At 59.2% G+C, this 121,348-nt stretch overlaps 5 protein-coding genes and 2 long non-coding RNA genes across 17 annotated transcripts; 4 read left to right on the top strand and 3 right to left on the bottom strand.

Moving 5' to 3' along the window:
- The first annotated feature begins 21,383 nt into the window (after positions 1 to 21,383).
- Positions 21,384 to 25,689, top strand: LOC123585283 (left-right determination factor 1-like). Its single transcript, XM_045453265.1, has 4 exons — positions 21,384 to 22,075; positions 23,084 to 23,330; positions 23,980 to 24,222; positions 24,493 to 25,689. Exons 1-4 carry the CDS (start codon positions 21,826 to 21,828, stop codon positions 24,854 to 24,856), a joined length of 1,104 nt encoding a protein of 367 aa, XP_045309221.1. The 5' UTR covers positions 21,384 to 21,825; the 3' UTR covers positions 24,857 to 25,689.
- Positions 25,690 to 30,431: 4,742 nt separating this feature from the next.
- On the bottom strand, positions 30,432 to 31,224 carry LOC123585290. 2 transcript variants are annotated; one of them, XR_006706038.1, is made up of 2 exons: positions 31,112 to 31,224; positions 30,432 to 30,686 (listed from the first exon to the last, which is right to left on the bottom strand). It is a non-coding gene; the product is annotated as an uncharacterized LOC123585290 (long non-coding RNA). The 2 variants fall into 2 exon arrangements; XR_006706037.1 differs by lacking the exon at positions 31,112 to 31,224 and adding an exon at positions 30,794 to 30,956.
- Positions 31,225 to 31,248: 24 nt separating this feature from the next.
- Positions 31,249 to 34,702, top strand: PYCR2 (pyrroline-5-carboxylate reductase 2). The gene is made up of 7 exons (XM_045453277.1): positions 31,249 to 31,509; positions 31,590 to 31,660; positions 32,404 to 32,583; positions 32,681 to 32,902; positions 33,079 to 33,171; positions 33,390 to 33,553; positions 34,069 to 34,702. The coding sequence occupies exons 1-7, from the start codon at positions 31,443 to 31,445 to the stop codon at positions 34,232 to 34,234; spliced, it is 963 nt and encodes a 320-aa protein (XP_045309233.1). The 5' UTR covers positions 31,249 to 31,442; the 3' UTR covers positions 34,235 to 34,702.
- A 16,025-nt stretch (positions 34,703 to 50,727) lies between these two features.
- Positions 50,728 to 52,818, bottom strand: LOC123585291. Its single transcript, XR_006706039.1, has 2 exons — positions 52,712 to 52,818; positions 50,728 to 50,944 (listed from the first exon to the last, which is right to left on the bottom strand). It is a non-coding gene; the product is annotated as an uncharacterized LOC123585291 (long non-coding RNA).
- A 302-nt stretch (positions 52,819 to 53,120) lies between these two features.
- LOC123585288 (left-right determination factor 1-like) lies at positions 53,121 to 56,196 on the top strand. The gene is made up of 4 exons (XM_045453278.1): positions 53,121 to 53,395; positions 54,398 to 54,644; positions 54,952 to 55,194; positions 55,467 to 56,196. Exons 1-4 carry the CDS (start codon positions 53,146 to 53,148, stop codon positions 55,828 to 55,830), a joined length of 1,104 nt encoding a protein of 367 aa, XP_045309234.1. The 5' UTR covers positions 53,121 to 53,145; the 3' UTR covers positions 55,831 to 56,196.
- A 2,150-nt stretch (positions 56,197 to 58,346) lies between these two features.
- TMEM63A (transmembrane protein 63A) lies at positions 58,347 to 87,472 on the top strand. 8 transcript variants are annotated; one of them, XM_045453270.1, is made up of 25 exons: positions 58,374 to 58,468; positions 61,216 to 61,389; positions 62,689 to 62,888; positions 65,348 to 65,427; positions 67,151 to 67,217; positions 68,115 to 68,152; positions 71,230 to 71,372; positions 72,573 to 72,624; positions 72,768 to 72,876; positions 73,737 to 73,807; positions 75,170 to 75,250; positions 75,711 to 75,834; positions 75,921 to 76,054; positions 77,051 to 77,188; positions 78,336 to 78,489; positions 80,555 to 80,661; positions 80,754 to 80,840; positions 81,259 to 81,321; positions 82,965 to 83,127; positions 83,454 to 83,559; positions 84,907 to 85,074; positions 85,545 to 85,631; positions 85,738 to 85,853; positions 86,091 to 86,153; positions 86,651 to 87,472. In XM_045453270.1, exons 3-25 carry the CDS (start codon positions 62,703 to 62,705, stop codon positions 86,822 to 86,824), a joined length of 2,511 nt encoding a protein of 836 aa, XP_045309226.1. In that variant the 5' UTR covers positions 58,374 to 58,468; positions 61,216 to 61,389; positions 62,689 to 62,702; the 3' UTR covers positions 86,825 to 87,472. The 8 variants fall into 8 exon arrangements, with proteins under 8 accessions (XP_045309224.1, XP_045309222.1, XP_045309223.1 ...); XM_045453266.1 differs by lacking the exon at positions 61,216 to 61,389 and having other exon boundaries at positions 58,358 to 58,468; XM_045453267.1 differs by lacking the exon at positions 61,216 to 61,389 and having other exon boundaries at positions 58,358 to 58,468; positions 71,230 to 71,360.
- Positions 87,473 to 88,032: 560 nt separating this feature from the next.
- Positions 88,033 to 114,648, bottom strand: EPHX1 (epoxide hydrolase 1). 3 transcript variants are annotated; one of them, XM_045453274.1, is made up of 9 exons: positions 114,517 to 114,648; positions 102,770 to 102,957; positions 100,553 to 100,733; positions 94,578 to 94,805; positions 93,977 to 94,106; positions 93,366 to 93,571; positions 92,019 to 92,127; positions 88,873 to 88,989; positions 88,033 to 88,428 (listed from the first exon to the last, which is right to left on the bottom strand). In XM_045453274.1, the coding sequence occupies exons 2-9, from the start codon at positions 102,950 to 102,952 to the stop codon at positions 88,227 to 88,229; spliced, it is 1,356 nt and encodes a 451-aa protein (XP_045309230.1). In that variant the 5' UTR covers positions 102,953 to 102,957; positions 114,517 to 114,648; the 3' UTR covers positions 88,033 to 88,226. The 3 variants fall into 3 exon arrangements, with proteins under 3 accessions (XP_045309230.1, XP_045309232.1, XP_045309231.1); XM_045453276.1 differs by lacking the exon at positions 114,517 to 114,648 and adding an exon at positions 112,658 to 112,929; XM_045453275.1 differs by lacking the exon at positions 114,517 to 114,648 and adding an exon at positions 108,382 to 108,578.
- Positions 114,649 to 121,348: the final 6,700 nt, after the last annotated feature.

Below are 121,348 nucleotides of genomic sequence, written 5' to 3' on the forward strand. Positions count from 1 at the left end.
TAATTTCATTTATTTGTTTTTTCATTTACGCCCAAATTCGCATTATCGTGCAACAATGATTTCAGGAATAGATTCCTTAGTGCCCCTGACCCATTTAGCCCATCCCCCCCCCCAACCCCTCCCGTAACCCTCGGTTTGTTCTCCATATTTATGAGTCTCTTCTGTTTTGTCCCCCTCCCTGTTTTTATATTATTTTTGTTTCCCTTCCCTTATGTTCATCTGTTTTGTCTCAAAAGTCCTCATGTGAGTGAAGTCATATGATTTTTGTCTTTCTCTGACTAGTTTCACTTAGCATAATACCTTCCAGTTCCATCCACATAGTTGCAAATGGCAAGATTTCATTCTTTTTGATTGCCGAGTGATACTCCATTGTGTGTGTGTGTGTGTGTGTGTGTGTGTGTGTGTGTGTGTGTGTGTGTGTATGCACACCACATCTTTATCCATTCATCCATCGATGGACATTTGGGCTCTTTCCACACTTTGGCTATTGTTGACAGTGCTGCTATAAACATGGGGGTGCCTTCGAAACGTGTCCCTTCGAAACAGCACACCTGTATCCCTAGGATAAATGCCTAGTAGTCTTTTTTGTGTGTTTATTAACATTAGATGTGATGAGTATTGGTATAGTTCGATTTGGGTGTTTCATTTTATTCTATTTTTTTAAAATGTTTATTTACCTTCGAGTGAGAGAGCACAAGCCGGGAGGGGCAGAGAGGGGGGGACAGAGGATCCTGATGGTGGAACTCGAACCCATGCACTGCCAGATTATGACCTGAGCCGAAGTCTGATGTTCAACTGACTGAGCCCCCTGGGTGTCCCTCGGTTTATCATTTTCTTGTTTTCTGTTTGGCTTAGTTTTTTATTTTAGAATTGCATTTTAACTTATTGGCTTTTTAGCTGTACTGTCTTCGCATAATTTTTTTAGTGGAGGCTCTAGAAGTTACAATATACATTCTCAGCTTTTCAGTCTACCTAGAGTTAATGTACCACTTCCCATAAAATGTGGAAATCTTGAGAAGTGCCTGGGGGGCTCAGTCAGTTTGGGTGTCCAACTTCGGCTCAGGTCATGATCTCTCAGTTCGTGGGTTCGAGCCCCGCGTCGGGCTCTGTGCCGACAGCTCGGAGCCTGGAGCCTCCTTTGGAATCTGTGTCTCCCTCTCTCTCTGCCTTTCCCCTGCTCACGCTCTGTCTCTGTCTCTCAAATATAAGTATTAAAAAATTTTTTTTTAATGTGGAAATCTTGCAACTATATAGGTCTGTTTACCATCCCTGTCTTTTATGGTCTTGTTATGTATTTTAAATTAAGAGGAAAAGCCTTTTATATTTATGCACATATTTACCATTTCTGATGCTTTTCATTCCTACTTAGAAATCTGGTATCATTTCCCTTTGGCCTGCAGAAATTTTTTTTTAAATTTTTCTAATGTTTGTTTATTTTTGAGAGAGACAGAGTGAGAGGGGCAGGGGCAGAGAGAGAGGGATACACAGAATCCAAAGCAGGTTCCGGGCTCTGAGCTGTCGGCACAGAGCCCGACGCAGGGCTCGAACTCACGGACCGTGAGATCATGACCTGAGCCGAAGTCGGACGCTTAACCGACTGAGCCACCCAGGCGCCCCTTTGGATCTGTAAACTTAATACCATTAATCAGATTTGGGAAAATTGTGGCCGTTGTTTTTTCAGATTGTTTTTCTGTCCTATGTTTTCTCTCCCCTCCTTCAGAGACCTTGCGTACAAGGGCGCCAGCAGGCCTCTGTGTGGTCCCTTCCGTGCCTGAGTGTTCTGTACCCTGTTCCCACGCACACGTGTCTATCAACTGCCGTGTAGAAGGTTCTCTGATGATCTCCTTTCCGTTCTGCTAAGCCCGTATAAGGAACTGACTGGATTTTGTGATTTTATATTTTTCAGTTCTACAATTTCCATTTTATGGATTTTTTTTTTTTTTTTTTTTTAAGTTTCTGTCTCTCTGCTGGCACTTCCTGCCTTTACTTTACCCGCATGATTTCCTGCACATCCCTGAGCACGGTTAGGACAGCTGAGTCCTCGCCTAACGATCGTGGACTCCCTTGTTTGCTCAGCCTGACACTGGATTATCTCGGCGTCAGTCTTGGTGGCCTCTCTTGAGAAGGGGTCTCATTCTCCCAATTCCTCACCCATGAGACGGCTTCAGATTCAGTCTTGGACGCGGTAAATGATGCGGAGAATCGGTTCTGTCCTGTGCCTCCCAGATTTCCTCGGTGTGCGAGTCCCCGGGTACAGTGCCCAGGGGTGGGGCCAAAGCTGTAAGAGTAGGAGACTTCCCTAGAGCCCTTGCCTCTTCCAAGTGTCAGTGCCCCTCCGGTCTCTGCCTGCTCCTGGTTTTCGGCAGTGTATTCAGCTGGGTTTTTATATCCCGTCCAGGGTCTATAGTTCATAGTCACAGGAGGGCCGGTCGGCGTACCAGAAGCCGACCCTCTGCTATCGCACTACGGATGCGTGTGCGCCTGCATCGGTCTGCAAACTGCCAAGAGATGCGTAGATTTTGAGATCCGAAGGGGTCATTTGAACTTGGCGAAACCGTTCGGACACACCCGTTCTGAGTCTTACCTCGGTGGGATGAGACAGTGTGCCTGGTTTCGCGCGGGACGCGCTCTCGTCCCGGGCAGAGCGACGCCTCTTAGTGTCGCGGTTGAGAGCGTGGATTCTGGAGACCCTGTGGTCCTGGCTCTCGCGCGGCTTCACTCGCCGTGTGGCTTTGGACACGTGAACTGGCCTCTCTTGGAATCAGGCCAGCCCCCTGTAAAAGGAGTAGGGTTGTGGTGGAGGGTACACAAGGTATAAATGTCCAGCACTAAACCCTGCACAGCACTTAGAAGACACTTTCTTAGCTGTCGGTGTTATCTGATTTTTCTTTCTTTTTTAAAATTTTTTTTTTTAACGTTTATTTATTTTTGAGACAGAGAGAGACAGAGCATGAATGGGGGAGGGGCAGAGAGAGAGGGAGACACAGAATCAGAAGCAGGCTCCAGGCTCTGGGCCATCAGCCCAGAGCCCGACACGGGGCTCAAACTCACGGACTGTGAGATCGTGACCTGAGCTGAAGTCGGACGCTTAACCGACCGAGCCACCCAGGCGCCCCAACTTTCTTTCTTTTTTTAATTTATTTTGAGAGAGAGACAGAGAGTAGGGGACAGAGCGGGGGAAGGGCAGCGGGGGGGGACAGAGAATCCCTAGCAGGCTCGGACCCCGACGCCGGGCTCAAAATCACGAACCAGGATCATGACCCGAGCCGCCCAGGCGCCCTACGTGATCTGATTTTGCAGACGATTTTCCTGAACGAAAGTCACTGCCGTGATGCCCTGCACAGAGGGGGCAGGAATTCTTGGTATTCCGCGACATGGTTGGGCAAAATGGGACAGCGGACGGCCCCAAATCAGATGACTTCGGAGGGATCACGGGGCTTCAAGTTTCAGAGAAAGAAAAACCCTTTTCTGCGATCCCCTGTGATCTGTAGATTCCCCCTGGGGCAGGTGAGAGTCTGCAAGGGGGAGTGAGGCGCGGACGTATGTCCAGCATCTGGCCCGACGTTTCCGAGGCCGAAACAAATCTTGGGATTGAGCTCAGGTGTCTACAGAGAGAATCGACCGAAGTTTCAAAAGGAAGTGCGTTTGGGGGCGCCTGGGTGGCTCAGTCGGTTAAGCGTCCGACTTCGGCTCAGGTCACGATCTCGCGGTCCGTGAGTTCGAGCCCCGCGTCGGGCTCTGGGCTGATGGCTCAGAGCCTGGAGCCTGTTTCCGATTCTGTGTCTCCCTCTCTCTCTGACCCTCCCCCATTCATGCTCTGTCTCTCTCTGTCTCAAAAATAAATAAACGTTAAAAAAAAAATTAAAAAAATAAATAAAAAACAAAAGGAGTGCGTTTTTTTGGTATTTCCAAGCATGGCTTGAGTATTCGTTACATGGTGATAGAAAACAACCTTCCAGAGGTTTTGCTATGTTTTTCCTGGTTTCCGTTAATTGCTTTTAATTAATTAATTAATTATTATTTTTACTATATCTGAACTCCCCTCCCTTCCCTTTTTTGTAATGGCTCAGGTTTTTATTTGGGCCCCAATGAGTGTTCATCGTTTGGCTGCCTGAAGTCTGGCCAGGTCTTTAATTCTTTATTTTTGTCTTTGGTCCTCTGGTATTCCTAATTTATTTTTCTTTTTTAATATCAAGAGTATGTGAGTGGTGCACTTTCTGAACCCTCACATGGCCGGCATTCTGTTGGTTCGCACAGGCAAGGCCTTGACTGGGGCATCCAAACCTTGGCTTTCAAACGCCCAGATATTTGCTATTGTTTTTTGGTGTCAGGGAAGAGGAAGAAGCTTTATGCCTGTTTCTGAGTGTCATTTCTGTTTCATTACATACGGTGTGAGTTTTTCTCCTTAGACACTTCTATATTTTCTTTCTCCTTCAATTAAAAAAGGTCACCAGGGGGGGCGCCTGGGTGGCTCGGTCGGTTAAGTGTCAGACCAACTTCGGCTTAGGTCACCATTTCGCGGTTCGTGGGTTCGAGCTCCGCGTCGGGCTCTGTGCTGACGGCTCGGAGCCTGGAGACTGTTTCGGATTCTGTGTCTCCCTCTCTCTCTGCCTCTCCCCCACTTGCGCTCTGTCTCTCAAAAATGAAAAAAACATTAAAAAGTCGCCAGGTTATTTCTAGGCGTGGTCTCTTCCTTAATAGTTCTTAGTATCGGGTGACCCTTTTGAGGTTTCAAGACTGGCCTTATTTTAGACCATTTTTTTCCTACTAGTCAATTGTTGCTTTTTTCTCTGCTCTGTTCCCACGGAACCTGAGTTTTCTGTCACATCCAGTCTGCCGTTTACCACTCTTCGTGTCCTTGTCGATTCAACAGTTAGATTTTTCCCGTAGAAAATCTTTCTCCCTCCAGATCGGACCTGGTCACGCTGGCTTTGGTCTTATAAATGTGCACGTGCACGCTGGGCTTGGCGAATCTCTTTCTTTCTTTCTTTCTTTCTTTCTTTCTTTTCTTTCTTTCTTTCTTTCTTTTTTCTTTCTTCTTTCAATTTTTAAATGTTTATTTATTTAAAATTTTAAATGTTTTCATTTATTTTTGAGAGAGAGAGACAGAATGTGAGTGGGGAAGGGCAGAGAGAGGGAGACCCAGAATCCGAAGCAGGCTCCAGGCTCCGAGCTGTCAGCACAGAGCCCGACACGGGGCAAGAACCCATGAACGGTGAGATCATGCCCTGAGCTGAAGTTGGTCGGACGCTTAACCAGATCTTGTTTCTTTCATGGGGACACGTTTCCTCTCATCCCTCAAGTTGATCTCTTTGCAAATACTCTTTTTTTTTGTTTAACATGTCCACCTGTCCATGAATGGAGGTCTTTTGGAAGAGATAGACGTCCAGGAGATCCTCTGGGGGCTGGTGTGGAATTGGGCAGGAAAGGTCCAGACGCAGGACTCCCATGGAAGGCGAGGGAAGAAGAGAGGCCAGTGTAGCAGGAGTCCCAGACTGCAATGCATTTCCCAGGAAGGTTCGGCCAGGCCGACGAAGGAGCTTCCGGCTAAAGTGACCTGTCGGAAGGGGCATCTTGCCGGCTGGGGCTGCCTCATTGCCGCCGCCGTGCTGACTGGCCAGAAAGCGTCGGCCTAAAGTGTGGCCCTGGTGGACCAAATCCTGCCTTTCCCACCTTGTAGTAGCATTTTCCCAAACGAGCTACGTAAACTTTCCGAGCATCCGGTCCCTAAACCTGCCACGAGATGGGGGTCCTATCCGTTCTCGGCTCCTGAGGCTTAAATAAGATTGTCGGTAAATGCTTGACAGCTGGTGGGTGCTCAATAAACAGAAGGTGCCGGAGTATTCTGGGGACCACTGTCGTCCCATGGAAAAGCTGCGTGAGCCGCACACGTAATCTGAAATTTTCCCACAGTCACATTAAAGAGTACAGGGGCGCCAGTTAATTAAGCATCCGACTGCGGCTCAGGTCGTGATCTCACGGTCTGTGGGTTCGAGCCCCGCGTCGGGCTCTGGGCTGACGGCTTGGAGCCTGGAGCCTGCTTCGGATTCTGGGTCTCCCTCTCTGTCTGCCCCTCCCCTGCTCATGCTCTCTCTCTCTCTCTCTCAAAAATAAACAAACATTAAAAAAAATTAAATAAAAAAAGAAAACGAACATTTTATTGAACCCAATGTATTCAAAATAGCATTTCAACATGTAATCAATATAAGACAATAATAAGATAGTTCACTTTGTTTTGTTTTGTTTTGGTACTAAGTCTTTGAAATCTGGTGTGTTTCACTCAGTCCGGACTAGCCGCTGCCCTTTCCCATCTGCCAATGCTCCGACTAGTTATTTTACTTATCAAATATCCCTCTCCCCCCACGGAGAATAAACTCCATTCATGGCAGAGATTTTTGCCTGCTTCGTTCATGCCGGGTAATATTTATTGAATGAGGGCACGTACTGTTGGATTAATGTGATGTATCCTATAAGGCGATAATAGAATTCCAAATATTCTCCCCGTTCATCAGTGGATCACCCGGCCCATCCACGGGGTGTGTTTGAAACCTGCGCCTGCCGACATGGGATGCCTTGGACGGCTGTTGAGGAAAATGACCGGAACTGAATGGTTTACTGAAAGCAAAGCTGTCCTACATGCAGCAAGGGTTCTCCACCCGGCGAACACGCCACCCAGCTCTGCGAGGAAGGCAGGCCCTTGTTGCCAGCAGGGGGAGCTGGGCGCCTACAAACGGGATCGGCAAGCGAGGAGGGGCTGGCGGCGGGGAGGGTCCCTCAGACCCTCAGACCCACCGTCCCCCACACAGAATAAGGGGCAGCTTCCGGTCAGGGGCGGCCGGCCTGGACTGGACCAGACTCAGTCCTTCCTGGCTCTTGGATTCTCCCAGTTCCCCTCTGCCTCCGCGCCGCAGCCATGAACCCATCATTTCCAGGCGTGCCGAGGGTCCCCCCCAAACCTCTGCTTCTCCGTAAACGCTTCCTTCCTACTCATTTACTCTTGTTTTCTGCTGGAGGAATTTGCATATTCGACAACCGCTTCCTTTTTGTGTTATAAAACATATTGGGGGCGGGGCGCCTGGGGGGGGCTCAGGTCATGATCTCCTGGTTCGTGCGTTCGAGCCCCGCGTCGGGCGCTGTGCCGGCCGCTCGGAGCACGGGGCCTGCCTCGGATTCCGTGTCTCCCTCTCTCTCTGCCCCTCCCCACTGGTGCTCCCGCATGCACAGGCTTGCTCTCAAAAACAAAAGTAAAGGGGCGCCTGGGTGGCGCAGTCGGTTAAGCGTCCGACTTCAGCCAGGTCACGATCTCGCGGTCCGTGAGTTCGAGCCCCGCGTCGGGCTCTGGGCTGATGGCTCAGAGCCTGGAGCCTGTTTCCGATTCTGTGTCTCCCTCTCTCTCTGCCCCTCCCCCGTTCATGCTGTGTCTCTCTCTGTCCCAAAAATAAATAAAAACGTTGAAAAAAAAAAAAAGTAAAATACAAAGAAATAGGGTTTGTTGATAAAAACAATTTTGAAAGCATTCAAAATTGGGCATTCATTCTTTACAGAAACATGGTTTTTGGGAAAACGGAGAGTCCCAAACTGGGTAAAGGGGAAAGAACGGGTGAAAATGATGGCAAGATGTACCAACGGAATATCACACCTGGGGTGCAGGTAAGAGCGGCCAGATATAAAAATCGTGCGTAGAGAACGCAAGATCATTATGCGAAAACAAAGATTATACCTCGGGAAGACGTCCCAGGACATACAGGGGAAGGTTCGCCGGAATTATCACTGGGGGTGTGAAACGGATTATCTCCCCTCCCCGCCCCGATCTCCCACGTTCCCTACCTAATCTGTGACTTGGGGGTCGAAAGCTACTGTCCCGCCCCCGACACAACATGGCTATCAGGCGGCGGGGGGGGGGGGGGGGGGGGTCCACGTGCCACCCTGAGGTCTCCCATACGCAGCTAGTGCCCGGGGCTGAGCGGGGAGGCTTGGCGGCCGCCCTTGACCCTGAAGCCCCCAGCAGACCCCCCCCCCCCACCGCCGGGCCTCCCCAGATGAACACAGCATCTGAGCGCCAGCGCTGTGCAAACACCTTCTATCTTGCTTCTCACAACCACCCTTCAAAGCAGACCCTGTTTCCACCCCGTTTTTTTTTTTTTTTTTTTTTTAATTTTTTTTCAACGTTTATTTATTTTTGGGACAGAGAGAGACAGAGCATGAACGGGGGAGGGGCAGAGAGAGAGGGAGACACAGAATCGGAAACAGGCTCCAGGCTCTGAGCCATCAGCCCAGAGCCTGACGCGGGGCTCGAACTCACGGACTGCGAGATCGTGACCTGGCTGAAGTCGGACGCTTAACCGACTGTGCCACCCAGGCGCCCCTCCACCCCGTTTTACAGACAGAACACCGAGGCTGACCAGTACTGACCCAGGCACACGGCGCAGAGAGGCCGAGGACTTGGGGCTCTGAGGCCCTGCTGTTTCCATCACCTTCGGCCTCCTCACCCGCCCAGCCTCCCCGAGCCCGGCCTGGTCGGCCGGCCTCTCCCTCTGCAGAATGGCCCCGGAGCACCCCTCCGGGAGGCCGGGCTCAGCCTCCAGCCCGCGGGGCCCAGCCCGCGGCCCAGAGGGGAAGGTGCCAGAAAGGCCTCTGAGGACCTCTGCGTCGCCCTCTGCCCCTGTGGGGCCCCGAGGGTTTCTGGGTGAGGGTCTGAGTGTCTCCCGAGGAGAATCCACCTCGTCCCCACCCCGGCCCGGCCGGCTGACCATTCGACCTCCATGAGCCTTACGTCCTCCCCTGTGAAATAGGGGCCACCGTCCCTGCCTCCTAGGTGGCCTCAGGATTCAACGAGGCACTTCCCTAAAGCACCCCTCTTGGGCCCGGTGCCTTCTAGTGCTGGGGGGCTGGAGTTACGACCCTGTGCCGTCAGACAAAGCCCAGGAGTCGGGAGTGAGTGGGGCTCTTGGACCAGACCCCGCTGGAATGAGAGCCCTTACGGATGCGAGTTCGAGGCCGGCGTCCTGTGCCCTGACACGTGCCAGGCTTGGAGACTTGCAGTGGCCCGACATGTGGGCTTTTATTGGTTGATTTAGAAAAATTTTTTTTAAATGTTTATTTATTTATTTATTTTTAATTTTTTTTTTAATGTTTATTATTTTTTTTTTGAGACAGAGACAGAGCATGAACGGGGGAGGGTCAGAGAGAGAGGGAGACACAGAATCCGAAGCAGGCTCCAGGCTCTGAGCTGTCAGCACAGAGCCCGACGCGGGGCTCGAACTCACGAACCGTGAGATCATGCCATGAGCCAAAGTCAGACGCTCAACTGACTGAGCCACCCAGGCGGCCCTGGGTTGTTGCCCTTAACATGCACAGAGAAATTCTTTAATTTTTTTAACATTTATTTTTGAGAGAGAGCGAGCAAGTGAGCATGAGTGGGGGAGGGGAGAGAGAGGGAGACACAGAATCTGAAGCAGGCTCCAGGCTCCCAGCTGTCAGCACAGAGCCCGACATGGGGCTCGAACTCACGGACCGCGAGATCATGACCTGAGCCGAAGTCGGCCGCTTCACCGACTGAGCCACCCAGGCGCCCCTTAATGTTTATTTTTGAGAGAGAGACAGAGCATGAGCAGGGCAGGGGCAGAGAGAGAGGGAGGCCCAGATTCCGAAGCCGGCCCCAGGCTCCGAGCCGTCAGCACAGAGCCTGACGCGGGACTCGAACCCATGGGCTGTGAGATCATGACCGGAGCCGAAGTCGGGCACCCAACTGACCGAGCTACCCAGGCGGCCCACGTGTGACTCTTGATCTCAGGGTCAAAAGTTTGACCCCACGGTGGGGGTAGAGATTACTTAATAGATAAAAGTTTAAAACATAAAATGCAAATCAGATCATGTCAACTTTTCTTGGCCTAGAACTCCTAGCGGCTTCCCAGGGCTCTGAGTCAGAGCCCTCCCATGGCCGGGGACCCCCTCCTCCTCCAGCCCCTGCCCCTTGCCTCTGTCTGCAGCCGCATGGGCCACTTCCTGGAACACACACCTCGCCTTTCCTGGGCCCCACACCCTTGCTGCCTCCCTGGATCAGTCCTCCCCGCCCCCCTTCATGCTGGCCCTTTCCATCCCAGACGACCCCCCCGCCCCTCGGGGAGGCCACCCCTGTCACTCTCTCTTTCATGACTCTGTTTACTTCCTCTCCCTTATCTGGTTTCTCTGGCGTCTTCTTTATTGCCTGTCTCCCCTCCTGGAAGGGGGGCTGTCCAGGCCCAGGCTGCGTCTGGGTCACAGCTGCTGGGCTCGGGGAGGATGTGCTGATGGGCGCCTGGCTGAACCCGTGGCTTGTGACTGTCCTACAAGCTCATCTACAACAACAGCAGTACTGGAGGCGGCGGTCGGCCTGGGAAGGGGCTGACCTAGACCGATCGGGTCCCGACTCCCACCTGTCCCCACGCCCGTACCCCCGGATCACTCAGCGGGACAGGGTCAGGTCCCCCCACCTCACACCGAGGGAGGGGACCCCACCCCAGGCTCTTCTCCTTCCTTTCACAGGATGTAGGAGACAGAGGTTCTGACAATATTGGGGGAAAAATAAAGAGCTTGAGAAAAGAGACTGTCGAATCGTTTAACCACAGGGAAGCAAGAAACCCAGGGCAACATAAGAAACTTCTTTGAAAATTTTCCCCAGAGAAGGAGCGTAAGTTCCACTCATCTGCATTCAGAAGTTCGTACTGGGGGGAAATCGATCCAATATATGCAAAAAGGAACTTATTTTCCAATCACGCATGTCTGCAGAAACACGTAAACTTACGTGGTGAGAGAAAGACGACCAGGCCCTGGTTTTGAGGGCGGGCAAGCCTCGGTGATGTTCTAGGGAAGAATTTCTTCCTGCTCTCAACTCGTCCTTTCATTAAGGGGCTTTTCTTTTCTTTTCTTTTCTTTTCTTTTCTTTTCTTTTCTTTTCTTTTCTTTTCTTTTTTAACGTTTATTTAGTTTTGAGACAGAGAGGATGAACGGGGGAGGGGTGGAGAGAGAGAGGGAGACACAGAATCCAAAGCAGGCTCCAGGCTCCGAGCTGTCAACACAGAGCCCAACGCGGGGCTCAAACCCACGGACCTCGAGATCGTGACTGGAGCCGAAGTCAGATGCTCAACCGACTGAGCCACCCTGGCGCCCCCAAAACAAATGGAAATGAACAAACCGACTGAGCCACCCCAGGCGCCCCAATGGGGCCTTTCAATAAACGTATCGCTGAATGTCACTTACAGAGAACCCGTGACTAAGCCGCAGTGCACAGGGTGGCTTGTTTACAACGCAACTGTGTGACCAGCACGCGCAGCGAGAATCTGATCGTCACCAGCACCGGCAAAGCCCCTTGAGGCCTGCTCCTGGGCCCCGCCTCCCAAGGGCACATGCCATCCTGGCTTCCGGAAACCGAACGCGAAGTCAGTTCTGTTGTGTGCGCGTCCGTGTGGGATTCCGCATACCGCCCAGGCTAGTTGTCCATTCAAATTTGTTGCCCTGCCACGTCCGTTCTACGACCGACGAACTTTTGCATGGTTTCCGGTGTGAGAGCATCACCAATGGCCGGCTATGAACGTCCTAGCACATGCTTTTGACGAACCCGTGACCCTTTTCTGTCGGGTACACGCCTACGCCCGTCATAGGAACGGATGCGCTCGGCTTTGGGAGACACAGAGGAATGTCAACCCTTTCTGTCCTTCCTGACAGTGGATTGTGGCCCGATGACCAGCGAGGCTGGGGTTTGTCGGCCACGTGGACGTCCTCTCTCTAGTCTGGAAGACCATTTCGCAAACGCTCTACATCTGAGGGCTTGGAAGAAAGTTTCTTTGACTTTGTGGGTTAAGGAATGTAGCTCAGCTTGTGTGGCCAAGAAGCACTTGAACGTTTTCCCAAAGTGTAAGGGCAGCAAACAGCCAATCCATAAACAGCCTGGTTGAGTCTGACGTCCCTGGGGTGGGCACAACTCTTCCCCCACGGCATCCCCTCTGGCACAAAGCGTGGTGAAGGGACGAGTCAGGGAATGGGCGCTTTCTGCCAGGCCGCCGGATCTGGCATTCTTTTCGCCCCTCGTTGTGCCTAACCAGACCCAGTGTCAGTGGTTACGTCACTCACCCAAGGTTCTAAGCGGGCAGGTTATTGTAACGCCGTCTGTTGTGACGAGTTATCTGTTGTAACATCAGCATCGGTGCATTCAAAACAGCCAAGCCAAAAAACAAAAAACAAAAAACAAAAAACAAAACCCCAAAACCCCCTCATTTTTCTGATTCTGGAACAAAAGCTTGCAAGAATTCTGGAAAACACAGAGAGTATAAAGATGACATTAAGGGGCCCCTGGGTGGCTCCGTCGGTGAAGTGCCCGACTTCGGCTCAGGTCATGATCTCGAGGTTTGTGGGTTCGAGCCCCGCGTCGGGCTCTGCGCTGGCAATGTGGAGCCTGCTTGGGATTCTCTCTCTGCCCCTCCCCCACTTACACTTTCTCTCTCAAAATAAATAAACTTGAAAAAAAAAAAAGGCGGCTCCTGTAAACACACCTGCTGACCGCCGCCTCTTCACAAGGGGTCCTCACTGACCACCTGCCTGCGTGATGCTCCCTTCCCGCCGCCCAGGCTGTGCTGTTCTGTCCCTGCTCCGTGGATGGGTCCTGCCTGAGGGCCCCGGGGTCAGTTAAACAGCCTCTGGGATCCTTTCTTTTCCTTTTTTTATCTTATAAAGCACTTACCTGGGGCTTTCCACGTTCTGGCAACCGTTTTAAGTGCTTCATAAGTACTGATTTAACAACCCTGCAAAGGCTGGGCCTTCTCCTTGTTCTGAGGATGGGGACGATGGCTCAGGGGCCAGCTGGGCCTGACCAGAGGGTGACACTGCCTGGCAGGAGGCGCTGGGGCCACTCAGAAGCAGGGAGGGGGGGCTCTGCTGGGGGAAGAGGCCAGCCAGTCTGGCCTGGGTCTCAGGCACACATTTCCTGATTCATCGCTCTATTTCTTTCCTTTCCTTTCCTTTCCTTTCCTTTCCTTTCCTTTCCTTTCCTTTCCTTTTTCCTTTCCTTCCCTTCCCTTCCCTTCCCTTCCCTTCCCTTCCCTTCCCTTCCCTTCTTTTCCTTTTCTTTTTCCTTTTCTTTAATGTTTAGTTTTGAGAGAGAGAATGACAGAGAGAGAGGGAGACACAGAACCCAAGCAGGCTCCAGGCTCCGAGCTGTCAGCACAGAGCCCGACGCAGGGCTCGAACTCACGAACCGCGAGATAATGACCTGAGCCGAAGTCGGACACTCAACCGACTGAGCCCCCTACCCAGAAGTGGCCCATCCACTGGGATCAGGGGCTTGTTCCCCATGAGATTAAGGAGCGGTGGGGCAGTCTGGCTGCTCAGGGGCCCTGGGTTCAAATCCTGGTGGGGCCCCTGACAGGCTGCGTGGCCTTGACATGGAATTAGTTTGGGCACTTTGGCCTCGGTTTCCCTTCCCAGCCTCCACTGTTTTGAGGGTAGAGACACGTGAGGGCCTGGAGCCCCGACAGACACACACCGTGGGCGCCATGCCGTGGGGGTAGGGGCAGGCAGCCACGGGGCCCCGGCCTGCCCCTTCTCTTGGTCCTGCTGAGGAAAGGGGACACGGGACACCATTTGGGTTCCCTGCCTGGACTTACCTCCTCTCTTCACAAGGGGCTCTGCCCTAAGACGGGCTTCAGCCAACCCCCAGGGAAGAAACTGACGTGAGGGCAAAGGCCACTGGGGGGTCTGCCCGGAGACGTCCCACAGAGGCTGAGGCTGGGCTCTAGAAAGTTCTAAGCTTTCCTCCCACCTTTCCCACATTCGGGAGCAAGCCTGGTGATGTGGCCACAGCGGAGGGGGGCACAGGGAGCCGGAGGGGCGAGGGCCTGTCTCCGCCGAGCCTCTTCCCCTCCTGCCCCCTCCTCATCCCCTCTCCCACGAGGGCTGGGACCAGAGGGGGGTCAGTGACGCATTCAGCTTGCACGCGACATTCAGGAGGCTCCAGAAACTCAGGAGTCAAGATAAATACTGTCTTAGTTGAGAATTTCAGAAAATCAAAATGAATGCCAAAGTGTCACATTTGAAACTAAAACCAGAATGGGTCTCAGACATTGGCTTTTGCGACATCCTGTTCGACTTCCATCTAGACAATTCCCAGGTTTCTACTTCCAGCCCCAACCTCCTCCCTCCAGCTGCGTCCTGGAGCTTCTGGAGAGTTCCACCTGGGGTCGCTGCCTTGGGTCCACGAGGGGTGAGTGAGCCCAGCTGGAGGCCGCCCCGCGGCCCTGACTATGGTCCTGACCGCAACCCCCAGGGACCCTGGCCAGAACCATCTAGCAAAGCTGCTCCTGGCCCTGTGGCCCGGCCTCTGTGAGATGGTACGTGTTTGGTGTTTCGGCCACGAGCCTCAACACCAGGCACCTGTCCCTGGAGAGACTTGGGCAGACCCCTTGTCTTCCCGCGTGTCTGTCTTCCTGGGTGGCAGCAGCTGTCCCCGGGGCTTTGAGCACCGGCTCGGTGCGGGTGATCCCAGAGCAGATGCAGGACCCCTGCATTTATCTGGCGACACAACAGACCGTCTGTGGCCCCGGGGCCGAGACGCCAGGCTTGCGTGTGCTGTTTACACGTTTGCAAAGCGACAGAGGGACCAAGTCACCCACAGGATTGTTGAAACTCTGAGGGGAGGACAGCCTGCAGAGCGGGGGAGGGGCTGCACCTGGGGTTTCTGAGCGGGGCATCCACCGGGTCGTGTAAGTTAACACACTCACACACACACACACACACACACACACACACACATCGTGCGCATGCACCCCCCCCCCCCACTCGTCTCTTTAGAAACCCCACCAGCTCCCACCAGGAACCTCTTGGAGCCAAATGCTCAAGGGGCAGCGAGAGCTGCGCAGGAAGCAACAGGTGTTCCCAGGAGGTGCGGGGGCTGCGCAGTGGCCCCGGTGTCACACTCCCTAATGAAGAGCGGGGAGTGGGGGAAGCAGGCCGGAGGGGACAAAAGGGCCAAAGCTCGTTTCCTTCCCCAGACAGCTCCTGACAAAAGGCTGCGGCCTCCCGGGGGCCCCCTGTGCCCTTAGCCCACCTGCCCCGTCTCCCCCCCCCCCCCCCCCCCCCCCCCCCCCCGGAGAGCGCGCACATCCTTCCTCCCCGCTATCAGCCGCCCTGCAGAGAGAGCCTCCCTGCTGCTGCTCCCGGGCTCTGGCTCCACGTGACCGACTCCGTACCTGCCGCCTGGAAAATGTGACTGCCCGTCTAGGGGCGCCTGGGGGGGCTCAGTCCGTTAAGCGTCGGGACTTCAGCTCAGGTCACGATCTTGCGGTCTGTGGGTTCGAGCCCCCCATCGGGCTCTGCACTGACAGCACAGAAACTTCCTGGGATTCTCTCTCCCTCTCTCTGCCCCTCCCCTGCTCATGCTCTCCCTCTCTCTCCCAAAATAAATAAAGATTAAAAAAAAGAACTCGCCCACCCATGTATTCTCTCGTCCCTTCCTCCCTCCCCCTGCCCCCCATCCCCACCCCGCCAACCCTGAGTGCCAGCTGTTTGCCGGGCACTGGGCTGGGCAGGATTACTGGTTCCAACCAGAGGCTGTCCGTCCCCGGCCAAGCTGATAACTCTGTCCGACACCAGATTGCCAAGAGGGAGTGTCACCCGGTGTTCCCATGAGGGGTCAAGGGCATCCAGGGAACAGAGGGAGGACTGGGCAGGGAGAGAGGCAGTGGTCAGAGCACCAGCGAGGGGTTTTCATGAAGGAAGTGAACTTTATGTTACACCTGCCAGTGGAGACTATCTCCAAGGCAAAGAAGAAACGGAGAGCCAGCCAGTAGCTGACCTTCCCCGGGCTGTTCTGTGAGAGGCCAGGGTGCTGCTGGTGGCAGGGGTGGGGGGTGCGGGGAGCCGGGCTGGGCCTCGGGAGAGCCTCCAGGGGTGCTCGGGAGGAGGAACCTGGGTCTGTGCCACAGAAGTGACAGGCTGGGGGTCCTCCAGGCAGAGGGGCCACGGTTCAGACTTAGCACTGGCCTCCTGCTCCTGGGCCAGGGCTCTGGAAAGTGAAGATATCCAGAAAGACAGAAAAGAGTTTTTTCGCAGGAGAGGGCGGTAGTGGAGAATACTTATTTATTTATGTTCTAAATGTGTATTCGTTTTCGAGACGGGGGCGGGGGGGAGGGGGACAGAGAGAGGGAGACCCAGAATCCGAAGCAGGCTCCAGGCTCCGAGCTGTCAGCCCAGAGCCCGACGCGGGGCTCGAACTCACGAACCGCGAGATCATGACCTGAGCTGAAGTCAGTCACTTAACCGACTGAGCGCTGCCCCCCCCCCACCGGCGCCCCGAGAATTAACAGAGATTTAGAGGGAAATGTTGACCCACAGGGTGTGAACTCCAGAGTGTTGATAGATCGTGATTGTGTTTGGAGGGTTTAGAGAGAGAAACCCCTTTCTGTCCCTCTCTTCTTACTCTCGAACGCTCAGGGAAAGCCCAGAAAAGACCTCACGACAAAAATTCTTTTCCTTTGTTTTTTTTTCTGAGCCCTTTCTTTTCTCTCTCAGGCAATCAGGAAGCCGAGGAATTGTCTGGAAAGGGCCAGGTTACCATGCCCTTAATGGCAGAACAGATGTCGTCTCCCTCACAGGCCTGCTCTCGCAGTCCCAGCCAGCCTCCCCCCTGCGTCTGTCGGATTCCTGGACCGTGTAGCCCAGCGAGGCCCACTCAGGAGGCCTGGGGTCCAGCCGTCCGTGATTTTGCAGCTTCCTGGGTGATTCCGGGCAGAAATCACCGCACCCCGGGCTCACCCACGGAATAAACCGGACCTGGGAGGGAAGGTGCCAGAACGGGGCAGGGGCAGGTGCGGGGCGGGGAGCCCTCCTGCAAAGCTCAGGGTGGCCCTCGCTGTGGCTCCACCACGGCCAAGCTGTGCAGAAAGACTGGGCCGGGCAGCACTGGGTCAGGGAGAGCCACCGCAGGAACCAAGGAGTCCCTGACGCAGAGGCCGGAGCCAGCCGGAAGGCTGGGCTGTGCACCGGCCACCCGAGGAGGAGGGAGGGGACTTGGGTCGTGTGCTGAGCCCGAGTGCGCATGCATAGGGGTGCGGAGTACTGCCTACCCTTGAACGATGTGGGGGTCGGGGCGCCAACCCCTGTGCAGTCAAAATCTGCGTGGAACTTTCAACTCCCCCCCCCCCCCCATTTAACCACCAGTAAACAGCCTGCCATGGACCAGAGCTTACGGACAGCATAGCTGGTGAGCGTGTAGGTTGCCATGTTCTGTGTGTTATATACGGTATTCTTTCAAGGAAGTAAGGCGGAGAAAGGAAAACATCACCCAGAAAGTCACGAGGAAGGGGCACCGGGGTCCTCAGTTGGTTAAGCATCTGTCGTCGGCTCAGGTCATGATCTCATGGTTCGTGGGTTCAAGCCCCGTGTCGGGCTCTGTGCTCATAGCTCGGATATGCTTCCGATTCTGTGCCTCCCTCTCTCTCTGCCCCTCCCCCGCTCATGCTCGCGCACTCTCTCTCTCACTCTTTCGTAAACAAACACACAAACATGAAAAAAAAAAAGGTCTTTACAGAACTGGAAACCTACAGTACAGGGTGGTAAGTGGCTTGGCCTTCTGCCTTACAAAGCCCCGGGGAGCGAGGGCTGATTTCGACAGCTTTGTAAGTCTTCCTTGCACGAGGTCAGAAGAGGTGACTTCGTAGTTCTCCCCCTTTTCGAGCCCACTCTGACCCCACAGGCTGCCAGACCAGACTGTCCACAGGTCACAGTGTTTGCAGGGTGGGCCTGCTTCCCGGCTCCGCATGACAAAGGCCACCACCCTCCCTCCTGCTGGCTGATGAGTCCCTCGGAAAAAGCGTCCCAATCCACATTCGTGTTTTTTCTTTTTGGCCACTGGCTAATTGCCCAATTACTTTATTTCCCCAGCAGAACTTCAGTCGGCCTGGAATCCACATTCGGGACCAAAAGCCTGTGCCCAGGAAACCTCAGGAGTCAGGGGGGCTGCCTGTCTGTCTGTTTCTCCGTGGCCCCCGTCCAGTCCAAGCCCGACCCGGACTGACCGAGTCCCCAGCTCACTGGGGCCGCCGGGTGTGCCCTGCCGGCCTCAGCGTGAGGCAGGAGCTCAGCCTGGGAACTGGACGGCCTGGCTTCAACTGTCAGCCATCTGTGACTATGCGAGTTTGGCCAAGTGGTCGCCTCTCCGAGCCTCGGTTTTCTTGGCTTTGAAAACGGGAGGTGGGGTGGGGGAGAGGGGCGCCTGGGGGGGCTGCGTCGGGTAAGCTTGATCTGGGCTCAGGTCAGGATCTCTGGTTCATGAGATCGAACCCCGCGTCGGGCTCTGTGCTGACACTGCAGAGCCTGCTTGGGATTCTCTCTCTCCCCCTCCCTCTGCCTCTCCCTCTCTCTCTTTCAAAATAATAAACAAGTAAACATAAAAAATAAATAAAGTAAAACCGGGGGGCGGGCAGAATGGCCTGGACGGTGCATTTCAGCTCTCAGATCCCCGAGGCTACAGAGTAAGGGGTGCAGGGGGAGAATTAGGGGCACGTTGCGGGCCAGTCCCTCTGGGGTGGGAGCTGAGGGCCCCCAGGCTCTCCCCTGAGGGAGGTCCCCACAATCCCGGGGAGCCACCTGCCCAGGTGCCCATGGCTCCCTGAGCACCCAGGCCCAGAAGCCCGTTCCTCAGTCAGAGGTGCTGGGTGTTGACTCGCGGTCCAGTTTGCACTCAGGAAGTCTTCTCCATGCTGGGAGGCCAGGCCAGGAGCACGGTGACAGGCCTGGGGGAGGCAGAGATTCCAACAGAGGAAGGTCTGCGGGTCTTTCTGCTTGACTTTCTTCTTGGGAAAGTGAAGTTTCAGGGTAACCGGTCGGTTACCCCTGGTGCAATAGGGGCTTGGGGCACGGGGGGCTCCCAGAGGTGTCGGGGGGGGGAGCGTCCTGTCTGCTCGCGGCAACCTGTGACACCTCGTCCTTGCTGGAACCGGCACAGGTGCCCACCGGCCTCACCGTGAGGCTCCAGCCCCAGGGAGCTCCTGGGGCTGGGATGTTGGGGGCCCGGGGAGGGGTCCCTGGCGTGCAAGAGGCAGCCCAGGTGTTACTTCCTTGGCACCTACTGGCCAGTGATAAGCCACCGGGCTTCCGCTCACCCCGCGGCAAGGGTGATGGACCGTTGCATATTTATGGGACACCAGCTCAGAAAAGCTGCCAGGACTAAGGGACACGGTCCCGCTTGCCTGGGAATGTGACACTTCTGCACCTTTTGGCCCAAATGTTTGCATCAAGTAAGTCCCTGCTAATCACTCGCCAAGAAAAGCGACAGCTTCCCTTCTGTGGGAGAATGCACTTGGCCCAGAGCGAGCGGGAGGCCTGTGGGGCCGTTGGAGCGGGGGGGGGGGGGGGGGGGGGGGGGGGGGAAGGGGGGGGGGGGGGGGGAAGGGAGGGGCGGCGCCTCGCCGTGCAGGGGGGTTCAGACTATGGGAGATGTGAGCTCTGACATGGGCTCCTGCCTGTGAATTGCACTAATTCTGCAGATGCGAGGCGTGTGGGGACGGGCGGGGGTGGTGGGGAAGGAGCTGAGGCCCCGATTCTCCTCTGGTCCAGCTGCTGCCGGGTTTCTGTCTTCCCCTTCCACGTACTGGGGACATATGTGCCAAAACCTGTTTCCTTCCCTTCGGACGACCTCGGGCAAGCCAGGGAGCAGTGTCGTGGCTCAGTTTCTTTCCAAAACGGGGACAATAGGGCACCTGGGTGGCTCAGTCGCTTAAGGGTCCGACTTCAGCTCAGGTCACGATCTCGCAGTTCATGAGTTCAAGCCCTCTGTCGGGCTCTGTGCTGACAGCTCGGAGCCCGGAGCCTGCTTCGGATTCTGGGTCTCCCTCTCTCTCTGTCCCCTCCGTTCACGCTCTGTCTCTCTCTCTCAAAAGTGAATAATAACCATTAAAATTTGTTTTCGGTACCGTCTTAAAGCTCTCGGCATAAGGAGAACAATTCTGTAACTACCTGTGGTGACCCATGTGAACCGGACTTACTGTGGGGAGCAGGTGGCCCAGTAAACAAATCAAGTCATTACTTTGTATACGTGAAACTAACATAATGTTACATGTCGATTACACCGGAGTGTAAACAAAAGAGTTAATGTGTGTAAAGCACTCAGAACCGTGTGTAACCCGTAGGCACTGTTACCATGAGGTTCAGGATCAGTGTTATTATTATTCCTCCAGTTCTAAGCGCCGCCCCCCCCCCCCGTTATTACAGGTTATTACAAATTTCATATGCATACGCCCATGGTGGCAATTTGTGCATGAAGTCCCTGGGTTCTGATCCAGAGTATATTCTGCCCTTGAGCCCGAGAAGTTTCTCTCCTCCTCTGCCTGGGATGTGTGGGAGCACAGAGGCAGGCGGGTGGCGTGGGAGACCTGTCAGTGACGCAGCGAACTGCGGAGGAGGCAGGGGGCTTCCTGGCTGCGGGGCCCCTTGGCGCTCAGGCACAGGCCATGTCAGAACACCGGGCTATGAGGCCCACATGTTTCCTGCACCCCCCCCCCCCCCAAATCCCCTGCGCCACGCAGGGGCTTCTGGGGACAGATTCGGGCACTGGCCTCCTGGCCTCCAACGGCTGAGTGAGCCGGAACACCTTCCTTCCCTGGGCAGAGCTCTGGCTGCATGTCGGGAGGGTACGCCTGCCGCCTCGGGCTGCTGTGAATCGTGTTCAGAGCTTAGAAGGCTTCCTGGCACACAGGGGGCACTCGAGAAACGATTGTTCTCGTTACTGGCATTTTTAGGAAAGCGGGGCCCTGAAGGTGCACTGGGTGGACAGGTGATCAGGGTGGCAACCCCTTATCGTGCGCCCACTACTTGCCAGGGGCCGGGCTGAACATCCTCTGCGGGTTAATCCGTTTGATCTCCGGACCAGCCCTGTGAAGTAGACTGGATTGTTACCCATCCTTCAGATGAGGAAACTGAGGCACCAGAGCGTAAGGAACTTGCTGGCTATTAGACCTGCCCCACCTTTGAACCCAGCCAGTCTCAACTGTGTGTTTTGTGGCACTGGGGGCTCCCACCCCCGTGGGCGCCATACCTGAGGCTGTGGGCAGGACGAGACTCTGGGCAGCTGTGGCCTCTGTTTTAGGGCATGGGGGCCCCCAGAATGAAGTTCCTGCCAAAAGAGCTTCGAGTCTGTCGTGTGACAGCAAACACTTGCAAAACTGCTCTTCCTGGGACCCCTGGAGAGCCGGTCCTGACCGCAGGGGCCTCCTCTGTCATGGACGGGACACGGTCTTCCCAGGGCCTGTGGAGAGGAGCCGGGACGGGGGGGAGGGAGGCTGGCAGGGACAGAGAAAGGGGCAACATGAGTCCAGGGGCTTCTGGGGAAGCTCACTGCAGGAACCCAGAGTCCTTCCTGCCTGATGACCAAACGGAGACCCACACTAGCCTCCAGGAGAGACTTAAACAGTCTCCTAATAGGACTCTCGTTCTCCCAGAATAGGCCCCCTTTTTTGCAGACTAGGACTGGGGCAGGGCCAGGGAAGTTCAACAGACACTAAAGTTATCACTGAGTTGCCCAGACAGCAATAGCCAGAGGCCCTGGGCTGGTGCGGCATCCAGACGGGCTTCTGTGCCCTTTCCAGACGGCCCCCTCCTCGAGGCCCAAGGACCGTCTGGCTGCTGAGCTCCCAGGAGGTCTGAGGGGTGTGACCTCCCCCCACCGCCCGGGCCCAGCTCAGGGCTGCCTATAAAGCTGGCCCGGGCCCGGGACTCCGCACACCCGGCTGGGACCCTCGCCGAGCCTCCTCAGGGGACGCGTGCGCTCTGACCCCCGCCCCCCCATCCCGGGGCGGCACCATGAGGCCCCTGTGGCTGTGCTGGGCGCTCTGGGCGCTGCCCCTGACGGGCCCCGGGGCCGCCCTGACCGGGGAGCAGGTGCGGGTCAGCCTGCTGCGGCAGCTGGGCCTCCGCGAGGCACCCGTCCTGGACCAGCGTGACGTGGAGGGGCTGGTCACCCCGGCCCACGTGAGGGCCCAGTACGTGGCCCTGCTGCGGCGCAGCCACGGCGCCCACTCCCGCGGGAAGAGGTTCAGCCAGAGAGTCCGAGGTGAGGTCCCCCTCCCGCCGCAGCCCGGTGCTCGTTGGGAGCGGGGAGGCCGAGGCCGGCGGGCCTGTCCCAGGGTGGCCGTCGTGGGGCGGGGGGCCCGGGCTCCACGGGACCGTGAGCGTGGCTGTGTCCGGGGCCCTGGTCTCCGTCTGCACCAGGGGCCCCACTGGCAGAGGCGAGGCAGGAACGACACCCTCGTGGGTGCAGAAGCCCCGTGGGAGGAGGGGAGACAGACAAAGGGGACTTGGGGCTAGTGACAGGGAGGATGGCCTTGGCCGGTCAGGCGCCTGGAGGCCTGGGGACGAGGAGGCTGGTCCTGAACGCTCTGCAGAGCTGACCGCTGGCGGCCACGTGGCCCATGGTCAGGTGGTCCCACCGTCAGCCCGGAGCCTCAGGCGTTGGGGACACGGGGCCTGGTGCCTCTGGGGAACAGGAGCTGGCGACAGGGCCCAGGCGCCTCCTCCTCCGGTTGGGGACATTTCACTGGGCAGGAGCCCCTCAGGCAGGGAGAGGAGAGGAAGTCGGGGCTCTTGCCCTCCCTCCCGGAAAGGCCACTCTCGGCTGGTGACCGCAGATTTCCACGGTGGCTCTCTGCCTCCCTCTCTCCGCTGGCCCTCCCACTTTAGCTGAGCCCCTTCGCCTAAAGAAGGCTGCGTGTCGGGGCGCCTGGGGGGCTCAGTCGGTGAAGCGTCTGACTCTCGGTTTTGGCTCAGGTCGTGACCTCGGGGTTCGTGGGATCGAGTCCCACATCAGGCTCTGTGCTGTCAGCACGGAGCCTGCTTGGGATTCCCTGTCTCCCTCGCTCTCTGCCCCTCTCCCTCTTGCACTCGCTCTGTCTCTCTATGAAAATAAATAAATAAACTTTAAAAAAAAAAAAAAAGGCGGCTGTGCAGGTGAGGCCCCGCCCCCACCTCTCCCTGCCTTCTTGGGGGATTCTGCTCACTGGCTCTGGGCCCCGCGCCCTTCCAGCTGGCCTGACCTGCCTCCTGACCCTGCTCCCGTCCCCAGAGGTGGCGGGCAGGTTGCTGGCGGCCGAGGCCTCCACGCACGTGCTGGTGTTCGGCATGGAGGGGCGCCTGCCGCCCAACAGCGAGCTGGTGCAGGCCGTGCTGCGCCTCTTCCAGGAGCCGGCCCCCAAGGCCACGCTGCGCAGGCTCGAGCGGCTGTCCCCGCACGGCGCCCGCGCCCGCGTCACCGTCGAGTGGCTGCGCATCCACGAGGACAGCTCGAACCGCACCTACCTGGTGGACTCCAGGTGGGGAGGCCGTGGCCGGGCTGCCAGTGGGGAGGGGAGGGGAGGGGAGGGAGGCGCAGGTGGGCCCAGCAAGGCAGGGTGGGTGGGGGTTGGCGGGGGGGTGGGGGGGTGGGGCTGTTGGAGGGGGGATGGGGTGGGTGGGCCCCGAGGGGGGGAAGGGGGAGGTGGAGGGGGCTGGAGGAGAAGGGGAGGGTGGCAAGTGGGCTAGTGGGGGGGGGGAGAGAAGAGGGGGAGGGGAGGGGAGCCCAGGTGGGCCCAGGACAGCAGGGTGGGTAGGGGATGGTGGGGGGTTGGGGGGCAGGGCTGTTGGAGGGGGGGTGAGGGGGGAGGGGGAAGGGGTGTGGGCGGGTGGGCCCCAAGGGGGAAGGGGGAGGTGGTGGGGCTGGAGGGGGAGAGGGGGAGGGTGGTAAGTGGGCCTAGTGTAGGGGAGGGGGAGGGGGCAGGTGGGCCCAGAGGGGGGGAAGGGGGAGGTGGAGGGGCTGGAGGGGGAGAAGGGGAGGGTGGCAGGTGGGCCTAATGTGGGGGGGGAAGAGAAGAGGGGGAGGGGAGGGGGAGGGGACAGGTGGGCCCAGTGCGGGGGGCGGGGCAGGCTCCCCCCAGGGGGTGTCCCCAGCCGCAGCTCAGGCCCCCGTCTCCACGGATGTCACAGGCTGGTGTCCCTCCAAGGGAGTGGCTGGAAGGCCTTCGACGTGACCGAGGCCGTGAACTTCTGGCGCCAGCTGGGCAGGTCTGGGCAGCCGTTGCTGCTGCAGGTGTCTGTGCAGAGGGCGCACCTGGGCCCGCGGGCCTCGGGCGCCCACACGCTGCTCCGCTTCGCGTCCCAGGGCCAGGAGGGCACGGGGCAGGGCGAGCCCCAGCTGGAGCTGCACACCCTGGACCTCGGGGCCTACGGGTAGGCGCCTGGGCCCTCGGGGCCCCCCACGAACGGGCGGGTTGGCGTGGGGTCTCCCAGGGGCGCCGTGGGAATCAACGGACGCGGGGTTTCCCCCCCCTCCCGGGACTAAGGTCACGTACTGCGCAGGGTCTGGTTATTGGTGGTTCCCCGTCCCCGGCGCAAACCCCAGCCTGTGCAACACGATGAGAGCTGGCGGTAAATCTCCCTCCCGGGTGCCCCCCCCCCCACCATGACCTCAGCTGACCTGCGCCCCTCCCGTCCCCGCAGAGCTCAGGGAGACTGTGACCCCGAGGCGCCGGTGGCGGAGGGCGCCCGCTGCTGCCGCCAGGAGACCTACGTTGACCTGCGGGGCATGCGGTGGGCTGAGAACTGGGTCCTGGAGCCCCCGGGCTTCCTGGCCTACGAGTGTGTGGGCGCGTGCCAGCAGCCCCCGGAGCCCCCGACCTTCAGGCGGCCGTTCCCGGGGCCGCGACAGTGCGTCGCCTCGGAGACGACCTCGCTGCCCCTGATCGTGGGCGTCAAGGAGGGCGGCAGGCCCAGGCCCCAGGTGGTCAGCCTGCCCAACATGAGGGTGGAGAAGTGCAGCTGCGCGTGGGACGGGGCGCCCGTGCCCAGGAGGCTGGGGCCTTAGGGCTGGCCGTGGCCTCCGAGGTCTCCGATGGACGGGTGCACCGCCCAGGGCCTTGGTGCAGATCTTCCAACTTAGCACCATAGCCCTGGCCGCTGCAGTAACTTTCCTGCCTACGTGCCCCTCCCCCTGTCCTCCTGTCCCTCCGTCACCCCAAGCACTTAGAGGAGTAACTAATGCAGCGGGATTGCCGAGTTCCAGAAGGAATCCCAGACTGCTCTGTAGAGGATGTAGCCAAGCACGGACAGATAGTCAGCCGGGACCTTCTCTGGCAAATTCGCAACGAAGCTTGGGGACAACACACCCCAATGATGAGAATGGGAGAAACAGACTGATTTACTCTATGGCAGGAGGGATTAAAACACAACCAAAAACTTCCTGTTTCCCCAACACGTTGACCCATTCTGGACTTTTGTAAACGCCCTTGGGTCCCCCGCTCCCTGGGAGATGGCTGGGAGGGAGGACGAGGGGCGACCGGCTGGGGGCAGTGGGCAGGGACCCAGGACACCTGGTTTCTGGAGCCAGCAGGGCCACACCTGTGACCTCAGGCAGATGGGGCAGCCTTTGGGCCACCGGGTTCCTCTGAAAAAGGAGGAGGTGGGAATCAGCTGTAAGAGTCATTACCCTCGGGGGTAGGGACCCCTGCCCTCACCCGCACCTCCCCAGACCTGGCTTTGCCTGTGCGAAGTTAGCCTCTTCCCGCCCCCCCCCCCCCCCATCGTTTTAGAGAATTTACCACCAGAACCCACACGTGTTTCCTTTTTTAAAACAAATGTAGCAAAAACAATGGATTGTCAATCATCGGCCCAAAGAAAATAAAGTGATGTTTCACTGGGTCTCTGCAGTTCATTTGTAGCACTCTTTACACAAGACGAAGGGGGCGGTAACAGGGAACCAGGTCACCAGGTCACGTGATGATGTGAAGAGAGGGGGTGACCAGACCCCCAACCTCTGGGGTGCCGAAGACCAAAATCGCCAAGTTTGGACTACATTTCGTTTGTGTGTCCTCCCCGGAGTCTCATTCCAAAACTAGTAAACTAGATCCTCACATGTGCCGCCGCTTTAGAAACCACGTCTGGGGGGCTCAGTTGGTTAAGCGTCCGACTTCAGCTCAGGTCACGATCTCGTGGTTCGTGGGTTCGAGCCCCGCGTCGGGCTCGCTGCTGTCAGAGCAGAGCCCGCTTGGGATCCTCTGTTCCCCTCGGTCTCTGCCCCTCCCCACTTGTGCTCTCTCTCTCTCTCAAAAATAAATAAACATAAAAAAAAGAAAGAATTTAACTCTTATGGGGACAGGGCACGGGGTGACAGTGGTGGGGCAGGCAAGCTAACATGTCTTGAGCGCTCCCCATAAACCAGGCCACCTTGTATACGTGACAGCACTTAATTCCTGCAACAGATTCCTTGAGGTAGGTATTATTAGTCCCATTTTTCAGGTGAAGAAATCAAGACAGAGGTGATGCAGATCGGTGGAGAATGCGTTATAAAGCTCCTTCCCGCTGCAAGCCCCAGGAAGCGTGCCGGGCTGACGACACGGGCATTAGTCACCGGGTCATTTGGAAGCCGCCACATCGGGCAGTCCCCCTGCGTTCACCTTTCCCAGTCAGCTGGAGTCCCTTCTGCATGGCTGTTAAAGATCTGGGACTCAGTTTACCTGCACAGCTAACAAAGAACAACTGGACGGTGGAGGGGAAGGTGGCGTTAGTCTCTGGACAGCCAGGGTCTGAGGACGTGGCAGGCATACCGTTGGAGGCGGGGAGGGAGGCCGTGGCTCTGACCCAGAGATGGCCAGGTCACCTCCAGAAGACAGCCTTCTGCGTGGGATGCTGTGGGCACCAGGCACAGCTGTTTTCTCTACAGGAAGGATATCATACCCTTCTAAAGAATCCTACCAGCTACTCCGTGACCTCTCCGTGGCTCTAAACGACCTGTGGACCCCCAGCCAGTCACACTCCATCAGGGGCAGGGACGAGTCTGTTCCCATCATCCGATGTGAGCTAAAAAACAAATCCAGGAGATTGACTCCGTTTCAAAATGTAAGGACGTGTTCATCAGCGCAGGGAGACAGTGAGGGAGACAGAATATTCTCCCCGAGTACATCCAACCCCCCCAGTCCTTGGAGCCCGTTAGGTTACATGTCGAATGGGATTTTGAAGATGGGATTAAGGTTACAGACCTCACAATGAGGAGGTGATCTTGGATGACCCAAGTATATCCGATCTTATCACATGAGTCCTTCAAAGCAGAGAACTTTCTCTGGCTGGAGGCACAGAGATGAGGCTACTTGGGAAGGTCAATGAGAGGACGTGACTGCCAGTTGACCTGTGAGCTGGACCCGGGCAATGGAGGCGCCTCACCTCCTCTCCTGTCCTTGGAATGTGGCCCCGGGAGCCCTCTCCGGGAAGCTGCCCCAAGGACGGCCTTGAGACAGAGATGTGGCACCGGGACCATCTGGAGGGTATGGGTGACCGAACCCCATTGCGGCCACTCTGTGAACTGTGAGGACGTGGCGGGCAGGTGCGGGGGTCCAGCATCCTGCAGCCCCAAGACAGGCCTCGTAGGTCAGTTCCCTGTGTTCACTGCACCTGCCCCCTGCCCACCTGGAGCGGCCTCTTTCCTCCGTCCCTCCCTGTCCTCCGTGTTGGGGCGCCGGACTCAGATCACAGCCGGGAGCTGCCAGCAGGGTGGGAACCAACAGAGGCAGAAGAGGAAGTCCCAAAGACTTGAAGCGGGGAGCCTGGGTGGCATCCGATTCCTAATTTCGGCTCGGGTCACGATCCCACGTCAAGCCCTGCATCGGGGTCTGCGCGGACAGCATGGAGCCTGCCTGGGAATCTCTCTCTCTCTCTCTCTCTCTCTCTTTCTGTGCCCCCCCCACTCTCAAAATAAATAAACACTAAAAAAATAAAGAAATCAGATGCAGATGTAATACGTGCCCGATTTGTAAGCCAAAGAGGCGTCGAGCTATATTCCGAAGAGTCACGTCGGATCTCTTTAGGTGGTGGGATTAAAAGCAATGATCGTTTTTCCCTTTGATCACACTGCATTTTTCTTTCTACAGCCAACACGAATTGTTGGAAGAGGTGCACGCAAAGTGTGCTTTCCTGGAGAACCTCCTTAGTCAGGAAGGGTTGGGGGCAAGGGCTCTGCCACAGGGTTAGCGGGAAGCAGTTCAGAATCCTCCCTGGGTCATGTGTGGGTCACGTCCGTTCCTAGAACATGTGAGCCTGCTCATGAGGCCAGGAAGGAGGGCCCCTGGGATGAGCACCTGGACAAGTGGGGGCACTTTGTCGGGGAAGGGGGGGCGGGTGCTGTGGGGAGGGAGGAGGGGGGAGGGGCCTCAGCAGCTGAACCCCCCTGAGTGGAGGAGGAGGTAGGGGTGAGGGAGGGAGGAGGGGGAGGGTGGCCGTCATGGGGAGCCTTTATTATTATTTTTTTTTAATTAAAAAAAAATTTTTTTTTTCAACGTTTATTTATTTTTGGGACAGAGAGAGACAGAGCATGAACGGGGGAGGGGCAGAGAGAGAGGGAGACACAGAATCGGAAACAGGTTCCAGGCTCCGAGCCATCAGCCCAGAGCCCGACGCGGGGCTTGAACTCACGGACCGCGAGATCGTGACCTGGCTGAAGTCGGACGCTTAACCGACTGTGCCACCCAGGCGCCACCCAGGCGCCCCCATGGGGAGCCTTTAAAGCCACTACCATGTTAGGGCGCCTGGGTGGCTCAGTCAGTTAAGCGTACGACTTGGGCTCAGGTCATGATCTTACGGTTCGTGGGTTCGAGCCCCGCGTCAGGTTCTGTGCTGACAGCTCGGAGGCTGGAGCCTGGTGCCTGCTTGGGATTCTGTGTCTCCCTCTCTCTGCCCCTCCCCTGCCCATGCTCTGTCTGTCTGTCTGTGTCTCTCTCAAAAATAAATATTAAAAAACATGGGGTGCCTGGGTGGCTCAGTCGGTTGAGCGTCCGACTTTGGCTCAGGTCACGATCTTGCAGCTTGTGAGTTTGAGCCCCGCGTCGGGCTCTGTGCTGGCAGCTCAGAGCCTGGAGCCTGTTTCAGATTTTGTGTCTCCCTCTCTCTCTGCCCCTCCCCTGCTCATGCTCTGTGTCTGTCTCAAAAATAAACGTTAAAATAAAAAAAAATTTTTAAAAATATTAAAAAACAAAAGCCACTAACCACATGTAACCAAGGAAATAACCAAAGAGTTAGGCAAAGGTTTCCTCCCAGTAGTGTAAATAATTTTAAAAACTGATGTAAGTTTGTGAGGACAGGGACTTTGCTTTGCCAATGGCTGTTCCCCAGAACCTGGCTTGGTAGGCATCTGTGCAATGAATGGACCTCACTCTGACCTTTGGGACAGCGGTTACATCTGTGTGGCGCGTCCACATAATGGAATGCCAAGTAGTCACTAAGATCTTGTTTCAAATAACTTTTCAGTGGCCTTGGGAAATGCTTACTACGTATCTAGTATAGAAATTTCAAGACTGTTACGTTTATCATTTATTTCCAAAGATGGAAAAGTCTATACGCCTGCAAAATAAAACGTTAAGGAAATACACCAACAATGTTTCCAAAAAACTATCCCTAGGAGGTGTGATTGTAGGTGATTTTGACCCTTTTTAACTTTTACTGTTTTTGTATTTCCCATATTTTCCTCAATATGCATGTATTCCTTTCTTTCTTTTTTGAGAGAGAGAGAGAGAGAGAGAGAGAGAGAGAGCAGGGGAGGGGCAGAAGGAGAGAGAGAAAATCTTGAGGTTTTAGGCCCAGCGAGGAGCTCCGTCTCAAGAGGTGGTGAGATCATGACCAGAGCGGAAATCAAGTCTGATTGACCTAACCTCCCCCAGGCGCCCCTGCCTGTATTCCTTTTCTAATCAGAAAAAGTTAGGGGGCACCTGGGGGCACTCAGTCTGGTTAAGCATCCGACATCACTCAGGTCATGATCTCACCGTTCTGGGTTCAAGCCCCGCGTTGGGCTCTGTGCTGACAGCTCAGAGCCTGAAGCCTGCTTCAGATTCTGTGTCTCCCTCTCCCTCTGCCCCTCCCCTGCCCAGGCTCTGTCCCTCTCAACCTCAAAAATAAGTAAACATTAAAAAAAATAAAAACAAATAAAAACTTTTAATATAAAAATAGTGAACATTTGGCCTGCACCTTGAAGGGTACAAGAACTGAGAGGGTGGGGCCTGCTCAGGGGGAGCAGGTAGAGGAAGCTGGCAGCCCAGGGAGGGGTGCAGGGAGGGGGCAGGGGCGGGGCTGCAGGACCGCAGGCAGACAGGGGCTGGGGAGGCCAGTCTCTCCAGCTCCTGCGAATTCTTCAGGGATGCTGCGTTCTTCCTTCGTATTTTTTGTCACCCGGTCCCCGAGGCCCCTTACTTACACCTTTACTGCGGAAAGAAGTGGAAACCGCCCGTGTGTGGGGCGTATAAACCGAGTGGTGGGGTGGCGAAGGCATAGACCTCCCTGTACGTGGCGGGGCCCTACCTGTACCCGGGGCGCAGGGGGCGAGAGCACCCGGCCCTGGGGGTCCCAAACAGACCACATTCGGCTGCTGGCCACGCACAAAATCAAAGGCAGAGAGACGGATGGTGAGGAAACAGGAAAGGAATTTATTTCGGTGAGACCACCACCCGGAGACTAGGGTCTTAAAGACCGTCTCCAGAGTGCTCAAAGCACGTCCAGGTTCATATAAAGAAAGTGTGGGACACAGGTCGTGGGTCCGAGCAGGTGGGCAGTGAAGGTCAGGTCACCACGGTCTTGGGGTCGGGCACCAGGCTCAGGGCGGTCCCTGCGCTCCGGAAGTCTCGGTTCCCATGGGGGACGCTCTGCCCGCAGGTGTGTGCCTGGGTGGAGAGATCAGCCGGGAAGGGCGAATTAGGAAGCACAGATGGCGGTCGACCGGCAGGGGGCTGGCCGCCTCCCTACTTCAGGAGTCCATCCTCCCAAGCACCGGAAAGGAGCCTATCCGCCACGCCTCGGGACCAGTTCCCGGGAGCCCTGCAGGTTCCAGCCGAGAACCGGCTGCTCGGCCACCACGCCCGCGGGCCGGGAGCGAGCGGGCAGCTGGGGCTTCCAGCGGCAGCCCCGCTCACCCGGGGGCGCGCCGCCGCCAGCCGGCCCGATCCCCGCCCCGTTCATCCCTGCAACCCGGTGACACCTCCCGCCCACAGTCGGCGGCGGCCGGTCCGCCCCAGGCACAACTCTGGCCACACTTCCGCCTGACCCGCGCCCGGAACCCCCAGACGTCTGGAGGAGCCCCCAAACGAACACGCCAGCTGGGGACACGACTTCCGGCCTCCGCTCCGGAGGTTCCGACCGCCCAATCCCGGACGCAAGAGGCGGGCACACGGCCCGAGCTCCCGGCCGCGGACTGGTCCGCCCGAGGTTCTGGCCTCGGATTGGTCCGTCGAGCTTCTGGCCGCGGATTGGCCGCCCTCGCGTGGCGCGCGGCGCCGTCTGCCGCGGAGGCAGTGGGGAGGGGTCCCGAAGCCGCCGGAAGCTCCGCGTGTCCGGCTTCCGGGGCGCGCGCGGGTCTCTGGGGGCTCTGTCGGCCCGGCCTCGTGCAGCTCCCGGGCGGCGCCGAGCCCCTTCCCGCGGTCATGAGCGTGGGCTTCATCGGCGCGGGCCAGCTGGCCTGTGCGCTGGCGCGGGGCTTCACGGCCGCAGGTGAGCGCGCGGGGGCGGACGGGCCGCAGCCGCGTCCGGGACTCTCGGGGGCGCCGGCTGACGGGTCCCGTCCTCCGCAGGCATCCTGTCGGCCCACAGGATCATAGCCAGCTCCCCGGAAATGGACCTGCCCACCGTGTCCTCGCTCCGGGTAGGCGGGGCCGGGGAGGCCGGGCCGAGGGGCGGGCGAGGGGGCGGACGGCGCGGGGTGGGCCCGACACTGATGGAGGCCGAGGTGTGCTAAGCGCCCGGCACACTGATGCGCGGCGAACAACTGCCTAATTCACCTGCTGGCAGTGCGACCCTAAGGTGCTCAACCACGCTGAGCCTCAGTTTCCTCTTTGGCAAAGCGGAGCCCACGGTAGCCCCTTTTCGGAGTTATTCTGAGGCACGAGTGATCGCTGGGAAAGCTGGCTGAGTTAGTTCTTCACCCTAAATCTGGGCAGCTCCCAGAACTGGAGGGCCCCGCTTTTCAGTTTGGAGTCCAAAGCGGAGGGGTGACCTCCGGGTCGCCGCTGGACCACGCGGAGACCGCGCGGCCCGGCGAACAGGTGTCCAGCCATGGTCCAAGGCTGGACCCAACTCCTCTGCCTCCCACTGGGCGCTCCCGGTTCACCTTTCCCTTTGCGCCTCTTTCCATGCGAACCCCTGGGTGGGAGACAGCTGTTTCCTGGCTGCCTCGGAGAAGCTGGTCCGTGTCCGGCATTTAGCTCACCCGCCTAGTAGTGGGACCGGGGACTTCGGGCCCCTGGGGGGAGGGACAGACTCCCCAAGGGACAGGAATTCCAGGCTGCAGGGGCAGAGTGGGTTTGGCAGGGGCTCGCTTGCTCCCCGAGAGGACCTGGGCCCAGTGAGGCCGCCCCACGCCCTGAGCTGGACCATCTCCTCCTGCAGAAGATGGGCGTGAACCTGACCCGGAGCAACAAGGAGACGGTGAGGCACAGTGACGTCCTGTTCCTGGCCGTGAAGCCGCACATCATCCCCTTCATCCTGGACGAGATCGGGGCGGACGTGCAGGCCAGGCACATCGTGGTCTCCTGTGCTGCCGGTGTCACCATCAGCTCTGTGGAGAAGGTGCCCCCTCTCTTCCCCGGGTGCTCCTGTGGGAGGGGGCGGGGTGCCAGTGGAAGCTGCGCCACAGGGACTCACTTGGGCCTCTTCCGCATCCCAGAAGCTGATGGCGTTCCAGCCGGCCCCCAAGGTGATCCGCTGCATGACCAACACGCCCGTGGTGGTGCGGGAGGGTGCCACGGTGTACGCCACGGGCACCCACGCCCTGGTGGAGGACGGGCAGCTTCTGGAACAGCTCATGAGCAGCGTGGGCTTCTGCACCGAGGTGGAGGAGGACCTGATCGACGCCGTCACCGGGCTCAGCGGCAGCGGGCCTGCCTACGTGAGGCCCTCTGGGGACCGAGGGCGGCAGGCGGGCTGTAGGCAGACTGGGGCTGGGGGCGTGGCCAGCTAGCAGAGGAGGTCAGCCTCTGCGGCCAGTTCCGGTCACCGGGCGAGCGGGCCCTAGGGAATGCCCGGAGTGCCTGCTGCCCTGGGGCTCAGCGAGTGTCCCCGCAGGCATTCATGGCCCTGGACGCGCTGGCTGATGGCGGGGTGAAGATGGGCCTGCCCCGGCGCCTGGCCGTCCGACTGGGGGCCCAGGCCCTGCTGGTTGGTATCTACTCGCTGCACGTTCTGGACTGGGGTGTGGGATGGGGGTTCCGTGGGTCCCTGAACTGGGGGTGGGGCACGGTGGGGAAGCCGGGGTAAGGCTGGGGAAGGGCAGGGCTGGTGTGGGGAAGGGCGCAGGGCGTGGGGAAGCCCCCGTCGAAGTTCGTTCGGAAGGCCCACTGGCCTCTCCCGCCTCCCCTTCTTCCCTCCCGCCCTAGGGTGCCGCGAAGATGCTGTTGGCCTCAGAGCAGCACCCCGGCCAGCTCAAGGACAATGTGTGCTCGCCCGGGGGTGCCACCATCCACGCCCTGCACTTCCTAGAGAGCGGGGGCTTCCGCTCCCTGCTCATCAACGCCGTGGAGGCCTCCTGTATCCGAACACGGTGGGTGAATCTCCCTGTGGCCCGTGGGCCAGCCCCGTCGGGCAGATCCTGCCGTCCCTGGTCCGTTAGCGGCGTCAGAGTCTGTGCTCCGCTCAGAGCCACGGTTCATTTGACTTTATTCAGCTGAGAGTTTGCAGGCCTTACGTCGCTAATGCCCACCGTGGCCGTGGTGGCGGGGTGGCTGTGATCTATCGGGGTGAGGAAGGTGGGGCTCAGAGACGACGTCCCCAAGCTCAGGCGGCCAGTACGCGGTGGAGGCAGGGCCGGGGAAGCATTGACTCCAAACCCGGGGCTTTTCCATGACGACTCCTGCGACCGCAGGCACCGTGGGGAGCTGCACATCCGGTGGTGACTCACACGTAGCTAAAGAGCGCTTCTGAGAAGCTTCCGGGCGCGTTTGATCCGGGGGCTTGTGGTTTGGGGCAGGCTCGGGTTCTCAGGGGTCCGGGGTCGTGCGCACCGGGCCGCCTCGTGAAGCTCGGGCTCCCGTAACCCCCGCGGGGCTCTGTCTGCAGGGAGCTGCAGTCCATGGCCGACCAGGAGAAGATCTCCCCGGCCGCACTCAAGAAGACCCTCCTGGACAGAGTGAAGCTGGAGTCCCCCACGGTGTCCACGCTGACCCATTCCAACTCCGGGAAGCTCCTGACGAGAAACCCGGCCCCCGGAGGCAAGAAGGAGTGAGGCCACCAGGCCTCCGATCCCCGAGGGGTTGTGCAGGGCCGGGTTCGGCTCCCTAGTGTGCAGGACCTTGTGACGAATCCTCCTCAGATGTGTTCAGGCCGGGCCACGCTGGTTTCCCATCCCGTCTGTGGGACGCTGCTCTGGGGGTTGATGCCGGCGGTGGGTGGGGGCGGTCCCGAGTCCCGCTCGGCAAGAAGGTCTGCAGACCTGCAGCCGACAGCTCCTTCGGTCAAGTCCTCCAGCCGGAGCCCGAGGCAGGGTCGGCCTACTGCCGGGTTGAGGACAGAGCGGTACAAACGTGAGTGGGGCTGTTCGCTTTGAGTTACAGACGGGAAAGGTACGAGCAACTTAAAATTAATTCCAATTAGAAAAGTGCGCAGATATTTAACTCGCCTGTCCTAGGTGTCCCATGGAACAAAGTGTTCTCTGGTTTGCTGTTTAGTTGCTTCAATAAAGTTTTATTTTGTATTTCCCTGCCTTTTTTTTTTTTTTAACACGAGCTCTACCCTCCACGTGGGGCTTGAACTCTCGACCCCAAAGTCAGTAGTTGTGCACGTCCTAGCAGCCGGGCCAACCAGGCGCCCCTATTCCCTTGCTTTTTTATGCTTAATCTTAATTTCTTCTAGAGAACTCCAGGACCTTACCGGGTGCCCCCCCCTTCTGTGGGGAGCACCGTCTAAAGACAAGAAATTGTGGGCTAGACCCTGAGAGCTGGAAAGATACTCTGCTCCGTCCCGGCCCCCGGGAGCAGGTCAGGAGATTGTTCTAGAATGGACCAGAGCTCATGGCAGAGAAGAGCCTAGTGGCTGGGGTGCAGGAAGGGAGGGCAGCAGCCCGGACACAAAGGTGGAAGCTGCCAGCTCTGTCGGGCCTCTTACCTGCTGAATGCTGGGTCCAGACCAGTGCTCTCTGTGGGGGGAATGATTTTTCTCTCACTTTACACAAGATGCTGAGGCCCAGGGGCAGCTCTCCTCATGGAGCCGCTGGTCGCTGGTGGGGCCGAGGCTGGATGTGCCGTCCACACAGCCAGACTGAGCTGCGGTTTCCCCGTGCAGGCCAGTGTCCCTCGCGCGTGTCCCCAGGGGCTGGCCGCCTGTGGCATTGGCATCAGCGTCGCTGGGTTCAAGTCTTGGTTTTTGCCAATCCCCCCACCCCCCACGCCAATTTGCTGGTAGTTTATTTTTACTTTAATTCCACCTAGTTGACCTACAGTCGTATTCGTTTCAAGTGTACGACATAGGGATTTGGCACGTCCATCCGTCGCCAGGTGCCCATCGCGACAAGTGCACTAGTTTCTGCCACTTTCAGCTGGGCAACCAGGGAGATGTTAGCGAGTCCGGTGTGCAGATCTCATCCTGTAAATAGGGGATCACGCTTCACCGAAACGTTCCGGCGGGTGTGCAGTGAGACCTTGCGGAGCGCTCCAGCACGCGGTCTAGAACATGGTGGGCCCCTCGCGTGAGTCAGACAGCCGGGCTTCGACTTAAGACCCGAGAGCTTGTGGGCCAGGTTCGTCCCTGTGGGGCCAGAGTGACAGGCTCAACCCTGCTAAAAACCTGGGCGCCTGGGGGGCTCAGTCGATAAAGTGTCCAACTTGAGGTCACAATCTCACAGTTCGTAGGTTCGAGCCCCGCGTCGGGCTCTGTGCCGACCGCTCAGAGTCTGGAGCCTGTTTCACATCCTGTGTCTCCCTCTCTCTTTGCCCCTTCCCCCACTCACACTCTGTCTGTCTGTCTCTTTCTCAGAAATAAATGTGAGAAAAATTCTTTTTAAATTAAAAAAATGTGAAGTGAGTCGCCCAAGTGTAATTGGTTGGAGAATAGGCCCAGGACTCACACCCACGTCTGACCCTCGATCCCGTCCTCTGGGCGCTGTGCCCGCTGGCGAACTGGCCTAGGTGACGGGTGACCCTCATCTTTCCTTCACCCCCCCCAAGGCCACCCCCTCCCGGGCCTAAATCCACCAACACGCACTTACCCAGGACCTGCAGCTGCCGGGCCCTGGCTCGTCCCTGGTGCACGGGGCCCACCCGGCACAGGGGGACCTCCCCTGCTAAGGGCGCCTGCCCTTTGCTTCGGCTCTTCGACCCGGTCAGGGCAGGGCTGGATTCGACCTCCAGGGAGAGGGAGGAGGGCGTCACCCCCCGGAGGACACTTGCGTCCAGCTTCCCACAGAGCTGAGTGGCCCTGGGCTGGGGGGGGCCGGAGCTGCAGGCAGACAGAGCCACAGGCTGGGAGCTCCCCGGGGGGGTCACGGGGCCCCCCGAGAGCCAGGCCTGTGCAGGTTTCGAGCTCGGGCCGAGTGCCCCCTGCAAGGCTTTTAGGAGTAGGAGTTGGTGCTGGAGGCTCGCGCAGCCTCGCCAGGAAGTGCGTGCCGAGGACTCCCCTGCCCGGCGCCCGTGCAGCCTGGCCGCGCCCCGGTCCGCGGTCAGTAAGACCGTCCTTGTTCGGGGTGGCCCGGGGGCCAGGGACACGTGTGGACACGGGACGTGGAGAATGTGGCAGGCAGAGGAAAAGGCGGTGCGGAGAGGGCTGGGGGTGTAAGGAAGGCGAGTGTGTAACTGCCTGCCCTGCCCCCCTCCCCCCTCCCCACTGCCCCCTGACCTCTGTCACCTGCCCCCTGCTCTCTGCCCTCTGCCCCCTGCCTCCAGCTCTCCCACCCCCCACCCCAGCCCCTGCCCCCTGCCCTTCCCCACCCCCTTTCCCCTGCCCCCGCCCCCATCAGGACCAGAGCAGGCCTCAATCCTCATTCCACAGCTGGCTTCTCTCCGGACCCCCCAAACTTCCTTCTCTGCTGCCCCAGTTTTGCTCTCCTGGGAAGCGGTACAAATCTCGGCCCCACTGTTACCAGTAGCTACTTCCGGAAAGTGGCACCGAGGCTGTCTTCTCACGTGATTTTCTTTCTCTCTTTCCCTTGAGGTCGTGGCGGCCAGCGGGCAGACCCGGCCTTCCCAGTTAGAAGGAGTGGGGAGTGTCTGCGCCGCTCTCCACCGGCCACCTAGGGACACGTCCCTGTGCCCGGGTAGCCCTTACCAGGTGGCACACCCTGTCACTGTTCCTGGTCAACAGCTCCTCCCGTGTGACCTAAAACACGCGAAGTGCCTGAACCGACCGAGCGCCAGGCGCGATGTTACATGTGCGAGATGCACGACCTCATTTCATCTTTAAGTTGAGAATTATTATTTTGAGAGAGAGAGAGAGAGGGAGAGAGAATGAGTGGGGGAGGGGCAGAGAGAGAGGGAGACAGACCGAATCCCCAAGCAGGCTCCCCGCTGTCAGCGCAGAGCCCGACGTGGGACTCGAGTCCACAAACCGTGAGATCATGACCTGAGCCGAAACCCAGAGTCGGACACTTACCCGACTGAGCCCCCAGGCGCCCCTAATTTGAGAATTATGGTGGAATTAGTATTTCTCCATTTTACTGATGGGAACACGAGCTGGGAGAAGTTAGGAACGCAGCCAGTGAGGAGGAAAGCCCGTGGCCTAAACCTAAGACCCGTTTTCCGAAGCCCTGAGCTGTCCTCGCCCCTCCGACGGGCCCTCCGCGGGAGGAAGGGCAGGAAGGCCCGGCTGGTGAGGAGCTGGGGTGGAGGCAGGGGCCTGGGAAGGAGACCCAGAAAGCCGAGGGGGTCAAGACTGGCCTCCTCACAGCCTACTCTGGAGGGTGGGAACCTTGTTCTGACAGTATTAAGCCTCCGGGAAACGTGCTTCAAGAAGTAGACGTTTTAGTTTTTTCTGTTTCATAGAAGCAAATATTCCTACTTCCCTTTTTTTTTTTAATGGGAAAAACTTCAAATTCCTAGTTGCTGACATTCTGCGTCAGTAAAGTCTTTTATTGATTTTTGAGAGAGAGAAAGACACAGCAGAAGCAGGGGAGGGGCAGAGAGGGAGGGAGACACAGAATCCGAAGCGGGCTCCAGGCTCCGAGCTGTCGGCACAGAGCCCAACGCGGGGCTCAAACCCACGAACCGCGAGATCATGAGCTGAAGTCGGATACGCAACCGACTGAGCCACCCCGGCGCCCTAAATTATACTTAAAAAAAAAAAATACAAGTTATTCAATTCATTTAAACTAAACAAGAAAAACACCTCACCCATCTCATCTACCCCACAGCCACTGCCTCTGGCAACTACCAATCTATCCTCTGTATCTAGGATCCTGGTTTTGGTTTTTGGTTTTTGGTTTTTTAAGATTCCACATGTAAGAGAGATCGTATCATATAGTATTTGTCTTTCTCTATCTGACGAATTTCACTTAGGATAATGCCCTTGAGATGCGTCCTTGTTGCAAATGGCAAAGTTTCACTCTTTTTTATGGCCTAGTAATATTCCCTTATATTTACGCCACATTTTCTTCGTCCGTTCACCTGTCGATGGCTGGCTGTTCCCGTGTCTTGGCGATTGTAAATAACGCTGCAGCGAACGTGGGAGGACAGGCACCCTTCCGAGTTAGCGTTTTCGTTTCCTTCAGATGAAAACCCAGAAGTGGCGTAGTATTTCTGTTTTTCATTTTTTGAGGAACCCCCGCGCCGTTTTCCGCGGTGGCTGCACCAGTCTGCATTCCCACCAACAGTGCCCGAGGGTTCCCCTTTCTCCGCATCCTCGCCCTCATTTTCTTGTCTTTACGATTTTAGCCATTCTGACAGGCGTAAGGTGGTATCTCATTGTTTCGATTTGCATTTTCCTGATGGTGAGTGACGTTCAGCATCTTTCCACGTGTCTGTTGGCTGTTGTCTGTCTTCTTTGGAGAAACGCCTCTTCCGATCTTCTGCCCATTTTCTGATGAAATGATTGTTACTGTTGTTGAGCTGTGTGGGTTCTTTATCTATTTCTGCTATAACCCCCTAATCGGATATGCTGTCTTCCCCTAGTCAGTACTGGCCACCTTCTCATTTTGTTGATTGCTTCCTGAGCTGTGCAGAAGCTTTTTTGTACGATGTGGTCCTACTTGTCGATTTTCACTTCTGTTCCTTCTCCTTTTGGTGTCAAATTAAAAAAATCATCAGGGGGCGCCTGGGTGGCTCAATCATTTAAGCGTCCGACTTCAGCTCAGGTCACGATCTCAAGGTCTGTGAGTTCGAGCCCCGCGTCGGGCTCTGTGCTGACAGCTCAGAGCCTGGAGCCTGCTTCGGATTCTGTGTCTCCTCTTCTCTCTGCCCCTCCACTACACTCTCTGTCTCTCAAAAATAAATAAACATTTAAAAAATTAAAAAAAAATCATCACCAAGACCAATGTCTAGTAGTTTACCACGTATGTTTTCTTCTGGGAGTTTTATGGTTTCAGGCCTTAACCTTCAAATCTTTAATCCATTTTGAGTTAGTTCCTGTGTGTGGTGTGAGAAAACGGTCCAGTTTTATTCTGTTGCATGCAGCTGTCCAGTTTTCCTGCCATTTATTGAAGAGACTGTCTTTCCCCGGTTGTATACTCTTGCCTCCTTTGTCGTAATTACCTGCCCGTATGTGTGTGGGTTTATTTGGGGGCTCTCTGTTCTGTTCCCTCGATCAACGTGCCTGTCTTCCCGCTGACACGATACTGTTTGTGTTACCGTAACTTTGTAACATAGTTTGGTGCCTCCAGCTTTGCTTTGGCCGTGCAGGATCTTTTGGGCGTCCACACGAATTTCAGGATGGTTTGTTCTATTTCGGTGAAAAATGCCCCTGGAATTTTGATAGGCAGAGCATCGAGTCTGTAGACCGGGTTGGGCAGTACAGACCTACCTGCCTTTTGGATTAAGAGAAAGGGACAGGAAGTGAGCATTTCCAACCCCATGGCCTGGCTCTCCCCGGAGGCTCACTTCGCCCTGCACGGACGTGTCTGTCTCTGCTGACGCCCTTCCCCGCCGCCCTCCCCGGCCGCACTTACACTGTCACCTCTGCGGGGGACGCCTTCTCCTTCTTGGCTCCCCTGCCCCAGCCCCTTCCCCCACACCAGCTCTCCATCTGTCCTTGGCATCCGGGACCTGCGCTGTCACTTGTTTTCTCATGAGCGCAATAGTTTGCTCTTCAGCAATGTTTTTGACCTGGCGAGGAGCTGTCACCTGTCTCTCCAGGGTCCCCGAGGCAGGCGGGGGCGAGGGGGTGGGGCGTGGGCATCCCTTCGCTCACATGAAGAACCCAAGGCACTTATTTAAGGCAGCTGGGGCCAGAATCCCAGTCTTCAGACCCCACTTCCTCTTTCCAGTGTCCCCCATTGTCCCCCAGAGAGCGTTCAGGGACAGCAGGTGGCTCCCATACGTGCCCCTGACAAAGGGACAGGCCCGGGAGGACGTTGTGCTCTGGCTGCCGGTGCCCCACTGCCCAGCTGCGCCACTAGAGGGCACCAGGCGCTAACCGCTGAGGCCCCAGGCCGCCGGACACGTAAGGAGACCCTGCAGGGACACCGGAGCCATCTCATTGCCTCTGCCAGCTGTGACAGGTGATTTCACGTATTCCCTGTGACACAGTGACAAAGCGGCTTAGTGTCCCTTAGAAGGAAGCTCTTGAATCTTCCTCCTCCTCCGAGCCTCTGCCCCTGCCCCCAGCATCACCGTCCCCGGTGCGCAGGCAGGTGACCTCTCGGCTGCCTGCACCCCTCGCTGCCTCCTGGGTGGCCCGGCTGAGGGAAGGCCTTGTGGAGCGGGCCCCCCCCCCCCCCCCCCCCGTGTCCAGGCTTCTCCTTGGTCTCAGCAAGAAGTCTGGAGAGTCACATCCCTTGGTAGCCATGTGACCTGAGGCAAGTTGCTTTGTCCTCCGGGAACTCACCTGCTGGGCTCGGTCCGACAGGACGCTGCTCCAATAACCAGGAGTTGCTCTTGGTCTCATGGGGATCGGAAAGGAATCTGGGGCTCAGGGAACATAACAGCTAGGAAGGCAGGTCCCAGATCCAGAGCTCTGGTCGGGGGCGGGGGGGAGGGGGCGGCCACGGCCCCTGTTCCCGGCACCACTGGCTCCAGACTGGTTCTCAAACCAAGTGATCGCCTGCCCTTATTTTTAAAGTCATCTCTACGCTCAGCGTGGGGCTCACCCTCACGACCCGGAGGTCAAGAGTCACGCTGCACCGAGCAAGCCAGCCGGTGCCCCCCGTCGCCTGCCTTTCTTTTTTCTTAAGTTTGTTTACTTCTTTTGAGAGAAGGAGAGAGAGCAAGCGAGTAGGGGAGGGGCAGAGAGAGGGAGAGAGAATCCCAAGCAGGCTCCGTGCTGTCAGCACAAAGCCCGATGCGGGGGCTCGAACCCATGAACCGTGAGATCGTGACCTGAGCTGACACCGAGAGTCAGATGCTGAACCGGATGAGCCCCCCGGGTGCCCCAATCGCCTGCCTTTTTTTTTTTTTTAATTTTTTTAACGTTTATTTATTTTTGAGACAGAGAGAGACAGAGCGTGAACAGGAGAGGAGCAGAGAGAGAGGGAGACACAGAATCTGAAACAGGCTCCAGGCTCTGAGCGGTCAGCACAGAGCCCGACGCGGGGCTCGAACTCACGGACCACGAGATCATGACCTGAGCCAAAGTCGGACGCTCAACCGACCAAGCCACCCAGGCGCCCCTCGCCTGCCTTTTTTAATGGAGGCCAGTGGAGAGGAAAGCAGCCTTGAGTCCCGTTTCCACTCTTACTGCCCTCTGCTCTCCAAGATGCTCCCTGAGCCCAGACCCCAGACCCAGCCTCGCCTGCACGCGCCCGGCCTCGTCTTGGTCGCCTGTCTGAATTGGCGGGTCCTCGTCTCCCACCCCAAACCTCAGAGTCCTCGGGTGGTCGGGGGGGGCGGCCTCCCGGCACGTCCTGTGAGTCTGAGAGGTGCTGTTAGACGGAGTTGAGCTGTGGCCACAGCCAACACGCCTGGGCGTCGGAGGAGACACACCAGAAAGGAGCCGAAGACGGAGAAAAGACGTGGCCGTTACCGTCAGGAGGCGTTTATTTACGGCTTATCTGGAATGCGCTACAAAGTATTCGCCTACCGAGACCCTCGCTGAGCTGCTGTCAGTATCCTGAGATGTCCAGGGCAGCCCTGGGGGTCGGACACCCCCGGGACCGCGGGGTCAGGGGACAGGCAAGGCAGAGACGGAAGGTGGCCTTGAAACCACCTTGTCCTTCCCCGGCTGTGGGAGGTGACGCGGGCGGAGGCGGAGGCAGCGCCCGGTTCAGTGGGAGACTCGCGTGAGGTCACCGGTCAGTGATTTACTCGATCTGCACGCCCGGAGCCCCACGGTGTGCGGGACACCAGAGCGGCGGATGTGACCCAGTCTCTTCCTCCCCGAAGGGCCTTCCGATCTGGTGGGGGAAGGAGACGTGGAACGGCCGTCCTTCCGGGCGGTCAACGCTCGACAGGCGGTAAGAGCGCCGGGAGCGGATGGCAGGTGCTCGCGAGGAGCGGTGACGCTGCGGATTGGGCCTGAAAGATAAGGGGACCTTCCAGAGGGAAGAGGTGCCTGTGCCAGGCGGGGGCTGCCCGCCGGCACTCGGCGTCGGTAGCGTCTTCCGCGTGGCAGGCGTCCAGAGCCGGTGTGGCACGGCTGTGGGACCCCACGATCGAAGGTGGGAGCCCCCACGGGGGTTTTAAGCAGGGGGTGGAGGGCGGGCCTATTTCCACTTCAGAAAGGAGACTGCAGGGGCGCCTGGGAGACTCCGTCGGTTGGATGTCCGACTTCGGCTCAGGTCACGATCTCACGGTTCGTGGGTTCGGGCCCCGCGTCGGGCTCTGTGCTGACAGCTCGGAGCTCTGGATTCTGTTGTCTCCCTCTCTCTCTGCCCCTCCCCCGCGCTCGCTCGCTCTCTCTCCCTCTCAAAAAATAAGCATAAAAAAACTGTAAAAACTGAATTTAAGAGGCGCCTGGGTGGCTCAGTCGGTTATGCATCTGACTCTTGATTGATGATCTCAGGGTCATGAGTTCAAGCCCCGTGTGGGGCTCCGCACTGGACGTGAAACCTACTTTAAAAAAAAGATGGGGCGCCTGGGTGGCGCAGTCGGTTAAGCGTCCGACTTCAGCCAGGTCACGATCTCGCGGTCCGTGAGTTCGAGCCCCGCGTCGGGCTCTGGGCTGATGGCTCAGAGCCTGGAGCCTGTTTCCGATTCTGTGTCTCCCTCTCTCTCTGCCCCTCCCCCGTTCATGCTCTGTCTCTCTCTGTCCCAAAAATAAATAAACGTTGAAAAAAAAAAATTAAAAAAAAAAAAAAAAAAAAAAAAAGAGTTTGTGTGATCACTGTGCACATAAGCTGCCCCCACCCCCCAACAGGCTTCACCCTGTGTGCTCAATAAACACCCTGGCACTTGCTGAGAAGGGGCTCGGTGGGGACCGGGGGCAGGTGAGGGAAAGCAGGGGCCGAGGCCTCCCGCTCGGCGACTCCCTTCACTGACCTGCCAGATCCTGCAAGGAGGTCAGGCTTGTGAGAAACGACCGAACAGCGGCCGCCGTCCTTGAGCGCCGAGTACAGGTCACAGCCTGGCCCGGGGCCCTTCACGCTGGCCGCCCCGAGCCTCACAAGCCTGGCCTCGTCTTGGTCGCCCGTCTGCATTGGTCGCCCCGTCAAGTGGCCGTCTCGATCCCCACTTATACAAGCCAGGAGAACGAGGCTCCGGGTCGCCCAGGGCTGTGGTGAGCCGAAGTAACTTAGAGCCCGAGAGCACCCCACTCTGCCGGGGGACCCCACCTTCGAACAACACGTGGGGGCAGAGGCCGAGGCCCCAGGTGTGGGCGCACTAGCCTCAGCGTAACTTAGAGCTGGGTAGTTGGGACTCTGTGCACATCTGAGTGAGGACATCAGAATATCCGTTTCCTCGGACTGTATAGAGAAGTCCCCCATACCAGGGGGTTTCAGCAACGAAAATCCCCTGTGAGCACCTACGCGACCTCGTTTTGCCTCAGTCACCTCCTTAGAGGCCGTACCTCTGAGTACAGTCACGTTCTGAGATCTGAGGCTTAGAGCTTCCGCCCATGAGTTCTGGGGGACAGTATTCAGCCCATAACACGCAGAGTCTGGGGGACAGGGACGTCACAGGGAGAAGGGGAAGAGAAGGACCAGAGAGCAAAGGGCAGGCAGTCTGGGCAGGGGCGCGGGGGTGCGGGGAGCTCACAGGACGAGGCGGAGGAGAGGCCTGGCCAGCGACAGAGGCCACAAGTGATCCGGGTGGAGGGGGCTGGGCTCTGGAACCAGAACCGGGGGGAGTGGGGAGGCGCACGGCAGGCGAAGGTCGTGGCTGGAGCGGCTGCCTCCACCTTGCAGAGTCAGTCATCTGTTCCACCAGTGCGGTCATGGGGGTCACCTCCGGCCGCCGCCGGACGGGGCTGTGGTGTCTCCCGTTCTGTTCCTTTGCTGTCCCCAGGCTCCCCGTGTCTGGAGTCTCCCTACAGCTGTCCCCGCTCTGGAGACACCAGAACATCTCCTGGGACCGCCGCTAGCCTGCTCATGTCCCCTCGGTCCCCAGTGCTGCAGGGAAGGGATTGCACCATTACGCACACGCGCACACACACGCACATGCACGCACCCCAGCGGATGCTTCTGTTTCACTCAACTGCTGCTCACACAGAGTGGATGCTTCTCGCTGTAAAAATGGACTCAAAATGAAACAGAGACACGTCTTGGATGATTCCTGACCAGGGGAGACGGCCATGGTCTCGAGCCAGCGTCGCTGGAGGGACGTGAGCACACGTAGGTCAAATCCCTCTTGTCCCGAGAGGGCCCTGGGCTGCCCAAGGTCACACAGCTCACTGGTCCTGCCCGTGCCCCCGCGCAGGCTCCCTCAGCCACCCCGGGGGCTGTGGTCACACCGGCCCGCAGGTGCCCGAGACTGCTCCCCCTGCCTCCCACCTCCCCCGCAGCCCCCTTCCCTTCCAGGGCTCAGGGCAGGACACTGGAGCCCCGCATGGGGAACACGGAGCCCTGGGGACCGGCCCTCTCTCACTTTCCGTGTTACTGCAGTTTTAACTGTAGGGCTGAGGCTTTCTAACTGGAGTTTTGTTCTCCCACAGGAAAGCCCCGTGGGCCCACTGCAAAGAGCATGGGGGGGGGCGCGTGGGGCTCCGGGGGCCTGGGGTTGGAGACGTTGGGGGGGGTGTCCCATGACCGAGACATTTGACTCCAGCCTTGCCGCTCCATTAGCAAGAACCTCAGCAGGCCTCAGTTTCCCCGTCTGTAGAACAAGGAAGCTTGCCCTCAGAGCCTTTCTGGCGGCTCTGAGCCTTTCCATACTTGCCTGCCCGTGACCGTGACCACAGCCCCGGCCTGTGGCGCTCTGCACTGTGCCGGGCTGGGGTCTGGGTGTTTCCTGCTGTTCTGATTCTGCCCTGTCCTGTGGGGCTTCCCTCTCCCCACCCCGTCCCCGCCAGTGAGGCCCCCACTCGATGCACAAGGTGCCCTCCTGTTAGGAGATGCCCTGGGATGTGGGGGGGGGGAGGGCCCCTGTGGGCTCCCGGGGGGGTGGGGGCAGAGCCTCTCCTGGGCCTGGGGAGACCGCACACCTCAGAGCTATTTTCCGGAGAAGGAAATGAAGTCGGGCTCACCTCCTCAGTAAGGCTCAGGGTCAGCCCCGCAGCACAGAACCAACTGGGGCCCCTGTGCGGACCTGGGGCCCCGCTCCTTGCTGGCACCGGGGTCCCAGGCAGGTGCAGAGACTTTCCGGTCCACAGCAGGGCTCGCTGCATGAGGAACAGCCCTGCCCGCATGAGCCTGGTGCTCCCGGGGCTCCGGGGCAGGTGGGCCACAGCTGGGGAGCTGACGATCCTTCCCGGTCCCCGGGAGGCCATCCTTGGCGGGAACCTGCAGCCTATCAGGTGGATGAGGGTTTGTCCAGGGAGAAGCCCCCCACCCTTCGCTCTCTCCAAGTGCTTTGGAGCTGGATGGAAAATCGAGTTTACGAAGAGACGGAGATCCTGAGACGTTCACCAAGTTCGCACAGAGCTAAGACTCTATCTTGCCATTCGTTACTTCATTTATGCAATCAACAAATATCGATTGACTATCCAGCACAGGGGGCTGGCAGCCGTTCTCCCGCAGGGACACAGCCGTGAATGGGCCGGACAAAGTCACCGAGCCGTGGTGTCTACATTCTAATGGGGAGTCGGTCCACAAGCAGTTAAACAAACAGATAAAGAAGGTGATTTCAGATAGCACCAAGCAGCAGGAAGAAAATAAAGCTGGATGATAAGAGAGACCTTGATGGGTCTGGCAGGAAGGGACGCACAGATTTTATGCATGGGCAAGAGAGGGCTTTCTGAGGACATGACGTCTGATCTGAGTTCTGGATGATAGGAATTAGCTAACCCTGCCAAGATCAGGGCGCAGCACCTTGCGGGCAGAGGGGACAGCTAGTGCAAAGGCCCTGGGGTAGGACCGGCATGGCAGGTGTGCGGATGGTAAGAACGCCCACGTGACCGGCTGTTGGGGAGCAAGTGAGGAACCGCGGGCTTGGAGGCAGGGGGGCGAGCCTGGCCCAGGTCAGCCTGGGCTTTAAGATATTTGAGTTCCATCCAAAAGTACAGCAGGAAGTCATTGGAGGGTTTTTGCTTGGTGGTTGTTGTGTTTTAATCGACTTGATTTTTTTTTTAATTTTTTTTTAATGTTTATTTATTTTTGAGACAGAGACAGACAGAGCATGAATGGGGGAGGGTCAGAGAGAGAGAAGGAAACACAGAATCCGAAACGGGCTCCAGGCTCTGAGCTGTCAGCACAGAGCCCGATGCGGGGCTTGAACCCACGAACCGCGAGATCGTGACCTGAGCCGAAGTCGGACGCTTAACCGACTGAGCCACCCAGGTGCCCCTTGATTTTTTTTTTAATGTATGTTTATTTTTGAGAGAGACAGACAGAATGGGAGTGGGTTAGGGGCAGAGAGAGAGGGAGACACAGAAACAGAAGCAGGCTCCAGGCTCGGAGCTGTCAGCACAGAGCCCGACACGGGGCTCGAACTCGTGAACCGTGAGATCATGACCTGAGCCGAAGTCGGACGCTCAACCGACTGAGCCACCCAGGCGCCCCTAAATCGACTTGATTTTATTTAGAGCAGTTTTGGTTCACGGCAGGATCGAGCAGAAAATACGGGGAGTTCCCGCACACCCACAACTGTTACAGTCAATGAGCCTGCATCGACACGTCGTCGTCACCCAAAGCCCCCAGTTTACGTTCTTTGGGGCTGGACAGCCGTGGAATGACAGGTGTCCACCATTATGGTATCGTGCAGAATATTTTCACGGCCCCGAAGATCCTCTGTGCTCCCGATTCGTTCCCCCAGCCCACCCAGGCCCTGGCCACTGCTGATCTATCATCCCCAGAGTTTTGCCTTTTCCAGAATATAGCCTTTGCAGATAGGCTTCTTTGGCTTAGTCCTATGCTTTTAAGATCCTTCCATGTCCTTTCATGACTTGATAGCTCATTTCTTTTCTTCTTCTTCTTCTTCTTCTTTTTTTAATGTTTATTTGTGAGAGACTGAGAGAGAGAGCATGAGCAGGGGAGAGGCAGAGAGAGAGGGAGACACAGAATCTGAAGCAGGCTCCAGGCTCTGAGCTGTCAGCACACAGCCCGATGGGGGGCTCGAACTCATGAACTGTGAGATCATGACCCGAGCCGAAATCAAGAGTCGGATGCTTGGACCTCCCAGGCGCCCGCATATATTTTTAAAAGTAAACTCTACCCCCGACGTGGGGCTCTTACTCACGACCCCCAGATCAAGAATCACTTGCTCTACTGATGGAGCCAGCCAGGCACCTCTGCGGCTTTGCATTTTGGACTTAGATCTGTGATCCGTTTTGAGTTAATTCAGGAGGGTTTTAATTAATAGAGTACCTCTGATTAAAGTTTGTCTGGGATTCCTGTGGACTGTGGGGGCGGGGAAGGCAGAGGGAGGCGGCAGTCACGGCCTCCAGGACGAGGGATGGATGGTTGGTCCCAGATGGTCACCCCCCCAGTGTGAGGGGTCGGGCCAGACGCCCCCGCAGCCAGGAGGAAAGAGAAGCTGGTTCATTCCCTGGCCTCCTGCCGTGTGCGGCTCAAGGGGGCCCTTCTGGCCCGGGTCAGAGACACGGTGAGTTGCCTTCAATACAGCAGGCTGAGTGTGGACCCAGCGCGGGGACCAGTGGAGACAGACAGAGGGCCACTGTCCCAGACCTGTTAGCCCTCTGCAAACACAGCCCCTCTCCCGGATGTGGATTCCACTTGGGTTCAAGAGTTTTGCTGGGGACGTAAAACAACAGGGCAATCAAACAGAAGAAAGCCACTGTGGACGGGGACATTGGTCACGGGGCGGTCGGCCCCCACGTTTGTCATGTACGGAGAGGGGCTCTGCCCCCCAGGCTTTGGGTCTGGGCAGAGCCGGGCCTTCTGTGGGGTCTGCTGGGCGGGGAAGTCATCTCAAAGCCAGACCTGCTGTCCCCGAGGGGAGGAGGGGGCATTGGGGTGGGGAGAACGAGGAGACCCTCGACAGCTCTGACCGAGGGCCTGCAGTTGAGGACATTTGGGGACTCGGGGCGGTGAAGGCCGGAGCCCAGGAGCGGCTTCACATCGGCATCACCCTGTCCCCTCCTGTTCAGGGCCGGCTCTGCTGTGGGTGCCTCAGAGATGGCCCGAGGCCCGGCCCCAGGTGCCCTGGGCTGTCCCAACCCTGCCGCCCTCAGCCTCCCAGACCCCGGGCCTGGGGCCCACGTGGCCCCTTGGGGTCCTTCCAGGACGGCCGGGGTCCACAGGGCCGCCCTTGCCCAGGGCTCCCTCTGCAGGAATGGAGACCCACGTTTCAGTTCGTCCAGCCCCTTCCTGGCAGGAGTGAGTCCTGGGCTCTCCTCGCTGTGCCGCCCACGAGCTGCGTGTCGTCCGGCGAGTTTTCTACCCTCTTCAATATGTCTCCACCTGTAAACTAGGAATTATGTCCTTTTTTTTGGCAAGGAACGTCTTGGGGTTAATCGAGATGTCACCAGAGTGCCCATCATATACATACAGTAGGTGCTTAATAAACAGGAGGAGTCTTTCACAGTGCTAATGTTTACAATGTTTTACTTTAAGAAAGTTAAGTTCGGGGCGCCTGGGTGGCTCAGCCAGATGAGATGAGAGAGGCAGAGCCCCACAACTACGGGGTGGGGTGGCCCCCCGAGTCTGGAGGCTTCCTCGGGCCAGAAGCTGTCTCGGAGGGGGCACCGCGATCTGGGGGGCACGTCTGGGGACAGGGGTGGGGTGGCCCGGGTCGTGCCCGAGAGCGGTGGCTGGAGGAAGGAGGCCTCCCGCAGCTGCGGAGCCCCCTTTGGCCCTTTTCTCTCCCTGGGGACAGTTTGGGACAGTGTCACTTAGTTGTCTGAGGCTGGAAGTACCTGAGGGGATGGGGGGGAGGAGGGACCGGACTGGAGGTGGGGGCCATCAGGTCAATGTGGGGGCCCCCATGTCCCCATATTCAGAGCCCACCAGAGTCCCAGGGAGGCTGGCTTTCCTGTCCCTGAGCTGTCCCACCCACACCGTCCTCCTGCCCGTGTGACCCAGGCAGGCTCGGGGCTCCCACGCCACCAATGCGTCTGGCGGCTGACTTCTGGCGGGTGACACGGGGCCTGCAGGGCTCCCGGCGCCCCGGACTGGGACTGCTGGTGTGTGGGGAGGGGGGAGGACCCCCCCCCCCCCCAGTGCTTGTCCTCTGTGCCTCCCCGGAGGGCCTCATGGGGACCCGCACCAGCCTCCGCGCAGCGGTGCACGGTGGGCGCATGCGTGGTTGCACGGGGACCTCCCTCCCCACCCCTGCATCTTCCTCTGGCGCTGGGGCAGGGGGAGCCGCTGGAGGGGGCAGGGCGGCTGGGCCCCAGAGGGCTTGGAGCTGGATCCCCGCCTGGTCTGCGGGGCCCTCTTCACCGCAACTTCCACGATGTGTCTGTCTTTTGCTCTCTGTGTCGCTGGTCTCACTCCGCCCAGAACAAAAGCACGGAAGCTCTGGTAGGACCTGGGATCGGTGACACAGGTAGGACAGTACGGTCACCAGCGAAGGAGCCCCGGGACAGGCAGCGATCCTGGCGAGTGGATGGGCTCCCTCCCCGTCGGTGAACCATGGCCCCGGGTCGAGAAAACACCCAGATGGTCTTCTGGAGGACGAGCATCGGTTCCGGCCCATCTCCAGGCCGTGCTCCCGATCGCGGCTGTCGCCTGCCGCCTGCTGGTCTCTGTCCACAGCGCTCTGGCCCGCCCTCCTCCCCATCCACCCCTCCTCAGTCCAGACGCCGCCCTCCCTCTCCCTTCTAATGACCCAGAGGCCCAGGGCTCAGAAACTCCAAACAGAACAATCACTGTTAGGCGGTAGGCCAGGGCAGATGGCTCCCTTCCTTCCCTCCCTCCCTCCCACCTTCCTTCCTTCCCTCCCTTCCTTCCTTCCTTCCTTCCTTCCTTCCTTCCTTCCTTCCTTCCCTTGTTTCCTTCCTTCCTTCCTTTCCTTGTTTCCTTCCTTCCTTCCTTCCTTCGTTCCTTCCCTTGTTTCCTTCCTTCCTTCCCTTGTTTCCTTCCTTCTTTCCTTCCTTTCCTTGTTTCCTTCCTTCCTTCTCTCTTTCTTTCTCTCTTGGGGAGAGTTGTCAGCAATAATACTCTCTTTTTTGACTACCCAGTAAAAAACGTTCAAAAACAAAAATGCCCACAGAAGCCAGTCTCTTTCCCCAAATCTTGCCCTGAAGAAGGATCTTCTGGAAGCCACGCATCTCCATAACCCCCTCTTCCTCCCTCCCTTTCTCTTCAGTTAATTAAGCAAATATTTATTGATGACTTGGCTCCTTCTCCGTGTCCTGGGGACACCTGTGGGGACAGAGAGGCAGCTGACAGGAAAGGAAGCCCAAGTACAGCGTGGGGGCCCAGGGGACGGGAGGCACTCCCTGCAAAGCTGTGTTTTAGGAGCCAAAGGGTGCCCCACTGCCCATTTTGGGGGATGCACAGTGGGCACTCTCACCCCGGCACAGCCTGGTGCCTCCCTTCCCTTTGGGGACCTCACGGTTCTCCTTCGCCCTCCCCACACCCTGGGTGGAAAACAATGTGGACATTTCACAGAGGCTCAGAGCAGTTGAGGCCCTTGCCCAAGGTCGTAGACTGTTAATGAGAGCACTGAGGGGTGCCCGGCCTGGCCCCTGACCTTGGACAAGTTCATCACCTGCCTGTGTGTGCTCTCCTTATCTGTCAGATGGGGGCATTAACAATGTGTATCCTGTGAGCTCACGGGGAGGGGCTTAGGAGGCCGGATCCACATCAGCTCTCCTTGTCTGAATGCAAAGGCGTCCTTCCAGAAAGGCTCTCCTGGCCTCACCCAGCTGACTAGCAGACAGCTGTCAGAGTTCAGTGACCCAAGAGGCCACACAGCTCGTGGGTGGCACAGCGAGGAGAGCCCAGGACTCACTCCTGCCAGGAAGGGGCTGGACGAACTGAAACGTGGGTCCCCATTCCTGCGGAGGGAGCCCCGGGCAAGGGCGGCCCCGTGGACCCTGGCCGTCCTGGGAGGGCCCCACGGGGCCACGTGGGCCCCAGGCCCGGGGTCTGGGAGGCTGAGGGCGGCAGGGTTGGGACAGCCCAGGGCACCTGGGGCCGGGCCTTGGGCCATCTCTGGGGCACCCACAGCAGAGCCGGCCCTGAACAGGAGGGGACAGGGTGATGCCGATGTGAAGCCGCTCCTGGGCTCCGGCCTTCACCGACCGAGTCCCCTCTGCTTCTGAGCCCAGGTCCGGTCGGGCTCGTCCCCCAGCATGGAGGCCGAAGGTGACCTCCAAGCCCACGTTTTCCCGTGGCCCTCACATGGCAGCCTGGACTCTGGCTGGGGTCAAATCCTGGCCCGAAGGGGCAGAGGGAGGTGGTGGCTCCCACCGCCTGCCCTGCCCGGCCCCCACCACCCATCTCTCCGGGACGAGCTGGGTGCCAGGTTCGCTGCCCACACCTCAGGCCGGTCCGGTGTCCCCCACGGTGCCCTTGGCTGGGTCCAAACAGGCCCTCAGGCAGTGGCACTGATCCCTCATTCCCTCACCCCCCTCTCCTCCCTCAGGACACAGGATCTGGCCCCAGGGCTGTTGAGCATCTCTGGCCCAAGGGACCCTGTGCAGGTGGAAGCCAGACTCCCGCCTCCGCATCACCACGGATGGGGCTGCCACGGCCCATTGTAACAAACGTCCCAATCCACGCTGACTTTCTGGCTGCCAGATTTAGCAAATCAAAGTTTAAGACTCCCACTGAAATCCGGACTTCAGATAAATGGCAACTAATTAGTGAGTCTGAGTATGTCCCCCCTCGGTTCTGGCTCAGAAGTCGGAAGGGGCCATGGATTGGTTTCCCCCCTCTAATGTCTGAATCCATGAACAGCCAAGAAGAGGGGGAGGGAGGGTACTTATGGGACACCCACCCATCGGTGCTAAATTATCATAGGTTCCCTGGCCTGGGAAGGGTCCCCGGAGCAGGAATTTCCCACCGGGGACAGCCCAGGATCTCAGCAGTCCCCACCACCCTGCGAGCACCAGGCCGAAGGCTCATCCCTGCACCAGAACTGGTCCTTAATCCAAGAGCCCTGGTGGCGGGTAGGCACTCTACCTGCAGCCAGCAACTGGACGCCAGGGCCACACTCCGGTCGGTTCTGTGACTGGGGAGACTGGGAACGTGGCACAGAGGAGACGCCTGCTTCTTCTCCAGGAGACACATCTGTGAGGTTAACAGGGCAGGCGGCGCGAAGCAAGGCAGGGGCTCCCGGCCACCGTGCAGATAGCAGCAGCCAGCTGTCCACAGTCCAGACGGGCCTCTGTGCCCTTTCCAGACGGCCCCCTCCTCGAGGCCCAAGGACCGTCTGGCTGCTGAGCTCCCAGGAGGTCTGAGGGGTGTGACCTCCCCCCACCGCCCGGGCCCAGCTCAGGGCTGCCTATAAAGCTGGCCCGGGCCCGGGACTCCGCACACCCGGCTGGGACCCTCACCGAGCCTCCTCAGGGGACGCGTGCGCTCTGACCCCCGCCCCCCCATCCCGGGGCGGCACCATGAGGCCCCTGTGGCTGTGCTGGGCGCTCTGGGCGCTGCCCCTGACGGGCCCCGGGGCCGCCCTGACCGGGGAGCAGGTGCGGGTCAGCCTGCTGCGGCAGCTGGGCCTCCGCGAGGCGCCCGTCCTGGACCAGCACGACGTGGAGGGGCTGGTCACCCCGGCCCACGTGAGGGCCCAGTACGTGGCCCTGCTGCGGCGCAGCCACGGCGCCCACTCCCGCGGGAAGAGGTTCAGCCAGAGAGTCCGAGGTGAGGTCCCCCTCCCGCCGCAGCCCGGTGCTCGTTGGGAGCGGGGAGGCCGAGGCCGGCGGGCCTGTCCCAGGGTGGCCGTCGTGGGGCGGGGGGCCCGGGCTCCACGGGACCGTGAGCGTGGCTGCGTCCGGGGCCCTGGTCTCCGTCTGCACCAGGGGCCCCACTGGCAGAGGCGAGGCAGGAACGACACCCTCGTGGGTGCAGAAGCCCCGTGGGAGGAGGGGAGACAGACAAAGGGGACTTGGGGCTAGTGACAGGGAGGATGGCCTTGGCCGGTCAGGTGCCTGGAGGCCTGGGGACGAGGAGGCTGGTCCTGAACGCTCTGCAGAGCTGACCGCTGGCGGCCACGTGGCCCATGGTCAGGTGGTCCCACCGTCAGCCCGGAGCCTCAGGCGTTGGGGACACGGGGCCTGGTGCCTCTGGGGAACAGGAGCTGGCGACAGGGCCCAGGCGCCTCCTCCTCCGGTTGGGGACATTTCACTGGGCAGGCGCCCCTCAGGCAGGGAGAGGAGAGGAAGTCGGGGCTCTTGCCCTCCCTCCCGGAAAGGCCACTCTCGGCTGGTGACCGCAGATTTCCACGGTGGCTCTCTGCCTCCCTCTCTCCGCTGGCCCTCCCACTTTAGCTGAGCCCCTTCGCCTAAAGAAGGCTGCGTGTCGGGGCGCCTGGGGGGCTCAGTCGGTGAAGCGTCTGACTCTCGGTTTTGGCTCAGGTCGTGACCTCGGGGTTCGTGGGATCGAGTCCCACATCAGGCTCTGTGCTGTCAGCACGGAGCCTGCTTGGGATTCCCTCTCTCCCTCGTTCTCGGCCTCCTCCCTCTTGCACTCGCTCTGTCTCTCTATGAAAATAAATAAACTTAAAAAAAAAAAAAAAGGCGGCTGTGCAGGTGAGGCCCCGCCCCCACCTCTCCCTGCCTTCCTGGGGGATTCTGCTCACTGGCTCTGGGCCCCGCGCCCTTCCAGCTGGCCTGACCTGCCTCCTGACCCTGCTCCCGTCCCCAGAGGTGGCGGGCAGGTTACTGGTGGCCGAGGCCTCCACGCACGTGCTGGTGTTCGGCATGGAGGGGCGCCTGCTGCCGAACAGCGAGCTGGTGCAGGCCGTGCTGCGCCTCTTCCGGGAGCCGGTCCCCAAGGCCGCGCTGCGCAGGCTCGAGCGGCTGTCCCCGCACCGCGCCCGCACCCGCGTCACCGTCGAGTGGCTGCGCATCCATGAGCACGGCTCGAACCGCACCTACCTGGTGGACTCCAGGTGGGGAGGCCGGGGCCGGGCTGCCAGTGGGGAGGGGAGGGGAGCCCAGGGGGGCCCAGGTCAGCAGGGTGGGTAGGGGTTGGTGGGGGATTGGGGGGGAGGGCTGTTGGAGGGGGGAGGGGGAGGGTGGGCCCCAAGGGGGGGAAGGGGGAGGTGGAGGGGGCTGGAGGGGGAGAAGGGGAGGGTGGCATGTGGGCCTAGTGTGGGGGGGCGGAGAGAAGAAAGAGAGGGGAGGGGGAGGGGGCAGGCTCCCCCCAGGGGGTGTCCCCAGCCCCAGCTCAGGGCCCCGTCTCCATGGGTGTCGCAGGCTGGTGTCCCTGCAGGGGAGTGGCTGGAAGGCCTTCGACGTGACCGAGGCCGTAAACTTCTGGCGCCAGCTGGGCGGGTCTGGACAGCCGCTGCTGCTGCAGGTGTCTGTGCAGAGGGTGCACCTGGGCTCGCGGGCCTCAGGGGCCCACACGCTGCTCCGCTTCGCGTCCCAGGGCCAGGAGGGCCCGGGGCAGGGCGAGCCCCAGCTGGAGCTGCACACCCTGGACCTCGGGGCCTACGGGTAGGCGCCTGGACCCTCGGGGGCCCCCACGAACTGGCGGGTTGGAGTGGGGTTTCCCAGGGGTGCCGTGGGAATCAACGGACGCGGGGTTTCCCCCCCCTCCCCGGACTAAGGTCACGTACTGCGCAGGGTCTGGTTATTGGTGGTTCCCCGTCCCCGGCCAAAACCCCAACCTGTGTAACACGATGAGAGCTGGCGGTAAATCTCCCTCCCGGGTGCCCCCCCCCCCCCCCCATGACCTCAGCTGACCTGCGCCCCTCCCGTCCCCGCAGAGCTCAGGGAGACTGTAACCCCGAGGCGCCGGTGGCGGAGGGCGCCCGCTGCTGCCGCCAGGAGACCTACGTTGACCTGCGGGGCATGCGGTGGGCTGAGAACTGGGTCCTGGAGCCCCCGGGCTTCCTGGCCTACGAGTGTGTGGGCGCGTGCCAGCAGCCCCCGGAGCCCCCGACCTTCAGGCGGCCGTTCCCGGGGCCGCGACAGTGCGTCGCCTCGGAGACGACCTCGCTGCCCCTGATCGTGGGCGTCAAGGAGGGCGGCAGGCCCAGGCCCCAGGTGGTCAGCCTGCCCAACATGAGGGTGGAGGAGTGCAGCTGCGCGTGGGACGGGGCGCCCGTGCCCAGGAGGCTGGGGCCTTAGGGCTGGCCGTGGCCTCCGATGGACTTGCCTCTGTGTGCATCCAGGCATCGGGACAGCTGGGGACTAAGGACTATTGATGGCCAACGCTGGGCCATCTACTGAGCTCAGAATTTGCTTCCTGTGTCCATTCAGCTCATCTCCTAATTTTTCTGACCAGGGTCACAACTCCCGTGCTTTGCTCTGGTCATTCACTGCACATCCCAAGCACTTACCTCTGTCAGTTCCCAAACTGTCACTGTCTCCTTGTCCCCTCACTGGGTCTGGGCTCAGCTCTGTGGAAAGGGCCTACGTGGTCCGGTCAAGTACGGGTTATGCATTTCCAACCTGGATTGTAAGGGCATTATCTAATAAACAAACGAAACACGTTTTATTCTGTATTCCTCTATTTTCTCCGGAACCCCAAGGGAACAGAAAGTTCTATAGAGATTAGGTCAACCTGCTTAGAAAATCAAGGAAGGAGCGGAGCAACACAGGAAGCTAGGATTGAAACACATTGAGCCCTGTGTGTCTGTCCTCTTACAATCGAAACAGACATCTTTTTGTCGTGGTGGACGCCCTATGGTTCTGGGCACAGCAAGCCGGCTTTGTTTCAATTCTATTTGCTACAAAATAAAAAAGTCTGTGATGAAAATCATCAGTCGCACAAGCCTGTAGGTCACTCCTTTAGATTTAGGGGCACATGAGGGGAGCAACTGTGGAAAACGTTGGCTATGACAATTTATTTTTTATCATTTTTTAATGTTTATTTTTCAGAAAGAGAGACAGAGACAGAGCGTGAGCAGGGGAGGGGCAGAGAGAGAGGGAGACCCAGAATCTGAAGCAGGCTCCGGGCTCTGAGCTGTCCGCACAGAGCCCTAAGCAGGGCTGGAACTCAAGGACTGTGAGATCATGACCTGAGCCAAAGTCGGATGCTTCACCGACTGAGCCACCTGGGGGCCCCAGACAATTTAGAATGTCCAGATTATAGGCGCTGTTAAGCTGTGACTTTGTCGCAGGATCCCAGCCAGGACACCTTAATTCCTAGCCGGTCTGCACAGCACTAATTAGCTCTGAATTCCACACTCTGCAAACCCCTATTTCCTTCCCCATCAAACAGAACGATTCCTGACTCCCATATACTTACTGGAGATTTAAGCACCCCCTACACTGATCCATAACAGGGGCTGTGGTTAGTTACCTCAACACACCGTCTCACCCATTTGGCCTTCTCTTGATTTTGAAATAAACTTAACCTACTGAAAATAAAATTTAGAAATCCCTTCGCTGTGAAGTCAAAGACCCTGACGTTTCTTCTTTTCTTTTTTTGGTCAGTGGGTGGCTTCACCATTCTAATTACAGAGATTAGTTAGAACCAGGCACTTGCTGGGGCGCCTGGGGGGGCTCAGTGGGTTAAGCATCGGGCTCTTGATCTCAGCTCAGGTCATGACCTCACAGTTCTTGAGTTTGAGCCCGGCCTGGGGCTCTGCGCTGACAGTGCAGGGTCTGCTTGGGATTCTCTCTTGGTCTTTCTCTGCCCCTCCCTGTCTTGTGCACGTGTGTCCTCTCTCTCTCTCTCTCTCAAAATAGATAAACTTCGAACCAGGCATTTCCCTGGACCCTTCAGCACAGACCAGGCAGGTGCTGGTGGCATTAATTGAGGCAGGGAGGCAGTGAGGACATGCGGGAGAGGGGTGTGAGAGGACGTCTGATAAGTCTGGGGAGGTGGGGGGGGGGGCAGACATCCAGCCAACACCCCCCACCCCCATCACCTTGGCGGGGATCAAATGTGAGGCTCTGGGCAGCGGAAGTAAGAGCAGGGAAGGATAGATGTCCACGCACTTGCAGGGGAGCACAGGGGCTGAGCGGACCGGGGCCAAGCGGATCAGGGCTGAGTGGACCAGGGCTGAGCGCAGAGGCTGAGCGGGCCAGGGCTGAGCGAAGGAGTGAGTGGACCGGGTGGAGGGGACCAGGGCCCAGCGGACCGGGGCCGAGCGCAGGGGTGAGTGGACTGGGCCGAGCGGGCCAGGGCCGAGAGCAGGGGCAGAGCGCAGGGGCTAAGTCGACTGGGGTTGAGCGGACGGGGGCCGAGCTCAGGGGCCCTCTGCAAACTCCAGGAAGTAACTAGTGGGGGCGGGAGCGGGGTGGGGAGAAGGAGGAGGCCAGATTGGGCGGAAAAGACCCCTCAGGAAAGCAGCAGGAGACACCCGGACCCCAGCCCAGCGCAGGGAGTCACAGGCCGGGGCTCAGGTCAGGGTCACAGTGATGGGTAGGGAGATAAGATACAGCCTTTATCGCTGCAACTACAGAGGCCCGGAGGTGGAGGAGGCCGGGGCTGCAAGGGCACACGCCATCCAGGTCTCCCTCCCCAGCGGGACCCCTAGAAGGGCCCCAGGAGCAGCCACCCCCGCGCCCCGGGACTCCTGGACCCCTGGACCTGCGCCCCCTCCCCTCGCGAGGTGGCCCCGGGGGCGCAGGGGCGGGGTCAGGTTCCGGGCGTAAGTCCCGGGGCGGCGCGCGGTCGGGCGGGGGCGGGGGCGGGGGCGGGATCCGAAAACTGGCCCCGCGGTGCGCATGTGCGGGAGGCGTCCGGAGTTTCACTTTGAAACTTTTCGGGGGCGGGACCCGCCGGTCAGGTGCAGCCGCCGCGCGGGCGCCGCAGGTACGGTGGGCAGGGGTGCCGGGTCGGGGTCGCCCGCAGCCCTCCCGGGGCCGAGTCCAGGGTCCCGGCCCGCGCGGACCCCGTCTCCGGGCAGGGCGGGGACGTGCTTCTCTAGCTTCCCCGCAGCCGTCTTGGACCGCCCTCCCCGCTCCCCGGGCCTTCGCTGGGGGGCTGACCCGGCCGGACGGGGAGCAGGAGCGCAGCCGGGGAGGGGGGGGCTCTTCCTTCTCGGACGCCCCCCCCCGGGGGGTGCAGGTGGGAGCCACTGGGCCTGTGCCTCGGTGACCCCTGCCCGCGGCCCTGCTGGAGTCCAGGGAGGCCGGGGTGTGGGGGGAGGGGGCCTTGCAGGGAGGGGAGGAGGAGGAGATCTCCACCTGGAAACCCAAACCGCCGGGTTCGAGGACCTGATAAGACGACGGGCTACCTGAGACTCCGGGGCGGCCTGCACGTCCCAGCACCGGGTGGGGCGGCCGCTGGCGCAGGACTTGCCCGGGGTGATTGACCAGACGACCTCGAGCTTCCTTCCAGGCCCAGGAGTGCCTGCGCGCCACCCCCGCGGTGTCCAGGCTTCGCGGTTAAGCCAGGGAGCTGTGCCCACCAGTGCAGCCCGGGGCACAAGGGGGTAGGGGAGGGAGACCCGCCTTTCTGAGGCCCTGGCTCCTGCTCCGACAGGGCTGAGGCCGTGGAGGATGGGGACAGACTCCAGATCATCCCGAACCCGAGAAACAACCCGTATTGTTTCTCCCTTCCCCTCCGGCCGGCATCGCTGTTTTCCTCCCTCCTCCCCTCCCGGGACACCTGTCACAGCCCTGAGTCGCTTCTGCCTCCACGTGGACGTGAGCAGAAGCAGAAACCTCTCTTCACACCACCTCTTTGTTCATTGTTGGGGCAAAGGTCTCCCTGGCTGTTCCCTGGGCTCTCACAGGGGAAAAACCTGGACCGGGTGCTGACCTTGTGTTTCCCATTGGCTGGAGAAGTGACTTAAAATAAAAGCCAGGAGCCTTTTGGGTGCTCACGGATCAGGCGCTGGGCTGAGTGCTTCATGCACACGGTCTCAGGCGTGTGCCTCCCAACAGCCCGGGTTAAGAGAAATACCACCGCCCTGCTTCACAGGGATGGAAGTCAAGGCACTGAGCGTGTAAGCTGCTGTCTGAGCCCAAACTCCAGGGCTGCTCAGGTATCTGCTGGGCGCGCTGCCTCCCACTGTAGCCAAAGGCTGGACCATTTTCTTGACGCTCCAGGGCTGACGTCTCCGGAGGTGGACAGCTGTCCAGGTTCCTGGGTACCCCCCCCCCCACCGTTGTGTTTCCTTCACAACCTTCTTCTGCGTCTGGGAGCTCCGAGTCCGCTCCTCCCGTGGTGGAGGGACCCGGGCTGCTTGTGGTCTTGTTATTGTAACAACACCGGAAGATCTGCGATGATAAAAATACCCTGAATTTGTGTGGGGCCTTTTTGTAAGAACTGATGATGCTCACGCACCTGGTGCTACGTTCTGGCGTTTCCGGAAGGAAGGGGGAGGTGGTCAGGTGTGCTGCGTGGGCCGGTCCTTGCTGGACACACGTGGGCCGTGGGTTAGCACTGTGGCAAATGGGAGACCAGCTGCTGGACCCAGCCCTCCCTCCCAACGGCCACGGCCAGGCTCTGGGGTGCACCTGGGCTGAACTTCGAGCTGGGGACCCGAGTCACCTGCTGCTCCAGGGGCTGCGGGGCCTCCACGGTGACTGTGGCTTTCCTGCCCTCACGTTGGTAGTGGAGAACCCTCTGGAAGGCATAGATACGTGCTAGGCACTCACATAGGTCTGTCTACGCACACAGGGAGGACTGCACATCCATGAAGGAGGGCCTCCTCCCCAGCCCGCGAGGCTGCCCTGTGCTGGCTGTGTCCCCAGTGTCCTGTTGGGGAAAGTGCAGGGGAGCTGGCCCTGGAGGGAGCGCGACCTTTCAGCAGAGTTTGGACGCCATGTGTGTCCGGCGCAGGGACAGTCCACGATCGAGCTGAAAGTTCTGAGAGAGACCACCACCCTCCAAAGCTGTGCCCTCCCCCGGAAGGGGGCTGGCTCTGGGGAGCCCGGAGGCCCCCCCCCCCCACCAGGCTGGCAGTCCTTGCTGGCCAACCTGGCCAGTTCTTATCCGGACTGTGTTAAAACCAGCCAGGGAGCCAGTTTGGCAGGAGGGAAGGGACCCAGAGGTGTGCCCGGGGTGGAAGGGGGTACAAGGAAGACGAGCCTCAGGGGGCTTCCTCCCAGGGGACCTCTGCTCTGCTCAGCCTCAAGCAGCATTGGCCAGGGCCGCCCGCCCCCAGCAGCCACTCCTTTCCAGGGACAGTGCTCCCTCTGTGAGCATTTTATGGGCGTGATTTTTCCTTTCCACTTTACCTTTCAAGCCTTCCCTGTTCTGCTGTGTCCCTTTTCCTGATTCTGGCCCTCGGGTAGCAGCTGCCCTTGGGGAGGCCCTTACCGGGGGCCCACAGCCACCCATGCTTCTGTGGAGTGGACCTTCCCTGGGCCCAGCAGGGCCTCGAGCCAGAGGTCAGGCTGCTGATGCTGGAGGAGGAGAGAGGGGCAGGCAGCACAGAGGAGCGCCCAGAACCAGTTTGGGTGGTGGTGGGGGATTGGGGGGGGAGAGCTGGGCGGGGGAAGCAGGGTGGAAACACCAAAGGCTGCATGTGAGGCCCTGAGTTCAGAGGCTTGGGGCGGGCATGAGCCAAAGCGGAAAAGGCAGCTCCTGGTGACTCTGCGTTCCTTCAGGGAGGCCTGGAAAGGCCGTGCGGCCCGGTCCTGGGGTCGGGAGAGCCCAGCAGGAAGTGAGTGGCAGGCCTGAGGCAGCTTGGGAGGCGGCCGGGACTGTTCCTGTCTCTGCCGGCACTGGCTGAGGACCTCGCCCAGGGACTCACCCGCAGTCCTTCCTTCCCTGGGCGTCTGGTATGTGTGAGGCAGGACAGGGGTTTTGGGGGGGGGGGGGTGGCAGGCGCTGGCCTCACAGTGTCAGGCCGGGCACTCTGTCGGGGGTGGTGCTGCTGGGCGACCCTTAAAGCAGGGAAACCAAGATCTGCCTCCCAGAGGTAGTCTTTGTGAGTCTGTCGAGGGCCACCAGCTCCGTGGCTCTGGCGTCCCATCGTCCGGCCATTGCCAAACCTCTCATAAGGGGTGAGAGAATGACTCAGGCTCCTGGGTCATCCTCCCATGCCCTTGGAGCTGCCTCTACCCGCTTCCTGCAGTCCATCCTGTGTGTGTGTGTGTGTGTGTGTGTGTGTGTGTGTGTGTGTGTGACATTGTCCCCAGCCAGCCCGTCCGGGGGTCGAAGTGGCAGTCACCACCCCAGCCGCATCGCCAGGTAGTCCAAATATCTCCGTCCCTTTTCTTCTGGTCCCCAAGATTTTTGTCCCTGTGGCAGGTTAGAGATAGCAGACCTCGCAGAAGTCCCCTGACAGACGAGTCGGAGCTTGAGGAAGGGTTGCTGAGTTATCGCTCCCGGCTCTCCAGCCACAGATGGTGTGAGGGGGCGCTAATTCGGGGGCCTTCGGGGGGGCCTTCGATGACAGGGACAGACACTGGTGGTTTCCTAGCCTCCCGGGGCTCCCAGAAGCCTCAGAAAGGAAAGGTCTATGAGCAGCCTGGAGTAACCTGGAGTCGTATTTGCTTTGAAAAGGCCGGGCCTTCCTGTTAGACTGGGGAAGTGGGGGGGGGGTTCCCCGGGAGGGCGGGGGTGTGCCCCTCCTTCCCACCCGCTTCCACCACCCCCCCTTTCCCTTTTTTGCTACCCCTTCAGGGCCTTCCTGGAGCTGACATGTGTGTGCGTACTTGGATGGACGTCCCTTCCTCCTGATTTGTTTCTTCCTGCGTTTTCGTCTTTCCCACCTTTATCTCCCTCGTTTCTGTCCCCTGACTGTCCCCCCGAGCCTCCAGGGGCTCCCCGGGGAGGACTTTCCTGGCAGGAGCTCAGGCACCTCTTAGGAGGCAGGCCCCTGTTCCCCCCTCACTCCCTGCTATGTCCTGATGAGCTGTCTACCGGGCCATCTGACCCTTGGGACTGTTCCCACAATGGGGCTATTCTCCTGGGCTCTGCCAGGCACGCGGGGCCCGGTGCCCGCCTCTCCCTGATTGCTTGCTGCTGGCTCCCAGCACCCAGCGGCCCCTGTGCCCACCTCGGGCCCTGCCAGTGCGGGTGGGGGACCCTCCGGGGACCCCTGGCCCTGACCGTCTGCCCGGTTTGCTCTCCAGGGAGGAGGGGCACGATGAACAACTCCCTGATCCTGGAGCTGTGGCGGTCCAAGGCGGTGTCCGTGCGTGAGCGGCTGGGCATCGGGGACCAGCCCAATGACTCGTACTGCTACAACACGGCCAAAAACAGCACCGTGCTCCAGGGGGTCACCTTCGGGGGCGTCCCCACCGTCCTGCTCATAGACGTCAGTTGCTTCCTGGTGAGTCCCCTCCTGAATCGTGTCCCCTCCTCTCCCCCCGGGCCTTCTGGAAAACTCAGGTATGGGATCAGGTGTGCCCGAGTTCACGCATCACCTCTGCCCCTTGCCTGCTGTACCCCGGGGAGCCGCGCTCTGTGGGTGGAGAACACGCAGCTGTCCCTCTGGTCACAGAGTCAGCCTGTTGTGTGGTGAGGCCCGTGGAAGGGGTCAGTCCACAGGGACCAGAGGCATGGGCTGGAATAGAGTGGCCGCACCTCCCAGCTTAGAAATGTCACCTCCTGTCCCCTGCTGGGTCCTGGGCCTTTTAGGGGATCAGTCGCAGAGCAGAGGACACAGCTGGGGAAAGGCCCACCTTCGCGGCCTTCAGTGGCCCAGACCTGTCTGTTCCCAGGGGGTCCCCTGGTTTGCAGTACGCTGTTCTCCCCTGTGGGTGGTTGGGTGGGATTCCCGGGGGCCATGGGGCCCCTTCTTGTGTTCCTGCCTGTGGGGTGGCCATACCTCCCACTGAGGGTATAAATGTGAGTAGCTCGTGCCGGGGAGGGGGTGTCCCCAGGACTCAGATCCGCCCTGTTGCCCCAGGATTTGCCTCACAGTGGCACCTTAGAGGCTGGGAACCGACCTGCCACTCACGTCGCTTTCACGAGAAAGGGCTCTGTGGGGCGCCCAGGGGGCTCAGTCGGTCAACCGTCCGACGCCTGATCTTGGCTCAGGTCCTGATCTCACGGTTCGTGGGTTCGAGCCCCACAGTGGGCTCTGTGCTGATGGGGAGGAGCCTGCCTGGGATTCTGTCTCCCTTTCTCTCTGTTCCTCCCTGGCTCATGCGCTGTCTCTCTCTCTCTCTCTCTCTCTCTCTCTCAAATAAATAAACTTTAAAAACATTTATGAGAATGGGCTTTCAGGTGCCAGACAACCCGTTTCTTGGAGTCCACGTGTAGGTTGAGAACACCAGCCTCGGGTGTCAGGGTGGGGGGCCCGGGGGTGCGCCGGTGACGCTGAGGGCTGGTGGGAGTAACGAGAAGGGATGCTGGAGAGTGAGGGTGGACACGGCTGCAGGGGCGCCGGCGAGGGGAGCTGGGTGTTTATCAGGGGACGTGATGGGTGCACACGTGAGCCAGAGTGGCCGGGAGAACCTGGGCGCATGAGACACACACCCCAAGAAGGCAGCAGAGGGGGCGGCGGGGTGGAGGGGGGCACTTGCCAGACGGCCTTCAGCTTTGTCCTGAGACGTGACTCACCTGCCTCCGGGAATAGTCACCAGCTTCCCTGCCCACCTGGAGACGGTCCCGAAAGGGACGCGGCCCCTGTGGGGTTCTGGCCTCTGGATTCCCTTTAGGGAGACAAACCCACATTTAAAAGGTCAGTTCTGGGCGCCTGAGTGGCCCAGTCAGTTAAGCATCTGACTCCTGATTTCGGCTCAGGTCATGATCTCCGAGTTCATGGGTTTGGGCCCCACATTGGGGAGCCTGTTTGGGATTCTCTCTCTCTCTCTCTCTCTCTCTCTCTCTCTCTCTTTCTCTCTGCCCCTCCCCTGGTTGCTCTCTCTGTCTCTCTCTCAAAATAAATAAATAAACCTTAAAAAAAAAAAAAAAAAAAGCTTAGTTCCTAAAAAAATAAGTAAATAAAATAAAATGAAAATAAAATGAAAATAAAAAATAAAATAAAATAAAATAGAATGAAATGAAATGAAATAAAATAAAATAAAATAAAAGCCTGGTTTGTGACCGAGGCCGGCAGGGGTAGGCGAATTGAAAACGGCTCTGTGTCACCCTCCCTGACCCTTGAAGGGCGGGGGTCTGTCCAGGCAAGACCGGGTCTGAGGACGGCCAAGGTGAACGCGGAGGAGGTGGTTGGAGCTTACAGGTTTTACACCTGGACGGGGTTTAGAGCAATCGGCTGAGGGCCCCAGGCTGTGGAGACCGAGCTGCCAGAGCCCAGGCTCCTCGGTGGGCACTGTCCCCCCTCCAGGCTCCATGCTGGCGTCCACGGGGCTTGCCTGGGGAGCATCCGGCTCGGCCTGGGGGAGCTCTGCTTCCTCGCTCTGTAATTAAGTGGAGTTCTGTGTAAGAGGAAGGAAGCGGGCTCCTGGGCGGCTGTGAGGCCTGGTCTCGCCTTCCTGCTCAGGAGCACTGAGGGCTGATCAGCGCAGGGTCGGGGGGGGGGGGGGTGGGGGTCCTGGCTGTTGCTGCCCTGAGAGCGAAGAGCGGGGCCGATGCTCGTGGCGAGGAGGGCGCCGGGGCCAGCTCAGGGCCGGGCTCGTGGCCTCTGTGCCCTGGCATCGGCGACAGGCGCTCGTGAAGACGGTGGGCAAAGCGTCGGATGGTTGAGCTGTGTGGCCTCGGGCGGCCCGGTGCCCTCTCTGGGCCCTCGTAGCCCCGCTGGGTTCAGGGTGGTGGGCTTTGCGCCTAAGGCGGGTATCTCTAATGAGAAGTCATTTTACTTGGTTTCTTTTCTCCTATCAGTGTTTGATCTTGGTGTTTTCCATCATAAGAAGGAGATTCTGGGATTATGGCCGTATCGCCCTGGTGTCAGAAGCAGACAGGTAACCAGGACATGTCACCTCGAGAGCGTGAGTGTGTGTGTGTGTGTGTGTGTGTGTGTGTGTGTGTGTGTGTCACTGGGACGGGGCTGGAGGCCACGCGTGATGCTGACACTATGTTGTGTTCACTGAGCACATCCGTCTGCCAGGCCTGGGTCAGAAGCCGTCTCTCCTCACCACAGGTGCCTCTCCCACGGCCGTGGCTGTGGCCGTGAACGTTGTTGGAGGAAGTCTAGTTGCTTTACACACTCGGGGCTTTCGTTATCAGCTGAGAGGGATGCCACTCTTCTTCCTTACCCTGAATGTTGAAAGAGTGTCCCTTCTCTGACATGAGTTGTCCCTTCTCTGACATGAGTTGTCCCTTCTCTGACATGAGTTAGCTGGGGCTGGGGGCGAGGCGAGCCCCCGGGGAGCTGCTCCTGTCCCCGCTCAGGGTCAGCGTGGGCTGGTGGCCCTCACTCAGCCAGCGTCGGGTGAGTCTGGTGCAGCAGGGACCCCCTTGGCTGGACATCACCTGGGCTCCGCTGGCTGCTCACGACTCCTCAAGGGGGCACCGTACTCTAGGTTCGCACCCTGGGGTCTCCAGCCCCGGCTGGCTGTCGCACAGCCTGGGACCTGGTGTCAGATGCAGGACAGGAAGCAGTGGGGGGAGACACCCCTGTGGCCAGGCTCCCCACACCGGGCCGCTCGGCTTCCCCAGGCCCACCTCCACCCTCGCTGCACAGGCGTTGGACTGTGGTCTCTGTGCGAGGCACGGGCTGCATCGCTGCAAAAGCTCCCTGCCTCCTCCTGCCTCCTGGGTCCTGGCGTTTGCGAAAGCCCGAGGGTGTTCACCTTGCCCCGAGGGCTTCTTGGGAGCCTTAGACAGTTCTGGGGGGACTCTGGGGACGTGATGTGTTTGTGGCACCCCGAGTCCCAGGAGGGGCCGTGCACTGGAAAGGTACTGAGCCTGTGAATCCCAGGAGGCCCCGCTTCCTCCCTGGCTGCAAGGCCGTGGTCAAGTCTCCACCTTCTGGGGTTTCTCTCCTCCTGTCCCCTGTCCCCCGCAGGGCACCCGGAAGGTCAAATGAGAGAGCTGCCTGTGAAGGCTTTGAAAGTCAAGGTTCTTCCTGTCTTCTGCCCCTGCGAGTGAGGTTTTGGAATCAGTTCTAGAAAACTGGAAGTGAAAATGAACACAATTCACACACCTCAACCAACCCCCCGCACACAGGGCAGGGGAGGGGAAGCCCCCCGAGCATTCAGATGCCCGCGCTCCCATTTCTTGTCCCTGAAAGTGGGGTGCAGCTTGTCATCAATGGCGGTCACACTTCAGTCTTTCTCATCGGTTCATAAGATTATTATGTCCCTTGCAGCCAGTGGTGGTGTCGATTTGATAAAACGAGGTTAATCTGACGTGCCGGGAGACGTATCGCAAACGTCAACAGTCTGAAGTCCCCTTGGGTGGGCCCGGAGCTGAGGCCCCAGGGTGCGGGGCACGGGGACGGCCTGCCAGTGCCCTGACCCCTTGTCACCTGGCCCACGTAACGCGGGGGTTTCACGCCTTGCACGCCCAGGTGCGGTCGCCGCCCTGGTGGGTGTGTTTCACGGGCTGAGTTAGATCTTGTCCCAGACTTGGAGGAAGGCCGCAGCTTTGGTCCCGGGCTCCAAGGGATGGCGGAATACCAGACGGAGGTTTTCAGACTTCGAAAAAGGATTTCCTGGCATTTTTTCCCTTTTGTGTTCCCAGCGACTCCAGGTTCCAGAGACTGTCATCGTCGTCCTCTTTTGGGCAACAAGATTTTGAAAGCGAGCTGGTTGGTATCGACGGGACAGGCGTGGCTGTGGCCGTGGTGGGGGCGGGGCAGGGCAGCCGGGTACCGGTTTGGGGGCCGACTTGGCCCCCCGCGTCCTGAGTGGCAGGTGCTGGTGGTGAGCCCCCTGGACTTGGGACGGCTCACAGGGCCCCACAGGGAGGATGCAGCGGGGAGGCCCAGGGGGTGACACGGGGTTAACTCTGAGGCAGGGGCTCCCGAGTCCCCTGTGGTCCCAGCGCTCGGCTCTGATCACACGCAGGGATCTGTGTGACGGTTCATTGCTGATGTGCCTGCTGACGGCGAGTCAGAGGTGGGCGCCCCAGCCGGGTTCCCCGGCACCTGACCCTGAGGAGGTGCCCAGCAGGCCGGGGTCCAGACCAGCTTTGGGGGCAGAGGGGTTACGATCAAGAGACACGATGGACAGTCAGCCGACGGACCCTCTTCCCTCCAGAGTCCCACCTGGGGGGGGGGGGCCCTGTCCCATCCGTGAGGCTTGTTGCCTTGTGTCCGTCCTGCGTCTCGGTCAGCACTGCGGGCGATCCAGCAGAACAGTCCCAGAACCGCTCTGAGCTCTCACCGGCTCTCAGTTTCAAGTTCAGGCCTCGGCCCTGGAGCAAACTGTCAAAACTTGAGAGGTTTTTACGAGAATTCCAGGCACAGGGTGCGTGTCCCAGAGGACTGGGGGCCGGTGGACTCTGTCGCCTTGGGGACAAGCCGTAGCCTTTCCTGGCTTTTATATAACAGGGGGTTGGTTTTATATAACGGGGGGTTGCTTTTGCGCTGCTTTTATATAACGGGGGGTTGGTTAGATGGTTAGTGACCGTCAGAGGAGGTGATTCTATCCGCCTCCCGGGGACAGAGATGCTCAAAGCTAATCCCCGATCTCTCCGTTCCCAGGGATGCTGTCCCTGGCTGACTGCTATCTTCCGCCTGCAGTGAGTACAGTGGGTGTGTGCGCGAGTGTGGGTGGGCGTGTTAGCGGGTGGGCGCGCGTGTCTGCCTGTCTGTCTTTCCTCGGGTGGCTTTGCCTCTGCGCTTGGCCAGCGAGGAGGAAAGGAGCCGGAATGCCTGACGCCGAGATGGGTCCCTAGATGCTTCTGGGTTCGAGGCGGAGCCTCGTGTGGGGGCCGGGCACGCAGGTGGCCCACACGGCCTGCACAAGCCACTTTCCCCCTCGCTTTGGGCAGGGACGACCGCTCTTAGTGTCTAATGCTAGCACAGCTGGAAGGAGGCTCTTCCGGGTCTTTGAGCGCAAAGCAGAGGAGTGACGGTGGCTTTGCGCCTTCAACTCCTCCGGTTCCAAGTTTCCTTGTTGCTAACGTTTGGGGCCCGTGGGGAGAAATCCTGTGAAGCTGGGAGCGGCTGGGAGCGGAGGAGGCGCGGTTTCGGAGGTGGTGAAAGAGGAGGGCCTCTTAGAATTGATGAAATGCGGTGGTCGCAGGACGTCGGGTACCTCCCTCTCCCCGGGCCTCAGTTTCCACGACTGTAAGATGGACCCAGGCGACACAGCGGGAGAGGTGGGTCGGCCGGCCCCTGCCTGCCCGCCACCGCGAAATCACGTCACTGGGACGCGTTTCCTCCTGACGCGGCAGGTCACTCTGAGCGCGGGTCCGTCGCACACAGAGAGGATTTTAGGTCTCCTAGACCCTCCCCTGACACGTGCCCACGGCGGGTGCCCCTTGGGGGGCTGCGGCCTGTGGCCACTGCTGGGTGGGGCTCAGGCCACTCCCCTGTCCCGGCGGTGGGGACCCCACTCAGCCTGGGTTGAGTGGGGCGGAGTGAGGCACGCTGCGTCATTTCATGGTAACCCGCAAAGGCTGTTGGCAGATCTGCTCTGTACCCCTCCTCCCTCCACCCCTCCTCCCCATACCCCCTCCTCCCCCGACACCCGCTCCTCCCCACACCCCCCCTCCTCCCCATAGACCCTCCTCCCCATACCCCTCTTCCCCTCCCCCAGCGCCCCTTCTCCTCCCATACCCCCCTTCCCCTCCCCACACACCCCTCCCCTCCCCATACCCCCTTCCCCTCCTCCCAACCCCCCCTTACCCCTTCCCTCTCCCCATACCCCCCTTCTCCCCCATACCCCCTCCCTCTCCCCATACACCTCTTCTCCCCCCATACCCCCTCCCTCTCCCCATACCCCCCTTCTCCCCCCATACCCCCTTCCCCTCCCCATACCCCCCTTCTCCCCCATACCCCCTTCCCCTCCCCATACCCCCCTCTCCTCCCCATACCCCCTTCCCCTCCCCATACCCCCCTTCTCCCCCATACCCCCTTCCCCTCTCCATACCACCCTCCCCTCACCCCCTTCCCCTCCCCCCAACCCCTTTCTCCCCCGATGCCCCCCTTCCCCTCCCCATACCCCCCTCTCCTCCCCATACCCCCTTCCCCTCCCCATACCCCCCTTCTCCCCCATACCCCCTTCCCCTCCCCATACCACCCTCCCCTCACCCCCTTCCCCTCCCCCCAACCCCTTTCTCCCCCGATGCCCCCCTTCCCCTCCCCATACCCCCCTCTCCTCCCCATACCCCCTTCCCCTCCCCATACCCCCCTCTCCTCCCCATACCCCCTTCCCCTCCCCATACCCCCCTCTCCTCCCCATACCCCCTTCCCCTCCCCATACCCCCCTTCTCCCCCATACCCCCTTCCCCTCCCCATACCACCCTCCCCTCACCCCCTTCCCCTCCCCCCAACCCCTTTCTCCACCCATGCCCCCCTTCCCCTCCCTGTACCTCCTTCCCCTCCCCCCAACCCCCCTTCCCCTCCCCATACCCCCCTCTCCTCCCCCATACCCCCTCGCCTCCCCCATACCCCCCTTCCCCTCCCCATACCCCCCTTCCCTTCCCCATACCCCCCCTTCTCCCCATACCCCCTTTCTCCCCTCCATACCCCACCCTGTTCCGTGCCCCACCCCCCCAGTTCCCTCTGCTGGCACAGGCATTTCTCTGGAGGGGGGCTGTCACCGGTACTCTGAGTGTCCCCACTTTGTCCCTGTAACACTGTATCAGACACTGGGACTCCGTGTGTCCCTGTAACACTGTATTAGGTATGTTTTCAGTGTCCACTCCTTCCTGTTGCAGAAAGGATACTTTGACTGTTTTAAGGCCACAGTTGCGTTCTAACAGCTGCTCGCGGCCAGTGTCGCAGGTGACATTCGAAGCATCCCCTCAGTTTCCTTGGCTTTGCCTTCCTGGCAAGACAGGGAGTCGGTCAGAGGTGTGTCTCCAGAAAACCTGTTGACGAAAGAAAGTCGGAAGTCGCTGGGTTAGGTTTGGGTCCCCATCCTGTTTGTTTAGTGCGCACGGTTGGGGGCAGGGCAGGTACTTTCTGGCAGGTGATTGGGAAGTGTAGCCGGTGTGGTCAGGTGCAAAGCTCTGTCCTCCAGGTAAACAGCACGCAGGGTAACGTCCGTCAGCAGGCTGGCTTCTGAGCATCCGCCCGGTGCCCGCCGGCCTGGCGTGCCCCCCTCCCCGCCTCCCGTGTGGCCCGTGGCTCCCGCCAGTCTCCCACCTCTCGGATCTGCTTTGGTGCCGTGACACCCGCTTCTCTTACCACTGCCCGCGCAGAATTTTCCTGCTTTTCTGGAAGCCGGACCCTCAGGGAGACCCCCCCCCTTTTCCCTCTGTGGCATTCTGGCTGTCAGCGCCTGGAATTTTCCAGGTCCCCCAGGGGGCCGGAGCGTCCAAATAGGGCAAGGAGGAAAGGGTGGAGCCCCCGTGAGGCCAGCAGGACACAGGGAGGGGGCCCGGCGGCAGGGTGGGGAGCCTGGAACCATTGACGTGTTGACAGAAGCAGGAGGGGCTGTGGGACCTCCCCCTGCACACGTGTCTGCAGGGATGCGGGCAGCAGGTGCCTGGGGGTGTGGTGTGGGGGGTGTGGTGCGGGGGCCCTGCCTCTGCCCTCCTGAGCTGTGCGACCGAAAGCTTGGTGTCCTGGGATGGGAGGAGACGGGACGGCCCGGCCCGGCCCGGCCCTGCCGCTCACCCGGGTCCCCTGTGCGTGTCCTGGGCAGCGATGACCAGATTCTGGAGCGGTGTGGGGAGGACGCCATCCACTACCTGTCCTTCCAGAGACACGTCATCTTCCTGCTGGTGGTCGTCAGCTGCTTGTCCCTGTGTGTCATCCTGCCCGTCAACCTCTCGGGTGATTTGCTGGGTAATGTCCCCTCGTCCTGTGTGACTCACGGCCCGGGGTGGGGTTGGAGGGGGGGGCTCGTGGGGCTGGGGCAGGCCCAGGTGTCAGGAGGCCTCGGGGTGACTCCGGAACGTTCCCCTCTGCCTGGCCGTGCCTCTCAAGAGGCACCCACCTCCCCCCACCGGACCTGAGCCTGGGCCAGGAGCTGGGCCCCCAATGTGAGCTTCAGTTCTAAGTAAGGGGAATAAAACCCCAAGACTCATAGGATCGGGGGCCTTCGGAGAGTGTTTCATACTTTCCTGCCCCCACGCGGTCACAATCCAGAGGCCACGGTGAGTGGGTGTGGGAGATGTTTGTGATGCTCAAAGTCACAGCCTGGAACCGTGTGTCCTGCCAGTGCGGGAGGCCGGCTTCCAAAATGCCAAAGAATCTGCTTCCTCCTCCCTCCCTCCCTTCCTTCTTCTCTCCCTCCTCCCTTCCCTCCTCTCTTCCCTCCTCCCTTCCCTCCTCCCTTCCCTCCTCCCTTCCCTCCTCCCTTCCCTCCTCCCTCCCTCCCCACCTTCCTCCCTCCCTCCCTTCTCTTCCTCTCTCCCTTCTCTTCCTCCCTCTCCTCCCTTCTTTCCTCCCTCCTCCCTCCCTTCCTTCTTCTCTCCCTCCTCCCTTCCCTTCTCCCTCCCTCCTCCCTCCCTCCCTTCTCTTCCTCCCTCTCCTCCCTTCTTTCCTCCCTCCTCCCTCCCTCTCCTCCCTTCCTCCTTCCTTCCTTCCTTCCTTCCTTCCTTCCTTCCTTCCCCTCTCTTTCTCCTTTCTCTCTTTCTCTCCACCCAACACGGGGCTGGAGCTCACGACCCCGAGATCCAGAGTCACACAGTGTGCTGACTGAGCCAGCCAGGGGCCCCACGAATCCACTTCTCATGCCCAGGGATTCCCAGCTCGGTTTTGGGACCCGTTCAGGAGGATTTCAGATTCTCAAGGAATGTCACAAGAATCTCAAAGCAAGAGAAATTCCGATTGTGACTTACCCACGCAGCGGGTCGGGAAGAGGTTGTCGGGTAAAGCGGGGCCTTGGGTTGGTGCAGCTCTGAAAAGACCGGACGGCCGGTCCCTGTCCTCTGACGGGCCTGGCCGTCTCGTGCTTCCCCAGAGACCCACGGACCGAGGCGGGCCGCCCCCGTCCCCCTTCCCTAGTGTGACCCTAGGACTAAGTGTCTTGCTTGTCTGCAGACAAAGACCCTTACAGCTTTGGGAGGACGACCATCGCAAACCTGCAGACGGAGTGAGTATGGGGCAGGGGCCAGGGCTTTGCTGCTGTGCGGGGTGGGGGTGGGGGGTGGTTAGGAGACGTGGAGGGCCCGCCCCCCCCCCCCAAACCCCACCCTGTGTGGGAGCCGGGCCCTGATGGCAGGTATCCCCGCTCAGCGATGACCTCCTTTGGCTGCACACCGTCTTTGCCGTCATCTATCTCCTCCTCACCGTGGGCTTCATGAGACACCACACCCGGTCCATCCAGTACCAGGAGGAGAACTCGGTGAGCGAGGCGGGGAGGGTCACGGGTGGGGCCAGAGCGGAGCCTTGACCCGGCCTGTTGCCAGGACACGGGAGCCATGCGCTTAAAGAGGCCTCTGTGGGACCTGGCTGGCATGTTTGTGCTCATGGTTGACTTCAGCTTTTCGTTCATTCGTTTGTTAATTTTTTTTTATTTCATAAATTTCTTTTTGTTTAATGTTTACTTGTTTTTGAGAGAGACAGAGACAGAATGCGAGTGGGTTAGGGGCAGAGAGAGGGGGAGACACGGAATCCGAGGCAGGCTCCAGGCTCTGAGCCGTCGGCACAGAGCCCGACGTGGGGCTCGAACCCATGAACGGTGAGATCATGACCTGAGCTGAAGTCGGACGCTCAACCGGCTGAGCCACCCAGGCGCCCCAATTCACTTGTTATTTTTAAGGTTTTTATGTGTTTATTTTTTGAGAGAGAGAGAGGGAGAGATAGCACGAGCAGAGGAGGAGCAAAGAGAGAGGGAGAGAGGACCCCAAGCAGGCCTTGCCCTGTCAGCACAGAGCCTGATACGGGGCTCGATCCCACGAACCGTGAGATCATGACGTGAGCCGAAATCAGTGGTCGGACGCTTAACTGACTGAGCCACCCAGATGCCTGACATTACCTTCTAAAATTTTTCTGATTAGGGGCATCTGGGGGGGGTCAGTCGGTTAAGCATGTGAAGGACCCCCTCTGGGCTCTGCCAGGGGAGCACCGGCCCCTCCGAGCTCTCACTGTGTTCGTGGGGAGGGGCGGGGCTGGGCGGGCTTGAACAGGGTGGAAACCCTGGGCCCACCTGGGACTGGCATGCCCTGGGGTGACATCCCCCGCCCCCATGTGTGTCTCTGGCAGGTGAGGCGGACCTTGTTCATCACGGGACTCCCCCGAGACAGCAAGAAGGAGACGGTGGAAACCCACTTCCGGTGAGCAGGGCTGTGGCCCCTCCAGGCGGGGCAGGTGCCTCAGGCGGGCGGTCTGTCTTCTCCTTGGGCGCCCAGAGACTTGGCGAAGGGCCCGGCCCTGCCATGCGAGCATCCCATGGCCGCCGTGTGCCAGCCCTGCTGTGGAAGTCTTCTAGAAGGCTGGGGTCTAGAAGGCCTGTCCGCTGCAGGCCGCCCCGGGGGGACCACAGCAGCTGGAGCACAGGCCAAGGTGTAGGTGCAGAGAAACAGCTCGAGGGCACGAGCGGGTCTCCGAGGTGGGGGCCTGCGCTGGCACAGGAGTCCGCCCACGGGTGTCTCTGGAGGGAGCACCTGCACCAAGGAGTCCTGCGGTGGAGGCGGAGGCAGGGCTCCTCTAGGGGAGGCCGTGTGTGTGTGTGTGTGTGTGTGTGTGTGTGTGTGTGTGTGTGGTACCAGGGATGCAGGGGAGGGGGGTGTGGAGCAGGAGAGGGGAGGGCAGGTGCAGAGGCCCCGGGACCCTGGCTGGAGGGCTTGCCCCGGGCGGCGAGCCGAGGCTTCAGTCCGAACACGCCCCTCCCAGTCCCGCAGCCACTAACTTGCAGCGGGGACTCGGGGTGACCACGGTGTAACTCAGCACTATTTGCGGACGACGGCGATTCATGGAAACAGAGAGCGAGTGCCTGATTTTGCGTGTCTGGTGGGCAGGGAGCATCGTTTAGCGGCCACTGGTGCCCGGCTGCCTGGATTCACATCTGGGCTCCGACAGCCACTCGCGGTGTGACCTTGGGCACAAGTCGCTTAACATCTCCGGCCCTTATTTTCCTCATCTGTAAAATGGGGACAGAACCTCCCAAGCTATGGTGAGGACGGCATAGTGAATACCGTGGGAGCATCCGGCCGGTGTGAGTCCACACACAGCACACTTGTGAGGGTCGTACTACGGTTGTTAACGCAGGTGTAGACGTTTGCTGGGCTGCGAGCCCCCTGCGTTCATTGAACCTGAAAGGTCTGTGATCTTCAAAAAGGGGCCACACGCTGGGTAGGATTTCCGCACGGTCCAAGGCAGGCGTGAGCCAGAGCAGACGATAGTGCTCTTCCTCCGGGTGGGTGAAGGAGGTCACAAACCGGATTCATCTGGCCCCACACGCGCCCGCTGACGTACAGCCGAGCGGGCACGAGCCTGTCAGTTTCAGGCGATTGCTTTCCTGCTGTTAAAAAAAAAAAGGCCTCTTTGTGTCGAATTTCAAAATTTCGCCCTTTGTAAAAAGACGAAAGGAAAGAGGTTTCTGTGGGCACCGAAAAATACCCTCGGGGACTTGGCGGGGGGATCTCTCCTGCCGGGGGCGGGGGGTTCTCTTCTCCAATGGCCTGCCTTGCGCACAGGGACGCGTATCCCACGTGTGAAGTGGTGGACGTACAGTTGTGCTACGACGTGGCCAGGCTGATTCACCTGTGCAGGGAGAGGTGAGCGGGGCTGGTCGGCGGCCCGAAGCCTGTCCCTCCCTCCTGGGCCGCCCACCCTGCTGCCTCGCTGCTGGCGGGGGGCCTGGGCAGAGCCCCCAGGGGGAGGCAGGAGGGGGGCTCTGCCCCTTTCTTGTTTGGAAAGCTGACCCCCTGGGGCGCCGGGGGGGCTCAGTCGGTTAAGCCTCTGACCCTTGGTTTCGGATTGGTTCGTGAGTTCGAGACCCACGTTGGGCTCTGCTTGGGCAGCGCGGATCCTGCTTGGGATTCTCTCTCCCCTGCTCTCCGCCCCTCCCCGGCTTGCTCTCTCTCTCTCTCTCTCTCTCTCTCTCTCTCTCTCTCAAAATAAACTTAAAAAAAGAAAGCTGAGCTCCTGGGCCTGGCGGTTGGACAGTGGGCGTGGGGTCTGTGCCGCAGGGTTATGGTGACTCTGACGTGTGCCCCCCTACCCCCACCCCTGCAGGAAGAAGACAGAAAAGAGCCTGACCTATTACACGAACCTGCGGGCGAAGACAGGCCAGTGGACCCTCATCAACCCCAGGCCCTGCGGCCAGTTCTGCTGTTGCAAAGTGCCGGGGTGCGAGTGGGTGAGGGCCCGGTCCCCCGCGGGAGTGCCACGGGGTCCCCGCTGCCCGCGCAGGGCCCGTGGTCACGAGGGGGTGCGTGTCCTCAGGAGGATGCCATCTCCTACTACGCGCGCATGAGAGACAGGCTGCTGGAGAGGATTGCGGACGAGGAGCGCCGGGTGCAGGAGCAGCCCCTGGGCATGGCCTTCGTCACCTTCCAGGAGAAGTCCATGGCCACCTAGTGAGTGGGGCGCGTCTGGGGCCCTTTGTCCCCTCCAGGTGACTTACGACCCACCCCTGGGACGGGCTGGGGCTGGGGCAGGCCACACTCCCCCCATCATCCCAGCCGGGGTGCGTGTGACACGCGCGGGGTGATGCTCGCGCGAAGTGAGTCCCTCGTGGGTTGACGTGGCCTCACCCCCGGGCCGAGCTCCCACCAGCCGTGCCAGGGAAGGCGTCCAGCATTCTGCCGACCCCCTTCAGATGTCCACTCTGGACCGCAGATGATCTTCTGTGCTGGGCTTTCCGTCGCACAGATGCGCAGACCCCAGGCACTGGGGGTCTCCCTGCTGCAGAGCTGGGAGCCCTGGGGCCAGGCTGCGCAGCGCACGTGGGCCCCAGCACGGGGCTCTGGCTCCTGGAGTGGCGTCACTCTGGCCTGGGGTGGGGGACGCAGGCGGCCACACAAGTGCCCCTTCCCTGCCCTCTCTGCGGGCACCGCACACCCGGGAAAGTCCCCTGCAGCCAGGCCAGAGCCAGGAGGGGCTCGTGGAAAGGGGGGCGTGCTGAGGCAGGAGTGAGGGGCGTGGAGACGGCGGGGGTCCAGGTGGCAGTCCGGGGGGGCCCTGGGCGTCAGGGTGGGAAGAAGTGAGGACAGCGAGGCCCTGGCCCGGCCACGCGGTGTGTCCGTGGCCCGGCTTCCTGGGTGGCCGGGGGTGATGATGGCACAGGGAGCAGCCATGGTCCAGCGGTGCAGCGGCCAGACGGGGTGCGCACCTGAGCCGGAGAGCCTCGGGATCCTGATGCGGGGGCAGGAGTGACCCCCGGCTCGCCGCGTGGTCCTGAGGATGAGGCCAAGTCCTCCCCGTGAGCCGTAGTAACGGCTAACCTAGCAACCCGCTGATAGAGCAACGGCCCGGGGCCCCGCGGCGCCCGCCCTCACTGGGTCCTCTCTGCGCGTGTGCGCGGTGCCCCGGGTGCCTGGGCCACGGCCATGTCTGCTCTTCCTTCCTGGCAGCATCCTCAAAGACTTCAACGCCTGCAAGTGTCAGAGCCTCCGGTGCAAAGGCGAGCCCCAGCCGTCCTCCTGCAGCGCGGAGCTCCGTATCTCCAAGTGGACGGTCTCCTTTGCCACGTACCCCGAGGACATCTGCTGGTGAGGCCCTGGCCCTGGACTGGGGAGGGGGGAGGGGCCCCAGGCCGGGCATCACAGGTGCAAGCTGGCCTTCAGGGCCCCCCACCATAGCTCCTGGCTCCCCTCTGGGCCTGGGGCGGGCGTGGGGGGATGCGTCAGGTCGGAGGGGGGGCATCCACACCCGGCACTGCGCTCCAGTGATGCCCCCCGGCATCCGGGGTGTCCGGGAGCCACGTCTATAATTTCCAGTTTCCTTTCGGCCGCGTTGAAAAAGTAAAAGGAAACCGTTCAACTTAATTTCATAATCTCTCTCCCTATATATCCGAAATATTATCACTCTGACGTGATCAGTTACCTTCTAGTGGAGATGTGTCTCTTTTTCATACTTAGTAGCTCTGAAATCTGGCGTGTATGTTCTCTTGAGTCGGACCAGCCCCGGTTCAGGGCTCGGTAGCCCCTGGCTGCTGTATCGTGTGGCGTTAGGTCTAGCCCGGGGACACGCTACTGAGCTCGGCCGTGTCCACGGGGGCCGTTGGTGAGCCTTGAGCACAGTGCCGGGGGTGAGGGCAGCCCCAGCAGAGCCCCCAGCGTGGCTGGCCTCAGCTCCCCGCCCAGAGCGAGCTTTGGGAGCGTCTCCATGGCTCCGAGCTGACTTCTGATGGTTCACAGGGCTTCCCAAACATGGGGGCAGCGTGCTGCTGTGTTCTTGGTGGGGTGAGAGGCCAGCATGGCCGCCGTGGGGCCTGGGCACTGCTGTCCCTTCCCACCCTCCCCCTCCGTGCACCCAGCCCCCGGCCCCGTGTCGCTGGTCACCAGTCCTTGCGGACATGGCCGTGTCGTAGCCTCGTTCTGTCTGTCTGGGTGCCCGTGGAGTCCCTTTGGTGGGTTCTGGCCCCCGGGCTGTGGCCGGGGAGCCGTGTGAGCGGTGGATAACCTGTTTTCCCTCTGAACTCAAGGGGACCCCGCATTTGACCTTGCTGGAGCTGAAGGTCGGTACAGAGGGCTCACCTGTACTCCTGGGGTCCAAGTGCCTCAGTCTGGTCTCTCGCCGGGCCTCGATGTGACCCGCTGACCCACCTGGGGGCACCGGGGGCGTGGTCGGCAGCCCCGCCTGGGGGGTCTCAGCCTCCAAGCCTGTGTCCCCCCCCCCCCCCCCCCCCCTCCGCAGGAAGAACCTCTCCATCCAGGGCTTCCGCTGGTGGCTCCAGTGGCTGGGCATCAACTTCACTCTGTTCGTGGGGCTCTTCTTCCTGACCACCCCCGCCATCATCCTGTCCACCATAGACAAGTTCAATGTCACCAAACCCATCCGTGAGCTCAACGTGAGTGACCACACTACAAGCCCGTCCTGCAGGGCTGGGGACGAGAAGGCGTGGGGGGGGTGGGGGCGGTGGCTGGAGCCCAGGGACGTGGGGGCTGAACCAGGAGCCGTGCCTTTCAGCTCACGTCTGTGCCTTTAGGCCTTGAGCAGTTGTGGCCACATTTACGACACTGGTTTACGAAGCGCGCGCCCGTGCGTGTTTGCGAAATCAATCTGAACGTTCAACGGTAGGGTTGTGTGAGCTGAATGGCACATACTGATGGAAAGTTAAGTATCTGTTACATAATCGTCGACTCGTTGATTCTAGACAGGCAACAAATGATTATTTAAAATCTTAGACGAATCGAGACAACGAAACGCTTCCTGAAGTGGCCTCTGCTTGAAAACAATATTGGTTTCCCCAGGGCACCTGGGGGCTCAGGCATCCACCTCTTGGTTTTGGCTCAGGTCGTGATCTCACAGTTTGTGAGATCGAGCCCCTGTGTCGGGCTCTGAGCTGATAGCGTGCAGCCTGCTTGGGATTCTCTCTCTCCTGCTCTCTCTCTGTCCCTCCCCTGCTCGCTCTTTCAAAATAAATAAATAAACGTAAAAAAGATTAAAAAGATACTGATTTCCCATAATTGGCTCTGTTGAAATATCCCTCTAAATCTTTTTTTTTTTCTCCAGTTCCACTTGGCATTCAGTCAGTCACGCTCAGGGCAAGCACGCGGGGCCAGAAGGCGTGAGGGCCTCGCTGTGCCGTCCCCCAGCTGATGAATTCCGAACGCTGGGTTTTCATCCCAAAGCTGGGGCGAAGGCACCTGCCGGATGATCCTTGCGGGGTTCTGGTGATGGTGACCACATAAGCTGCTGTGTGGCCCAGGTCTTCTTACCCGACTCGGTGTATGACAATAATAAGCTCTTGCGCACATTAAGAATTTTGTTTATCTTTAAAAGCATGTCAGTGTTCACGCCTTTGCGCATCTTTCCATGTATGGCCAAGTCTGTTCTTTTGAGGGTGGAATCGGCCGAGTGGAACCTTCTTTGTTGATTCTCCCTAAACCAGTTTAGGTTTCTTATGGTAAAGCAGGAATCTACAGATATTTGCAACACTGTTCTAAGAACGGGACCCTCCTGGATCTCATTCCGTCCGTTTTCTACGGTTCATTTACTCTCGTCTCATTCAATAGCATTAAAAAAAATTTTTTTATGTTTATTTTGTTTTTGAGAGAGAGAGAGAGAGAGACAGAGTGCGAGCAGGGGAGGGGCAGAGAGAGAGGGAGACACAGAGTCCGAAGCAGGCCCCAGGCCCTGAGCTGTCCGCACAGAGCCCGACGTGGGCTCAAACCCACAAACTGCGAGATCGTGACAAAGTCGGATGTTTAACCAACCGAACAACCCAGGCGCCCCTCAATAGCATTTTTTAAATTTTTTGTTTGAGAGCGTGCATGGGTGGGGGCGGGGGCGGGGCAGAGGGTGAGAGAGAGAGAGAGAGAGAGAGAGACAGAGAGAGAATCTCAAGGAGACTCCAGGCTTAGTGCAGAGCCTGACGTGGGGCTCGATCCCACGACCCTGGGATCATGACCTGAGCCGAAGTTGGACGCCCAACCGACTGAGCCCGCCCAGGCGCCCCAGTACGCAGCTTTTTAAAAATGCCCGTTTTATCCGGGAAAGTAGGCAGCTCGTGTGATTGCAATAGTGAGCATATCAGGCACAGGCGGAGTTAGGTCACTGCTGGGCGGGAGGGAGCTGAGCGGCTTCCGTGTTCCCACTTGCCCTTGGTTGCGCAGAGGGGAGCCCGCGGTGGGGGTGGGGGTGGGGCGCGGTCGCTCTGGGCAGTCAGACAGGTGGAGATCGGTTGTATGTGAAGTTACTTTCTCTGCTCAACCAGCCCTACTAACACCAAGCGCCGTTCTGGTCTGTTCGGCCAACGGCACGGGACACCTGCTCTGTATGGGGCACAGCCCTGGGGGGCAAGGCAAGGGCGACCGGGAGTTCCCGGAGTCGCCGTGACAGCAGGTCGTGGCCTCCAAGCCCCCGTGGCCACAGCCCCTCCACCTGTGTCTTCTGTGGGCCGTGTTTTGCAGGACCCGGTCATCAGTCAGTTTTTCCCGACCCTCCTCCTGTGGTCCTTCTCGGCCCTGCTCCCCACCATCGTCTACTACTCCACGCTGCTGGAGTCTCACTGGACCAAGTGAGTGAGGACGCTCGCCCGACGGCGTCCGTGGGCGCCCAGCGGGGGTCTTGGGGGGGCACCAGGCAGGGCTCACCTCTGACTTCCTGCAGGTCAGGAGAAAACGAGATCATGATGTCCAAGGTCTATATATTCTTGATCTTCATGGTGCTGATCCTGCCGTCCCTCGGCCTCACCAGGTACGCGTCGTCACCTCCTGCCCTGAGTTCACAGTCAGGGTCTGGACGGCTCCGTCCCCAAGTGGTTTTAGAGGATGCAGATCCCTGATGACACTTGAGCTGGTCCCTCCCACTTGGGGTGCCGTTGGGCGGCAGGCTCACGGATTGTTCTGGAGATCCGGTCTCTCTTCCTTAAAAAGAAGCTTGAAGACAACATTTCCGCCCAGGGGGAGGGTCGAGTCACGGCTCTGTTGATTTTAAGGGAGGGGGCCGCCGTTGGAGCAGCCCCTCATAGGCTGCTCTGGAGTGGGGGGCACCTTAGACGACAGATGGGGGTCCCGATGTCCCGCCTGCTGGTGAGAGCAGGGAAGAATGAAAACGGGTCGCGATCACCTGGAGGGCTGGACATAAATTCTTACGGGATTCATTTTTCTTCCAGTCTGGATTTTTTCTTCCGGTGGCTCTTTGACAAAACTTCCTCCGAAGCCTCTATCAGGTTGGAGTAAGTATCGGCCACGTTGCGTTTTGGAGCCGTGGTCCCGGGGAGAGGTCCCACAGGGGCTCGGCCGTGGCTGCGCTGGGGCTGGGGGCGCGGCGGCCTGTGCCCGGCACAGATGTCTCCTCCTGAGGCCATCGGGGCCGGGGAAGCCCCCGGTGCCTGGCAGGGCTGAGGCCGCCCTGTGGGAGCTGACCCGCTTTGTGCCATGTGTGCAGAAGTGTGGTTAATCTTTTAGGCTGAAACTCAATCAGGGGCAGTCTTGTTCATTCTTGGAAACTCACTTACTTACTGAGAACGGAGCCGCTCGGGGAGAGGGAACCCGTGGGTCCCAGTGTTGCCGGGGAGGCGGGGGTGGGGACGGCCGCGCGGTTGTGTGGTTGGGCCCGGGCCCCGTTTACCCCGGAGAACAGAATTAAGCCTGTCTCTGGGGTGTGTCCCCCTGAGAGGGCGTTGCAGGCTAAATGCTTTATTCTTTTTCTCGTTGAACCTTTACGACAAGCTGTGGGGGTAGGTGCCATTGTTTCTCCATTTTATGGATGGGGAGACTGAGGCTCAGAGATGTTGGAATAGCTTGCCCTGGGCTACCCAGCCCGTTAACTTGGCCTGAGCCCCGACTGCCCTACCCTTTGGGCCCTAATACCGGCCCCCAGCCTTGGCATTGACTCGTCCAACCCAGGGTTGGTAGGAAGGCTGGCCGAGTTTCCTGGGAAGATTAGACCGAATTATTCCACGTGGGGTCTTGCTGGTCAGGCTGAGGGCTCGGGGGCTGGCGGCCACAGGCGGGCACCCACACACCCGGCCAGCTCCCGTCTGGGTGGACCGTGGCTTCCAGATGGCCAGATCCGGCGCTCGGGGCTCGACCCTCACCTTCATGAACCGTCAGCCACGTCTGACACATCGTCACGCCTTCGTCCGTGAAGGCCCTGTCCTGGTTCTCTCCCCCTCGCGGGTTCTCCTGCGTCTCCCCGACGCCAGTGGCCCTGCTCTCAGTGACCTCAGCTGGACCCCGGCCTTCGTGCCCCCGTGCTCCCGAGTTGGAGCCTGCGGGCCCCATGCACCCACGGCCCCGCGCCCAGGGCTGCCCACGAGCGTCTGGCTGCTCCAGCCGAGGGGCCCTGGGGCGCCTGTCCCCTCCGTGCCCTCCCCGCTGCACCTGGTCCGCCAGCACCTCTCCGGTCACCCCGCCTCACCGATGCCAGCGGCCACCCCTGTGCAGCCCCAGCCCTCCCTGCACACGTGCCCTGCCTTTCCCTGGCCCGAGGCCCCCCTGCCCTGTCGGTGCGCGCGCCCCGCACCTGCCGAGAGCCGCTCTCTGCCCGGTTCCTGGACGCTTGTCCTTGCCCTCCTGCTCCGCGAGCACGGGTCTCACCTCCTTAGGCCTCTCTGGCGGCCCGTGTAACGGGGCACGTCGTCCCTCCTCTGCTCTGGTTCCTCCGAGCACACGTCACATCTGGCATGCTGTGTGTCCCCTTCAGTAGGATGCAGGCTCCCGCAGGGCAGGGCAGGGCAGGGGCAGGGCCCCCCTTTCATCTCTGAGCCCGGAACACGGGAGCGAGCGTCCGCACCAAACGCAGGGGCTCCGCTCCCGCCCCGCCGAGCGCCCCTCCCGGGGCGGGAAAGAGGCTCACAGCCCGGCCGCCCCCCAGGTGCGTCTTCCTGCCCGACCAGGGCGCCTTCTTTGTGAACTATGTCATCGCCTCGGCCTTCATTGGCAACGGCATGGAGCTGCTGCGGCTGCCGGGCCTGGTCCTCTACACCTGCCGCATGGTCATGGCCAAGACAGCCGCCGACCGCAGGAACATCAAGCAGGTACACCCCGCCCCCCTCCACGGGGCCGGTGATCACCCAGGAGGTGTGTCCTGGGTGGGGGGGGGGGACGCACTCTGCCCCTGTCCTCTGCGTAGACGCGGGACTCTCGGGCCTGCTGCGTAGACCCGATTGGAGCAAGGGAAACACTGAGAGAACGAGACTCCTTTACCCCGGGCGGCCTGGGTGTGAGGCAAGCGGGGCCGGAGAGGTCCGTGGGGCAGGGGGCAGCCGTGAGCTTCCCGTCTCCAAAGTCCTCCCCTTACGGTCCCCGTGGTGTGGGCGGGTGGCGTCTGGAGCAAACCCTGCGCTCTGCCCTCTCGGCACAGAACCAGGCCTTCCAGTACGAGTTCGGAGCCATGTACGCGTGGATGCTGTGCGTCTTCACCGTCATCATGGCCTACAGCATCACCTGCCCCATCATCGCACCCTTCGGTGAGTGTGGCCTCTGGGGGCGGTGGCTGACCCCTCGGGGCACCCTAGGCGTGCCCCCCCCGCACACTGAGGACTTCTGCAGCGCCCGGGAGCCACAGGGACATCCCTGGTCCTGCTGGCCATCCCTGGTGGCGCCCTGATCCCAGCGTCCGGCAGCTACCGCCTGGCTCGCGGGTGACCACGCCGCGGGGCAGACGCGCTCTGAATGTGTGCGCTCCGCGGGTTGTCACTCGTACCGCTCGACGCATCTCGTTTGTGGCCCCTTTCACACTTAGTGTGACACGAGTGAGGAGTAGACCCAGGATCTGAGCTGAGGACTGTTTGACTTTAAAGACCGAGGTCTTGCAGCTAAAATAAACGTGAGGAACTGCAGACGGGTGGAAGATTCTAGAAGGAAGTAGAACATCCAGCACACTGCAGCTGAGGTTTAGGGGCGGGAGGAGGTTTTAGTTTTCCGTTTACTCTTGAACTATTTAAAAAATCAACAGGTTTACTTTTTTTTTTTTTTTTAGTGTCTGTTTTTTAGAGAGACAGAGCGCAGGTGGGGGAGGGGGGGAGAGAGAGGAAGACACAGAATCCGAAGCAGCTCCAGGCTCCGAGCTGCCAGCACAGAGCCCGACGCAGGGCTCGAACTCACGTACCGTGAGATCATGACCTGAGCTGAAGTCGGACGCTCCACCGACTGAACCCCCAGGTGCCCCAAAAGTATTACTCTTTGAAAACAAAACAGGGACACCCGGCTGGCTCTGTCGGTGGAATGTGTGACTCTTGGATCTCAGGTTGTGAGTTCAAGCCCTGCGTTGGGTGTAGCGATTACTTAACAATAAAACCTTTAAAAACAAAACAAAACAAAAGAAAACAAAATTTTAAAGATCCTGACGTAACAGAAGCACATCCACCTTGTGTACCGCCCCTGGGGCAGGACCCTCCGGCACCTGCTGCCTGGATGAGTGCGGAGGGTCAGCTGGAGCCGGGAAGGGAGGGAGAGAGGGAGCCCGGCAGGACGGTGGGGGGCTCGCGGGGGAGGGCCCGGGCCAGGCATCCGGTACCAAGTAACTTCTTTCTGCAAAATGATCCTAGAATTTCTCTTTTCCCTAGGGACAGAATGACAGCTGCCTTTTACTCCTTGGGGTTGGGGAGAGGCTGGGAGAGGGCGGGGGAGAGAGAGAGCGAGCGAGCGAGCGAGCGCGGGAGTACGCCCGAGCTGCCGGGATCTGCTTTGAGCCCCACTTTGCCTTCGTGTAGTCAGATGGCGGACCAGCCCGGCCCCGTGGACAGATTGATGCCCCGGGAGGGAGGGGCCAGGGGGCCCCGCCAGGCTTGCTGGTCACGGCCCCGTGTCCGCAGGCCTCACCTACATCCTGCTCAAGCACCTGGTGGACCGTCACAACCTGTACTTCGCCTACCTCCCGGCCAAGCTGGAGAAAAGGATCCACTTAGCGGCCGTCAACCAGGCCTTGGCCGCCCCCATCTTGTGCCTCTTCTGGCTCTATTTCTTCTCCTTCCTGCGCCTGGGTGAGGGGCCCTCTGACCAGGGCGGGGTGGGGGCGGGTGACGGCCCTCGGCCTCCTCTTTCCGCGTCCACGCCAGCCCAACAGCATCCAACCCGGTGTCCAGCCGGAACGCGGTACCCGGGCTGAGGGCTGGCTGGGGACAGCGCCGACGCCCCGGTTCCCGAGCTGGCCTGAGCCCGGGGAACCCTGGAGGAGGCCGCGTCGCTCGAGAAGCCTTAGAAGGCAGTCCCTCTGTGAGCTCCGCAGGGGCTGAACCAGAGGGGACGGGCAAGCGGGCCCAGATTGCTCTTTGGGGGGGTGGGTGTGGAGGAGGGAAAACGGACACTCTTCGGGAAAAGAAAAAGGCAGACAGGATGTGACCTAGCCCCGGCCAGTTGGGGGAGCTTCCGTCCCGCCTGGCCCAGGACGCTGGAGCCTGGAGGGGCCTGACCATTGGCACAGGCCATTGACTCGGTGTCCCAGTTCCTGCAGTCCAACCGGGGGTGATGCCAGCGGGTCCCTCTGTCTGTCCCAGCTATGAAGACACCACCCCAGCTGCTGGAGGGTCGGGGGGGGGGGGTAGGCTCTTTTCTTTCCTTTCTGCCCGAGGGAGAGGTCACGCAGGGCTCCTGCCGCAGACGTGGCCCCTCTCCCCCCACCGAGGCTGGCGTCCCTGTGCCCCCAGGTCTGAAGGCCCCCCTCACCCTGTTCACCTTCCTGGCCGTCCTGCTCACCATCCTGGTCTGCCTGGCCTACACCTGCTTCGGATGCTTCAAGCACCTCAGCCCTCTGAACTACAGGGTAAGGGGCACCTCGTCCCAGCGCGTGCAGCTTCTCTGTGGGGCAGGCCTGGGGCTGGGGTGCGCCCTGCGCTCCCCGCCCCTGCCCTGCCCTGCGCCGCCCGCCCCGGCCCCTGCTGCCGGGAGCCTGGCACCAGCTGGTGCTCTTATCCCGAGCGGTGCCGGTCTGTGTGCTGGGAGGGTGTTCGTCCGGGAAGGGCCTTTGGTCTCTCATTGCAAGTTTCTGCTGTGTCTACAGACGGAAGAATTGGCCAACGACAAAGGGAGTGAGGCCGAGGCCCACAGGCCACCGCCGTTCACGGTGAGTGTCTCCGGGCGACGTGCCGAGCATCTCCTGTCCAGACAGAAGGGCCCCGACCGCGTGGCAGCCACGTTCCTACGTTGAGGTCACAGGAGAGGGCATCCCGGTCCCGCGGGCTGGATGTTTCACCGGGCGCCCTCCTCCCTTCCCGGCATGGCTAATGCCCGCTGCGGCTTGCTGCGTGAAGCCCCGGGGTCCTGCTCCGGGTCCCTGACAAGAGCCAGGGCTGGGACAGAGACCCTGTCAGCAGCAGCCTTCTCTCCAGCCGCTTCAGGCACTCTGATGGGTGTCAGTCCTTGGACCAGCCCCAGGGAGATGGTTCTCAGATTCACTACCCAGGGGTGCACCTGCCTCCGAGGACGAGGAGACGGGCAGGCGGGTGGCGGAAATGCCTTTCTCAGCCAGGCTCTGGGGGAGGGGCCGGCCGGGGGGGGGGGGGGGAGGGAATCTCGTGCCCAGCCCCCGCTCCAGGTGCTCATGCCCCCGTATGTCGGCAGCCCTACGTGCCCCGGATTCTGAGCGGCTTGTCCTCGGAGAGAACGGCCCTGTCCCCACAGCATCAGCAGACTTATGGCGCGGTCTGTGACATCAGTGGGACCGTCCTGGGGCAGTGTCCCGCCCAGGGCCCTGCGGACAGTGACAGCAGGCCGGCTGCCTACCAGGAGGCCTGAGGGCGGCCGGGCCAGGCTCCGAGGACGGAGAGGAGGAGACCCAGGTGGAAAAGCGGCTTGACTCCAACCAGGCCCAGGACTACTTTGACCTGTGTGAAGCACACCTGCTCTGGGAAGACGGACCCAGAAAGGTTCCCTGGGCCCTTGGCCGAGGAAGACAGGGTGGGGCCGCCGCGCAGGGAACGGCGGCCTTTCTGGTCACAGCAGCGGGGAGGGGGGCCGGTGCGTGTGGGGGACTCTGTGCGTCTCCGGGTCCCCCTTCTGCATAAATGTCCCGGCTCTGTAGCTGGGACACATCCCTGGTGACTCCGCAGGACCACATGTGGGAACGGTGCCCCAGCGGCTGTCCCAGGTACCTGGGAGGACACAGCGAAGGACTGCTCCTCTGTGAGGACGGACTGCCCACCACTTCTGGGCACACACCCAGCTGATAACCAAAGAGCCTATGCGCAGCTCTGGGCGGGTTCCTTCCAGACCCCCCCATCACCGCATCCAGCCGTCTCCCACCCATCGGGGCTGCGCCGCTGGAGCAGGAAGGGACCAGGCTCTTTGTTTCTGTGTCACTCTGCCAGTGACAGTGGCTGGGTCAGGTCACCCTGCAGCAGGCAAGGGCAGGAGGACCACGAATAAAGCGCTCATTCGGCCAGACTGGTGAGGTCAGGGCCCCATCTACCTGCTCCCTCCCAGGCTGGGGCTAGTGGTCTCAGTGCTCCCAGTGCCCTGGAGCCAGGGGGAAACCCGAGCAGGGCAGGGGGGAGGAGGAGAGGATGTCTGCCCCTAGCTGGGCCAGGCACCACCCTTAAGCTGTGAGGACAGGTGGCCCCTTGCCTTGTTTCTCCCCGTGGGACAGGGACTCCGCTCTGGGCACCTGCCAGAGAAGCAGCCTCTCACTGCTATCAGGGGGCGCCAGAGGCCCAGGGGGGCCCTTGTGCACAGGGTGGGTGGGTGGGGGCGGGGGTGGCTCCATCCGGCAGGGGTGGGGTGGGCTCCATCCTGCAGGGGCAGGGCGTGGCCCAGGCCTCCTGAGACCCCAGCCCTGCACCGCCCAGCCTCAGGCCGTGCTGGGTGTTCTAGGTGCCCAGGACACCCGGTGGGGGGGGTCGAGTGGGGGCTCCTTCCCCAGCCCAGACCGTACGCTTGCCAGCTCTCCTGGGAGGGGACCCCATGTGGGGCCGGGACAAGCAGAGGTCACCTGGTTCCAGCCGCTCTGAGGACTAAAATCATTTATCGGCATCCACCTGCATGTGGGAGGGTGCGTGCAGCGCGCGGGGCTCAGGACGGGCAGGGGAGGGGGCGGGGGGGGGGGATACACCTTCGCCAAGAGAAGACGGGGCGGGGGGCCGCACTGGGAGGCGGCGGCTGACGGGAGGGAGACTCGGCCCCGGGGGCTACCCCCGCGGCATCAGGGCAGCTCGAGCAGCCCCACGAACTTGCGGATGTCCTGGGCCAGCAGCTCCGGCTCCTCGAGGGCAGCAAAGTGGCCCCCGCGGGGCATGTAGGAGTAGGACACGAGCCTCGGGTACTTGCCCTTCACCCACTTCTCCGGTACGTGCATCAGCTCACACGGGAAGGCAGCCAGGCCGGTGGGCACCAACACCTTGACCCTGGAAGGGACAGAGATCCCCTGAGAGGCGACGTTGCATCCTGGTCCCCTTCTGTCCCCACCGCGGGGGCTCAGGGACGGGGCGGAGGGGACAGGAGGTCAGAGCCAGGGTTGTGACCGCGCCCTCAACTCCAACCCACCCAGGGCCTTTCTGGAAGGGCTGGCCAGGCTGGGGAACAGGGCCAGGTGGGACGGGTGTCCCCTGTCCCTTCGCTGCCACCTGAGGGTCTCCGTGTGAGGTTCCAAGGGGCCCTGGAAGCAGGGGTGGCACAGTGGGCCGGCCCCGCGTTCCCTTCCTGAGCTAACTCTAGACGTGCGAGATTTCTCCCAGCACCTCCGGCCCACCCACAAACTCGTTCTCACGCTGGGCGTCTGCCCCCGGGTTCAAGGCCGGCTTGTCTTGCGGCTCCCTGCCCTGGAGGCCTCTGGGCTGGGCCAGGCTTACCGATCCCGCTTGAAGAGCTGCCCCCTGTTCTCCTTGTAGAAGCGCTGGGAGGAGGTGATGGCGCCAGTTGTCCAGTAGAGCATGACGTTGGTCAGCAGGTCGTCCAGGGAGAACTTTCTGCGGAAGCAGAACCAGACGGCCGCTGAGCCCCGGGTGCACCAGAGGGCAGCCTTCGGGCCCGCCTGCTTTCCCCCCTCAGACCTCACTGCGACCGGGGCACAGGCAGGCTCCGCCCAGGGTCACCAGCCACCGTGACCGCAGGTGACGCGGCATGCGGACCGTGCATGAAGCAGGTTCTGCTGGCCCTCACGGCCGCCCGCACCCCCGACCATCCCCAGAGCGGTCCTGGGCAGGAAACAGCAGGTGAGGACAACCGAACCCAGGGGCTTTGGGCTGGTCACCACCGGGTGCCCGGAGGTGGCTGCCCACCTCTGGCCCTCGTGGACCATCCCCAGGTGGGCTCGCCCCTGCCGGGGCCTGGGCAGGACGGGGTTTCCAGGCAGCGTTTGGAGCCCCTGGACGTGCCTGGCATTACCCACAAGCTTCCCGCCAAGTGAGTCACCCTAGGAGTCGTGGGGCCCTGTGCAGACCCCCCCACCTCCCAACACACACACACTCAGGCTGGGACTGCTGAGCAGGGGGACCCACCCAGGCTGCGGGGCTCCACCCTTGGGGAGGAAAGAGCCATTTGGTCCTCTTGACCCTAGAAACCCCACATCCACTGCGCACAGACCCGCCAGCTTCCCACCCTGTCCCCTCTCATTCCCACAACGCTCTGCCAGTGTCCTCGGCCACCCAGACCCACCTGCTGGTCCGCAGACCCCAGGGGACTCCAGCTCTGGGGACGGGTCCCAACCCTCGGTGTGTCCCGATGGCCACGTGCCACCCACAGCCCCCACCCCGCCAGCCTCCCTGAGGGAACCCAAGTCCGCACAGAGCTCCCCTTGGGCCTTCCCTGCTCCATTCCAGTCCTGGGGGCTTAGGAGATCTAAGCCTCCTTGTCGGGGGGCCCGATCCCTCCATCCGCCTCCAAGTCTCCCTCCCCTGCCCACGGTCTGCTGTCCGATGCCACCCAGGCCTGCCTTCTGCCTCCCCTCCCCTCGCCGCCCCCGCCCCAGCCCTCCCCCATGCCTCGGCACCCCCCCCCCCCCCCCCACGCTGCAACTCTCCATCCACACTCGCCCTTCTCACTACGTTCTGTCTTCCCGGACCTCCCTCCGTCCCCCTCCCGCAGCCAGTAAGCCAGGGGTCCCCCCAGCACCCCCCGATGCTGCCCCACCTGCCCTGATGCCAACCGCTAATTTCCCCGAGCACAGAGAGGGTCATTTCCTCCCATTGGACCCCTCCCCAGGCTCAGATGTCAGTCCCGTTCCCCAGTGGGCACCCGGCACCCAGCACGTCCGGGACAGAAGTGTGCTCTGTGCCCAGCCCCTCTCGGACACACGCGCACGTGCACACTTTGAGGCACCCCTCCTCTGCCTCCCCTGCCACCTCCCTCACACCAACCCCACGACGCCCTGGCTGTCCCCCTCTGGGGGGGAGGCCCCGCAGTGTCACTGCGCCTGCCCAGCTCTCCGCCTCCAGGGAAGTGACCTTAGTTGAACCGAAGCCAATCTGCCGAATTTACTTGTTTGTGTCGGCTCTTTGGAGGCGGTCGGCCAAGTATGTTTTTATCCTCGGCACCACGTTTTAAGGAACGTTCGATTCACCCCTGCCCTGCTCCCCACCGGTGCGGCTTGAGACAGTGACGGGGGAAGGGAGAGCATTAACATTAATATGAAAATACGAAGGATTTGGGAGAAAAGAGGCTTCTCCGGAATGAAGAACACGTTCATCAGGCATCTTCATTTCCACATTCTTAGCCTCCAGCAACAGCGGCCCGGAGCGGGAACAGAGACGAGGGAACCTCCAAATGGAGAGCGGTCGATGGGAACCGAATGGTTAGAATCAACTCTCAAACCCTGTGAACTGGGCTTTCAGCTAGGTGGCTAAGGGCTCCCGTATTCCCTCGGCTCCGGTCCCGGCTTGGAAACTACCACCACACCCGTCTCTGGCCTACCGCAGTCAGTGACCTTTCTAGAACACAGAGCTGATGGCGCCTGCCCCCTGCTCCAGGCTCTGGTGCCCCCGGCGGCCAGGCGGCAGCTACAGTGGGTGGTCAGCCTGGGGGGGGGGCGGTCTGGTGGGGCCCCTCACCTGGCTGCAGGTACTGTTGGGCAAGGAACAGGGCCAGCCCTGCCTAAGAGCTCCTGGTGGAGGCCCATCCCCCTGGGGTCCTCTCCAACGTGGGGTAGGGAACAGACCCCAGGGTGAGGGCTGTGCATGGGTTCATGGCCCGGCCCCTGCGTCCCTGCCCGAGGCCTCCGCCGAGCCAGCCTTTCCAGGAGCACCTGGTGTTTTCTCTTCGCCTAAATTCCCTTCTTCCACCCTGTCCGCCGGCAAACTCCTACTCATCCCTCAAAGCCCAAATCCAGTAGATTCTCCCAGTCATTTCCGCCCCGCCCCTCAGACAAGGCAAAGCCTCCTTTCTCTGGACGGTCTCTTAGAGCTCATCCGTCCACTACAGATTTGTCGATTGCGTGCCCGGCATGGCCTAGACACGGTCTCCGCGCCCGAGGAGGGAGCCAGCCCCCTCTCCCTCTGCTCCCACACCGGCACGGAGTCTGGCACTCTGCATGCCCCCGAAGTAACGAAGACAGGGACGGATGCTGCAGAAGCCGGGTCAAGGCTGGCCGGGTAGCAGAGGCTGCAGCCTCTGAAGCTTCCCCAGTCTTTCTGAGGCAGCGTCCAGGGTTGCCTTCCCCGGGGCACACGGTCAGGTGGCCATGATGCCAGGCTCTCCTGGGTTCAGAGCAGGGGGACCCTGGGTGATCGCTGCCCTCTGGACCCCCTGATCCCGGGGGACGGGGGTGCTATTTAGCAAATGGAGCATAGACATTCTCAAGGGCTCGACCCTGGTCTTGACCCCTCCGCGGCGAGGCCCGGGGCCAGTCGCCAGACCTCTGTCCGCTTCCTCATCCGGAGGACCTGAGGTGAGGGTCTGAGGAGCATCCGGCAGTGAGTGGAAGGTGCTGGCCGTCGGCCAGAGGGACGCTGGCTGCCGGGACGCGGGCCCATGGCTGGCGGGGCGGGGGTGGGGGGCTCACCTCTCCAGGCCCCCGTCCTCCAGCTCTTGGAACTCAGAATCGGTCCAGGTCGAAAACTTCTCCAGGATGTAGGCAGCCAGGCCCGCGGGAGAGTCGTTCAGAGCGCAGCCTGGCAAGGGGAGAGGCAGGGAGTGACACAGGCCTGGGACCCGCGAGCTGGCTGTCAGGACACGGGGTGCTGCGGGCCCCACAGGGCAGTGCCCAGGTCAGAGCACGGCTCTGCCCTAACTCTTGGGGTGCTCTGCACCCCGTCTACTTAACCCTTGGCCTTGGAATCCTGATCTGAGTAAAAGGGGGACACCCTCACGGCTTCCTGGGAGCCCACCCACTACGTGGGCAGCGTCCTGTGTTTGGGGAGGTCCACAAGCGAGATCTGTATGAATGCTGTTTTTTAAAAGGTGGGGTCTTGGGGGCACCCAGTCGGCTCATTTGGTGGAGCGTGCGACTCTGGATTTCAGGGTCACGAGCTGGAGCCCCTTTTGGGTGTAGAGATTACTTGCATACATAAATAGACCCGGGGCGCCTGGGTGGCTCAGCTGGTCAAGCGTCAGACTCTTGATCTTAGCCCGGGTCATGATCTCAGGGTTTGTGAGTTTGAGCCCCGCCTCAGGCTCTGTGCGAACACCGCGGAGCCGGCTTGGGATTCGCTCTCTCTCCCTCTTTCGCTCTCTGCCCCTCCCCTCTCAAAAATAAACATTAAAATAAATGAATAAACTAACTAAAAAAAAAAAAAAAAAAAAGGTGGGGTTGGGGCGCCTGGGTGGCTCAGTCGGTTAAGCGTCCGACTTGACTTCTCAGGTCATGATCGCGTGGTTTGCGAGTTCAAGCCCCACATCAGGCTGTGTGCTGATGGTGCAGAGCCTGCTTAGGAATCTGTCTCCCCCTCTCTCTGCCCTTCCCCTGCTCACTCTCTCTCACGATAAATAAACATTTAAAAAGAAAAGGTGGGGCTTTTGGTTTATACGCTCTGATCAGTGAAAAGTAAGAAGCAGCCTAAACGTCCAAAATAGGGGATCCGTTACAAATCGACACGACCCCCTCCACCCCCCACGGTCCTGGGGCTGCCGGGCCCCCAGGCTTCCTGCTCCATTCAGGCTCATAGAGTCTGGGGGTCAGGGGTCAAAGCCAGTGCACACGGCATCAGCTCAAGCTGTCGTCTGGGACAACTGACCTCAACTGACCTCAGCGGAGACATGCAGCCTAAGAAAGAGCTCAGGTCCCCCCCAGGAGGTGTGCATCCCTGGAGCGCGGCTTCTGGGGCGGGTGAGCACCCCCCCCAACAGCGCCCGGCTGGATGGAAGGGGCGTGAACCCCGCCCTGGCCGCCGTGTCTGGAGCGCGGGCTCACCCACGGTGTCGGGCTTGGTGCTCTGGATGTGCATGTAGCCGCTCTCCCGCAGCAGTTTGTTGAAAATCTTCTCCTTGAAGGGCAACATCAGCTCCATATCCCTCTGGGTGAAACCGAAGAGCCTCGGGCAATGCTGAACCAGGAAGAGCGTCAGGATGCGGCCATTAAAAATGAAAGTCATGTTCAAGTGCAGGCCTTTCACATGGCTGTGAGGGCAGAGAGCGGGCGCCGGTGAGGCTGGTGTCAGGGCCAGGGCAAGCCAGGGTGGGGGGAGGCCGGCAGGAGGAGGGAGGCGTTGTGGGGGGGGGCGGGAATACAGAGTTTCCAGAAAGTTCTGGCTTCTCCCAGGCCACCAGAAGGGTCCACTCTGACGTTCCCCTCCTCTATCTGTCCCTCTCTGCCTGGGCACCTGGCCCAGCGTGACCAACCCCGTGTGATACCGAACGGAGAGGATCCACACCAAAGAGCTCCGGGCGCGGCTGGGTGACAGGGGACCCTCCGTGCTCTCCCCCTGGGCCCACAGACACCCCGCCCGGTGGCCCCCCGCAGGCAGATCCCGCCGTCCCCGCGCACACGGCGACCTCGCGGGGGCTGTGCACACGCACACTCACCTGGGCACCATCTGGGCCATTTGGGTGCAGATCAGGGCCCCCCAGTCCCCGCCCTGAATATAGAACTCCCGGAAGCCCAGCCGCAGCATCAGCTTGTAAAAGATCCTGGCGGTGGCCACTGAATTCAAGCCTGGTTGGGAGGGAAGGAGAACAGAGTCACAGGAAGTCACTCGTGGGGTCCTCTTGGGCTCCTGTGAAATTCCTCACACCCCTCTTGCCCCCCACTGGGGTGACAGCAGCTCACAGGAGGGGAGGAGGCGTCCCGGGCCCCAACGGTGGTGGCGAGGCCGAGGCCAGTGCCCCGCAGGGAGCGAGCCTGGTGTCCGCGTGGCAGGGAGGGACAGCGAGGGGACAGCCAAGCAGCGAGGGCGCGATGGGCTCAGGCCAGCCACCAGTGTGCTCCTGTGGGGCTCGGTCAGCCTCGCTGGCCCGGGACAGCCCGGGGCCCAGATGCGGGGAGCTCCCGAGGGCACGGGAGTCGGGGCCCTGGGGCCAGGGTCGGTCACCACCGCCCCTCGCCCGCCTCAGAGCCCGAGAGGGTGTGCTGGCTCCCCGCCTGGCGGGCAGGCCTGGTCCACGCCGCCCCCCGCAGCCCCCGTACCCTTTTTGGAGGCTGCCTCCGAGAAGGCGTAGCCAGGAATGGAAGGGCAGATGACTTCGAACACGTGCTCCTCGCTCAGGCCGTGGTTCGCGGGGTCAGTCAGGAGGGGGATGATCTTATAAAACTCGTAGAAGGAGCCGGGCCAGCCGTGTACCATCAGCAGGGGCTTGGGGGTGCGGCCGGGCGGCAGCTGGGGCGGCTTCACATGGACGAAGTGGATGTCCAGCCCTGGGGAGACGAGCACAGTCAGGCCGGCGGGCATCGGAGATATTGTCTGTCTTTATTTTTTAAAGTTTATTTATTTTCGAGAGGCAGAGGCAGCGTGCGAGCCTGGGAGGGGCAGGGAGGGAGGGAGACACAGAATCCGAACCCGGTTCCAGGCTCCTAGCTGTTAGCACAGAGCCTGACGCGGGGCTCGAACTCACGGACTGCGAGATCATGACCTGAGCTGAAGTCGGATGCTTAACCGACTGAGCCACCCAGACGCCCCAAGATTTTATTTTTGTAAGTCATCTCTATGTGTCTCCCTCTCTCTGCCTCTCTCCTGCTCACACTCTTTCTTAAAATGAATAGATGATCTTAAAAGAAAAAGTTAAGGGGTGCCTGGATGTTCAAAAACCCAGAGGCGAGAGCTATTAAAGGGCTGTTCCCTTCCTGGAAACCGCCTGACCCCGGGACCACCTCGGGGTTCCCCAGGACGTCACAGCACAGAAACACCGTAAGCGCCACAAGGTGGGGTGACTCCCGGCACTGAGTCGTCCGGACAGCGGCCTGCGGTGGCTGCAACCAGGTGCCGTCAGCCTCGTCCCCGCGCTGGTCGCCTGGCCCGGGCCCAGCGAGCCTTCGAGAGTCTTCCCCTGGCTCCCCGGCCCGGGTGGTCCCAGAGGGCCTCCCTCCTCTCCATTGCCTGCCGTCCTTGACCCTCACGCCCCGAACTTTCCGGGGTCCTCTCTGCCCCTACCCCTGGGCTCCAGCCTCTGTGCCGGCTTCCCTGTTCTGCAAGGAGGCCTGGGCCTCCCTCGGGGGGTGAGGCAGGGCCTCCAGAGACAGCGGCATTGCTGATCACAGGGAGGCCGAGGTTCAGGGCCCTCGTCCCTTCACCTCCAGCCTCTGTCCCGGCGGGCGCTGGGCCAGGACACCCCCCTCCAGGCCCCTTGCCACCCGCCAGGCCCGGGCCCAGCTCTGCTCCCGGGTTCTGAGCCCGCAGCCTGGGTCTGGGGTGCCTGGGGCTCCACGGACCTACCGGGAAACAAGGAGGGCTTCCTCTTTGATTTTTAATGTCTGTCTTCATTTTTTTTTTTTAAAGTTCATTTATTTATTTTTGAGAGATAGCACGTGTGAGCAGGGGAGAGACAGGGAGAGGGAGAGAGAGAATCCCAAGCAGGTTCTGCGTCGTCAGCACAGAGCCCGACTCGGGGCTCGAACCCACAAACCGTGAGATCGTGACTTAGAGTTGAACACTCAACCCACTGAGCCGCCCAGGCACCCCTTCGCTTTTAAAATTCAAACATTTAGGGGCGCTGGGGCGGCTCAGTCAGTTAAGCGTCCGACTTCGGCTCAGGTCATGATCTTGCGGTCTGTGGGCTCGAGCCCCACGTCCGGCTCTGCGCTGACAGCTCGGAGCCTGGAGCCTGCTTTGGATTCTGGGTCTCCCTCTCTCTTTGTCCCTCCCCTGCTCGTGCTCTGTCTCTCTCTAAACTAAAATAAACATAAAAAGCAAGAAAATAAAATTTAAATATTTAAAATTCAAAAAGGATACAAGGGAACAGTGAACAGTCAGCCTTGGCCTCGGCCCTTCCCCCAGCCACCAGTCCCCTCCCGGGGGACAGCTTCCAAGGACCGCCGTGCGCACGCCAGCACGGGCGCGAATGAGTGGGTGTTCCCTAACTTTACACTCAGATGAAAAGGTGACAATCTGAATTCGAAATAACTGCACGCCGTGCAGTGTGTTCCAAAGGAGGTAAGGTCTCCTATGAATAGGAGTGCATTCTTTTTTTTTTCTTTAAAAAAAAAAATTTTTTTTTTTAACGTTTATTTATTTTTGAGACAGAGAGAGACAGAGCATGAACGGGGGAGGGTCAGAGAGAGGGATACACAGAATCGGAAACAGGCTCCAGGCTCTGAGCTGTCAGCACAGAGCCTGACGCGGGGCCTGAACTCACGGACCCTGAGATCCTGACCTGAGCCGAAGTCGGCCACTTAACCGACTGAGCCACCCAGGCGCTCCCGAATAGGAGTGCATTCAGCAACGCGGAAGGACCCCGGGAAATGTTGCCAAGTGGAAAACCACGTTCCAAAATAGAATGTACGTAGGGTTTTATTTTTGCTCAAGGCAAGTTAGGATCTGTGAGCCTTTTGTAAAAAGTCTGCACTGTCACAGCCCAGAGGAGCCTAGGGAGACATGGAAACAAAGCGTAATGGGGTGTCCGGGACGGGGTCCCGGGACAGAAATACAACATTAGGTGAAGACTGAGGAAATCTGAGCCATATCCCATTGTCTGTGGACACTGTATTTTTCAGTCTTTATTTTATTATTATTATTTTTTAATGTTTATTTATTTTTGAGAGACAGAGGGACAGAGCATGAGCGGGGAGGGGCAGAGAGAGAGGGAGACGCAGAATCCCAAGCAGGCTCCAGGCTCTGAGCTGTCAGCACAGAGCCCAGCGCGGGGCTCGAACCCACAGACCGTGAGATCATGACCTGAGCCGAAGCTGGACACCCAACCGACTGAGCCACCCAGGTGCCCCAAAACCATAGAATTTTAAAAATAAAGATGTTTTTGAGGCACCTGGGTGGCTCAGTCAGTTGAGCATCCGACTTCGGCTCAGGTTATGATCTCGCGGTCTGTGAGTTCGAGCCCCGCGTCGGGCTTTGTGCTGACAGCCCAGAGCCTGGAGCCTGCTTCGGATTCTGTGTCTCCCTCTCTCTCTGCCCCTCCCCCCCCAAAATAAATTAACATAAAAATTTTTTTAAAAAGTAAAGATGTTTTTAACACTAAGGGAATCTGAATAAAGTATGGACTTTAGTGGAGGTATTAACATATCAGTACTGGTTCATTCCCTGTAACAAATGTACCAGACTAAGGTTAACGGTAAGGGGAAACTGGGAGTGGGTACAGGGGAACTTCCCGTATCGTCCTCACTATTTTTCTGTAAATTTGAAATTGTTCCAAGGAGCGCCTGGGGGGCTCAGTCAGCTGAGTGTCTGACTCTTGATTTTGGCTCAGGTCGTGATCTCACGGTTCATGGGTTAGAGCTCCACGTCAGGCTCCCCACGGAGTGTGGAGCCTGCTTGGGATTCTCTCTCTTCCTCTCTCTCTGCCCCTCCCCTGCTTGCTCTCTCCTTCTCTCAACATAAGTAAATAAGCATTCTAAATCAATCAATCAATTAATCAATCAATCGTTCTGGGGTTAAAATAAGTGTTTCCAACAGATGAACGGAACAGAATCACAATAAACCTGGGCATATGCAGTCAACTAAGCTTTGACAAGGGAGCCAAGAACACTCGATGGAGAGGAGATGGTCTCTTCAGTAAATGGCGCTGAGATAATTGGATGGTCACATGGAAAATAATGAGACTGGACCCCTACCTCACACCACTCACAAAGATGAACTTGAAAATGGATCAAAGACTTAAATGTAAGACCTGAAACCATGAAACTTCCAGAAGGAAACAGACACAGAGCTCTCTGACGTGGGTCTTGATGACAGTTTCTTGGAGGCTACATCCAATTAAAAGGCTTCTGCACAGCAAAGAAAACCATCAACAAAGCGAAAAGACCATCTGGGGAACGGGAGAAACTAATTGCAGACCATACATTTGATAAGGCATTGGTATCCAATATACATAAAGAACTCCTAACAACCCAATAGTAGAAAAACAAATAACTCAATTAAAACAATGGGCAAAGGACCTGAATAGACATTTCTCCAAAGAAGACACACAACAACCAATAGACACATGAAAAGATGCTCACCATCACTCATCATCAGGGACATGCAAATTAAAACCACAATGAGATACCACTTCATACCTGTCGAATGGCCATGATCAAAAAAGGGGCACCCCTGCTCTCTCTCAAAATAAATAAATAAGCTTTTTTTTAAAGTGCCCCTCTCCCTCACTCACAGGTTCCCTCTCTCTCTAAAAATAAGGATGATGATGATGATAATGCACCCCCGTTCACTGCAGCGTTATTTACAGTAGTCGAGACAAGGAAGCCACCTAAGTATCCATCAGTAGATGAACAGATAACGAAGATGTGGTCTCTCTCTATAAATATAAATGGAATACTATTCAGCCTTTATTTATTTATTTTTTTTTCAACGTTTATTTATTTTTGGGACAGAGTGAGACAGAGCATGAACGGGGGAGGGGCAGAGAGAGAGGGAGACACAGAATCAGAAACAGGCTCCAGGCTCTGAGCCATCAGCCCAGAGCCCGACGCGGGGCTCGAACTCACAGACCGCGAGATCGTGACCTGGCTGAAGTCGGACGCTTAACCGACTGCGCCACCCAGGCGCCCCTACTATTCAGCCTTTAAAAACGAAGAAGCCTTGGGGGTGCCTGGGTGGCTCAGCGAGTTAGTGTCTGACTCTTGATTTCAGGTTCAGGTCCTGACCTTGAGTTTCATGAGTTCGAGCCCTGAGTCAGGCTCTGTGCTGACAGCATGGAGCCTGCTTGGGATTTTCTCTCCCCCTCTCAAGCAAATAAAATAAATAAATAAAGTTAAAAAAAAAATGAGGAAGCCTTACCATTTATTTTAATTTTTTTTTAAATTTTTTTTAACATTTATTTATTTTTGAGACAGAGAATGAGCATGAACAGGGGAGGGTCAGAGAAACAGGGAGACACAGAATCCGAAAGAGGCTCCAGGCTCCGAGCTGTCAGCACAGAGCCCGACGCGGGGCTCAAACCCACAGACTCTGAGATCGTGACCTGAGCTGAAGTCGGACGCCCAACCGACTGAGCCACCCAGGCGCCCCAAGGAAGCCTTACCATTTGTGACAACATGGGTGGACCTTGAAGGCACTGAGCTAAGTGAAACACGCCAGAGAGAGAAAAAAGACAAATACCGCGTGATCTCATTTATATGTGGGATCTAAAATGAAACAAAAGCCGAAATCGTAGAAAACAGAGACCAGAGGAGGGGTGGGGGCGGGGGAGCCAGAGGGAGGGGTCAGAAGGTGCACACCCCAGGTCGAGGTGAGCCCTGGGGGGGCGTCCGTCCAGCCTGGTGATGGGAGCTGGCACTGCTGTGGGTACATAGGGAGGTTCAGAGTAAGTCCTGAGAGCTCAGCAGGGGGAGAGAAGTTTGTTCTCTCCTTGTATCGTCTCTACAGGAGAAGCTGGATGTGAGCTGAACCCCCCCCACACCTCCTCTCCCCCCACCCAGGCAATCACTTCACAGCAGATGTCAATCAAACCATCATGCCCCACGCCTCACACTTACCCGCTGGCGGGCGTCAGTTACTTCTCAGCAGAACTGGGGGAAAACGCTTTTCCACCCAGGAAACTATTCCCTCACCCCAAATGATCTTGAGGTCACCTTGCCAAGACAGTTTTGGGCGGGAAGGGACCTCCCAGGTGATGCCGAGGGACAGCGGTGTCCCATAGCGGCAGGACGCCAGGTCTCGAGCCACAGACAGAGAGGGCAATCGTTCTCAGGACCTTGACCGCCGGGCTGAGCGCCCTTGAGCAGTCACGGCGTCACGGACTCCAAACCCTCACGGAGCGGCGGACCAGATTCTGCGTATCTCTGGCTTTCAAATTACTGACGTGTCTTCCTGTCTCACTCTAAAGCCCACTGGATTTGTGGGGACTCTGCATTCTTTTTGCCCCAGTGAGGTCAGCCTGTAAATACACCCCAAGGACCAGTAACTGGATCCTAAGTTGGGTCCGGGTCCCCTCCAGCAGCTACAAGGCCGCTCCTGAGACACACACCCCTCTCCCGCTGGCGTCTGGGGAACGTACCTTCGATCCTGGTCTTGAAGTGAGGGTACCTGTTGAGCATCTCCACCTGCTTCCTCCAGTCAAATTCATTCCGCCAGTAGGAGAGGATCTTCTTCAGGTAGTTGGAGTTGAAGCCATAATGGAAGCGGCTGTCCTCCAAAGGTGGGGTTAAACGGGTCCCGTCGATCCTGCGGTGTAAGTCCTGGAGCGAAATGCAGGACCCCAGGGAGAGAGGGGTGGGTGGGGCAGAGCACAGAAGGTTTGTTTCCAGAAGGCGAGCAGACCCGCAGCGGCCAGATACTGTGACCGGGGAGGCGAAGCCAAGTCCCTTGGGGAGGGTGAGGTCCCCTGGGTCCCCACAGGTGCCCTCGGGGTCGTCCGCTTTCCCCAGAAGGCACCTCGTTTCCCATGACCGCAGCTGTCCCCAAAGCTGTGTCCTTCACCCTCGACATCACCCGTATATCTCCTCTTTGTTTTTAAGTGCATCACCGCTACACGCATCTTTAACGGATCTAGGCTGACCTCTGGCGGGGACCGGCACACTTTTTTGTAAGAGGCCAGGCACTATGAACGTTCTAGGCCCTTTCCAGCTGCAGCTGGCCCACTCTGTCCTCGCAGCGTGGACGCAGCCACAGACACGGCGCGGACCAATGCACACGGCTGTGTTCCCGTAAAACTTTATTCGCAGACACTGACGTCTGAAGGCCAGGTGATTCTCACGGGTCACGAGACATTATTCTTGTTATGTCCTCAGCCATTTTAAAGATGTAAAGACTATTCTTTTTTTAAAAGCATTTTTTTTTTAATTTTTTTTTCAACGTTTATTTATTTTTGGGGGGACAGAGAGAGACAGAGCATGAACGGGGGAGGGGCAGAGAGAGAGGGAGACACAGAATCGGAAACAGGCTCCAGGCTCTGAGCCATCAGCCCAGAGCCCGACGCAGGGCTCGAACTCACGGACCGCGAGATCGTGACCTGGCTGAAGTCGGACGCTTAACCGACTGTGCCACCCAGGCGCCCCAGTAAAGACTATTCTTAACACGGGGGCTGTATAACCCGGGGGGGCAGACAGATCTGTCCCAGGGCTGTGGTTTGCGGACGTGGGTACACAGCACTGAACGATACGCCGTAACTCGGCTGGGATAAAATGACAGACCGGGAGAGAAGGAAGGTGTGAGCCTAGCAGGCGAGGCCAGGGGACCAGCCCGGGCCCCCTCGGTGTCCTCCATAGCACCCCAGGCTCCCAGATTCCGGACGTTTTAGACTCCAAGTCTAGGAACCCACGAAAGGCGTTATCCTCAGCCTGGTTTCTCTTGGGCGCAGCCCAGTTTCTGCTCTGTACTCTTTTCCTCCTCGGAAATCTCACGACTTGGGCACTTGTGAAAGCATGTACCCGCTGTTCATCTCTCAGCTACCTTTTCTCTGTGCACCTTCCTTTCTCAGCCACGGGACTAGGAGCTATTGGAGGGAGGGCCCCTCTCTTCTCCGAGCACCCAGCCCACGCCTGCACGCACACGTGCTCCGACGAGCTCAGAACGGGAGGGGACGTCCGGGTCACCCTCCTGGCCCAGCTCCCACGGCAGCACACCCCCCTGATCACATCCCAGCTGACTCCAGCGTGCGGGGTGGGGGCTGGGCTCTGGAGCTGACGGACCTGGGTTCAAATCCTGCTCATCCCTCGGTCACCTTGGGTAAAAAGCTTCAATTCCTGCACATGCAGAGGGAACGACGGTCCTGCCTCCTACGGGGACTGAATGGGGCCTCGAACAGCTGTCACAGAGCAGGCCGCGTCACCAGTGCCGGCCCTGCGGCGGCCTCTCTGGACCCCAGCATCTGATGTCACCACGGCCCTGTGTCTCACTCAGGACCCCCACCCAGGCCCTGATGACAACCTGCTCGCTTTCTCTGGCTAAACTCACCCCCAGGGTGGCAGGAGGGCGCGGAGGAGGGGAGAGCAGCTGCTGTCTGTGACCCGTGATGCCCACGCCCAGGGCCAGCTGGCACCCCCTGCCCATCACCTGGTGCTGCTGGGCTCTGGGCAGGGGAGGGAGGAGCAGAGGGGCGGGTGGGCAGAGGGGGACGAGGTGGGCACGGGTCGGGCTGGGCACGTCTCTGTAGGATCTGCCCCTGGCCGGTGTGAGAACAGCGGAGGGCACCCCACTCCCAGCCTCCCAGGGAACACAGCCAGGCGTCCCAGCCCTCCCCTCGGCTCAGCCCCGCCTGGGGAAGGGGCCTCACCTTGATCTCCTCGTCTGACGTCTCCACCTTGAAAGGGCGGATGCTCTCGTCCTCTGGGGCCGTGGGCCTCGCCCCGGGGCCCCACCACCCATCTTCCAGTGGCAGCGTTTCCTCCTTGTCCTGGGAAACAAACCAGTAGACGACGAAGGCCAGCACTGAGGCGAGGAGAATTTCCAGCCACATGATTCCTGCAGGAGCGAGGAGGGCCGGTCAGTGCAGAGAGCCCCCCCACCCCCGGCCGAGACCCCGACCCCCACCCTCCCTCCCACCCAGCCCCCGACTGCGGGAACTTGCGAAAGAAGAGTCTGAGTGTGGGAAAAACAGAAATCAGCAGGAAAACGACAAGAGCTGTGAAATTCATCCAGCGAATTGGGAAAACACCAACACAGGATGGCCTCTCGCGGCCCTGGATGCAGGGGCTGCACTTCTGAGGCCTCTTGTTTCTCTAAGGGGCCTTCTGCTCCATGCTTCTGGAAGCTTCTCTCCACCCTCGTGTGTGTGTGTGTGTGTGTGTGTGTGTGTGTGTGTGCGCGCGCGCGCGCGCGCGCGCGCGCACGCCCCCACCCCCAGGAATGCTGGGCTCCCGAGGCTCCGCCCCTGGCTTGTCTCTGGGAGGGGCCTGTCCCCAGGGTGCCCATCAGGGGCCGGGCGCACCCGGTTTGGGCCCGGCGAGTGTTGGGGGCCCGAACACGGCCACGCGGCTCAGCTGTATTTTTTTGAAAGCAGGCTCCACGCCCCTGAGATCATGCTCTGAGCGGACCCTTAACCCACTGAGCCCCCCAGGAGCCCTCAGCTTTTTTTTTTAAAACAGCTCTATCGAGGCATAATTCGCGGGCCATATAATTCGCCCACTTAGAGTATTCAATCTGGTGATTTTTTGTGTATGACAGACAGTGCGGCCATCACCCCAGCTTGACGCGGGGAGGCGGGGAGGCTGGGGAGGCCTCAGCCCTGCCACCAGGAGACTCAAGTGAGACCTTTCCCTTTAAGGAGGCGAGGGCACGTGGAGGGCACCGTCGGAACCATAGTGGCGGTCACTCCTAGAGAGAAGCTAGAAGTCAACATCTAGCAGCAGACTTTCCCACCACCTCTCTGGAGCACTGGTGGAATCTACTAGAACTGGACATTCACAAACGCGAGGACTCCGCGATTCGCCCCGAGGCGCAGACCCAGCCCGAGAGTGCGCCACACCGAGCAGCTGTAGGTGGGGAGCCCCACACCTAGAAACGTCCCTGACGCCATCCGTCCACGCAGGGGGGTCCCCAACGGTCTGCACCGAACGGGCCAGACACAAAACTGCACGTCCCGCAGACCGTTCCTAAAGGAAGGCCACTGTCAGGGCCACGGGACGGCAGCGTGGAGTTTCCTCTGGTGGTGGGGCCCGGCCCGGCACTCACCGCGATGACAGTGTGCAGGGGGCACAGGCCCGTGTGTCGCCTGGGCCAGAGACACCCGAGGAGCCAGGCTTGGGCAGGTGCGGGACACAACTCAGGGGTGCATGGGGTCACCGCTGTGGGGACACCCCGTGGGGAGCCTGGGGTGGCCGTGGTCACGGGCCTCCCGAGCCTGCACGCCGGCCCTCGACTGTGGCCTCCCCGCCCGGGTTCTGACTCTTTACTCGGCGAGATCTGAGGATTCGGAGCCTGACTCCTGCAAGGTTAACGGCTCTAAACGCAGGAGGTCAAGCCAGGCAGGTGCTTCCTGTCACCGGTAAACGGAACGTCGGCCTCGGAGTTTCACCGAAGGCGGTGTTTCTGTTAGGCTCGGGGCAAAAATACAAGCTTCAAAACCGTACGTACAACTCACTCGAGGCTTGGTCCTAAAAGCCGAAGTCAACTCTTGTAAGTTGAATGCGGTCTGGAAGGCACCAGAAGTCACTCGTTCTTTTCAGGTAAGAGATTCGGATCGGGGCCCCGGGAGGGGAAAGGCAAACTGGCTCGTGGGACCACAGGCGGGTTCGGCGGTCACCGCATGGCTGTGACCGTGAGCCCGGCCCTTTGCAGGCACAGGAGGTGGGTCACAGCCCTGTCTACACAGATGAGGAGAAGCGTGCAAATGCAGCAGTGGTTAAGTCGGCCACAAAGGCTGCACGGACGAGGGGGGAGCGGAGCTGAGGTTTTAAGGATAAACAGGAATTTATGAGGCCGAAAGACAGTGCGCCGTGTAAGCAAGGAGCCTCTAGGATCTACATCCGGGTTCGGCGAAGGTGTGGACACTTGGGACCTCTGGGGCGCACTCTTTCCATTTCTACCTGCACTGGCTGAGACGGGTCTCTGCCTCGCCTCCTTTGTACGCGGTTCCTTTTGCATGAGGAAGCCGGGGGTTTTAACTCAGAAATCGGGTTTGCCAGTCGGATGGCCCTCCTGTAAATTACAAGCCAAGACTCCGGAGCGAGGCGAGGACGGGCACTTGGGGAGGGGAGCACGGCATGGTTGTGTGAGAAAAAGGGGGCCTGGGCAAGTTCCTCAAAACTCGGCACCCTAAGCCCGGCTGCTCCGCAAACGCGCCCTCGGGTTGAGACACGGGGTGGCTGAGCCTGGCGGCTAAATTCGCCCCTTCCTTCCTCGCGATGGAATTGAATCGAGGGAATCGTTGTTGTTGTTGGCAAAGCCCAGCTAAACACTGCATTTCCTGGTGCTCCCTGCAGCTTAGCAGCGAGCTGAGGATTTAAAGGAGCGATTAGGTGCTGACAAAGAGCTGGAGGTGTATTTGGGGCGGAGCCCCCCACCCCTCCTCCCCGCTTGTGGCCCAGACAGTACCTCCGTGTGAATTAGGAAAAGACCCCATTCTTCAAAACGCTGCCAGAAAATTAACCTAATCTGCTGCTTTTGTCATAGGATGCCTCATTGCCATCTGCCAGAAAGCACTTGTGCGTAGATCTACATACATCTAGAGGATGACGTGCGTGGCATCCTCTAAGATTGTGCAGTGCACAACGTGCACAACGGTGCATGGGTCCTGCCCGTGTGTGGAAGACTGGAAAGAGCCTGGACTCGGCTGGGAAGCACGCACCTTTTGCCCTTCCCCCTTCACGCTTCCTGGGGCATAGATGTGATGCCTGGACTCTGGTAGCCATTTTGGGCCATGAGGTTTTCTTGAGGAAAGAGGTCAGCACCAGGACAATGATGGAAAATGGGTTCCTGCTAACCGCGGGACTACTTACTCCTAAACTTCCTTTGTGTGACAGTGAAACACATTTCTACATTGTTTAAGCCACTGCTGCTTTGAGTTTTCTATTATATAAACCTTAACATCATCCTCACTAACTGAAAAAAGTCGGGGGGGAAATAATATATCCAGTTCCCCGTGGACAAACTCTCAACAACAAATGCTCAGCCTTCAAAATTGTCCTTTCGGGTCTTACAGATTTTATTTTTAAGTAACCAACGTGGGGCTCGACCTCACAACCCTGGGATCCAGAGTTGCAGGCTCCACCCACTGAGCCCCCCAGGCGCCCCTCAGGCTGCTTCTCTAAGTGAGAATCAACTTCCTGACAGGTGTCAGAATGCAAAACACCAGCGGCCCCTGCCGGCACCCCCCCCAACAGCCCTGGGGGCAGGGAGGGGGGCCTCTCTCTGCAGAACATTGACCTCTGTTTACATACAATGTGGCCTCCCTGTTCTCTCGGTAGAAGGGTAAGACTGGCCACAACCCGAGGGTCCACCAGTTGGGGATGAAATGCGCTGTCACAGAACGAATCTGTGCCCCTTCGGCAGAGTGATTATTTTATGGTTGTCTTTTTTTAATTTTATTTTTTAAAGGGGAAAGACCAGAAGGGTGACGGCCTTCCTGCGGCCCCACTTCCACAGTGCGTCAGACGCCCTCTCCACACAAGACCAATTGAGCAGCTGTGGCTGGGATCCTGCTGGGTGACTTTCTAGCGGCCAAGGACCCGTGGGGGGGGGGGGGGGGTAAAAAGGACGATCTGGAAACCCACAGGCCTCCGGAAACCAGTGGGTCAACAACGAAGCTGGCTGGGGCACCAGAGAACCTGTCCAAATGGGGCCACCCTTTCCGCGAACGTGGCTCCTGCCGTCACCCCTGCACAGACAGACAGGTGCGTGTTTCCCACCAAGACCCCAGCAGCCCCCTGCCGCCTCCCCTGCTCGTGAGCATCTCCACATCCCCTCCTCGCGCGTCTGCGATCACACCGTGACCTTGTGCCCCTGAATTTGTCTCCTTCGGGGTTTCCTCGCTGTTGCGGGCACTACCCACCCCCCGAATGGCAAGCCAAGAGCCCAGGCGACGTCTTTGAAACCCCCTCCTTCGTCCCACCCCCGTGGATCCAATCAATCGGCAAGTTCCAAAGTCGATCTCAATCCACCTGCACGGCCGGTCCCCTGGAGCAGAGCAAAGGCCCTTTCCGGTCCCCTCACACGTGCTCTGCCTCCCTGTCCCCACCCCCAGCATGCCCTGCGGCCAGAGTGACTTTCTGCAGATACAAACCTGACCTTGCACATCCCTGTCCCTGCAACAGCTAGATGCTGGCTAACCCTTCAGGGCCTGTGCTCTCTGACCCGCCCACACCTCCCCTCCTTGCCCTCCTGCGGTGGGGGAGCACCCTCTCCCTTCAGCTCCTGAACCCCTGCTCATCCTTCAGATTTCAAATCCAGCATCCCTCCTCCCGGCAGCCTCCCGTGACCTAGTTCAGCTCTGTGCGCCTCCCACCCCTAGCTCGAGTCACGGTCACATCTGTTCAAGGTCCTGCGGCCATATCGCCCCCACCCTCCCACCGCACCCCGGAAGTAAGCTCCCCGAGGATAGAGGCCATGTCTTCTCTGGCTCCCCGCTGGTCCCCGGCACCTGGCACGTGTTGGATGCTCAGAAAATCTCTGCTGAATGAATGAATTTAAAAATTCTTCGAGGGGCGCCTGGGGTGGCTCAGTGGCTTGAGCGTCTCAACTCTTCATCTCAGCTCAGGTCACGATCTTGCGGTTCGTGAGTTCGATCCCCGCGTCCTCTATGCTGACGGCGCGGGGGCTGCTTGGGATTCTCTGTCTCCCTCTCTCTCTGCCTCTCCCCTGGCCACACATCCGCACCTGCCTGCGCTCTCTCTCAAAATAAATAAACCTCAAAAAATAAATCAAAATAAAAACTTTTTCACTGACAATGTTGAAAATTTCCAGAGCTCGTGCCCAGAAAGATGGCTGAATTCTCCTTGAGGAGTTATATATATCATCTACTTCTTAGACTATTCTGAGACACGGGCCGTGGGATGCAGGGAGAAGGCTGAGTAGGTGGGAGGTGGTGTTCTGGCAAATTCCCCCTGAAGGAAGACTGGAGAGCCAGGGTGCCCGGAGGCCTGCAGATATCAGGATTTGGGATCCAGAATATGAGGCTCAGACTCTGGACCTTGCTGAACACTATTGGGGAGTCCTGCCAGCCTGTCCTCAGAGACCCCCCCCCTCCCCCAGCCTCACACCCAGGCAGGTGCGAGAACCCTCAGACCAGCTAAGCCCAGCTCTGAGCTCACCTGTACGGGCCGGGGTGGGGGCCGGGCATCCCGGGCTCTTCTTCGAGAAAAGAGGCCGGGAGGGCCCAGCTCTGTGCACAGGAGGCCTCCGCCCTCTGCCCTGCTTCCTGAGGGTTTCCTGCCAGTGACTCAGACTCACATGAGAGTGAGGGCCTCGGCTCCTTCTGGGGGAGGTCTGTCTGGATGGCACACTGCGGGGCAGGGCGAGAACGGGGGAGGCGAGCCAGACAGAAAGTGGGGCGCAGGGGTGTGCGTGCCTCCCCGGGCCCCGCGCCGCCCTCCCCACACCTCTCTGGAGGAAGGCAAAGGAACATCCAGCGGAAAGGGAAAAGCAGACGGTTTCCCTTCGGAGCCAGGGCGGGCCTGCCAAGGCGGCGGAGCAGGGAGCCTCCCGCCCTCCTGCCGCCAACGCACGGCTCCCAGGGGCTCCCCGACGCCATCCCTGCGACGCCGTCCTTGCTCGCTGTTGGGTCTCGTGGCAGCTGGCCCAGCCAGAGCGGGAAAGCCTGAGGAGGGGGGGAGGGGGAGGGATGGGGGGAAGAGGAGAGAGAGGAGGGGGGGGAGGACGTCCGGACTGCACCCCCGTGCCCCCACAGCCTTTTCCCTGGAACCCCAGTGGCCAGACGAGGATGGGGACTCAAGATGGGCAAGGCGGGATGGGCCCTGCACCCCTGCCCGTGCCGAGGGCCTTGTTTGCCTCCTCCAGGCCGGGAGCCAAGCCCTGGGAGAAAGAATGGCCCAGAGCCAAGCCCCTAGGGAAGGGAAAATGCAGTTTGTGGGCAACCACAAAGCAGAATAATAGAGAAGTAAAAACAGGGTGGGGGCGGGGGGGGGGGGGATGGTGGTGCAGGCTTCCTGGTGGGGGGGGGGCCTGCTCTGGGCCGCAGTGAAGGGACATCCAGCTGCCTTGGAGGGGACGCTCCGGCGGACCCCTCGCCCCCCAACCCGACTCTCCAATTGCGCCTGCGTGGACAGACAGCCAGACAGGACTTGTGTTGCTGGTGTTACAGGGGCGTCCAGGGAGCCAGGGGTCAGCCGGCCGGTGTTTAGCCACCAACCTCTGGCCTCCAATTGTGCTCCTGCCGCTCGCCAGCCACGTGACTTCAGGCTGGTGGCCCCACTTGTCCAGGCCTTGCTGAGCTGGGGATTCAAGGAGTTACCTCGGTCAAGGGGTGGTGTCCCCACACGGGCACTCGCTAAAAAAGGTTTTTTTTTTAATATTTATTTTTGAGAAAGAGAGTGCCAGCAGGGGAGGGACAGAGGGAGAAGGAGACACAGCATCCGAAGCAGGCTCCGGGCTCTGAGCTGTCAGCACGGAGCCTGACGTGGGGCTCGAACCCACGAGCCATGAGATCATGACCTGAGCCGAAGTCGGACGCCCAACCGACTGAGCCCCCCGGGCGCCCTGGGCATTCACTTTTGCACTTAAATCCCGAGAATGTGACAGGTAGGCGAGAGAGGGGGCGGAGGCCGAGGGAACCTTCCCTGAAGACATGTGCTGCTGGGACCATGACAGGAAGCTTGGTGGTCTCTGTAGAGAAAAGAGCAGGCGGGACCCGAGGAACACGAGCCCCAAAGCCCGGGTGGCGGAAGGCAGAAAGCGAGGGGCGCCCAGCACCTGCCGCAGGGGCCTCGGTGGGAGGAGGGAGGCCACCCGGCTGGGCTAGAGGCCCCCGGCACTTCTGGGGGACCTCGGCCGGCCCGAGTCGAGCCCTCCCCAGGCTCGTCTACACAGCCTTCCACGCAGGCCCGAAGCTGAACGGTGCGAGGAGGGGCTTGGGGGCTCGTGCCCAGGGAGTCACTTGAGACTCTGTTCTGTCTCCTGGCTCAGTTTTCCATCGGTTTTAAGTGACAAGAGAAGGAGCCCGAGCGGACCACAGCTCGCCGCCTCGAGGAAAGAGTGCTGTGCTCCGTGGGGTTTCGGCACTTGGCATCTCTGAGCAGAGAAAAGACTCCGATTCCCGAGGATAAAGGTAGCGGGCCAGGTGGCGCTCCGCCAAGCACCCCGGATCTCCTTCCCAGCGCTGACCTTGCTCTGCCGCCCTCGCCCCCCAGCTCAGCCAGCCCTTGACCAATGTGCTCCGGGCTCAGGACACCTCCTCAGGGCTGTTTAACCGGAGAGCGCCACTGGCTGGGCCCTGGCTGAGGAACCTAAGCCGCCTTCCCGTCTGGACAGCAGCGAAAGGGCCTCTGTGCTTCCCGTAGGGCGGCCCCTCAGGCCCGGGGTCCCGTGTCCGGGAATGTTCTGGGCCTGGAGTTAGTTTGCTTGCGGCAAAGTCTGGGCAGCAAAAAGGAATAAAAGTCGCAGAAGCCAAAAACGACTTCTGGAACTCCATCGAAGGTCCTGGTGGACAGAACAGCCCTGCCTCTGTGGGAGGGCGGGGACTGGAGCCGGGTGAGGGGGACGAGGTCACCCTCCCACACCTGGTGGCAGGGCCCGTCAGCTCCTGCGGGGACAATGCGGCCTAGCAAGCAGGTCCTCCCACGGGCAAAAAAAACCTGGAAAGCCGGAAAGTACATCTGTTTGCCCCCCCCGACCCCCCAAAAACCTGGTAAGAGACTCAGACTTCCCCGAGCTGTGCTGGTCACTGGCCGGAATGATCCTGGCCCCGGAACCAAAGCACTTCTCTTACTTTCCAGAAGGCCCCGTCTGTCCAGTCCCGAGAAGAAGGGGAACACACGGGAGGATCACCACTCAGTGAGGCCAAGGGCGCCCGTCCCCTAGGGAAAAGCCAAGTTCCCCGGTTTCCTGCGCTCTCCCGGGCTCCGGGGGCAGGACACAGCCGGCTGAAGGCTGCCCGTGGGCCCCTGGCAGGGACAGTCCGTCTGGGCACCATGGCCTTCTGCGAGGAGGCGGGGAGAAGCCCTGGGAGGGAAGGCTCTTCGAACACCCACTAACCCCGACAAGTGAGGGCTGGTTCCTTCTGTTTTAAAGAGACTCACAAAAACGAAGCTCGGGCGAAGCCGTTCTCTTGAGCCCACTGGCTCAGAAGCCCCAAGAAGACCCCTGAACACAGTTTACCCGGCCTCCCCAAAGGCAGCAGAAACCCCTGTTCCTGACCTGACCTCCTGTTCCTCCTATGGAATCTTCTAGAACATCTCTGAGCTCCTCAGACAGAAGAGCCCTTTTGTTCCCGAAATGCAAGCACCTCCAGTGAGGCCTCAGAGGGGGAGGCTTAGCTGCAGTGGGACCGTGTCCCCAGCCACCGGACACGGACGATGGGGGGGCCACTTCAGGTCTGTGAGCCCCGCTGGGGGGAGGGGCCTCAGCTAGGCCTTCAGGAGTCAAGGAACGATGAACTAGGACCTCCCTTGGCAAGGTAAACACACCTCAGCAAAAGCAAAAACACCAGTTTGAACTTGGCTGGCTCAGCTGTGTTACGTTATATAAGCAGGGATGGGATTGCGAGGTCCTCTCCCGGGCGCCTGGGAGGATTTCCTGGAGCACCAACCACTCCTCCCTCCTCAGGGCAGCGGGTGGCTGGGTGCTCTGGGGGATCTGTGCGGGGGGAGGCCTTCTCCCTGCTGCACCCCACCTTGTCCCCATGGCACCCGGGAGCGTCTGCTCCTAAAGGGCCAGGCCCAGGCCAAGAACACCCACCGACAGTCCCCCGCTGTCCCCAGGAGGCCTGCCAGGCTGGGCAGTGACACTTCTGTATCGATCTGAAGTCCCTGCCCTCTGTCCCAGGGTTTGCCCCCCACCCTGGGGCCGGAGCCCTCACTGTCCTTGAAGCTGCCCTCAGCGGGCCTGGCACGGGCATCAAGCCCACCCTGGCCCCATCTGAACCGACCGCACTCCGCCTACAAATTTCCTTTCCTGAAGATCAGTTTGGACTTAACCACACAGTCACCACCCGCTGGAGCCACGAGGAGCCTTGCAGATAGATTGGCCCGGCCTCCTGTGTCCCTGGACCAGGCCTGGGCAGGGGACGTCTCGGCCCGGCCAGTGCATGACCCCGCTCTTCTCTCCACACCAGTTCTCTGTCCACATCGCTGTGTTCCCTCCAATCACTAGTGATGGGCTCTAGGGCCCTTGCAGAGGTGGGTTTTGAGCATGAGACCCAGGGGGGCCCCCCCCGAACCAACACGCACCTGCTTTCTGCACACCCAGCCCCGGGTGGGTATGTTCTGGGCTCCTCCCTCGGCGGTGGCAACCCGCTCACGCTTAGATCTCCCTTGTTCATTTATTTTTGAGATTTTATTTGTAAGTAACCTCCACACCCAACTCGGGGCTCGAACTCACAGCCCTGAGATCAACACTCACACGCTCTATGGACTGAGCCGGCCGGGCGCCCCCGGCCCTCGCTTCTCCCCTAAGCCCAGCTCTGTGTCATCCGCTCAAGGGTGGAGAAGTGGGGCCTGGGCCTGGGCCGGGAGCCCGGGAGGGAAGTCAAAGCTGTCGGGTGAGCGATTACCAAGCCTGTGTGCAAGCTGGGCTCTCGGATCAACGGCGGGGGCTCCCTGCGAGCTCCAGCTGGTGCCCGGACGTGAGCGGGAGGCTCCCGGGGGAGGTGCTCTGCTTCCTGCAATGGCCAGTGCTCCTTCTCGAAAGGCCCCTGCCCAAGGGCATTTGGTCACTTCTGGCAGGCACCCTGCTCCCCGAAGCCGGTCTGGCCAGAGTGCCTAAGGCACAGGGGAGCACGCGGGTCGGAGCAGACGGTGTGGAGGTTCACCTCGGCCGCCCTGCTGAGCAGTTACTGGCCGTGGAGCTCCTCCTGTTCCTGGAACTGGGGGGTCGGGGAGAGGCAGCATAGGTTCAGAAGTTCTGAGTCCTCTCGCTGTCAAGCTGGTTCAGTTTATGCAAGAGGTCATTCACACCAAAGGACACTGCTGGCAGCCAGGCCCGCCTGCACGCAGCAAACAGACCTAAAGCTCATCCATGCCAGGACTGCTCCTGCCACAGGGCCTTTGCTCCTGCTCTTCCCTCAGCCTGGTGCACTGTCACCCCCGACGGCAACCGGCCACTCCCAACTCCTCGGGGTCATTCAACCACCATCTCTCAGACGAGGCATCCCTTTCATCGGACACCCCCCTTCCCTCTTCCAGGGCTCTACACCTGACGGCACACGTACTCTACATTTTACAAGTTTATTTTATTGTCCACCTCTCCCCAGCAAACCTGGGAGCCCAGTGAGTCCACATTCCCTGCTGAGCCCCCCCACCCAGGGCAGAAGGCCCCCCTGAGCACAGTCCACGCTTCCTCAGGGAAACAAGAGTGTCCTCACATGGCCCTCCAAGTGCGGACGTTTGGGAAAAATGCTGAATAATCCCAGAACTTCTTACTAAGGCAGGCCCAGTGGGGCTCTGCCCTCCAGCCTCTACTCGCTCAGGCAACAACCTCCAGCCATCGGGGCCAGAGGCCAGTGTTACTTTCTGGAGCCCCCGAGGCCTCCTGAGAACGGTTGCTCTTGGTGATGCCGCGGAGGGGCACAGAAACAGCGTTTGCCAGTGTCCTCAGCAATTTCCCACCAGAGCTCACAAATCCGAGCAAAGGCGCTGAACGGACAGCAGGGACCCCGAATGCACAGGCCTCCCCGCCCCTCAGCCGGGGTGCTGCCCGGGCAGGGAGAGGGAAGTCTAGAAAGGAGGAGGGGTGTCTGCCCACGCGGGCGCAGGGCACATCCAGGCTTTGCGGACCCCGAGGCTTATGGCGGGGGGGAGGGGGGGGGCAGAGGGGGCGGGAGGGAGCAGGTGGAGAAAAAAGTCAAACTGGGACTGACCGCTGCTAGAGCCGCTGTCCCCACGATCCCGTCCCCTCGCCTAGGCTTCAGAAAGGGGCGGGTGCAACTCAGGGCCACACGGCGAACTGGGACCCAGGCCGGGTCCCCTCAGGTGGCTGTAGGCACCCCTTTCCCCCCGGGGGCGGGGGCAGCGGACAGCGAAGGCAAGAAAGCGCGTTCCAAACTCAAGATCCGAGCAGGGTTTAGGGGTCCAGAGACAAACACGTGCTTTTCACCGCGGGGCGCGACGCACCCTGTGAGCAGAACTCTCGGGGAGAGAGTGCGGGGTGGGGGGGGGGGGCCCGCCGCGCCCCTTCAGCCTCGGGGGCACGGAGGGGGCAGGCATGGGCGCGCCAGGCCCTCCGTCGGGTGCAGACGCGGGTCCCCGAAGCGAGAGTAAGTCACACTGCCCTCCCCCACCCCGAGCCCGCCCCCCGGCGGAACCGCGCCCCCACACCCACTCTTCCCCCCGGAACCGCGCCCCGACACCCGTCCCCCCAGCGCGCGACCCCAGTCGCCCCCCGACGCGTCCGCCCCCAGCCCGCGCCCCTTACGGTCGTCGGCTCCAGGCCCCAGGCTCTGGCGCGCGCTCGCTGGGACTGTGGCTCCGCCGCCCCGGGCGCCCCCGCGCTGATCCCGCCCAGGCTCGGCCCCGAGGGGCGGTCGGGGGCGGGGCCCATGGCCTGGGGACAACCCGGCCGGGTTACCCGGGCGACCCGGGAAGGGCGCGTCACCTGCGCGCCGCCGCGCACCTGATCGCGCACAGGCGCGTCCGAGCGCGGCCCCTCGGCGGGCTGTCTCGGCGGGGGGGGGGGGGGGGGGGGGGGGGGGCTCGCACGCCGCGTGTCCTTCCCGCTTCTTCCCCGCAGACCTCGCCGCCCCTGCACCTCGCCCACGCGCGCGGTCACGCGCTGGCACACTTCCACGCAGTGTGCACGAAAGCGGGGCCCGTTCGCGGTCCTCCCGGTGAGGACCCGGGTCTGCGGCGCCGACTCGGGAGCGGCGGGTGCTGGGCTGAGTGCTCCCGCGGGCACCGATCCCCGGACCTTGGCCCTGGGACGGCCCAGGGTCGGTAACCTGCTCACGCCCCCGCGGCGCCTCGCTCCCGCGCTCCGCAGGCGACTGTCCCCACGCCGGGCACCCTCAAGCCTCAGCCGGCGGATGGCCTGTCGCGGGGACGGGGTGCCGCGGACTGACTTACCCTCGGCCTCCTGCCTGGCCGCTCACCTCCGCCCCGGACTCTCCCCTGCACCCAGAGAGGCTGCTTCGGGCCAGCGGGTACGCGGGACCGTCGCTGCCTCCAGGCCTTTGCTCGCGCCGCACCCGGAAGTGGTGCCCTCCTGCAGGAGCCTTCTGTCACCCTGTGGGCCCTGGCATCTCTGTACTCTTCCAAAACTTGCCGTCTGTTACACACACACACACACACACACACACACACACACACACACACACGCCAACCTTCCCCCAAATCTTTCACATAGAAGTTCTGTCCGGTTCACCAAGGGACTCAAATTTGCTGTAACAAACCAACGTACAACTGGCGTGACGATGGCAATCGCCTTCTAACCCTAAAATTAGGTCCTGGTGATGGCTGCACGCCCCATTGAACGGTACACTTTAGGAGGGTGGATTTCATAGTGTGTGAATTACATTTCAGTAACTGTTTTTATATGAACTACAGTGGGGGCGCCTGGGGGGCTCAGTGGGTTAAGCATCTGACTCTTGATCTCAGCTCAGTTCAGGATCTCAAGGTTCTTGAGTTCCAACCCCCACATCAGGCTCTGGGCTGATGGTGCTGGAGCCCACTTGGGCTTCTCTCTCTCCCTCTCTCTGCCCTTCCCCTGCTTGTGCTCTCTCTCTAAATAAATAAATAAACTAAAAATAAAAGATGAAAAAAATAGAGGCGCCTGGGTGGCTCAGTCGGTTAAGCGTCCGACTTCAGCTCAGGTCACGATCTCACGGTCCGTGAGTTCGAGCCCCGCGTCAGGCTCTGGGCTGATGGCTCGGAGCCTGGAGCCTGCTTCCGATTCTGTGTCTCCCTCTCTCTCTGCCCCTCCCCCGTTCATGCTCTGTCTCTCTCTGTCCCAAAAATAAATAAACGTTAAAAAAAAAAAAAAAAGATGAAAAAAATAAAACCAAGTAACTGCGGCGAGACTGTCACCTCAGGGCTCACTGCTGTGTCCTAACACCCTCCTCCTTGGTTACATCACCCGCCCAGCACTGGAATATGAAATCTACGATAGTGCAAGGCATTTCCAATTGCAGTCTGTGTATATGCAGTCCATAAATAAATAAGGCAGAGTCCCAGTCAACAGGGCAAAGTTTAGACAGTCATGTATTCACTGTCATGTGTCAAAAGCCACCGAAAAGGTTTATGAAGCAAAAGAGTGGATATAATGGGACCTCTAGAATACATTAGATTAAAAAAAAAAAAATCAGAACAAAGACTGTTCTGTGCTTGTAACATCTGGAAAGTTTCCAGGAACCTCAAGTAGAATGAAAAATGATTTCCGGGGGGTGGGGGTGGGGGACAATCTTAAATAAAAATTGTAGATCAGTTCCGGATTCATCACAAAGGAAACAGCATTCTTTATGTCAAAAATGAACACATGAGAAAAATCACCCAAAACCCAAATTAAGTAACGTTCCACAAACTAACGGCCTGTATCTCCAAAAATGGCAATGTCAAAACAACATCAGTGTCACAAAACACAAAACAAGGCTGACAGGCTTTTCCTCATTAAAGGAGGCTATAGAGTCCTGAAAACCAACCACAGTGTTGTACCTGGACCCGGCCCTGGGCTGAGAACAATTCTAGAAAGGACTTAATGGGGGGACATCTGAGAAAGGTCTGTAGATTCAACAACGGCATTATAAATCTTGGAAAATTGAGTTCTTTTCTGAGTGAATATCTGTGCTCTTAGAAAATATACACCGAAGGGGCACCTGGGTGGCTCAGTTGGTTGAGGATCTGACTTCAGCTCAGGTCACGATCTCAAGTTCTGTGGGTTCGAGCCCCGCGTTGGGTTCTGTGCTGATAGCTCAGAGCCTGGAGCCTGCTTCGGATTCTGTGTCTCCCTCTCTCTCGGCCCCTCCCCTGCTCATCACACTCTGTCTGTCTCTCTCTCTCTCAAAAATAAATAAACATTAAAAAAATTTTTTTAAACTACACTTAAGTATTTAAGGAGTAGTGAATAGAACACCAGGTCTGAAATGGTTGTATCTATCTGTCTATCTATCTATCTATCTATAGAAGGAGGGAGGGGGAAATTATAAAGGAAATGCTGTAAAGTATTAACAATTTGTAACTGGGTAAAGGGCGTATGGTAGCTCTTTGTACCATTCTTGCAACAACTTTTAAGTTTGGAATTATTTTGAAAGAAAAAGCTTAAAAACTTGTGGACCTAACAAACATGCATTTGTCTCCGCTACTGAAAACAACGTGACAATAACTACAGAGGGGGAAAACAGCTGTAAATTCCACAGGGATAAAGTGAGTGGGAGAAAAGATAGCAGCAGAGGAGAAATGTCAACGAGTTTTTGTAAGGTGGAAAGCAGGGTGACTGAGTCAGCAAGACAAAGCTGAAAACCTTTCTTCAACCAGAAGCAAGCAGATTCTTGCTCTAGACCTGTGGGGCATCAGCAAACTACAGCCCACGGGCCAAATCTGACCCACCACTTTTTTTTAAAAACAGGAACCCTGTTTTGTGGTAGAGTCCCCTCCCTAAGGAAAGAAAAAAACAAAACAAAAAAAACCTCAAGGCAACCTGGCCAAATGCCTATGTGACAGCATCCCTCATGACCTTGTAACAGGAGACCACTGAATCAGACTGCATGTTTGCATGTTACCATATACGGGAGACAAGGCAGTAGAAAATATATTTAAAAAACTACGCCACGTGGTGTTCGGGACTCAGTTCTTTGGGTAGGAACCCAACTGAGCGGTGCTGGCAGGAATAAAGTTGCTTCCAGGAAAGAAAAGCCTTGACGTCACGACTCTGTGTGAGAATCCTGCTGCATGACTTGGGGGCTCGTCCGGGATTCAGAGCTGGTGCGTTTCCACCTCCTTTGTCACCAGGGATGAGAACCCCGGGGCACCGGGAGAGGTGGCTCACCTGGCACCAGGGGATCGCTTGATCTTCGCGAGACTAGCCCTCTGGCCGGGGCGAGGACCCCATGTGTGCCAGCGGAACCCGTGAGGCCCAGGAACCAGCGCAGGGAGCGCCGCCCATCAGACTGGTAAGAACCCAGGTTCCTCTTGGCAGACCTGCCCCTGAGAGGCAGAAGGGGAGCCTGATCACCTCCCGGAGCTGCCCTAGCTGTTCCACAAGGGATGAGGAACGAAGTCTAAGGCGCTGGGCGCTCGGCAGCGGGTTGGAGTCGCCAGTGTGACTGTGTGGGGACTTGTCTGTCCCTCATTTGCTGGGTCAATGACTGTGATGATTAGAGCCAACTGTCTCTGGTTACTCTACCTCAGAACGGGGACTTCAAGGAATATTCCCAAGCAGCTGCTGAAACTCCCTTTGTTTCAGGGAAATTCCCTGGCTTCTCTGGACTGACACTGACTGCCTAATTCCACTGGTGGAAAACAAAACAAAACAAAACAAAACAAAACAAAACAAAACAAAACACAAAACAAACCTGGAGTTTGACCTCCCCAGAGGTCAAGGAGCAAAGACCCCCGAAGTCAAATTTCCCCACCAACATCCCAGGGAAAAATCAACCACAGGGAACAAACTGTCTTATGTGGACCCAAGTAAAACGTATTCAATGTTTAAGCCAATTTAAGTTTGTTGGTTTGAGATAAAGAATGCTTATCAACATTAAATAAGAAAGAACTTTTACTGTAGGCTGTAGATACCAGGTTCAGGAAAATAGTTCGCTGCTATATCAATTATTAAGGAAGACTCAATTCCACCTACCCTCCCAAGAAACTAAACTGGGGTCTGACTCCTAGGCTCTGGGGTCTGTTTCCAGCCCTTGGAATGGTTACAAACAGAGCTGGGCTCCTTTACTCTACCTAGATTTGCTGAAGGTCAAATGAGCTCATGTTATCTCTGTTCCAGTTTGTTAACAAAAGGATGGCTTAAAGTGATGGTTAATTTCGTCTGTCTCATAGTTTTCATGAGTAATTGTTAAAATAGCTTTCAAGGGGGCTCCTGGGTGGCTCAGTCGGTTGACTTCCGCTCGGGTCATGATCTCACGGTTCGTGAGTTTGAGCCCTGCATTGGGCTCTGTGCTGACAGCTCAGAACCTGGAGCCTGCTTCGGATTCTGTGTGTCCCTCTCTTTCTGCCTCTCAAAAATAAAGAAAACTAATTAAAAAAATTAAAAAAAAAAAGGTATCTTTCAAAGTCTTTGGTAACCTAAAACGTTAGTTTTTGCTTGCATGATAAATTGGGATTGAATTCATTGGACGTCTAATGAGATGAGAGGCTAAAGCACTAATTACTAGATATGTAGGTTTGTGCTTCTTACTTGTTGCAAAAAACTAAGGATATTTGGATCTGTGGGAAAACATGTTTTGTGCTTAATTGATTCAAAAATTTGCCATCTAAGAAATTCTGATGTAACAGGTACAATTGGTTATACTTAGTTTTCACTGGAGACTAAAGTTTCTGTGAGTTAAAATTCTGCTAAATGCAGTTAAGACTGATGGAAATAAGGAAAGCAATCTGCGTGTGGAAAAGTAGATATATAAAAAATATATAAGGAATGAAAATACATTTTTTGTTAAAGGTAAAAAAAAAAAAAAAAAAAAAAAAAAGGTAATTTTGTCCTAAATGAGACTGGCTGTTTAGGGGGGGGAAAAAAAAAGGCTTAGGTCAAATCTAAAAGCAAAGTAAAGTTGTAAAAGGTTTATAAAGGAAAATCTTTAAAAAGAAATTTTATATATGGTCAGGAGGTCTGAAGCTAAGCCTTTCAATTATGCTAAAGTGGTACTGTCTTACAGACACATAATAAAACCCTGGTGGCCTGCCTGGAAAGGTTAAGGGGGCTCTCATGAAATATACGGCTATCCCCCCTGACACCCCTGAGGCTGAGACGATTCTAAAAGACAAATTTGTCACTCGATGGGCCCCAGATATTCGGAGAAAACGGCAAAAACTTGCTGTTGGTCCAGAAGGAGGAGATCTTACAAGCTGCCAGTTGGGTATATTACAACCAGGATCAAGGGGAGAATTAAAAAAAAAAAAAAAAAATCTGAGGCCTTAGTGGTGGCCTTCCGTACTATGTCAGACCAGACTTCCCGAGGTCCTGGCCCCAAGTACCATTTATATGGCCGTGAATTCAGAGCACTAAAATCAGAACGTCCTCAGAGGGGACAACCGAAATGAAAACCCCATAAGCTATGCCCCTTCTGTGGAGACGATCACTGGACATCTGAATGCCCTCGGGGCCCTGTATCTGTGAGGGCTCAGATAACCAGTGTCCCTGGAAGGGACTGACCGGGGCTTGGGGCTCTTCACGGTGGCTCCCCTAAACCAACTGTCCACCAGAAACCCAGAGCCTCGGGTAACTCTAAAAAAAGTTGACCAGAGTGAACTTTTCTGTCCTCCTTTCCAACCATCCAAACACAGCGTGACGATTAGAGGCGTCTCTGGAAAACTTGTAACTAAACTTGTAACTAAATTTCGCTCAGCCCCTGGGATGTCTTTGGGAAACCTAATTTTTTCTCTTTCTTTCCTGATAATGCCAGAGAGCCTTACTCCCTTGCTGGGAAGGGACATTATAACTGAATTAGAGACTGTGGTGCTACTAACTCCGAATAAACAATTGTGTGAGTTTTGGGGAATTCCTGGATGTCGTAGGCTGTAGATACCAGGGTTCAGGAAAATAGTTTGCTGCTATATCAATTATTAAGGAAGACTCAATTCCACCTACCCTCCCAAGAAACTAAACTGGGGTCTGACTCCTAGGCTCTGGGGTCTGTTTCCAGCCCTTGGAATGGTTACAAACAGAGCTGGGCAATTATGATTACTGAGCTCACAGAGCTAAAAAGATTAATAAAACACAGCATTAGGCCTTTCATTGAGGGAGGGACGAAACTTATCAAAAGGCCCAAAGGATGTTTACTGAAGAAAAAAAAAAAAAATCGTCAAGGACAGTTGTGCCAGGAATATCAGCGTCTTAGAAACGCTCCTTTCAACCACAAACTTGCTCTCCCAGATAATCGAGGGACCGGAGGCTGTCCAGGGAAGACTGACAGTTAGGTTCACTCAGATGCCAAGGTCAAAGGAATCCCAACACCTGCTGGTATGGACCAATACTTGTACGAACTGAGTAAAGGCCTTCTCCTACAAGACAGAAAAGGCACGGAAAGTAATAAAAGTTCTGCCTTATAAAGTAATACCCAGGTGTGGCTTCCCTAAACACCTGCAAACGA

This window comes from Leopardus geoffroyi, chromosome C3 (assembly GCF_018350155.1).
Source record: "Leopardus geoffroyi isolate Oge1 chromosome C3, O.geoffroyi_Oge1_pat1.0, whole genome shotgun sequence".
NCBI classification, from domain to species: Eukaryota; Metazoa; Chordata; class Mammalia; order Carnivora; family Felidae; genus Leopardus; species Leopardus geoffroyi.

Excerpts from the sequence above, each read along its gene's own strand:
- LOC123585283 (XM_045453265.1), top strand. The coding sequence starts at position 21,826 with ATGAGGCCCCTGTGGCTGTGCTGGGCGCTCTGGGCGCTGCCCCTGACG. Across the intron at positions 22,076-23,083 it reads GTTCAGCCAGAGAGTCCGAG|AGGTGGCGGGCAGGTTGCTG; the intron begins GTGAGGTCCCCC and ends TCCCGTCCCCAG. Across the intron at positions 23,331-23,979 it reads ACCTACCTGGTGGACTCCAG|GCTGGTGTCCCTCCAAGGGA; the intron begins GTGGGGAGGCCG and ends CGGATGTCACAG.
- PYCR2 (XM_045453277.1), top strand. The coding sequence starts at position 31,443 with ATGAGCGTGGGCTTCATCGGCGCGGGCCAGCTGGCCTGTGCGCTGGCG. Across the intron at positions 31,661-32,403 it reads CCACCGTGTCCTCGCTCCGG|AAGATGGGCGTGAACCTGAC; the intron begins GTAGGCGGGGCC and ends CTCCTCCTGCAG. Across the intron at positions 33,172-33,389 it reads TGGGGGCCCAGGCCCTGCTG|GGTGCCGCGAAGATGCTGTT; the intron begins GTTGGTATCTAC and ends CTCCCGCCCTAG.
- LOC123585288 (XM_045453278.1), top strand. The coding sequence starts at position 53,146 with ATGAGGCCCCTGTGGCTGTGCTGGGCGCTCTGGGCGCTGCCCCTGACG. Across the intron at positions 53,396-54,397 it reads GTTCAGCCAGAGAGTCCGAG|AGGTGGCGGGCAGGTTACTG; the intron begins GTGAGGTCCCCC and ends TCCCGTCCCCAG. Across the intron at positions 55,195-55,466 it reads CTGGACCTCGGGGCCTACGG|AGCTCAGGGAGACTGTAACC; the intron begins GTAGGCGCCTGG and ends CCGTCCCCGCAG.
- TMEM63A (XM_045453266.1), top strand. The coding sequence starts at position 58,381 with ATGTGCGGGAGGCGTCCGGAGTTTCACTTTGAAACTTTTCGGGGGCGG. Across the intron at positions 75,835-75,920 it reads AAGTGCCGGGGTGCGAGTGG|GAGGATGCCATCTCCTACTA; the intron begins GTGAGGGCCCGG and ends GCGTGTCCTCAG. Across the intron at positions 76,055-77,050 it reads GAGAAGTCCATGGCCACCTA|CATCCTCAAAGACTTCAACG; the intron begins GTGAGTGGGGCG and ends CCTTCCTGGCAG.
- EPHX1 (XM_045453274.1), bottom strand. The coding sequence starts at position 102,952 with ATGTGGCTGGAAATTCTCCTCGCCTCAGTGCTGGCCTTCGTCGTCTAC. Across the intron at positions 94,107-94,577 it reads GGAGGCAGCCTCCAAAAAGG|GCTTGAATTCAGTGGCCACC; the intron begins GTACGGGGGCTG and ends CCTCCCAACCAG. Across the intron at positions 92,128-93,365 it reads CACCAAGCCCGACACCGTGG|GCTGCGCTCTGAACGACTCT; the intron begins GTGAGCCCGCGC and ends TCCCCTTGCCAG.